Source organism: Solea solea, chromosome 19, assembly GCF_958295425.1.
Source record: "Solea solea chromosome 19, fSolSol10.1, whole genome shotgun sequence".
NCBI classification, from domain to species: domain Eukaryota; kingdom Metazoa; phylum Chordata; class Actinopteri; order Pleuronectiformes; family Soleidae; genus Solea; species Solea solea.
Window position 1 is genome coordinate 9,025,842 of NC_081152.1, and position 105,882 is coordinate 9,131,723.

Sequence of the window (105,882 nt, forward strand, 5' to 3'; positions counted from 1 at the left end):
AGCAGATCATACAAGAAGCTGCATGTTTTTCACTCTGAGCCTCATGTTCGCGCTGGCGGGACGTCGGTGCAGGATGGGAACATCCCCTCCCTTCCGGGGCGAGACAGAGCCTCCTCTCTCTCTCTCACCCTCCTCCCCTCCTCTCCTCTCCCCCATCTCTATCTCTCTCCGTCTATCTGCTCAGGCCTTGACGTCAGACGTGCTCCTGTTGTGTTGCTATGGCAACATGTCTCCCTCTGCCCCCTTCCTCTCTCCCTCCCTCCCTCTCTGCTCTGGTAGGTCCACCATGGTACAGGCAGCATCTTGCAGCACAATGGTCGTAAGGTGGTGAGCTGAGTGGAGAGTGATTCAGCATCAGCAAACCTCGGTTCTGTCCACCTCTGCTTTTTTTTGTGTAATTCTTTTTTTTTTTTTTTTTTTGGAGTCCACATCATTCGCCATCTTTATGAAGCATCCTTCAGTAGCAGCAGCAGCAGCAGCAGCAGCAGCCATGGTCGCCGCACCGTCTACCATCGGGATGTTTTGAAAAAAACAAAACAAAAAAAAACAGGGACTGTCACCGGGACTGGGATCGTCATCATCAGCTGGCGCGGAATGGTAAGGCCTGGGTGGGCTTTTGTGGTTGGTTTGTAATGTGGATGTGATGCTCGGAGGGTGGAGTGATGCATATCGATCGGGAGGGAAGGTTAATGAAGTCCACTAGCGATGACAAATAAGTAAATAAATAAATAAATCATTAAATAATCAAATAAATAAATAAATGTTGTTTGGTAACATGTACAGCAGCACCGTGGAGGGAGAGATTGCATTATGGCGTTTGCTCTCCAGCTCCATCTCCATCCAAAAAACGCATCCTGCGATTGGCTGGGATAAAAAAAATAAATAAATACAAATATATCACACAGTTTATCACACTGGACATGAAGAGAATAACATCACATTATGGGGGATGCCATCCAGGACACTTCTCCTGCTTTCCTCTCATAATTATTACCAAAAACTAAAACCTTCATCCAGCAGTTTTTTATGGGTGTTAGACTCACAGGAGGAGCAGGAGTGGTGGTGCAAAAATGGATGATGGTGGGATGAGCGATGCTCTTCAAAACACATGCCTCACAGGCTACTGTACTGTAGGCCTTCATGCAGAGTTTGTCCCTCCTCCTCCTCCTCCTTCTTCCCCCCTCCCCAGAAGTCAGCTGCGCACCTTGTGCATTATGCAGACCATCACCACTTCACCAGAGACACGGGATCAGCCTCTGCTCCATCATAACAGCATCAGATGAGGATGATGATTTATTGATTTGGTGGCGTTTGTATCACTGATACTGAAGCTGTAAGTGCTACAGGATTATAAGGACAGGGGGAGAAAGTTGAAGTGATTTTCAGACATTTAAAGAGAAGTCAGTTCAGAGTGATGGGGTACAGTATGTGAGGAAAGTCATTTGTTCAGATCTGATTTATTCATTCATTTAGGCATTCTTCTGCACTGTACAAAGACATTTCTTTACAGCCTGAAAAGCCCCACTGCCTATCACAGTGACTGCACAGGCAGTAAGTAATCAGAAGTGTTAGAAATGCATCACACTGAGCTTTCGGGTGTTTATGAGCACAAAGAGCCTGCTTTGTTGTGCTTATGTTTTCAAATATCTGGGTTGTTTGTTTTCTCGTCCACGTACCTGTGCGGTCCATGCCCACAGTCACAGACTAATTACCGGTGGTGTGCTGTGGAGTCCGTGAAGGCTTAGAGGTGTCACAACAAACTCTCCGTGGTCAAGACAGGGGAAAAAAGAAGAGAAAATGTTTTAGTGCTGTGACCTTGGCTGCTGAATTATTCATAAGCATGCTTCCATGCTTGGGGAAAGTGCTGCAGGGAACATGCTTAACAATTAAACAACGCTTTTTTTTGTGGGTGTTTCTGCAGCGGCTGAAGAGACTTAACATCTCTCTTTTGATAAAAAACTGGCCTTCTCTGTGTCCTCCTCTCCATCCGCATGGCAAATTGTATTGTATGTGTGGCGTATTATGCCACATTGTAAAAACAATGTGTATTGTGAGGTAGTCGCCACTGCAGGTTGATAATCAGTGATATTGATTTGAGAGGTAGTTTGTTAAACCAGTGGAAAATGATCAATGGAATCAGACGCCACAGCAGACCCGTATTGTGTTGCAGGAAGATGATGCCTGCCCTGCATTGTAATTCTATTTTGTTTTCTAGAGTTTATATCATCAGCCGTCTAATCCGATGTTATGTAATAAAGTTAGGCAACGTATTTAGCTTAGATAATGGCGGAATTATATGCACGATTAATCAGCAGAGTAAAGGACAGGGGCTGCTGCGGTTAATGCTTAGTTTCAGCTTTGATTCGTCTGCTGGTTATTTATCCAATTCATTGATTATTAGAGCCCAATGTGCTCTTTGTGTATTAAAGTCTGAAGTGTGCTTTAATAGGATTTAATACTCATTTAAGATCACTGATATGTTTCATGGGGGAAAGGATATTTAACGTATTAACCGCAGCCTTGTGGATTATTGTTATGATATTGTGATAGTGCCTCTCTAACACACCTTGGAAACGGTATGAAGTGATGATGTCATGGAAATCTAATGTTTTCAGAGTGAAAGTGAGAAGTTCAAGAACAGACCATTGTTGATGAACATGAGTCATTTACAGTAAATACTCTTATTAGTCTTTTTTGGGGCATTCTGCTGTTGTCATGGAAGATCATGTCATTAGAAATGAGCACATAGGTGTTTTGTAATTGACAAATGATTTGGTTAGGAGTTAGAAGATTGAGGCATGTGTTACAAGTCACATTATCATTACAACATGAGCAAGATAACCGGGGGAAAAAACTGTACAGAGATGCAACCTTATATGTTATGTTCTTAACCGGTAGCATTAAATTACACTTCATCATTGTTACTCTTTTTCAACGGTACACATAATATATTCCATAAAATTAATGCTGCAATTCTATTCTAATTGATTTTTAGTGTCTCATAAATAAAACTGAAACCTTGCTGCATGTAAGTTTACTCCCCCAGGCTGCAGCACAGCTTACCACTACACACAAACAGGAAAACAGGCCTGTGTGCAGTAAAATAAGCAGGCTTGTCCTGCACAGTTTTATTTGCTTTATGTTGCAGTCAGTAGTTGCGTGCCAGTGTCCTCACACAGCACACGTGTGTGAAGTCACCAAAGGTCAGACACCGTTGCATCTTTGTGGCCATCAAAGGATTTCCGATAGAGCCAACTTCATCTCAGTGCACTCATTTAAAACTGTCTTACTAAAGGGACATGTGACACGTGCTGTATATACTTATGCTTGTGTACTAATGGGTTTAAGTACAAAACAGTGATGGATAAAAAAAGTGTTTACATTTGAAGCAGCATTATCTATGTTAATCTGTGAGTCAGATATAATCTGGAGTCGAAAGAGTATCCAGGAGGTTGTGTTATATAAAAAGTCACAGTAGTTTTCAGCTGGGTCTGATTCTGTTGAAGGCTGTAAATCAGATGAATGTGCTCAGGCACACGTGCCAGAGCTGTGCATGTTCCCATTGCAGCTCATCGGAAAACTGCAGTGCAAGCAGGTATTCATCAAACAGGTCTCTTGTTAAGTTAGAGTGTGAGTGAGATGAGTCCTGGACACAGAGATCATAATGTGTATTTCAGCTCCAAACAGGGAAGGTGTTACATTCTCACAACCTGTAGATGAACTTAAGACTCAGAATTGTTTTTGTTTTTCTGTGCTGGGCCTACAGTTAGAAGTGCCTCCCTTCTCTTCTCTTCTCTTCTCTTCTCTTCTCTTCTCTTCCCTTCCCTTCCCCTGAGCCCAGATGGGAGGCTGTTCTGCATTTGGCTCAGGCTACACAGCACAGCACAGGCAAGGCAAGGCTGCATACTGCAGGAGAGGCTGAGGCTGCTGAACCAAGCATTCACAATGGAGCTCTGAGGAAGGGGGAGGGGAGACGGTTGCAGTGAGCCTGGGAGCCTGGGAGCAAGAATGGTGGGAGCGAGGGAGGGACAAAGGGGAGGCAAGCACAGGAAAGGGGGGAACACAGCACTGATGATGGACGGAGGAATGAAGAAGGAGTGTGTGTGTGTGTGTGTGCATTCAGTGACATGACATTATAAATTGTGTATCTTTCGTGTATTTCACAGAGGGAAGAAGAGAGATTAGAAGACAGGAAGCTAAGATGGATACTAGAGTGAAAAATAACACTGGTGTGTATATGATGGCACAGGACAGGCACATTGTGCTTCATCATTACTCTCCTCAGCCTGTGGACCACTGTAAACATCAGCCTATAATGTAACTTAAAGTCTATGCTGCAATACTGAACTGGCTGTTTTTTTTTTTATTAATGCCACATACTTTTTATTATTATGAAATTATTCAGTTTTTGTTTTTCTGTTTTTATCTTTTTGACAAGTTTCACCACTGTTTTTTTCCTAAATAACTTTTTTCACTGATTAACATAGCTTTCATTTATTCGACCTTTAGATATGGGCATAACTCCTCACCCCAATCCAACAAAAATCTCATATCCTGTCCCTTACTGATAGCGTGGTGTGTGTAGGTGTTCATGTAGAAAAGCTTGATAAACCCTGACCACATTTTTGTTGCTCTACAGCTTCACAGTGAACTCAATTTTCTATGTTGCTCACACCCACCGAATCAAGATTTTGTTAGCAAACGCCTTGCAGTTTGAATTATTTATTCTGGTATTTTGCATTGTTGCCCCTGGTGGTTGGTTTGTTGTGGTTGGTGTACAAAAATATGGTTGACCAGTAGGGTTGGGTATCACCGGGTACCTCATGATACAATACGATACGATACGATACGATACGATACGGTACGATACGATACGATACAATGCGCTACGATACAATATGGAATACGAAACGATACAATGCGCTACGATGCGATACGATACAACGATTCTGTGATAATCAACATAATGCAAGACAATCATATAGCGATAGATCATGATATATGTGACTGAAGAAAACAAAAACAAAAAACAAAAGTGCAGGATTTCTCTGTTTATTCACAACATAGAGAACAAAGTGCACTAAGTCCCACTGTAAACGCTCTCTTCTTCAGCCAGGTAACTTCCACCCAAGTTTAAGTCATTCATTTGAGCAGCCCCACCACAAGGAGACATCAGGTAGCGATGCCAATCTGTTAATTCTACTATCATGTCTGTCCCACAATTTGGATTTTTTTTTCTTTTTTTAACTGACTTTGTGTTATAAAACACAGCCAATGTCCTTAATAAGAGCTAAACAACAGGCTTTATGAAACTGTAGATGTTCTTACATGTCATAACTACCGATGCAGGAAATAACAACATTGGCTGCATTCCTAGTTAGGTTCCCCACTGTCATCATTGCTCCCTCTGTGTCTCCTCGTAAAGCTTGTACAATATGTGGAGGTAAAGGAGGTTTTACTTTCACCTGTGTCTGTCTGATAAGTGCTGTGCACCACAGTCGGTGGAGGGAAGAAGGCAGCACATACAGAAACATGAGAAGGAAGGCTAAGAAGATAAGAGAAGAGAAGGAGACAGTAATTTAACTCTGGCTGCCAGCTGCCATAAAACTATAAATATCAAGTTGTCGATGTGCATATTAATGAAGAGTTGGTTAAAGGGTAGATGGATTTTTTTTTTTATTACTTTCTGTACAATTGCTAGAAGGAACATTTTAGCCATTTTTCCCAGTAACACCATAGCCTGTTTGGCCTCAACGTAGGTGTGTGTTCAGGTGAGAGCCACTACAGTCATTTTAGCTGCTGTGAGAGTGAAATATTGTGCTGGGAAAAAAAGCACTCCCCTGTCCCTGGTGCATGCACTTACAGTGAATGCAGCCAGTGTAAATGTTAAAAGAAATATGTCCTCCTGGATGAAATGACTATAGGTCATCTTTGCGAGCAATTTCTTACAGGTTCAGTATACTTTTATTGCTGGACGACCTCTAGTAGCTGTAGGAGGTTGGAGTGGATGGATGGATGGATTGCTGATTAGTCAAAACACATCACTTTCAATTTCCTGTGCTAAAACAATCGTCACAATTGTTTATCAATCACTGTTTCACATTTTTGGAGTGGATTTAGATGAACTAGCAGATCTACCCATTCTTTTTATTATCATAACCAAGATGAAGACCGTGTTTTAACCGCAACCTTTTTTTTAACGGCATCTTATCTTTCTTTTCTTTTTCTTTTTTGGAAGATTTTGTGCATATGGAATTCAATTTTGCCAGAGATTTGTATTTTTTATGATATTTAAAAATGTTGGCTTCTGTACCTATGACACGTCTTTAATACACAACGTAAAAAAAGATACTTTCTTGAACTTACAAACATTTCACCTTTAAAACCCATTATAAACCCATTTCTTCATCTCCATTAGAACATAAAATCATGCACTCCAAGTTATCGTTGCCTTAAATGTACATTTCTTACTATTCAGTATCATTTTAACCTATTCCCTGATTGATATAGATATAATATTTCTTGGTAATCCAGCCTGTAGGTGTCACATTATAAATATTCCAAAAAATACTGAAAATAAAATATATATTTTTTTAATTCTTTTTTAATTTTTTTTAATTCTTTTTTAATTTTTTGGGATCAGGACTGATAATTAGGTGAGAAATAACTGTTTGTTTGTTTTTTAAGATTTTTGGGCACTTAAGTTGCTCAGTGACAGTTCAAGTGACATTTCAATACAAGTAAATAAAATAAAAATAATAAATTAAAAGTAATAACTGTTGTTGCTAATCAGTGATATATCCCAGGCTGCATTATCCTCCAAAAGTAAATCTTATCATCAAATAGTATAAAGATAAACTGTAAACATTTAATGGCAGTTTTTTTGCACTCAAGGTGAAGAATGTTATTTTTTTTAAACTTTAACTTCATTTTAAACTCGTAGTAGTTTTCCTTGTGCCTTTGCTTAAAAGTATTTTCTCCTTTGCCTCTTGCCTAACAGTTGATTCAAATGATGCTGCTGAACTGAACTGAACTCTTTCACTTTTCACGGCTGATCATTCACCTTTCAGAGGCTGCTTTGCTCCCTGGCTGTAAAGTGGCAGATGAAACAGAAAAACCAACATTTTTTTTTGGATTATAAATACTGGGATTAACAGTCCATGCTGTACAATAGCAGCCTTGCATGCCTACCAAGTATGCAGAGTGATCTTTAGTTTGCCTGAGGCACTGAGGCACTGTTGCGCCCACTGGGGCGAATGTAACTGAAGGCTCAGGAGCCAAATAACAACTGCAGAGCACACACACACACACACACACACACAGTATCAATAAAGGAGAATGGTGAATAATAGTGTGCTGTATCACTAATATGCATCTGCTCATTCAACCTAATGAATACATCCTCTCTGTTTTCTCACACTCCTTTCTTCATCTATCTCAGATTCTGTGTTGCGTCTCTTTTGTGGTGTTCATAATAACAGTTGTTTCATCAGTGCAAATGGCCCCAGCTTTTGTAATATACAGTATGCAGTAAAATGGATATTGTAAATGTGAATTTGTGTGTATGACGCAAAGGAAGATTGTGTGTCTTTGTGCTCTTCTGCAGGACATGTGCACGTCGTATTTTTCACATTTTCCCTTTGTGAGCAGTTCATCACAATATTTTTGATTTGCCTGGCTACACTAGTCTACATGGACATGACAGATGTATGATGATTTATACATGTGCTGTATGAGTGAGTGAATGGGTTTGTATGGTTAAATGGCAAACATGTACTGTAAGGTGTTCTGACCTTGTGGTTTCAGCATGATGAGCGCTTGCTTACTTTCCCTCACTGCTGTGGCAAGAAATTCTTGATGACTCTAAAGTTGTCTCTTAGACAGGTATGAATGGATTTAAATTACAGATATGTAGACGCCAGGTGGTATCAGCCAGTTCCAGAAGCGGGAGTTCTTAAATCCACCTGAGCAATTTCACACAATCTTAAAAGTGCTGCCACTTTCTAATCTGCGACGAAACAGCCCGAAATACAATCGAGCAGATGTATCCAGGAAGGAGGATATTTCCAATATCGTGGTTAATTGACATACAGTTTATCTTGTGGACGTTTAGTAGAATATTATCTCAAGTCACTCTGTCTTAAATAAAGGTGCAATTTGTGTTGGGATGGAAATCAATGGAGTGGCAACCAAAATGCTGCCCTACACTGAAATATCAGCCAGTGCAGAGATATGAAATGTGGCTGCTTTCATTAGATTTTCTTTGCAAACAAGTGGATTAACCGTTTAAGTAATAGTTAGCCCTTTTAGTAAAAATGACAAAATGAGTTTTTATCATACCTGATCTTTTCTTGACCATGATTATCAGCAGAATCTGGTCAGAGATTTTCACTGACTGGTCACAGAAGGAAAAGCACAGGTGAAAAGAATCATCTAATTAGTCATGGCTGCGTTCCATTTAGCTTTCTCAGTTACTGGGTGCATGTTGGCTGCCTGTGACACGAATAGAGGCATCATTAATGTAGTGACACGTGTATTATTTTATTGCAGAGACAGGAAAGTAAAGACAATAAAGAGAAGGAAAAGATTAAACACCAAATAAGAACCATAGTTGTTTTATTGTTTGAGTTTACTAAGGAGATATGAAGAGGAAAAACCCCAATCTAAACCAGATGCATTCAGTGTTAGTGCAATTGTTTGAGTGTACAGCTACAGTACACTCCCCCACACAGCCTCATATCACATTTGAAAAAAAAGGGATCCAGGTGGTGTTTGAGTTATGGCAGTGTAGACTGATGGAAGACAAACAGTTTGGCCATGTGAGAGGTTTAATATCTTATGTACACAGGAGGATAAAGATCAGGACATCACAGATAAAGCCGGCTTGTTGGTCATGTGCACGTTTTGGCATCGACTTGTTAATAGCAAATATTGGGCTGCTATTGTGGTGCCAGTTATTCATGTCACACATACAGATGTGGTGTGAAAATGACTATAGTGGTTTGAGATTGAGATGACAGCCCACGATCCTGAAATCACTTTGCAAGACATGGCGTCCTCGTAAGCTTCCACTTTCTTGTGCTATTTTTCTGACTCTTACTTCATCATGTAATCCTCATACCACCTCTCTCCTCCTGCGGTTTTTGATGAGAATTCAGCAAGTGAGTGATTATTATTGTGGTCCTTTCTGCCAATTACTGCACTGACTTCAAATTCCTCTTGGTTTAACCCTTAAACACACCTAGACACATTTTTGTGTTTTTGGCTTTTGATTTCTAGAATATTTGATCCTTTTTTCATGCATATTGTTAAAGATTTATGCTATGTTGTGCATTTTTTAGTGTTTTAGACCATTTTTACTCTATTGTAAACAACATTAACTAAAAAATACTCACACTAACACACCTACGCACAAAAATGTCCTAATTGAAACCCATTCAAATCACTATTTTTGATGCATTAATACTTATAGGGGTTAAAAACTAATGATTAAAAGGGACAGATGTGGTTTAAAAAATTGTGTGGGTATTTTATGATAAATAAATGTATTAATAATGCATATAAATAAATGTTTCTGCTCATCTTTCACATATACCAGGCTGCATAATCAAACCAAAAATAATCCAGTCAAGTATATTGGAAATAATTCATTTATTGTGTTTTTTTAGACCATAAAATGAAGGTGAATATTTAAAAAAAATCATTAATATTAAATATGCATGGGAAGGACTGATGTGATGAACACATTTTGGTGTTCTAGGTGTGTTAATGTAACTTATTTGAAGGCACATCTAAGGGTTAAACACAGCACAGCCAGTTATGATATTAAAAAGTCCATCACTGTATTGACTGCATTTTTTTAAGCTGACTTTCTCTTTGGACATTAAATCTGTCACATCATTAAAGACGTCCTGCAGCTAATGTATTACCTTTACCACTTGAGAGCAAATTTTATAGCCCCCGTCTACTTAAAACTGCTTTTCTGGACTTTGCGAAGGCACACGAGATGAACTGTTTGTGGGTTTATCATGTCCCATTCTCACTAGGCCAGCAAAAAAAAAAAACTTTTAATGGCAAAATTATCACCACACATTATATTGTTCGGAAAATGTGATCATTAGCACCGTAGGGACTTCATTACCTGGAAAACCTTTAAAGCCGAAGGCTCAATGTGGGCGAGAGCAGCAGCAGCAGCAGCTGAACTCCTTCCTGCTTAATGTTGGGAACCAATATTGTTGATAGGTAAAAGGTTTGCCTAAAAATGAGCAAATTCCAATGAAACCAAATCGATCCCTTAGCTGCCTCTTTACAATGAAAGCAGAAAAATGACTATACTAACTGTGCAAATGTCATTTCTAATGGCACTGAAAGCTTGTCTCACATCAGTATTAAATTTGAACTTCATCAGACTGAATTTATAATCTCTCCGCTCTGTAGATAAACTCAGAGGTCCCAGACGCCATGTTGGTAAAAGGTCAGCATAAAGACTGGACCCAAATTCACTTGCTTGCATCTGCGTGGAAGTTATAATCATGTTTTAGTGATTTGGTATTTCAGCCTTGGTCTTGCTCCTGCCTTTTTCCGTTTCTTTATGTTATGCTAAGCTGACCAGTCCAGTGTAACCCTTACATTTAACACTTTGGTTGTGTCAGTGTGCCCATAATTCTCAGGAAGAAAGCGAAAATTGACCCAAAATGTCAAACTATTCTTGTCGGGGGGCAGATTTATTCGATGTTACAGAATCATCTATACAGTATATTAGGCTTTATCTTACTTTTTTGTATTGTCTTTCAATTCTCAAGAACATCAGCGATTCATATCTATTTTTTCCCTATACCATACGTCTCGAAACACAAAGACAGTGATCACTGAAGTTATTACAGTTAGTCAATTTTCATTCATTAACAAGTGGGTGTTTCCTATTTACAAGGAACACTGTGTGATCAATGAAACCACATTGTCGTATATGCAGTGTGACGGTTTGTTTGCGTTCACTGAATCCTTTTCTCCCTTTGTGTTGTGTTTTCCAGGTATTTATGAGCAGACATTTCTTATATAACTGCAGCCAACCAATCCTGGATGTGAAGATAGCCTTTTGTCAGGTGTGTGTTCCTTACAGGTAAAAAAGGTACAGTATTCATTCCCTTTCATTCCCCTGCATTGCTCTGTATGTTGTGATTAATACGCAGTACTGTTGTGTCTGCATGTCAAAAGTGAGTCGTTAAAACGCTAAAACAAGCCTTACTTAAGACGAACGGATCATAAATGTGGCTACGTTTTAATTTGAAATAGAGAATTTTTTTTAGATTTTAATTTTCTCACTTTCCAGTCTCACACGGCTGAGGAAAAACATAGTTACAGCTTGTTTTCCGTGAGCTGTAAAAGACAAAACTGCGAAGCGTCTTACTAACTGGAGCTTTAATCACACATATGCTCTCGAGCTGTGGCAGTGTAAATGAAATACTCCTGTGAGGATGTCATTTCATCACCCCCACTGTCTATAGCACATGTGAAGCTGGATGTTTAATAGCCACTGTAGCTACTGCAGGCGATACAGCAAAGGCTAATCAGCTGAAATAATTGAATAAAAGGTTTAGGGTCACTTACCTGCGATGTAGCATTTAAGTGTATTACATTACATGTTTTTAATTGTCCTGCCACTTGTGGGAACTTTAAGAAACATTCCCCATTAGTAATGCACCGAGGAACGATCTGTGTGCTTTGTGAACTGTGTTGTAATTACTCACTCCGTAATTAAGTGATGTTTTTTTGTTGTGCCACCATTTCTACAACTCCTCTGTCTCGATGTGTAATGATAGCCTGATTACTGTGTGCGCATTAATAAATGAATATTGTCCAGTTAAGTAAGTAAATGACATTAGTGGCACTAATGTCATTACGCAGATATTGAAGAGTTTACATTTTTGCGTAGATACAGGAACAGCAAAAATGATGTAAACTCAGTACAGCGTGGTGTGCTCTGTCATGTTTATGTTATATGTCACATTTGAACAATTACTTTACAACAGGATTTATTGCATTTTGTACCATTAAAGGTCCAGTGTGTAACAGTAAACAATAACAATTAGTCTTACGGTGCTTTTCCACAATACAGTTCCACTCGACACAGTTTGGTTCATTTTATACGTGACACTCACAAACTAGTGACTAGTGACTTGTAAAGTAGTTGTTTTCCATGTACTGAATCATTAGAATCACTTAATTAAAAAGATTAGTTCAGTACTTCCTGCATGACTTAAGCGCATTGAACGGAAAGGGGTCGTGATGCGGCTCGCGATCGCCAGCTCTCAGCAGTGCACCAGACTCCAGATTTTAAAAATATCCTTGCTAAATGTTGGAGATTAACGCACGTTTTCAGGATTTTTAAGTCAGGACTTTTAAGTGATCTACAGTTCGGCATTGTTCGGCTTGATTCTTGTGTCAGATGTCACGCTCATGACTCTTCTAGTACCTGGTACTTATTTTAGTACCAGGGACAGGAAGAGTCACTAATGGAAAATTATAATATTGAAAAAAAAACGCGCAGCCGTGCTAGAACTATGTAGTGGAAAATTGTCATTAGTAGCTTCAGAATAAACCTTTTATACTGTATTTAAGACAGGGGCCTTGCTTTAGGACGTCTGCCATTTTGTACCGAAATGTAAAAGGAAATGGCCGAGAGAAAGAGAGTGGGGAAAGTATAAAGGTGGAGAGAGTGTTTACATCCTTTCTGACATATGAAGGCCACCGTAGTGGCCTTTCCTGCTTGGTAAAAGGGAGGGGTGAGTGGAGGAGCCCTCTGCCTCACCATTACATGTCACAAAATATTACACACTGGACCTTTAACGTGATTAAGTCATATACTGGTACAAAGAGCAGTGTATTGAATTTTTACTTGATTTATTAGTTATATTATATTATTAGTTAAATGATTTACCAGTAAATCATCACAAACACCTAACCTTTCTTTTTACTTTTTTGTTGCTGTCGTTTGATTCATGTAGGGTTTTGGAAAACAAGTGGATGTGTCATACATCGCCAAGCATTACAACATGAGCAAAAGCAAAGTGGACAACCAGTTCTACAGTGTGGAAGTGGGAGACTCTACCTTCACAGTTTTAAAACGTTACCAGAATTTAAAGCCCATCGGCTCTGGAGCTCAGGGAATCGTCTGGTAGGTACTCAGAATGCTTTATGTCCTCTTTAATATCATACCAGGTTATTGAACTTGTTTTTATGTAGTGTTTTCCCCATGAATATCTCATTTATCTTAATTGTTGTAGCTTCTTGTCATGGCTTTAATACAGGGTGGGGATCTCTGCTTCTAGGAGTGAAAGTCTGAAAATCAATCAGTTACAGATATGACGAATAAGTCGTGTTTTGTTCTGCTTCTTTTGGTGTTCTTGAACTTCAGGTGACGTTTGAACCATGTGACTTTTCCGTGCAGAGACCTGAGGGGAGCTCAGCTCAACATTAAAGATTAAAAAAGACTGTTGGTGCAGAAAGATTTTATTAGGCTTTAATCTTGTAATGATAAACTGGTGCAGGTGTCCTCTAAAAATACATGTATTGAATTATTAATGTTTTTCCGAAGCAGGCAAAACCTCTTTTGCTTATAAGTGAATAAAAAAGTCTTTTTTTTAAATGGGAATATGCTAAAATTAATATTTTAGTTTACCCAGAACAAAATAGGGAGCACGCTAACCCTGAAAAAATGACCAGAAGAATTCGGATGTGCATTTTTGCCCCACTTTTTGCTGTAAATTGTGTCTTTCCAAAGGTTCAAATCCTCCTCCGTGCAACACAACACGCTGATGACACGTCTGTCGTTTAGAATATGAATGCACGGGCCACAACAGTCTAACAAGATGGGCACTTAACTGAATCCTTAATCCAGATTGCAGAGACAGTTCATATTCATTGTGATTCATCTCACGCCTGCCGTGTCAGAATGCAGTGGAACAAGTGCCAAGGCTCCACTTAAAGGAATGCACCCATAAGTTATGTTCATGTTTATGCTGTGACACTATACCAGCCTTGGACACCCACACTGGTATGACCAAGCAATGTTTTATTGACGTTTTGTCATTTTAAGTGTTTGAAGATTCACCGGATCTCACCGTCCTAACCCCGCTGGCCTTCACGTGACCCCCCCCCCCCCATGACTTTGTCCTGCCTTGGCTTCCCATGCCCTCAGTCATTCTCTCCTCCTGCTCCAAAGCAGGTTTGTGCATATGCAAAAGAGCCAGGGCAGGACGTGACTGCTTATGCCTGGGACTGTGCCCATTTGAAGGAGATTGTTGGGATGGATGACAGAGAGAGAGCGAGAGAGCACAAATCTAATTTAACCTGTCGCTCGGCTCTCCCCCGCAGCTGTCATCTGGTGTCATATGGTCACAGTATTACCGATTAAACCACATAAAACCCCAGAGCGGATATAATGTCCCACTGATTACAAAGACACACATGCAGGTTTATTTTTGTAGACGTGTTTCATAATATGAAGTCGAAATCAAGAAAAAATATGCAATCTTTCTGCATGGAAATATCTAAAAATGACAAGTCTAGTGTTACATACTGTATATCTTGTTGGAACAGTGTACTTACAGGAGACAAAATGTGCCCAACACTCACACTTTGTCAAAGTTACAGAGTGAGGAGGGAAATTCTTGGTTCTGGTTGAGTTTATTGTGTGTATTTGTCACGACCACTCATTGCTGCGCGTTCTGCCACCAGACTTTTCCCCTTAAAGCGCAAACACACAGAGGAACCAAACGTGACAATAAGACACTGCTCCCCGACATCAACAAAACAAACTAGGTCTTGATCCGACATCAAACCTGCCCCCCTGAAGCCTGCAATGAGAGAAAACTTCACGGCTCACAGCTGAAACTCACTCTGCCAGGCATTGTCGCACACAAACATCCCGATCTGTGCCCTCATGACTCGTGAAGACTCTGCAGTCTCCATGAGCCTCTAGAAGCATCTTAGCAGAGATGAAGACTTTAAGTAGTTTAGCTGGTCATGACATCATCTTTCACTCAGCTGGAAAAGTAAAGTGATGACTGACTCAAATCCCTATTGGATCAATGCTTTTATGAAGGCTCCACTGTTTCCATGGCCACACACTTCATCCACTGGTCTGCAGTCTCCACAGAGACACGATGAACCACAGCACACACACACACACGCAGATGCCACTTGATCCCCCCGCGTCATGTCGTGAGGATTGGTCAGAGATAAGGCAACGGTCTCGGACTTAAACTGAAAGTGTGACACGTGTGGCACTTTTTGTAGCAGATTTCTTTCTTTTTCAAAACCAACATAAATCTTCACAAATGTTCAAATCCCTGAGGTTTTCCGAGGTTTCGGGGTGTTTCGCTGAGCCAGCAGAGATTTCACTCTGCTGTACTGACCTCTGCGATGGGCTGTGCCACTTTGTGGAAAGAGAAACCATCAGCGTATATCTCACATGTCTCCATCTATTTTACTGCATTGTACTCAATTGTACTGAGTTATTTTAAAACATCACTCATTCTCAGTATTTTGGATTAAATTATGAATTTAGAAAGATTTTTTTTTGTTATATAAGTGTTGTTATGAAGTAGAACAACCCTACCAACCCCTGAAGTATAATCATAGTCATTATACTCCAAGCTTGCTTCTTTGGTAGTGTTGCATATTTATAGTGTAAACATTCTGATAAACACAGTTGTTTTGGTGTTCTTGATTTAGATCTAAGTGACAGCATTATCCATCTATTTATTTATTGCTCTCCAGGAAGAAGCATTTCCCCAAAACCCCCAGACATTTTCTGATCTTGTTTCCCCTCTTGACAACTACACTGAATACATTGTTGTTGTTTCTCTGACAGTGACAAGTTCAGACCACTGAGGAAAAATAGTTTTACAGATAAAATTGAGTTCAAAACGAAGACATCTGTTCACTGGAGATGTGACAAATGATCACCGATGGTGCCATCATCAAATCATCTCACTTTGAGGAAAATGGCTTCACTTCTGTTGTTGTTGTTTCTCCTGTGCAGTGCGGGCTATGACGCTGTCCTGGACAGAAATGTGGCCATCAAGAAGCTGAGCAGACCCTTCCAGAACCAGACCCACGCTAAGAGGGCGTACCGGGAGTTGGTGCTCATGAAATGTGTCAATCACAAAAATGTGAGTCTTTCAGCCGAGGTGGGAAGATATTCACTTTCTTTTTTTTTAGAAGATATTCACTCGACAAAAACAGAGATCCGCAACTGCGATGTTGTGTGACCGTGCTAAATTCCATGCCTCCAGATATGTACCGAACTGGCAGGAGCATGAAACAAAGAGCACTTGAAGGCATGAATGTAATCTCCTCTCCTGCAGTGTGGGCTCTTCCCCCTCCTCTGTCTACTCTTTTTATCTCCACTCTTTTGTTCCATCTCACTTCTTTGCTTCTCGCTGTCCCCTCACTCTGCAGTGTCCTTCATCAGGGTCATCACCAACTTGCATCCACACAGGGACTTCAGCTGTAACTCTCCTCTCATGTGTGCATATGTAACCGCTGCACAATGATATGTCTCCATCCTCTTCTCTTCTCTCCTCTCCCGCAGATTATCAGTTTATTAAATGTCTCCACGCCACAGAAATCATTAGAGGACTTCCAGGATGTGTGAGTATAATAAACACGTATTTGCATAATCACATTTCAAAGTAATGTTACATTGTCAATCGCATATTTATCCTATGACCGAGAAAATGATATTATATAATATTATAAATGTGTTTATTACGCTGTCGCACAAGTGTTGTCAGTGAAAATACTATGGGTGAAATCCGAGGCTGCTTTGAGATATCCTGTTCTCAAACTGAGTGATAAATGAGAGTGTGTGTTCACTTTTAGAGCAAGCTGTCAGTCAAGAGACTTCTTTTATATGACTTTTTGGCATTTTTATGGACACATATAAAATGCCTTTCGTTGATCACTAAGTCATAAACACATCCTGTTCGCCACCTCGTACCTTTCTGCCTCAGGTATCTAGCGATGGAGCTGATGGATGCCAACTTGTGCCAGGTGATTCAGATGGAGCTCGACCACGAGAGAATGTCCTACCTGCTCTACCAGATGCTTTGTGGTATCAAACATCTGCACTCAGCTGGCATTATTCACAGGGTATGGCAGCTCCTATTATTGTTTTTATGTCTGTCTGTATAACACTATGTAGTTGAACACAAGTAGGCATCAAATTAGGCAGGAAAGTGCATCCCATATTGGTAAAAACGCACTCTAAGGCACTGATGGGAAAACAAATCAAATCTAGTTTCTACGATATTCCATCTTATGAGTAGAGTTCAAGCTGAGGGGCAACACTTATTAGCAGAAACATCACATGTGTTGGGAAATAGTCTTTCTGAAGGGGAGAAAATGATTACAAAACAACAACAACAACAGATTGAGAACAACAAATTAAAATCCTATGTAATCTAAAAAATCCTACGTGTCTGTAAAAATGCTGTAAAAATGCAAACAAAAGATCAGCAAAAGCCTTTTAGCTGAGTCATGTTTGGGCTGTTTATTTTTTCTCTTTGGGAGAACAATTATGTGTTACACAGCTGGAGAAGTGTGTCTTTGAAATGACTCAGCACAACAGTTTGTGTCACGGTATCGTGATATGTCACTGGGTCTCCATTTTCTGTTTTTCAGACATGAACAAATCACAGAATCAGAACCAAATAAACTGTCCTCTGAAACTGTTGAACAGAATCACTCTAAAATAATCCTTTTTAATAATTTTTGTCACACCGTTGTTCTTTCAGGACCTCAAACCAAGCAATATAGTGGTGAAGTCGGACTGCACCCTGAAGATCCTGGACTTTGGTCTGGCAAGAACTGCAGGCACAAGCTTCATGATGACCCCTTACGTGGTGACTAGATACTACAGAGCCCCAGAGGTCATCCTGGGCATGGGATACAAAGAGAATGGTGAGAATTAAAAAAAAAATCACACATTTTTACAGGATATCACCGTTGCCAATACACATTAAGTTTTAACCCAACAGCTTATAGAAACTAAAATGCATGTGCAGCAATATATGCTCAAATAGTTGCATATCACTACTTGACTGTAGTTTTGTTGGACGAACTGTGAATTGTTGGAGGCTTTTACAGTGGATAGAAACCAGGGTTTGTATATCTTGCCAGTGCTTTCTTATGTTTCCGCTCGTCTAATTTATCTCTACGTATCATACATCTAACTTAATATTTCTCCCATCGCCAATAAAAGCTCGTTTCTAAACACCGCTGCTTCACGTGCCTATAACACTAACCTTTTGCTTTCTTGTCTTTTTCTCCTTCGCTCCCCCTGTTTGTCTCACCCTCACCTCTGTGCACGCAGTGGATATATGGTCGGTGGGGTGCATTATGGGAGAAATGGTGCGCCACAAAATCCTTTTCCCCGGTCGGGACTGTATCCTTGCTCAGACAAAGCAACGTTAGCTGATGGTAAACACTGTTTATTTGCTGAGAGGGTTATGTCTCCTACAAGGTTTTTCAATAAATGTTAAGTTTAAGTGCACTTTAGAACACTCATGGGTTGTGAGCCATGTGTACAGGTATAATACATATTTGTAATGTACCTTTCACATGGTATTTTAAGGTCATAGGGCTTAATGTTCTCTGTATGTGACTGAGGTGAACTAAACCACTCTCATATCTGGCTGGCTATGTAACACATCTGTCTCTATCTCACTTTTAATATAACCAGCATTAACATCATAATATAAGCACAATACATTTGTTCCATTTTTGGCAAGAGGAAGCATTCTCTTCTCTCTCTTCTCTTCTCTCTCTCTGTGTCTGTCTGTGTGTCGCTGACTATTTAAGTGTGTGCTATTTGGGGTGTTTTGTGGAGGGACGCCTGGTGAGTCCCTCCCACGGTGAGGGAGCTACTGTTGAATTCCCCAGGACGGTTTCTTTCTGCAGGATGGATATGAATAAGCAGGCCGTCCTGCTGAGTTTGCACACGTGTGCACACTTGAAGTACACCCGGCCATGTGAGGGTTGTCCACGTTTGCGAGTCGGGCATAGTAATTAAGCTCTTCAATGAATAAATAATGAGTCATTAATGCAGTCGTTTTGAATAGCAGCATCGCCAGACTCACTCGGGGTGAAGAGATCGCTCAGTGGTTTGCTAATATGTCAGCATGTTAGTGTCGAACTAAAAATCCTTCAATTATTATTTACTAATTATGACTTGTAGATCTGGCTCAACTTATCCGTTGAAAAGACCTGCCTTTACCAAAAATGAAGTGACCCTACTTCATTAGGGCTGGCTACAGTATTAATATCAATATCTGGATACCAATTTATTTTACATACCTGCTTATTTAACAAACACATAATAGGTGGAGCTGGCCCCATCCTTGTCTCTTTGTCGAGCATCAGCTAACTTCCACTTTCTGCTCTCCATGTATTCCATGCGCTTTAGAGCTTTTTTTGACATTCTTTCATTCATTCAGCTTCTCAAAACACAACACAAAGTTTTTCTCTTCTACTTTGGAGAATTTTTTAACTCTTTAGGTAGTGAAATATGAAATGACCATCTGTAGCCGGGTCATCTGTCATGCTGAACATGGTTTTTGGGCTTTTAGCTGATAGATAAGAGCATATTATTGACTGATGGACGAATGTATAGCTTTTGACTCTACGTATTGTTAACCACAACCAAAGTATGAAAGAACAATGATGATTTTGATCATGAATTTGGATGCAAATAAGAGACAAATGCTGACTCTGCTGTGTGTGAGTGCTCGTGGCCAGTAGTTTGACCTCTACGTCTCTGAACCTGCTGTCCCCTAGAGACCGAGGCTCTGGAGAACCGTACATGAGCTCTGCAGTATCTCTGAAACTGTTATCGTGTCACACTCCATCCGTGCTTACTGTGTCAATGAAGGAGGCGTAATCCCACTGGGTGTTTGATGGCTGTATAGTGCAGCAGTGATATTGGTTTATGTTTGTTGCTTAAGTAAAACACACAGCTTTGCATATTGAATACTCAAAACAAAAACACACATTTGGCACACAGGAAATTAAAAACCAAACAAAGGGATGCAGAATTTGAACTTGAAAGTGATTTGGAGTGGATGTTGGTAACGCTAGTGTGCGCATGTGTGTGTTCATGTGTGTCCCCAGTGGACATGTGGTCAGTGGGCTGCATCTTTGGAGAGGTGATAAGAGGGACAGTGCTTTTCCCTGGGACTGATCGTATCCTTCTCACCCACTGCTGTTCCTCTCTCTCTGTAACACATATGTAACCTGAAAAACCCTGTAAACGTAAAAAAAACAACATTTCCTTGAGAGCTGTTGTGCTCAGGATCATGATGCACCAACTAGAGACATTTATGACAGTCATGCTTTTTGGCAGTGGCACACTTGAGCTTGAGAGCTATGGATAAGAGCCTTAGTGGATTAAAAGAAACTGCTTCACTGAGTACTGGGGTGGATCACAGCCAACGTGCAGTGGAGACAAACAAAGAGGTGGGAGTAGCAGGGATGTGGCATGGCCCTGTCAGCAAACTCTACCCACTGGCAACATGAGAGAGCATGAGAACATGGAACATCAAGTAATAAGGGAGGAGCCGTTTGTTGTCGAGGGGCCAAATGCACGGTTGATCAAGAGGTTCAGTGACAGCTCTGCACTTTTATGACTCAGTTTTGGGTTTTTTAAAGAAGCTGAACAAGTACAGTGTAGCACAGCTATTGTATAAAATAAAGGTAAAGGAGTTGGGATCACTTTAAGCCAAAATGAGGCATTTCCACAAAATGGTGGTATTTAAAAAAAGGAAACTTAAAAACAGCAGTAATATAAGGGTAGCGAGAGAGTGAATAGAAATGCTTGCATACATGTTTTAAAGAAAAATATGTTTTAACACAAACAAAAATAGTTATTTGCATTTGATATGAATTAATAGTATTTTATTGTTTGTTTATTTAGGTCTGTTAGGTAGCATTTCTCTATATTTTATTTATCTCTGATGTACAGCATGTTGTCTCAGTGGTTGTTTTTAAAGTGCTTTATAAATAAGGTTTAATGTTGCGATGGAACACTTACCTATAATAATCTCACTGTTGTTTGGCAAACAGCAGCACATCATCATTTCATTTAGATGCTTCTCATGGTGATTATTATTTACAATTTTTACTTATTTGTATTTTATTTTGTCTTCATTTATCTGGCCCACAGTGATTCTAAACAGTTGTTAAAAAGTGTGCGTTGTTGAAGTTACACCTCAGACAGTGTGTTGCCCTTAATCCTGACCGACTACATCAGACATCGACCAGTGGAACAAGGTGATTGAGCAGCTGGGGACTCCCGCAGCGGAGTTCATGAAGAAGCTTCAGCCCACTGTGAGGAACTATGTCGAGAACAGGCCAAAATACGCCGGCCTCACCTTCCCCAAGCTTTTCCCCGACTGCCTTTTTCCTGCCGACTCTGAGCACAACAAACTCAAAGGTGAGGAAGTGCAGTTCTACACTAAAGATGCTGTGACCATGTTCATGAGGGGACGACGTGTCCTTCATTTTATGATCCCATAGACCCTTTCGAGAGCTACATCACAGAAATATGCGTGTGCAGTTTGGGGTCAGAAAACACACTCGTACCATTAACTTGTACTACAGTCCAACACATAAGAGGTCTTCTTGTAGTGTAGTTGGCTGTGAAAATAGGACCAGCAATGGTGTCAAGTTCTTCAGAATCCCTGCAGGATCTCATCCATTTAAAAAATAGACATTGTCTGTGGCTCCAAGCATTAAAAAGAGAAGGCTTGGGTGAGGCTACTGCAGTCAAAGAGGCTCGCGTTTGTAGTGCTCACTTCATTTCATCATATAGCAGCGCTTTCTGTTCGATTACGATGAAAAACCTGGATTTCACAGAAATGTGTGTATCAATGCACATATGTATATGAAACCTTTGCTGCCTAATGTTGTGGTCTTGGTTAGCTAGCTTGTAGTCGGCTAGTACTAATTTATTTAGGTATTGTTCACGGTCCTTAATCGGCAACAAAAATACATAATTATAATTATTTGGTGGAGGACCGTGGACATACACGCTATTGGTTTACCTGTTGTGACGTTTTCTGACCCCAAGCTGCGCGTGCATTCTCACTAGGCTTGGAATGTTTGTATACAATGAAAGGGTCTACAGGAGAAGTAACAACCAACATTGTGTTACCAGTCGTAGATTCCCTTTAATTACAAATTCAAAACAATCCTTACAAGATTTTTTTCTATCATGTAGGACATAACAAGATAATCCTGAGAGATGCACACTTAAGTTTTGCTCGAGATCCATTAAAAGCTCCAGTGTGTAACATTTAGGAGGGTTTATTGGCAGATAAACCGTGTATGTTTGTATAAGTGCTTTAAAAACAATAATTATAATAATAATAATATTATTACTAGAATTAGAATTTTATACGTACTTTAGTTTAGCCTTAAATGAATAAGGTATAGTATTCCAGTCATAGTCACATGCGTCTTTATGTCTTAATCTGATTTTAATGTTCGACCTGAGTTTTTACAGCACTGTAGTTATGTAATCGGACGAAGGTCAATAGATTATTGGTGCCCATGTTATTGTAATTGTGTAGAAATAAGGCATGCTTGTTCTTTTGTTACAGAAAACCTATTTTAAATATGTCCTTTAGGCATTCTACTGTGATAAAAGAAAAACATTTAACCCCATTCTGCGAGTCCATATCTTATTCAGAATGTTAACCAAGACGTCATTTATATCTGTCGTTGCAATTAAGTCGTGGAAAGTCTCTTCAATGAAATGCAGCTTTTTAAGTCGCCCCGCTTGTGTTAAAGAAAAGGAATCACGTGTAACAGTGTGTTGTAGTGCTGCTAGTTTCTTTCTTATACTGTGAGATGTACGGGCTTTGGTTTTTATGAATTTTAGGAGGCAAACAAGGACAGAGGAAAGAAAAGAGGGGAGAGACAGAGGAGTCATTTTACAGATTCACATCCTTTGTGCATTTTATATTGATGTGTTGGTTCTGAAGCAAAACTCCTTTGGTGGTCTTGAGATATTTATAGTGAAGGTCAGTGTGTGTACAAGAGTGGGACGGTGTGCGGTTTAAGGGTCTCCATTTCAGACCAAGCCAAGTCTGAGGGTGTAAAATATGACCAACTGAGTGACTGGTGATGCTGATGGCATTTGTTTTTTTTTTTCTTTTCTTTGTGGGGCCAAAGCTTTAAAAAGAAAGAAATATAGTGGTAGTTTCTCAGATTTCATCTATTAAGTTATTTCAGTCTGGACATTATTTTCTTCATAAACAATGTGGCTTCCTTAAAAGGTACAGTGTGTAACATTTAGCAACATTTATTGATGAGGTTTGTGGGCTTTTATAAAAACATGGTGGTCCAAAATGACAGCCTTAAAGAGCAGACTCAGCTCCTTTTATAAATATGAAAGGCTTATTCCGGGATAATTCGTACATGTTTATACATTTTTTCCAAATTAACATTACTTCACCCAAATTGTACACACTGGACCCTGGTAATGCAGCCCGTTCTCATTCCAAGAGCATTATATTCTACTGCTCTTACACACTTTTGTGAGCATTAAGCCAGTGCTAAGCAGGGAAAATATATACTTTATCATTTATTATTTAAGTCGCTTATCCTCAAAATGGAGTTGGTGGTTCCAGGGAATTCTTTTACTTGAAAAATGATTTGGTCGAATAATCAATTATCCAAAATAATTGCTCTTAGCAACTATAGTCAAACTAGTTATTCCATCTCTGGATAGAACATCGCTAACTGTATGCTTATAGATCTTACCCACACAAAATCCATAATAAAAATAAAGTTGTTATATGCTTTTCCAAAGCTCTCATTCCACATGAGATTGATTTTCTGTGAAGGTCCGGTTTCCTTTGACAAGATGCTGTTGTTTATTACTCTCTTTCATCCAAGTATTTCTATATTCCTCCTCCTATTCTGTTTTGACGAACAGTTTCTTGCCTCATAGAATCAACCAGATGTTGTTTCTTTTGTTGTTGTTTTTGTTTTGTTTTTTTAAAAACCACAGCGAGCCAGGCCAGAGATCTGCTGTCTAAGATGCTGATCATTGACCCTGCTAAACGGATATCTGTGGACGAGGCCTTGCAGCACCCCTACATCAACGTTTGGTATGATCCAGCTGAGGTGGAGGCGGTGAGTAGGCCCTTTGGCAGAGCTGCGTATTGATTACAGTCCAATATGAGACTCACATGAATATAATCTGGAGAAAAAACAATGTTATCTTTAGTTTAAAAAGCAAATACACTCATTGACAAAACAATTTTGAACTCTCACTTTGAGAATTATCAGTAGCGTTTTTGCTTTGCATCTCATTTTCATTTTCTTTCCCCCTCTCACTTATGATTTTATTCCTAATTTCTTAACATTTAGTTTCAGATTTTTTTTACGCCATACTTTTTATTTTATTTTTATTGCTACTGTGTAACAGAGTGACTCAGTGCATTGTCCTGTCTTGTAACGTAAGAGAGGTAGTGGCTCTGGTCTATAATACTGTGCGGTGAAGTACAACTTCTTCACCACTGCCTCATTAGTATGAGGGGACAGTGAGATTGGGGAAAATAGAAATAAGCCATTTCGCAGCTCAGTGACGTTGCACAGATACCACACTGATGAGTGCATAACATGAAGTTCACAGAAGAACCTCGCATACACATCCACTGTAGCTATGAGTAATACGTGGAGGATTTTGTGACTGTACACTTGTCTGAGTTGTGTAGTTGTTGTATCGGTGATGGTTTTGATGCTGATGATGCTGATGACACTGTTGTTAAGACTTGATGTGGTATATGTATAATATGGCTGTGAACATTTTCTGCTGTTTTCCCTTTCTCTAATGTCATCTCATGCTGATGAAGGCCAAAGATCTCATCCAAATATCCATGGTAAATAACAACCGCCCTACTTCAAAAAAGAAAAGGACTCTCTATTTACAAAAAAAAATAATAATTTGGTTCTGCAACTGTTCTGCAAATCTAAATCATTAATACTATGTGATTAAGGAAAAGGAGAATGTGTACAAGAGGCCTGACTGTAGTTGCAGGCTAAAGGGTTGCAGCTATTGTTGTGCATGTGTTCATTCATCTCAAATCTGGGAGGCTGCATATGAGTCATGTTGAAAATATTAAAGGTCCAGTGTGTAAAATTGAGATAATACTTATATGTAGCTTTTTACAACATTTCGTATAAATAATAACTCAGGGACAAACAACATCTTTTGAGTTTTGATGAGGTGATATTCACCTGCAACTGACCAGTCAATATTGCTCAATCATTTTACACACTGTACCTTTAATTGGAAAAGTGATGCCTCCTGGATTATAAAACAAATTTGATAGAGTTGTGTCCAGCTGTGGCTGCTGAATGCTGTGACCTGTAAATGTCCTGCCAAGGTCATAACAGGGGAGTTTCTCTTTGTGAGGAGGAGGATTATGTTGTTAGCGTCTGGTGCAGGATCACTGTGAGTGTGTGTGTGATAAGAGTGTCAACATATTTCTGCCCTGTTAGATGAAATGACAATCCTCTGAGACAAGATGTAATGCGGGGGCAACTCATCTACATTGTTCTTATCTCGCTGTCTCCGTCAGATGTTTAGTCCTGGCCTCAAACTCTGTAATGTTTGCACTGAAAATGATGTGTTAACATCTAAATCTACAAAAAATGTTGGTTTATGTATGCATTTATTTTTGTTTTTTTCATCATAATCTACACATTTGCATCATTGCTTGCTTATATTTATCAATTCCTTCATTCGGTGAATGCATATACATGTATAAGGTGTATACATGCACTTCCTATGTGCATGAAATGTCAAAATGATGTTCATCAGTTGTTTTTCCTTCATGTATCCGTACATTACGTTGCTCGATTTGATGCATTACTATGTAGACGTTTATGTGGAGATGTTCTTGACTGCGTTTTGCAACTGTCACTCGATATGTCCCTTCATTTGACTATGATACAGGAAAAGATTAAAAGGTGCCAATGAAACTGTTAGACAGTTAAAGTGACCGGATTCAGTTAAAAACTGATCTACAGCAGGTTCCTGTTGTGAAGCACAAATGAGCTTCGCATAATAACAATGCAGACACACAAATGAAATACATTACACAAGACACTGCAAAGAGGAGACGTCAGGTAAAAGAAATATGAACAAGATGGAACATAACATCACTGATTACAGACATAGCTTTCCAACAGTTTGAATGAATGAATGAAACGTTGGCTTGTTTTCTAAACTGTCTCTAAAATGGAGTGCACTCTCTCTTTCTCTCTCTCCCTCAGCCTCCACCTCAAATCTATGACAAACAGCTGGATGAGAGAGAACACTCTATTGATGAATGGAAAGGTGAGAACCATCGATACTGCTACTACCTCTACTACTTCTTCTTCCTCTATTACTATTGACTACAGTCAAACCATTAAGAGTGAATAAAGTAATTTTTTCCCTTTTCTTACATCATGTTACTGCTATTAATTGTTTTTAGTCATTGTTGTAATCAGTGTTTCTATTTGACAATGTACTGTACGTTTATTGTGATAATCAGTATTCTTGATGTCTGTTTTAAAGGTCACATATTCAGGCTTTAAAAAAATGCTTTTTTGCATCGTTGTTTGTGTTGTTGAGTCAAAGTTATGATTTATTTTATATTGCAGTGGTATATAGTATTAGTAGTGGTATGGAGTAGCAATAATTATGCAGAAGTCACAAAATAGACCGTTTTTCTTTCATTTTTGTTCCTTAAAAACAGGTGTTTTGATACAGCTGGTGAAAATGTATTTTTTTGCTTAGGTTGCACATTCTTACAGCCTCTGTGTATACTCTATCTTTAGACATAGTAATGGAAAAAAAGCAGCCTAAATGTTCTGTGTTCTAAGGGTTACAAGTTGTGAGGGATCCATTTTCTAACCCCACACTGTCCTGACTTTGCTCCCTGCTAGAACTCATCTACAAAGAAGTGATGAACTTTGAGGAGAGAACGAAGAATGGCGTTGTGAAGGGACAACCTTCACCTTCAGGTACTCTCAGTGCATAACCCTAATCGCTCTGTAAGTGAATTTACTCGAACCTTAAATGGACTTTTACCCTTTGTAAATAGAGAAACTCATTGTGCCGTCGACCATGTGTCTGTCTCCTGCATCCAAACCTAAATGTTGTTAAGTTAAATGGTGTCATTTAATGCTGATGAATAACTGCTAATGTTGCCTATTTTAATATTTTAATAGTAGCTGATGTGTGTGTTTTTATGATTACATATGTGAATATGCATAAACATGTCATCATTTAAGGTTTGGGTTTGCTGGGATCCAGCACAGGAAAGCTGCAGCTGACATTTTTTTTAATATTATGGTTCTTTCCTTGAAGTTCTCATAGTTTAGCAGTCACGAGTCACGTTAGTGGTGACACACTGATTAGGCCGTACACACACACACACACACACACACACACACACACACACTAGAGTCAGACACGTGAGGAGAGTAACTTATTGCTGAGTCACATTAGCAGCCCTTATCCATTAAAAACAAACAGCAGGTCCATTTTGAATAATAGGAAAGCAAAGAGACAGTGATGTAAAATCCTGATGAGACAGCAGCATCTGCTGGTCATGAGAGGTAACTGCATATGCAAATGTGGGGGAAAAAAAATAATGTAGGTCTGAAATACAATGTTATGATACCCAAAAATCTAGCCCTTTTAGAGTGACAAAGTAAAAATAATTTGTCACTGTACATCATATTTGCACTATGTTTCCTCTAACTATCTTTGTTACTTGTTACTACCAGATAAAATCAGAAGAAGAAGAGTTGGTAATAGTCTGTATTTATAGAGATTTTCTAGTCTTGATGAGCTGCTTTACACTACAGTTTTGTCATTCACTCATTCACACATCTTTCAAATTTATTCACACTCAACATGGGGTTAAGTGTCTTGCTCAAGGACACGTAGACTAGCAGAGCCAGGAATTTAACCCACAACCCTCCTAGTGGAAAGACAACCCAGCCTACCACTGAGCTACCACGGCTTAATCATTACTCCTCACATTTTATATCAGAAAATTACACTTAAGTACAGTAAATGTCATATACTTTAAGACTTTTACTTAAGTAATGTTATCAACTTCAACCAAAGTCAATACACTCAATGTCTCAGACACAGTCAGAAAGGTCCTGGACCTCTGTGTGGGGTTACACACATCAACATGAGGGATGAACCTACGTTATTGCTTTTGCCAGAGTTTGTCCAGAGCTCAGTATTAATTACCTCATGATCTTAAAGCCGTAATTAATCTTTGTTTTAAGTATTTTTTACAGCTGAAAGATCTCCCATCTTTGTTTTTTTTTTTGCAGATATTCCTAATGTATTTACTCTAAAGTAAAGCAGCTAGAACTTAATGCCAGCCGTTAATCCTGATTTAACGTCGGTTGTATTTTGGGTCAGCTGATAGGCTTCCCAGGCGCCATTAAACAATTACTACCCACCCAGACACAAATAGCAGACTCATGATTTGCCCTGTCATACATGCCCTTTGTGCAATCGACGGGACTGTTTATATAGTGGGAAATAAAAGTAGTTGCTTTAGCGTATACACTCTCTTTCCACTCACAGTTCCGGTGGCTTAAGCAGAGGTTTCCATTGATTTGTTGAAAAAGAGAGGCCACTCACTGTCCACCTCCTGTGACGAAGATCTGCGCACGTCCATCATGTTGGCTCTATTTTTTTTCAGTAGAAGATAAACAGATAAACAACAAGCGTTTACTGCAAAATCTACTTTACTGGAAACGAGTGGCTGGAGAAGCAGGAAATAAGTAGAGGTGCTTGATGATTAGATTGGGAGCAGGTGTGCTCCTGCCACAGGTGACCTGATTACATGCAGAGAGGAAAGGAGGAGACGTAGGCGGAGATGAAGGCGGAGCCTGACAGATACATTTTAATAGCGAATGAATGAAGGAACTTGACTTTTAACAGTAAAAAAACACTGATTTCTTGTTTATTTATTAGGATCCTTATGCACTGCTAGTTTTCCTGGGCGGGTTCCTCCTTAAAGAAACATTCATTAGACATTTGATAGCACATTTGAAACCATACAAAACTAAATAAAAACATCATACAGTCATGACACACCATAAGTAATAATAATAAAAACATTTGTTTGTGACTTCTTGAAGTCTTTGGTCTCTGATTGTTGATATTAACTGGTGACCCTACCCAGATGGAGGAACCTTAAATTTGTGGCCTAGTTACGAGCTGAGCAGTGATGCTTCCTGTGGAACCCACTGGACCCAAACCTTGACCCACCCTTGTCTCATATAGATGCAGTGTTATTGTCATGTCCCACAGTCGTCCTGTCACTCACAAATGACCTCCCCTGGCTGTTTTACTGCTCCCATCTTTACCAGGACTCCTTTACGTTGTAACCCCCTGCTGCTGTTGATTCCCTTAGCACAGGTGCAGCCGTGAACAGCAGCGAGAGCCTCCCTCCCTCCTCCTCTATCAACGACATCTCCTCCATGTCCACTGACCAGACCCTGGCCTCAGATACTGACAGCAGCCTGGAGACCTCTGTAGGACCCCTGGGGTGTTGCAGGTGACTAGCCGCCTGCCTGCGCAACCCCATGTTCTTCCGAAGGTGAAGAACCCAACTGAAAAGGCCCAGTGAAAACACAAAGAGAAAAAAAATGGATCAAAAAAAAAAAAGGAAAAAAAGAGTAAAGATCAAAATCAATATATTAAGAGCAAAACATGAGTTATGGGATGTGAAATGTTGAATTCTAAAGCCTGTGCATTGTCATTCAAAAAAAAACAAAACAACAAACAGCAGTGGTATTTAAACTGAAGTAAATGAGCTGAGGTATATGTTTATGATTCTCTAGTTGCTTTGCTTATATTACCCCAATATCTTATATAATGGCATCCGAACATAACGACCAAATGCTTGGAACAGCATCCTCTGCAAAGTGCATATTGGCTGGCTGCTGGTCTCCCAACTCCTCTCTCAAGCATTTAGGCTCCAATCATCGCGGGCAAGGTGGGCGGCCATTTTGCTCATCCCTACTGTACAATACAAGCGTCACTCGCCTCCTCCTCCTCCTCCTCCTCCTCCTCCTCCTCTTCCCGACCCGGCCCCTTGATGTAATGACACTGCTGTGTTTGAACCCTCATCTGCACCCGGCACAATCCCTGACGTAAGGTTGACTGAATGGTGTGTTTGTATGTGGTTATTCTGCAGGGATTTGTAGTTGCTCCCACCCAGAGCGACGCACCCCCCCTCCCCCCACACCCCTGTTGTACTTGTAAATAATGTAATTCTGTACAGCTGAAGGACACATAGAGTGGGACTGACGGCCAGTACACTGGGAGTTTTTTTCTGACTAGCGCACCTTGCACGTCACCGCTTTCCACCTCAGTTGCCCTCCCCCCCCAAACCCCCGCTTATTGCTGTAGTACCTGCATGATTAGATTTGGAACGATGCTAATCTCACTGTATGCTAAAACGAGTCTGCATAGAGACTTTTGTTTATATATGATGTAAACTAACTCAACTCCAGACATGGTGGGGTGGAGGGGTCTGGCGTTTGTGAGTCTGTGTGTGTGTGTGTGTTTGAGAGACAAGCCATTAAAGGGTCATTACACTGTTCATATGATGACCTTTAAGGAGTCCGACTTGTGTGTAACGTCCCCTTTTATTTCCCCCTTGCAGTGTGTGTGTGTGTGTGTGTGTGTGTGACTGGTCCCTCCACCGCTCATGCATGTCTCTGTGTACCATTAACCCTGTACAGGCATTGGAGATAGGTCCATTTCTGCACCTTGGCGTAACCACGAGGAGACTCCTCTTATTGTTTGGCTCTTAGAAACACACCTTTGGAAGGCGGCAGGTTGTTCAAAGGTAGATGACGAGTGTTAACCTTTGTAGCAATGGCTCGTCCTTGTGAAGTGGACTCGCGTCCGCTATTTTCACCTCACGCTACATGAAAACGTGCGCTTTATCTTTGTTAGCTGGATAGATGCCACCTGTTGGCATATTTCATTTCTGAGCTGGAAGGTTTATTTATTCATTCATTCATTCATTGGAGCCAATCCTGGACAGGTTTTTCGGTCGGTTGCAGGGCAAACATACAGAGACGAACAACAGTTCAGTCTCATAATCACACCTACGGTCAGTTTAGAGCGTTCAATTCACCGCTGCATGTTTTTGGACTGGAGAAAAGCCCACGTGCACATGGGGAGAACATGCACGTGGGATCCAAACTGGTGACCTTCAATCCCAGCCACCGTACCACCACGTGGCTTGTTATTTGAGTCACTGCTTATTTATTTAGTCATTTATTTATTTATTTATTTATTTATTCCGATGAATGAAACCTGAATATGGCAAGTGCCTTTTGGAATGAAGCATCGCGGGTGTAAAGAGAGAGCGAGAGTTATTTTCCTTGGTATGTTTTTCCCTCTGCTTCTTCTTTTTCTGCCTTACAAAACGACCACAAGACAATTTGTGTGTATACTTTCTTTGCTGAGCTTAAGACAAATCCAATAATAATGCAAGTTTTTTTTTCATTCAATCCATTCACGTTTTTTTCATTTAATGTCCCTGCATACGTTCATCAGTCAGGATAACAGGGTGACAGTAGATTCCCTCAAACACACACACACACACAAAAACACTTCACTTTATTTGCACTGCAAAGACTCGTCAGCTGCGGCAGTGAACTCTTTCTCACCTTCCTGTGTCCACTTATGGCCTCATAATTCACGTTTGATGGTGAACATTTTATTTGCAAAGGAATGTGTGCAGTAGATAAAGAGGAGACGTGATGTTCTCACCTATCTATCTACTGTGTCGAGTAATCCGTCTCATAGCTACAGCTTTCTTTTATTGCTTGAGATAAAATGCACTCCTGTCAGGCACGTCAGCGACATGTCTTTTTTTAATTTGTATATAGTGTGTTTTATTCTTAGGTTAAAGGGAATAATGGAAGACATTGTCATTGTTTGTTTTTTTGGCTCTGCTGTTGGATTTCAAGGCTTCCTGCAAGTATAGTGTATAAATGGCACGCACAGATATACTATCCTTTGGTTGCGTCAAAGACTGGATTGTTTCGCTGCATGTCAGGGACACTGGGACACAAAATCAAGGGCACCTCGATTGTTTCACTGAATACGGGACGTGTGTTTGTTTAAAGTGTGTCAGAACACACTCTACATTAATAATCACCACATTACTAAGTATAGGAAACTGCATGGCTCAACCGGTTAACATTAAATGTTCATTGTCAGTAGTGGAGGTGTGGTGACGTCACTCTTTACGTCTTCATTTTACATATGTTTTCTTCTCACCCTGTAAGTCTGTGTCCTCTTTGTGTGCATGTCTCCCCCCAAAATCCTTCCCAAACACACACACACACACACACGCATCACTTCATATAGCTACTCTGCCTGTGTGTGGCATGTGTACGATGAACCGCACACAGCACCTTCACAGAGTGGAGAGGGTAACTGAGGGCGGCGGCGTCTCCAGGATAAGCTACGGAGGCGAGCTTGGCTTTCTGTTCAGGGTCTGGCCAGGGCAGTCGTTTCAAACAGGGTGCAGCTTTGAAATTCTTTGTGCTTTTAAAAAAAATGTTCCGATCAACTTTGTCACAAAAGGGGTCCGGTGTTGGAGTCGGCTCCTGCACCACAAACACCCTCAGCACTGTTGCAGTTTTTTCTACAGGGTGATTTTGATTCATCCCGACGACACTCTACTACAAAAACCTGAAACATGTTTTTTTTTTATTTTTGTGCGTGTGTGTTTTTGTTTTCTTTCCTCTTTTTTCAGAATGTGAACTTCTCTTTGTAAGCCATCCCTCCAGACAATTCAATTGTAATAATAATAATAATATTGATAAAAAAAAGGTGCTTTCGATCCTTTAACGCACCTGACGTTGACATGATTCAGCTGGGTTGTCAGCACTGAATGTACAAATGAATGGTTTCACAAACGACGCACACTACTGCTGCTCTGTTCATCAGTGCGTGTGTGCGCGCGCGTGTGTGTGTGTGCGAACATGTGTGTGTGTGTGTGTGTGTGTACAGTATGTGTGTGTTGGGTTTTAAAATGAACCAGCATCAACTTGAAACACTGTTGAGGGTTTTAATTGGGAATTACATTGTCTTTTTTTTTTCTCTCACAACATTGAAGAATGTCAATCAGTGCAGTTGTGTATTTGAAAGTAGATCATGTATGTATTTATCTTCAGCCACAAAACCTTTGGATTAGAGAGATTTTGTTTTTTTTAGTCTGTTATTGCTAATGTTAAAGTTAGGACGCATCTTAAACTCAGTGCTGACATCAAAATCTTTACACAAGGTACTTATGATGATCCCCATCGTATCAGATTTCACCCCCTTTTTGTTTCTCAGTCACATTGTAAATAACAACAATACAACAATGCAATACACACTTTATTGCACTCAAGACAGGGAGGCGAGCTACTGCAAGGGTCAGGTGATGCTTAAATGTTTAGTCTTAAATGTGGAACTCTCCAACGATGAAAAACCCTGTATAGCTCATCTGAATCAGGTGATGTTGTTCTACAATTCTTTAACACATCCTCCCCCCAAAATTTTTGTTTTCTTTTACTCTGTGCTGTTTTAATAATAATAATCATTCTTTTTTGACATTGTCAGGTTAAAAAAAAGAAAAAGGAGAAAAAAAGAAAAAAAAAAGAATTGTATCTGTTTCACGCTAATCTCAAAGCTTCGGGCGATAGCGTTTCAAATAAAGTCAAACAAATGCAAAAGAAAAAGAGAAAAAAAAATATGAAGATCATACTGAAAGCTGTACCTGTAAACACAACATTTTAAAGGAACTGTGTATGTAAAAATAGTATATGTATGTGATTGAAAATAAACAAAACCTTTGATCTTGGATAACAGAGTACATTTTTCTTTTACACTTTCTACACTGTGAACACAAACTATGTGTGTGACACGTTACTGCGACACTAGTCCCACCATTACAACATTTCTTTATCAGGTTCTTGTGCTTGCAGCATGAAATCAAGTGCATTAATAGAATAACTGTCTACCATGAGACTATATCAATGTATTTTCCATTACAGGCACAATAATTAGGCATTTGCCAAAGGTAATATTACATTTATCTATGATTTTTGCATTCCTTTTATATTGTTTATTATTAATATTTTTATTTATTTATTTAACATTTATTTAACCAGGAAAATCCCATTGAGATTGACAACCTCTTTTTCAAGGGAGTACTGGCCAAGATAGGCAGCAGCAAATACCAAACATTACATTTACAAATTTACACAGTTAAAACACACAATTAATAACTGAAAAAAAAGTTAATGATCTACTGTAATTTAACAATTAGAATTTCTATAAAGCTATTTCGTCCACCTGAAAATGTATGTACAAAAATGTAGGGAAAATATTTGATGAATTGCCATATTTTACTTAATATTTTATTTGGGCCACTAAATGTAAATGAGTTATTTTTAGTTCTGGATGTTTGAGATGAGCATTTTACCATTTATGACATAGACTTGATGAATTAAAATAAAAGAATCAATACATCGTAAAAGTCTAATGTCACGTCCATGTATTACATGCAAAAAACAGTTGCATCAGTGGTTGAAACACTCAACAAAAGAGAACAGCCAAGTCGTATTATGATGAAAACACATCTTTATTCGTATTAAATAATTTTTCAAAGTTACTGTGTGTATCAAGTATCACGTCATGATGATATTCCACCATCCCAGTCCTCTGCTGCCCACTCGCCGTGTCTGTGATCTTGCTCTTCTGTGTGGAATTCACAACAGAATGAGGGGACACTTGTCCGCTTGGCTTCAGCCCATTATTTCCCGGTGACGGGTGCAAAATGAGAAGCGTGGATCGCGCCCACCCCCCACCTCCTCCTCCCTCTTTCAGTCACTCAGGCACTTTTCCTCCCTCTCCGTGCACATTCCGATGTCCTGCAATGACCAGCAGCAGGCTTATGCACACATGCACAAAGAATCAACCCCCGTGGACTCAAGTCCAGACCAGACCAGGTCTGTGCTGAGGTGCATTCTGTTCTGTACCCAGTAGCAAATCCACCGTGTGTATGTAGACATTCACTTGTTGTTCACCCTAATGCACTTATCACATACTCGCTGCAGCAAATCGCCCCACTGTTGACAAACTCGATGCCGTAATCCCCACTTTCCACAGTCATGAGCCAAAAAAGCACGAGTCAACAAGTGTGTTGTGGCGGCAGCTTGTTATTCTGTGTTAGGCGAGACTACAGGGGGGGGAGTATTTGTTTCAAAGCTGGCACCTCGTGTGCTCAGCCACCAGCTGCGTTTCCCATTGAGGATTCAAAGACTGACACCAGCTCCACATCTCTTAATTAGGAAAGTACATTTTGTCACGTGGATTAAATCATCCGCTGCAGACATTTTTATCTTATCTGGGATTTACGCCAGTGACCCAACGTGCAAGTCACCATCGTGCAAATGTATTACTTATTTATTTTATTTTTTTTTTACAGGCTACATAATTCTTCAGTCAGTATTCATTTATAACGTGTGCCACATCCATCTGAATATGCTTCAAACCACAGGACAGGACTCACAATTAGTGTCTACACTTAGAAAATATTTACAGTACAGGCTCTCGTTTTGGTCATGGGGTGAATACAACGGCATAGAAGCTCAGGCGCATAACATACAGTGTCATATCTAATTTAATAAATCATACACACGTTGACCAACAGAACATTCAGTACCGACAGTAAGTGCAAGGAAAGATCTTAATATAAAATATCACACATTGATGAATTGGCTTAAATATCACTGAAACATTGAAGGCAGTACTTTCATTTCTCTTTACATACATATGCTGCTGTTTTCCTGCATTATTTACCTCTATGTACACGAGTAGACGCAGAATCACATGGAACAGTAAGATATTTTTTGTTTGTTTTGGGGTTGGATTTAAAATGAATTAAGATATAAAGGAAGCTGAAGGTGTTTTTGTGTTTTGCTGAACACGGCCTTTTTAAATCATCACCCTTCATCACAGACTGTGGAGAACTGTTCCTTTTTCTCCACTTCCAAGTCAGATAAGTGAGTACCACAGCAGTTTCTGAGAAGGTTGGAGAGAGAAAAAAAACCAAGTTTAAATAATGCTGTATTTACAAGGTAAAGTCCCTCTGACATCACTCCAGGTGATGTCTACAGTTGTACAGGTGGCCTACACCACCTGCTTCAAAATGTTAGACGTTCTGCAACTTCCAACATTTCTCTTTACAACCAGCAGCCAAATCCTGTTTGGAGCCTGCTGACTGTTCATTCACACGTTCGTCCCCGCATCGTCCTTCACTGTATCCAGATGGCGTTGCTGCGATCTGGCCGCCGCGGGTCAGCCGCCGCCGCCGCCACCGTCGTAGCGCCGGTTGCTGTGAGGTCACTGAACGTGGAGAAAAACTGCTCCATCTCTTTCTGCAGCATCTGATTCCGCCGCTCAGCATCGTCCCTGGCGCGCTCGGCGTTGCGGAGCTTGATCTCCGCCATGGTGTACTTCTTCCTCTCCTGGTCCAGCTCCTCGTGGATGCTCACCATTTCTGTCTCCAGCTCCAGATTGCGCTGCTCCAAGCTGCAGAGGAGGGTGAAAAAAAATTGTTGTTGTTTTTTTCTTGAAGGCTGCATTTAACTGGTTTAATGACTTAAGAGGTTTTTTTTGCACCTTGGCTAGAACAGATTTTTTTTTTCCATCAAACACAGTGTAATGTGTTTGATATCACAGGCACTGAATGTGTCATGGTCAGCACAGTACTATCTGTGTCTTTTTTCCTTCACACTGGAAAATGATGTACCAGTGCTGAAGCAGGAGGATTGCAATGTTGTATTTGAGTCCTCGATGGTAGACTCAGTCATGTTCGGAGTCCCCAGTGTCCCAGAATCTGAACCATAATACAATAAATTCATATTTAATGAGTCTGACTGCGCCTACTCTAATCCAAGCACCGGTGACTTGGCTTTCGAGCATTGACTGCATTCTCACTCACAAGTTAGAGGCAAATATATAGTTAGCTAAATAAACCTGTAATATTATTCATTTTTGTGCAAGGCAGAGTCATAGAAGTGGATTAACGTCATTTGAGTGTATTTCATTGATGATTCTGATAATGTGGACTTGATTACAACACTGCAAGCTGCTTATGAACTCCTCCTCCATCAACACTAATACATAATTTTCCAGGGTACAGTAAATTAGACCCAGATAAAACTAAATTTACCGAATTTCCACATTTTACTGATGCCTTCAAAGAGTGTACTTTACACGTTCACATTTGTGCCAAGAGTCAGAAGAGTAGATCAATATCACTCTTATCGCAGCATTCTAAATATAAATCTGAAGCCAAGAGTCAGTATATTAGGTTGGCATACTGTAGACAAATGGTATCTGAATCTGCTTACTCTGTTTTTTTTTTTTATTCCTCCTTCTTCAATTACTCTTCAGGAGGTATTTAGTTGTGTGTAATCAAAATGATTAACTTCAAATATTTCAATGCAACTGAGTGTATGAACGTCCTACAGTGTCAATACATCCATATCACCACAAATATCAAATCATTTCCTCGCTTGGGTCATAACCTGCATCACCAGAGACATTCAGCAAAATCTGCCCTTTACTTTTTGAGTTATTACATTTTATCTGTTATCATAACCGACGTAAAGACGGGACCATACCTCTTTATCCTGGCCTCATATTCTGTCTTCTGCTTGTGCATCTCCTGTTTAAGACTGGCCACTAAGCTGTGCAAAGCGCTGTGGCTGCCGGGCCCATTGGCAGCAGTGAAACCATCACTATTGTCACTGCTGCTGGTTCCCCGACTGCTCCTCCCTGCGCCGTCTTCACCTCCTTCCCTGGTGCTGATCCGGCTCTCTCCCTCTCCTCCTCCACCAGACTGGGGCGGTTCATTATCCTGTGCTGGTCCGTCCAAGTCCTCAAAGTGACCGCCGTAGAAGTCCTGCTCAGGGCAGGTGGTGGTGGAGGAGCGACAGGAAGTGGAGTTGTCCGGAAGAGAGATTTCACAGGAGGACGTGGACCAGGTGGCGCTGTCGACGCTCTGCTTGTCCTCACAGCTGCTGTTCAGACACGTGCTGGTGATCTGGTTCTGTAGCTGCAGGTTCTGGTGGTTTAACTGGACGTTGTCGTATGTAGACAGACGATTCTGATTGGTTGTTTGATCCCCGTTGGAGCCGTCACGTGTTTTATTGTTCACCCGTAATGTGACGCAGCCATTCGGTGCCCAGAGGCCATTGCGGCCGTTCAGACTACCCGTGACCACGTCGGTGCCTGAAATGCCCATGCGCACAACTCCAGTCCCATTCCCTCCGGTGCCGCTCCCACTTGTGACACCACTGGTGCCCATTTTTGTGCCTGAACCTTTGAGCGTCCCGCTGCGCCGCACAGGTAAACTCCCACCTCCACTCAGAGTCTGGTTCTTTTCTTGACTAGGGTCTGAGGAGGGTGAAGAGCTGAAGGACCCGTTTGTGACAATCCCACTGCCTTTACTGAACGCTGGGTTCTTTTTAACCGTCAGTGGTGGACTGCGGGTGATGTCGAAGCGTCCGGTGACACCATTACGAGGGCTCAGTGACCGCGGGGAGCCACTGTTGTCTACATGTTGGCGGTGCGAAGGAGAATCCGGTGTTTCCCAGACACACTGCCGGACCATGTGTGTGTTGTTGTTCTCGGCGTTCTGAGTCGCTGTCATGATAGTGGAGGTAGTTGTGTTTGCTTGCCGCCGCGGTAGTTCAACGTTGTTGTTGACGAGCTCGAGGCCTGTGGGGCTGTCTTCATTGCAAGGGAACAGCACGTCGTGGCGGCCAATCAAAATGGCCATTAGCTGCTGGACCAGAACAGTACCTGACAACATGGGATCACACAGCATTATTTTTTTTTTATATATATATCTTTAATAATTAAATTAAAAACGTCAAGTGTTTAAAGAAACTGAAACTTCATTTGTGTACAATCACCTTATTGGAATTAAGACCACCATGTTTTAACAATAACACAAAATGGACAAGATTTTTGATGCTAACTGAAGGCTCCATAGATTATTTAACACACTTGGAAGAAAGATTTACACACAGTGTCTTTAAACAATACTGACCTTCCATTATGGCGACTGGATCCTCCAACTTTGGCCTCAAAATATTTGGCCCAAAGACCGTGGCCAAGTTCTGAACACTCATTTTGTTCACTCCTGAATATGACTGGACTTCATCTAAAAATCTGGCGGACAGAAAAAAATATCCCCAATGTTACACTGATCGACGGCGGGCAAGGCAACGCATGTGGAAACTTAGACAGAAGACAATGTATCGGCTTAAAGAAATAATCTGTACCTGCAGATGTACTTGAGAAGGTTGTGGTTTACTGGAGGTAGACTTTCCAAGAGTCTTCTCAGCTCCTTCATACCCTATGGACGATGCACACATTTTAGGTAAGTTTAGATAAGTCAAACCAAGTCATCACACCAGTTAGAATTAATTGTAGGTCATTTCTAGCTCATAAAACACATCATCCAAAGACAAGTGTACTGATGTGTTACAGAGTTTTAAAAGACTCATTCAAACATTTTCGTGAAAGCAATTTGAAGGTCCATCATCTCTCACCTAAAAACAGCGAGTCAGAGGTGCAATTCTCTCTCTCTCTCTCCCTATCTGCGAACATTTGAACTTATTTCTGGAATGCCAACATTCTCAGTGACGTAGAATTCTAAACATAAATTACAATTACTACTTGAAAAATCAGAACCCTGACAATCAGCAGGTACGTACTTTATTTACTCGAAAATACTGGCTATGCTGCTCAGTGTTCCTTCTTTATTCAGGTCTAATACACACGGATGGCATTACACCATATTTCTGGACTTACATAACACTCATGAACGCACACAGATACACAAACACAACAAAACAGGTCTGACCACCAATGACTGAGCAGTGAGGGATAAGCTTGAATGCCACAAACTGTACGTGAGAGGTTTTTTTAGAGCCGACTTTGGTCGATACATAACTCCCACTTTCTCCCACAGGAAAGTGTGCGAATGTGAATCTGTTGAGTGACACACTGTAGATGTGAGAATTTCAAATACCCTTTCCTACCATTTCATCATCCTTCCCAAGGAGCTTGGCGGTTGCGAGGAAATCGTCGTACTTTTGGAAGGGGATGACAGGCTCTGGCAGCTCTCTGAGATAGAGCTTCAGTAGAGAAGCCACTGTGTGCACATCTGTGTTACTGCAGGAAAAACAAGACGAGACAGTCAGACAGAGAGTGGGGGCGGGCTGAGGTTATGATTTATTAAGGCTACATTGCAGAGAGTCAAAAAAAGAATCACGGTGTAGCCTGGTACAGGGACAGCGGCGCTGCAAGGCATAGATGGAATCAGTGGAGAAGATAATGTAAATACCAGTGAAAGCAAATGTGTATCACTTCACTTTTTGCATCGCTATAAATAAAAATGCAAAGGATTTCCACTGTAGGCTCAGAGAGACTAATGGGGTGGCAGATGAGGCAGGAAGAAAACTAATCGGACACTGTGGCTTTTACCATGACATGAGTTGTGTTAAAGCTGGAGGTGGAGGGCAGAGATGTGATGCATTTGTCTTTCTGCAGCCAGTGTTTCAAGGAGGTGGAGAGATGTTGATGTACAGCCAGGTTCCTGACAAATTTTATTCATGGCGACCTGATTACATGGTAGTGGAGTGGTGGATGGCGTGAAAGGGGCTGGAGGAGCAGGAGTATGCCGCCGTGTATGTTCATTCACTCATGCATTTCTCTGTCATTCTGAGTGATGAATGAGGGTTGTTGCATTGTAAATCAGCTCTCTGTCTCACTGTACTGCCACCTGTAGGTGGCAAACTATAACAAATCATAATTCATTTCCAACAAGGTATGTACTGGTTATTTTCATAACCCCCTGGATTTTCCACGTCACTTTTAGTTGAACATATATTACGTTTGGACTTTGGTTGTTTTTCTTTCCTGTGCACCTTGTGTGTAGTTTTTGCTTCCTGTCCCGTCTTCCCTGATTGTCTGCCCCGCCCTAATGTGTTTCACCTGTGTCTCGTTCTGTCCTGTTTGTTTCTCCAATGTTTTTATGTGTTCCTGGTCATCTCACCATGTTTCTGCTCCATGTTGTTCTTCAGCTTATGTTTCACTCTTTACATTTTTACTTTATTAAAGACTCTTTTTCATTTTGGGTCTTCTGTTTGTTTGACACCCCTGACAGTCACTGTACAGTATGGTAATTGTTGGGTCAACTGTGTTTTATTTGATTTCTTGCCTCTTTTTTCACACTTTTTATCATCTTATCTCTCTTTTTTTAATATCTGGACAAATATAAATATGTTTAAAATGAACGTCCTAACGATGTGTTTTTAATCTTTCCTTTCACTTTCCTTTATTCACAAAAATATTGCTTTATTTGAACTGCAGGTTTAGTTTCAATATGATATAAAGAAGTTCAATTTAGTATTTCTGCTGCTAGTATTCACTCAATCTTAAGCAGGATGCAGCATGAGATCATAGAGAGTGTTGTCTTGTTGTTTGAGTTAGCGCTACATGGGGAGAGCTTCAGTGGCAGAATGCATTAATAACTGACCACAATGAAATACAGGTGGCTAATGTTCCTTTTCTTTGTAAATGTACAAATGTGACCAGTCAGCAGTCTGAGTGTACAGTAGCTTAGCTATTGCACTCAGCCATCCAAGTGTGCTCACATGTTTCCTCACCAATCAAACGCAGGCTTTTCACCACAGTCGAAGGCGTCCTGCAGCTCTTTGACCAGGTTAGCCTGTCCAGGCAGCCGGAATAAACCCTCCTCCTGGAGGCCCCACTGGCGAATGAAATCCACACACTGCTCTACCAGCATGGGAGCGAGCTTGTTCCCAAAGCGGCGTTCATAGCGCACCGTCTCCTCCAACTTCTGACCAAAGATCCCTGAAATGAAAAACAAAAATATTAAATGACTGTGCAAGAGGGATGAGTAACTCCGCAATGAATGATCCCCCCACCTCACATTACATTATATTGGATACAGCTGCCATTTATGGTATGTACTGTTTTCACATGTATAACTTGTTTCTCTCTTTATAGCTGAATAATTCAACAGTAACATCCTGAAATGAGAAAATCTACAGTTCAGGACACATTGCAGCGAGCACATAAATCGATTGAAAAAGATTTGTGACAAGATCGACCACACAGCCAAAGCTCAAATATGTACACCCACAAAGCTTTACTCCGATGATCAAATCTCTAACTTCCTGCTGAGCAGCTCTCGCCTTTTGTCTGAGGCAGCCGTCGTACACACACACACAAAAAAAAAAAGAGGGGCTGATTTCCATTTGCAGCCTTCTCATGTGAACGCAACACAAGAGGGGATTTAGGCAGCCTTCCTGAGAGATTTGGATCTGCATAGTTTTCCGGTCTCTAGATACAGACAGAGGCTACTCACACACATGCACACACGTGGTACGACGAGGTACCGCAAGGTGACTGAATTCAACTGACCTTACCGGAATTCTTGTGCTTCTGACAGCGTTTGGCACGGCTTAAAAAACCCCACCAGTTTTCATCTGAACACTTTGAATTCATAGCAAATACGGACATTTTATCAATTCATAACGTGGCATTTCTAGTAAACAAGCTCAAACGCATCAGTTACGGCATCATCAGACACAGAGATACTGGCATTTTCTATCAGTTGACTGTCATACTCACCCCTCTTGAAACTTGCAAGCTTCCGGAAGAAACGCCTATTAATAAATTTGTGATAAGATAACATACCAGAGGTGCAGAATTTAAAGCGTCTGCATTCTAGCATTTTCCAAGAACTGGTCTCTGGTTTTCTAGCTATGCGAGAAATCAAGGCAGAAATGAGAACGATTGAGCATCCGTTTGACAACAGGTCCGTCAAACTGTCCTCATTTCCATATGTGAGAAAGTCCTCTTTCATTTGAAAGCAGGCAGCTCAGCCTTTAACAGTTAAGTCTTGTGTTCTGTTCTTTTTCCTTTGGGTCAGTCACTTTGCAGATATTTTCCACTTCAATATTTACAGCAATGCATAAGACAAAACGGTCAAGTCCCAACAAACTGGAAAACAGACTGGAAAATCCACCAGAGGAAAAGAAATAAAGACGAATATCCTCACAGAGATGCTGCAACGAGCATAAGAGCACAAAAAGAGAGAGTGACTAAATGAACGAGGTCATCCCTCCTCCAGACAGTCTGGTCATGAGTCTAGGAATGTTTTCCCGGGTCACATGTGTGAACCAGCTTAAGGACTAGATGCGTATGTGTTTATATGTATATTTGCTTTGTTTTTCCACACTGGCCCAAGTCGTACTACGACCACGGAACATTTGACAAACAAAGAAGAGGGGACACCTTCTCTCTCTCTCTCTCCCTCCCTAGGTGATGGACAGGTTCCATCAAACATGCTTCACAAACCTGCTGCTGCACACACACAATTACATCTATGCTCACACACAAGGGGGAGGGAGAGGAATCTAGACATGATGCAGGCTATTCTTTCTTTTCTCTTTTCTTGCTATCTCTTTTCTCTCTTCCTATCACCTTTTCATTGTCTTCATATATAATATTTTAAAATGCTGATATTAATCGAGTCCATACTTAATTAATGCTGCACCTGTTTGAGTGTGTCTCTCATGATGCAATGATGTACAGTATATGGTTAGAATAATAATAAGATAAGTGACCTGACCTCAAAGTTTGGCATGGTGTTCAAAAATGTAATTCAGCAAACTCAAACTGGCTGAAATCTGCTTCTCAATAGCTCACAGCTTCACTGTTTTTACTTGGTTGTATTTATACAGTATATTAGACTCAATGAACTTGGTTATTTAAAAAAATGGTAAATTAAATATTGTTAAATACTGCTAACACAGCCAGCAAGAGCAATTTCAGGGTTTGGTAGACTTTTGCTCAAGGACACTAAAGGATTCACGGATCAAACCACCTACCTCCTGATCCACAGCCACCCCTTATACAAACATTAGATTATTAGATATCTAATGCTTAAAATCACTTCACAGGCGTAACCAGGTCACTTGTGAAATCACAGCTCAAGAGCGCATTTTGTTTGGAGCTAGATCAGAGCCCAGAAGCAAAAGAAAAGAACTCTGAGATGTCTGCAAAAACCACCACCACAATCATCATCATCATCATCACCACCACCATGTGACTGACAAACCCTGATATAAACACTAGAGAACCTTTATACTCTTAAAGAAGCAGAGTATGAGTGGAAAAGTCCATAAATAAAGGGCAGCTAATACGTTACATGCCATTAACTGTGGTTTTGTGTAGTTCTAAGATTTAACATTTTTAACTGTTAAACTACACAAAACTTGGTTGACAATGTCTGATGTCAAATAGTTTACATTGAAGACTAAAACTGTCACAACAAATAAAACAAGAGGTAAAACAGGAGGTGGATGTGTGTACTTTTACATTGCAAAATATTCATAAAACAAAAATGAATAAAATCAACAAGCCCAGTCTGGATACTTTTAATATAAGTTGTGAAATGTATAACTTAATAATACAAGAAACTCAAAGGGTGCACTACATAGTATTATTTCAAATTTAAAAAAAAAAAAAAAAAATACATTTCCTACTTCATATTAATCCTCCAGCAACAACAGAGTCCACTGCTACATTTTAAAACGTGTGATTACCATGAAATAAATCTCCCAGTATCCAGATGGAGAGGCCACAGCTGCACATTTCTCTGACTCCGAGCTCTCTCTGGTCCGACTGATTGTACTAAACTGGCTGGTAATTAATGCAGCATCATACCAAGTGTTCAGCACATGACAGCAAAACCGTTGGAGAATCCAAGCTGCTCTGTGGGCTAAACACTGGGGCTCCCTTCCCCTCCCTCCCTCCCTCCCTCCCTCCCTGTCTGTCTGTCTGTCTGTCACTCTATGAACAGAATCACACTTCAGGGCCACTGGCCAGCCAATCAGGGCTCACATCGTCTCTGTTGCTACTGCAAAATGTGAACGGATGGAATACGAGGGTTTGTGTGTGCACATGTTGTGTGTATGTGTGTGTCTGAGAGAGAGAGAGAGAGAGAGACAGAGGGACAGAGGGACAGAGGCAGCCGGGGCTCCGCTCCAACGTGGAGCCACCTTTCTTGTGGCATCTTTGACAAATGGCTCGTCCTTTTGAAAAGCAGTCAACTGCAATAGACATCAAACTCCCTGAGCTGAAAACAGAGAGGCCAGCTCAGCCGAATCCATTCACTGTGTCACTGAGAGCGGCATGAACTCCCTGTCCAGTTACAAATGCCGCACTTGTACCCGGCCCTCACACAATGTTGGCCAATGTTTGCCAGTGCAGTCAATGATAATCCACAGCGGCGCAGTGGGAGGCTCAGTAATCAGCACAGTGATGCCACATAAGTCAGGACACAAGTAACTGATTTCAACGCATTCATTTCTTTTGATAGAAAGCAAAACAAACATGGAAGATCAGATTTGATCCTTTCTGCGGAAACAACTGAAAGGCTTTATTCACACTGCAGACAAACCAGGTTTTTTTCTCATATCAGAGAGACTGACATTATGGCAGACTTCTCAGTCTGATTTGTGTGTCCAGCCTAAATAAACACTATCTGAGTGTGTTGCTTTGGTAGCAATACTGACATTTGTGAGGTGAGGAAGAAATGGAGGGGCATCATCTCACTCTACCAAATAATCACCATGTCAAGTTGAGGTGAAGAACTCCTCCGTGGCACAAGGAAAACTAAGCAGTGGAGGAGACACGTAAACACTCACTCATCCCCTGCCAATCCCAGATGACATAGGGCGAAAAGGCAGGGTCCACCCTGAACCGGTCGCCAATCCATCACAGGGCCATATAGAGACAAACAACCATCCACTCTCACACCTATGGTCAATATTAATATAAAAACCGTGGTTGTTTGCATACTGACCTCCACCAAAAGGTGCCCAGATGACTCTTCGAATTGTCTTCACCCAATCCTCCATGTCATTCTGGGTGCTGGCCATAAGGAGGTAGGTCTCATGGTTGGCTGTCATCCGCTCTCTGTCTCCCCCTGTTCACAAAATGGAGGAGAAAAGAAAAGATTTAAGTATCCAGTTGTTTCTCAAGTAGTCGTAGTCGGGTGTCTTTACTGTTTTATATTATAAACAAGGTTTATAATATAAAACAATATTCAAAACCATTGGAGTTCATTGCTGGACGATGATTTGTGTCCTAACCGTTGAGGAGAGGGACAGGTAAACATCAAAATGAATTTTAACCAAGTTCAAAGTGGATAGAGAGAAAGAGAGCGAGAGAGAGAGAGAGAGAGAGACTATAAATGTTAGAATAAGTGTTTTCAATGTACAAATGTTCCATTAGAGACAGGTTATTTATACTGATTCAGCTCCACAAACAACCTGTTTCATGTAACAAATGTGGTTGCAGTGATCACCGTGACTACAGCACTGTTTTGCACAGCTCCACTTGAGCTTTATTAAGATGAAAAATCAACAAATGGTGACTCAGGGCATTTCACACGTCTGCACCTGGTGGAACGGATGAGCTATTAACAGACAACTGTCACACAACAGCTGAATTATTCATGACTTTAACCCACCGGGGATCCTGATCCATTGATTGTACAGTAACGCGGATGTGAGCTGCACTTTGCATACAAACACTATTTATTGACTAGAATGGGAAATGACAGGCGGGTTAGAAGCTCAGGTTCATCCCTGTGTAGTTAAAGGATTTTCAATACATTTAAAGTCGAAACAGCAAAGCAGTTATTTTGTAAGTGATTATAATTAAGTGTGTGTTTTTTGTTTTGTTTAGTGTGTATCTAGAGGTCGACTGATCAGAGAGCAGGACTCACAGCTCCACTGGTTGCCAAACTTTGACAGAGAGATTGATGCACTCTCTTAGTCCCGACAAGATCTCATTAGCAGGCAGCAGATGCCAGTGTTTGTCCAGTGCAGCACTCACTATGTTAGTGTTTATCTGCTATAAGTTCCCATGACAAAGAGACGATAATGAACACAAAAATGCCAATTATTATTATTATTGTTATTATTTTACCCCAATGGACTTTGTCATGTCAGAAAATGGTTTAAATTAGAAGTCACAATAAGATTCAAGGTTGTAATGTTGCCGTCTCATTAAACACCATTACCAGCTTCACCAAATACTCCTTTCTGTTCTCTTAGAGCTAACATGCACCGCACAGTGTGACATGATGTGACATGTTGTTAGGTATTGAATTGAATGTGACGCAACCTTGGGTTTATCTCGCGGGCTGAGGATGGTCACTGATACTGTTACTCAGTCTGTGCTAATCTCAACATGTTTTGTTAACATGTGTCGTACATTCTCAGCATTTCTGACACTGCTGCAATAAACGTGCGTTCGTACTGAGGCAGGAACAGAAAAGGAGCTTCACATAACTGATCAGATACATTTACAAACAGACAAACAGATAAACAGATAAATGTTCAAGGGAAAATGCCAAATATTGCACTTTTCAAATGAGATGATTTGCTACTTTAATTTCTTTTACACAATACTAACTAGAATGTCTTACAACTGAAGAATTAAATTCTGGCTGCTGTGAAATTGCAGACCTTAGATTAGATGATTAGTTGAAAAATGATCAAAAGATTGACTGATCACAAACCCATCAATTATTAATCTGTTGTTTTTTTTGCTGTTTGAAGGTTAAGACCATGTTCTGTGCAAAGATTATGATATTTAACGATTTTAAAAAGTCTCACATTTTGAAAATTGTTGGAAAAAATCTGACTGGTGTCATTACAGTGGAACAGCAAATATCGATATTTTGAATTACTAAATTGAGGCGCTCTAGAGTAAATAGTCGCTACTTCATGTCTCCCCATGGTGGCGCTGCTCAAATGAATGAGGAAAACTTGGGTGGAAGTTACCTGACCTAAGCAGAGGGAGTTTACAGCAGAATAATGACGGCGAAAGCTATGCTAAGAGATGCCCCATCCACATTCAATACATAGACTTTACACATTGTTCTCTGCACTTTTAACTTTACACGGACGTTTTGTTTTGTTCAGTTAGACAGATATCATGTGTATCGCTGTATGATTTTCTTGCCATAAATTGATTATCACAGAATCGTTGCAATGTAATATTATTGGTATCGTGGACCATATATCGTATGGTGAGGTACCCTCTGATTCTTCTGATGTTTTCAAGGTTTCACTTCAGTCCTTCATTTCAATAATGGGTTAGTAACCTCTGACCCTGATCCATTGATTAGTCACTACCCGTAACTGACTTGCCCTCAGAGCTCCATTAATTGTCAATCACAAACACACACACACACACACACACACACACATAGGGAAGGAAAGAGAGCGACTGCATTGATTTCCATTCATATGGTCAGCCAACCCAAAGCATTATCCCTAATCAACCATAACCGTTGAATGCCTAACCATAACATTAATCTAACCACATTAGGACCAGGTTTTGGTCTCCATGAGGACCACAAGGAAACACTAAATGCAAACATATGCAAAATAAATAATATAAACACAAATGGATGCCAGCAAACATACACACGCGCGCGCACACGCACACACTCGCAGTGAAACTGCAAAGCAACATTTGTGTCCATGCTGCATAATTTCTACTGCGCGTGCGCTATCTATCCATTCACAAGTAAAACACCTAACAAAGAGGCAGCTTTACACAAACATGATGTCACGTTATCTTCACATATAGCGACAGTTCCGTTCCGTTTACGTTACAGGTCAACAACTACAAACAACAACAAACAACAACCAAACGAGGCACTGACCGGTGACTGCCGCTTCTACTCTCTCATGTGAGTGACTCTCCTGCCGCTGTGAAAAAGAGAAGAAAAAACGCTCCAAAACACGCTAAACATGCGCTTCAGGTGTGGGTTACTAACACGGACAACCTCGGCGAAACAGACTCTTCATGTGGGCTGAAGAAATAATGAATGAAAGTCGGAGAGGAAGAGGTTATCGATGTTCTGCCACTTCCACTGTGAGAGCGAGACCATAAATGCCGGTGCAGGGCTGGTCCAAGCTTTTTGTGGGCCCGCCCCCCTTAAACAAAAAGTCTTATCTTTACTTTCTCTCAGGCTACATCTACTATGTTTTCATTAAGGAGAATGTCATTTTCATATAAAATGCATTGAACCTCCGCATCAGCAGTAATTTGCATCTATTATTATTATTTACACACATGAATTTTAGGTTATTACACTCATGTTATGAGTATTACTAACGAGAAACAACACAGCTGAAAATAATAACATGAAATGACAATTTAAAGCTGCACTGTGTTACTCATTGAAATCAATGAACTTATTCAGAGTTTTTCAAAACTAGAATGAACTGAAGAGGAAAAAGTATATTCACCTACGTCAACATACAGTATATGAAAACGACACAAACTAAAAACAGCAACAAACCAATAACAATAAATGTGAAGCTAATACACATTAGAAAACACACAACTGCTGATGGCAAATTCATATTAATTAGGGAAATCTCATGTTACCATGTCACAGCAGGTGCAGGATATTTTTGCTTATTAGGCTCTGCTTCACAAGAATATTCTTTAACTTTTTTTCTGACTTTTTTTTAATTAATCGGACTATAAATCACATTGTACAGGCTGTATTGAATTATTGTCTTAGTCTGACTAAAATCGGACTTTTAACATGCATGTTTACACACTGACTGGTTCTGTGTGGATACAATTTTAACTCATTCTTGTGTGCACGGGTTTTCAATGGCCTATTTGGCATTTAGCATTGGTGTGTCAATTGTCATGCAAACTCATCGTGATTCCCCCGTGAGCTTTTTTTTGCCATCATTTTTGAATGAATTAGCCTTTATCCTGGAGCTACTGTTTTCATGACTTGCATGGACAGGCTACATTTCCTCCCAGAAACAACAGTTGTCAATCTGTGAAATGAGCATTCAACAGCATACCATAGACATTACAGCACACTCTAGTACTCCATTTCCATTTCCATTTCCCATCTTCTTCTTTAATAGTGGCTCACCTGGCCACTTGATTTATAAAGACAAGTGAAATGTCAAACACACTTAGCTCAAGGACAGATTCATGGCATTCTAAGAGACCTGAGAGCTGATTTGTCCATGACTGAGGAACAGACTTTATTTTGGAAGCCTTTTCTGACACTTAAAGCTAGTGTGTAACCTTGTTGCTGATGTTAAAATTCTGCCTTTGTGTACAGAAACAATGTCATGTAAAAGTATATATGTGTATTATACACCAGTTGTGCACAGGTTTAAAAATAGGGTTTTTTCCAGGAAACTGCTAAATAAATGGGGTATTTAAGCAATAGATTTCTCTTTCATAGGCGCTTCTTTTAATTTTTAGTCACACTTCAATCTGTTTGCAGCCATCTAGCTTTACTAGTGCAATATTGCTGTTGCCTCTTGGTATAAAAGAAATCACTTCCTGTGTGCATCCCGGGCGAAACATGACCTTCTTTACAGAGAAACACAGAGAGAGTCCTAATCAGCCCTGTGTGAACTCATTTGACAATGATTGTTTCATTTTTTAACACAACACACTACAGTGTTAACAGTATAAATGTCTTCATTTGATTAATTAGAGTCATGCCAACGTTCAGGTGCTTTAGAGCCATGTTTTATGCTGCTCCAACACACCTGATTCAAATAGTCAGCTCGTCAACGAGCTCTGCAAAAGCCTGCTAACGACCCATTTATTCGAATCAGGTGCGTTGGAGCAGGGACACACCTAAAACATGCAGGGCCGTTGGTCCTGAGGACCAGGATTGAGAAACACTGCTTTAGAGGGATAAATGACTAATACTTCATTTGCATCACAGTGTAAATCAGTAATAATCTCCTAGTGCATCAGTGCTAATGCTGTTTGTAATGATGTTTGACTTGGGATAGAAACACATCAATTCTGTATTGTCCTCTGACAACACACACACACACACACACACACACACACACACACACACACACACACACATACCTGCTAATCAGTTATTTGACTCCTTCACATTCCTGTGAAAAATAAACATTTGCTTTCTGGGCCCCTAATTGCAGCTTTCATAGTAATTAGGAATTACAAAGAAGGAAGAAAAGCTACAGACATTAAGCTCAGATGTCAGCTTGTCACCTGTGGGTCAATGCTGCCTGTCTGTCCACCAGATAAAACGACTGGAGGCTATTTTACAGATTCTTTACAAGCTTCAGTTAAGCAGCCTTCAGGTATTATTCTCCACCGCACAATTGTTAGACTACTTATGTGCGTGACTGGCACTGTTTCTCAAAGGAAGCCCTCAATCATCGCCCCTTAAATGAGCAATCCTCGCGGGAGTTCCGCGATACAGACAGACGGGGATCTTCACTCATAGCATGACTCAACCTGAAGAGACAACCGTGGCAGCTGCTGCAATTCCCCCGATTCACCATGCTTCAGCACACCGTTCCAAAGTTTTAGAAACTCAGCGGCGAACAACTGTCAGCGCGACAGAGACATGCAGTCTGGCACTTTAGAGGACAGCTTGTATTAAAGAAGTCAGGATTCCTTATTCACGGTTAAGTTCAGAATAAGACACACTTTTTCCTTACATTTCAAAAGTGATTCTGTATATCGCGGATTCACAGACAATAGTATCTGCAGTAGAACATTTATTAAAAATACTACTTAGTTTATTTCTGTCTCGTAAGCCTCTTTCTCACCTGGGTGAAGACCCTAAAAAGGTGATTAACACCATTCTTGCCAGTAATTGGTCTGTTGCCCTGTGGCACAACTCAGTGACACTGTGGTTTTGCATCTCTTACTTTGGTCCCCTCTTTCAAATGATCATTCAATTGATCCGATCCAAGTGAGCAAGGAAAGGCACTGAATGACTGAACAAATTGTATCGCTCCCTAAAACAAAACTGACAAAGATCAAATTAATGTGTTCATCCATATGAGCCAAAGCTGATTAAAAACCCATACGCACTATAGAGACATTTGACCCGAGAGTGAATGCCAATTAAATGCAATCCTCCTGGTCAAAAACCAATTTAAAAACTGGGTTTTTTGACCCGTGAAAATGGGGTTTAAGATGAAAGAAATATTGTACTCCAGCTGCATTGTGTTAGAGAAATACTGCACGTTTAAACAAGTGAGTAATGCAGACCTCCAGAAACATGATTATAGCAAATACAGTACATATGCAGGATATTCATCCTAATTGCACATTTTTTACACAAAACTAACCTAAAAGTGACAACCTCTCAGTAGTAGCTCTCCCAATTTGCAGAACAGCGTACATGGTTCGCCTCTGTGTGTCATAATTACCGTCTGAGTTGTGTTGAGTGCAAACAGCTACAACTGTTCATTCCAGTTGTGGCCACTGCTTTTAATAAGTGGCCAAACTCAGCTGCAGACTGGTCTTTAAACTAATGGCTGAAAACAGGTGGGAGACAACAAAGGCTCCCACTGTGCTGTAATTGTTCAAATACCTGGAGCCCCAATACATTTCACTGTGACCTGCACCGCTGTAAGTCAGTGCTGTAAAACAACATGAAGTTCATCCATGCGAGTGAGATACTGTGTAATATGATTTAATGAAGTGCAGACGTGAAAAGTACTCTACAGCGTCTGTTAAATACAATAGACCCTACAACATGAGGACAGTTATCTTAAACTACATCCACACTAATACTGTATCTGTTCATTTTTAAGTTAGTTAGTTTAATTAATTGGGAATAACCGATTACATTTGCTGTGGGTAATCACATTGTGATTGAGTGATGAAGTTTATGAAGAAGCAGTTAAATTGGTGTATGTTTCTAAATGTATGGAGCTTTATTACTGCAAGACAAATAAAGTATATCCTATATTTTTTTTAACTACAACATACAGTATATAAGGAAAAGCTATTACATTAAGAATTTTAATTAGTTCGCTTAGCGCAGAAGCCTCTGAAAGTTGTTTTTCCAGCCTCCATCCTACCTCTTCTAGCTTTCATTGGATACAAAAACACAATTCTTGTCTGTTTTTCAGCCGAAAAGCAAACAAACACATCTTGCAAAATGTAAAACTATCCCTTTAATGTGGTTCCATAACGAATACCCTGTTGTAAAATAATCTAAGAGCAATACAGAGCGGGACACTGGTGAAAATCTTCTGTCTTGCTACCTTTAGAGTCGTCAGCAATGTGGCAAAGTAGTTATATGGATTAGAGTGGAATAAATTTGTGTCAGAGGAAAAAGTTTGGTTCTCACAGACTTTGGCTGGGAGTCTTGTGAGTGGAGGAAACAGCTGCTGCTGCTGGCCCTGCAAACAATGCAGACACTGTAACTACAATGTTTAGCTTTGAATAACAAAAAAAGATGTGTCACAAATTCTCCAAACATTTGTATCTGTGCGGGTATTTGTGCATAATATGTGTGTGTGTGTGTGTGTGTGTGTACAATGGGAGGTTCACTGACTTCATCAGTGTCAGTTCTCCCTCTTGTCTGCATGAGCCTTCTTGTTTGCATGCAGGCAGGGGCAAGTTGAGATTCAATATTGTGTCTAATGATAGTCTTCTCAGAAGCCCACACATCATAAATACCTCCAACGGAAGAGGAAGTTGCTCACTGAGCAACACTAGAGTGCAAAAAGTTCATAAAGAAACATGATGGCGATTTAATAAAAAAAAAGAAATACCCATATTTAATTGATCACCTTTACAAATGATGCCTCCCCCCTCACATGCCAAGTCTCTTTGATTCATGAGAGATATAACCTCCGGATGATCTAATCCTCCTCCTGAAACGTGCAGCTGTTACAACAGAGACATCTGTATCGCAACGACATCTGTGTACGTGTGCAGAAATACATCATGCATTATGTATTTCATTACATATCGAGCTAAACCTCAGGCCCACAGCAGGAGTCATATATTACCTTGATGTGATGATGATAAATTAGAGAGTCCATACTGAGGTAAACTATGAACCGCCTGATGAGCCACCTCCATGCCTCCTCCACACTCCCGTCTCTGGCGAACCCGGAAAAGAGGGTGCAAAGTTTTGGCTGCCTAGGTTAACTTGAGGACAGGAGTTCCTGACTGCAGGAGCTGCCAGTTTTTGGCCTGGCTCAGAATGAGTGAGTGAGCACAGCTGAGAGGGTGTGAAAGAGAAAGCAAAGGAGGGGGAGAGAGAGGTAAGGTTTGAAGAGGGGGTTGGGGAGTGCACACACACACACACACACAGACACACACATATTTCCCTTAAGCACTGTTGTGGGAACAATGGGCAGATCTCTCTTAAGGCTTGGGTTATTGAAAGGGCCACTGGTTTGACTCAGGGCACGACCCCAAAGGCAAACATGGCATCAGCCATTCACACCGCAGTGCTGTTTTAACATCTGCAACCACAAAGTGTTTGGAGCAGAATGATGTCATGAAATGTGAGCTTTCAGATGTGAAGTCAGGCAGGATTTACAGTAACGTGCAGTGAAATACTCACATAGTTTCATATTATTACATCATGTCATTGCCTATCCATGTATTTTCTTGTTTTTTCCTGTTCTTGTTCTGCTGTGCAATCTGTACCTGCAGAGGGCTGTGATGCAATTGCGTACAAGCTTTTGTACGGCTCATGATGGCTGGAGATAGATGGTGCTGCATGCAGAGCCCATGAATGACTGCCCATGAAACCCACTGTTGTTCTAGTCTGACTAAAACCATACAAACCCGGATAATGCTATTGAGAGTTGAACTACCACAGTATATGTACCAGTTTGACCTAACTGTGCATGAAAACGTACTGAATGATTCTACATGTTCCACTTTCCTGCCCCGACAGCCTGATCTGTACATTTGTCATGTTGCACAAACACCTGGCGCACAGCTCCTCTCTCTGCAGCTTCAGTATATCTCTTCATGTTATCTGTAATGGGAGTCCTGTTTCACCTGAATGCTGTACCCCCCCCCCCCCCCCCCCCCCGGTACAGCATTGACTCAGTCCCTTCCTGGTGTCATGGTGGTTTCTGTCCTGTCAATAGACATGATCTGAAGGCAGACAACACAACATTAGTCTCCACCTAACTCCCCAAAGACATAGTCTGGTAGAGAACACAGACTCCACAGAGTTCCTGTGGCTATCCATTACCATCTGATGCTGCCTGAGTAACAAAGTGAATAAGAGGGGGAGGAGGTCAAAGGGGACAAGGATTGCTTGGCTCTATTGTGCATCTGCAGGTGCCCATAGGGGAGAAGGTAATCATGGCACCGAAAAATGGGGGAATAATGGCCACATCAACCCCTCTTTGGCAAACATGATACCTCAATACCTAAACTACTTGGGGTCTCCAGCTACATCTTTAAGTGGATACTACAAGTCTAGAAAAAACCTTACTGATTAAAGGGATGTAACCAGTACACATTTACTCTTCTGCTCTGACATGGTGTTGGTCCGAGTAAAGGTTACTTTTTTTGATGTAACAAAATGCATTAAGTCCACAATTTACAGTGTAGGTACTTTATGATTGAGTTTCTTTTTCAAAAATGTAAAAGAAAAACGTAATCGGTTACTACTTTTACCATTTAGGTCTGTAAAATCCAAGAGTTTGCTCCTCAAACTGATTGACAGGCAGACAGACACATGTCTGCTTGTTGCGAGTTGTATCGCTGTGCGTTCGTGTGCAGCGGCTCACTGACGAAGTTGTGTACAGGTAACAAGAACCTGTCAACTGTGATGACAAGGATGGCGAGGAGTAGGATGGCGCTGACAGCAGCGTCCTACATCTCAGAGAGAAAAAATAACTTTTAACTGGGCTAGAGCTGTCACTGCAATGGAAATTACCATGACCCTACAACATGTATCAAAGACGGAACTGTATCCTGACATAAAAACATTTACCTGAACATGGAGATAGAAGTAAAAAAAAACAAATTAAAGCACTACGTTTTCACCATCAGTTCGACTTTTAGAGTCATTATCACCAGCACACTGGATCCTTCCTTCTTCTTGAATGACACAGTTGCTGGTAAGATCGATACACAATATAGACTTAACACTCGCCAACCCTGCTCCTACACAGGAGGAGAAGACAGTGAACGCCACTGGTCGAGTGTGACTGAGCACAGTTGTCATAAGGACAGTCAGGGGAAGCGCTGGGTCAATCCGTTCAGGCAGGTTGCAGAGGGGGCTGTCAAAGAGCCAAGTGTCTCCATTCTGATTTCAAGCCAACTAAATAAAGAGCTATGTCTCTGTGTCCTGCCAAGGCTGCTGTAAATATACCATTATGTAAGTGGAATCGATTTCAACTTTAGGAAAAGGAAACGCGACTCAGACTTGACTTGAGGTCCCATGTGTGATCTGGAAAATATGCTGACGTGATAAAGGTTAATACACGTGTTGTACCTTTAATAGTACATTACTTACTAAACGATGTGCTGATATCCCTCTACATCTACTCTTGAGTAATAAAATAATGCATCGTTTAAATCATGACGGATTATACTGTAAACCATGTCTTCAGTTTACGTCACTTCGCTGAAATGGAAACCATAGCCGCCTTAAGGGCAGGAAATCAGTCTTCCATAAACAATTTTTGCTTTGGAAATGTATGGAGCGTTAAGAGCGTGTGATCTGTAGGGACACGTGCAGACACGTACACAAACTGAAACCCAATTCTGTTGTGAATAAAATGCATAAATGACATTAATGGAAACAAAAGGAAACCACACACATTATGGTTCACCCAAGTTTTCTGGTGGTGACTCGCAATACGATGAGATATCCATTCAGGACTGTTCTGAAAACTACACAACTGACAACCATGGTGCGTATTGGCTGGAGGATTAACATCCCATTAAAATGTTAGGAGTGTTGAGTTTTGGTGAGGGATGGCAGCTGTTACTTGAGCTGCGAGAGTCACACCTCTACAGCAGAGATCACTTAAGTCAACCTGACACTTATTTTTAATGCACTTTTAGCTGTGGGCATAATCAGCGCATTGTCGGGCGATAATTCATATTTAACAACCGGTTATACAGTCTGTCTGCAGTTTGTCTTGTAGAGGATGAGTGTTTGTACAGTAGCTCTGCCGTGTGCATGAAGGCAAACGTACGGTTCTGTAAGCATAATCTTCCGATGACAGATCGCCAATTTGACAAGTGGGTCGTAATCTCACAACCATGACGCTGTGGATATGGCCTGCGTTCCATGCATTCGTGCGTGACGTGCAAGCCGAGGTTCCCCATGATCTTTAGCCAACATTCAAAGAATACTTTCAATGCTACACCCCAGACAGTATACAAATAACAATGCTAAAACAATATAGTTTCACACTTTTCTCTATGAAAACTGTGATACTGAATTAAAGCAAAAGGAATATTGCTGGGCAACATAAGATCTAATACTATAATGGAAAAACTAAGGTGAACTCCCTTGACAACTGAACGAAAGGACGTTGTCTATTCAAATTATGACAATGTTTTGCAGGATAAAAGGTCTCTTTATTTACACACATATTGCTATTACTTGCGAGTATAATAAAACATAGAGTGAACTTTAAGAGTTACTGTATACTTCAAGGAATATATGCAAGCAAGCTCCTGGCAGGGGTGAACCTAACCTTAATCCACACCAGAGAATGAAACAAAGACTTGACAAAATGCCTGTTGCTCCACTCACCTAATACCTTCTAATATCACCTTTCAGCACTGATGAGGGTTTCAGGGCAGATGCACACCTGCACTCCCCACAGCCAAAATTGGTAGGTTGTGTCAGCCTGGCCTTAAGGTAAGCCCTTTGAACCTTTTTTTTTAGGGTTTTAGAAACCTGACTTTATTGTGACTAATGGAGACTCTGTTTGTTCCAGTGAGAACAGAGGACAGAGTCAGCAAAGGAGGCTGCACCATACCAAGTGACGAACAGAGGCAGCCTAAGTTTGGATTGAATTAAATTCTGGATATACTGTCGGTATAGATCTGTGAAAACAAAGATGTGAAGTAATAAAAACATTAAAAGGTGTGTGTGTATGAGGGGGTAAAACTTGTGAATTTCCCTCTTCATTATAAAATGTGTCATCAAAGCATAAATCACATTTATTTTTAATTTGCTAGATGGCTTCAGGGGATTGAAGGGCCTGTCAGAGGTGAACATTATTGTGATAGAAAGTAGAGATAAATCTAACATTCATCAATCACCACGACGCAAAAGCTTTTCTCACACCACATATTTACATTTAGTGACTGACGAGGTAGGAAATGAAAAACCCATTTTTGTGCTCCCACAACCTACAGAAAAGTCTGGGGTCTGTAGTATATGCCACTTATTTTAAATAAAAGTTATCATTTCGGCACATATGTCTGTGTTATATCAAACCTCACCGCATAGTTATTCGATGAGGCAACAGCCTGAGCTGGATTAGAGAGTTTTTTTCATTTTGCCTATCGCAGCCTATCATCCTTGTCTGCTTTGCCTCTCCACATCCTCGTTGTTTTCTCTGACAAATCTCAAAAGCACTGTGGGCCTGAGAGGGCTGCAGTGCAGGGGGAGAATTGCAGTGAAGTATAGGTTCAAAGCAAAAGATTGGTGATGATCTGAGTGGAGGAGACGGAGAGAAACACTGACGTCGAGTTTGGCTCGTTGTGAGTGCGAGTGTGCAGCGTTGAACTTTTGCTGATGTTGTTCAATCAGTTTCGCAAACTTGTGAGAGCTCTCACGTCTGCAGCCACCGCCGCAGAGTTTCCGCACATGCACAGTGTTTTTGAAGTCAGTGTTCTGCAGTAGGTGTTCCCTACTATTTGAATTGAAATAAGTAATCATCAATCAATCGTACTTTATCAACTTTATCAATGTATACTTTTCTCAATGGCATTGTTTAAATGCTTTGTGCAGATAAGAGTCATAAAACCCTAAAAAAAAAGGCACATTCTTAACTTTGATGAACATATCAATGTCAGAGGTCACCCACTGCTGCAGTGGCCAGCATTTCTGCCTCACAGCAAGAGGGTCAACAGTTCAGATAAGGCTCATGTGTTAGTTGTATCCACTTACCGGCTTGGTTAGTCAGCTTTTACCTTACCAGCTATCTAAGTTAGTAAGACGAGAGATATGGGCGGTTTGCTTTTAATGTTGTTGCATGTTGACTCGTTTCGGTTTACTTCCAATCGTTGGTTTTTCTTGCTTCCTTATCCTCTAACACCATTTGACCATGTTTTACACGCAGCACAAAGCAAGGCAATGAAAGTGCAATAGCCTTTACGCTGTTCAAACAAATGCACAAATGCAAGTGCTTTTAAATTATGGGAAATGATATGTGTTTTTATTGCATGTTTCATCAAAAACACACCTACACTTACACTTACAGACAAACCCTTTTTAAGCCATGGCTCAAGTGTTGCAACATCGATAATATTGTACCATTTGTCTAGTCTTTTACATTTCTGTATGACAAAATCCCTTACAGGGTTTACAGTATACATCGGCAGGATGGGAGTGGAGAATTCAAGAGTCTGTGCTGTTATCTGCCTCCGGCATCCAAGCAAAGTGAAATTTGATCCAGCTACAGTATGTGACTTCACTTTTACCCAGCATGACTTTTCTTGGAATCTGCCTGACGATACATTTTTATTTCAACTTGGCAATTTCATTGTCACAGTACAGCTGACGTTTATTGATGATGATGATGATGATGATGCTACAAAAGTAAAGTTTAGTGATCACCCAAGTTATTACAACTCATTCTGACGTGAATTTGAAATCCAACCAGTCAGAATTAGTAGGATTCATTCTTTCAGTGTAGACAAAGAATTTCATGACAATCGTTTGCAGAGCTGCTGAGATATTTAATTCTGGACCAAACTTGAGGATTGACCAAAATGTCAAACTAGCACACATTGCAATCCCAAGAGCAGTGTAGTTAAAGTGGCCATTCTGTCAAACCAGCATTTGAATGACTCAAGACTCTCCCATCACACATGTTTATAGATGTTGCATAGCGAACAAAAACGGAGGAAGCTGTGACGATGTCTCCACAGGAAATTTAGGAATGCAACCATCATAAAGTGCATAAAGTGAAATTACAGCTGCGATAAGCGTAAACTATGAACGGTTTCTAGTAAAACATTCCTCTGCTGACATAATGCATGGAGAGCATATGGAAGAGACACTAGAACAGAACAGACTGCAACTTCATCAATTCAACAATTTCTTCCTTAAGTTTAAAACAAGTAAAACGGACTCTTTCCACTCCAGTGACATCACCACCATCACTGTCCGATCCGCATGCAAACGTGTTAAATCCATCACCTTTATGAAAAGACACAGACCTGAGTTAAGATCCGTGGGGGGGTGGAAGAAGACCAGCCCCCTTTGATCCACATGCAAATGTGTTAGTATCCATCACCTTCATGGAAAGACACAGACCTGAGTTGGAGTTAAGATCCATGCGGTGTGAAAGAAGACAGACCCCCTTCTCTCCTGTCGCTGCTGACCGCCGTCCCCTGAGTGCCACTTCTTCATCTGTTCTTGTTCCGTACCACAGATAGGTTTGTCTCCTTCCCCTACAGCACACACACACCTCTGCACTTACTACTGTAATTCCAACACCCCCGACCCCCTTTCTTCCCTTGTTTCTCTTCTACCTCATACAGTAACTCTCTGGCTCAAAACTTCATTTTTCTTTTTTTTTTGGTTAAGCCAAAGGCCGGTCAACGTGACACGCCAATCAGCAGCACTTGGGCGAGGTCAGGCTGAGGGTAGTCCGTCTGCCTCTCGCTAGGCCTATCGTCTCACACATACTTTTGTCAATGGAGCTGAAAGAGCAGAGGAAGCACTCGGCTCAGAGACACGCACGAAGGCAAGATGGTTTGTTTCTGCTTGTCTCTGAGGGAAGTAGAGAGAGAGGGGTGGGGTGGGGTGAGAGCCAGTGGTGGAGCAGGGAGGGTGTGTGTGTGTGTGTGTGTGTGTGGGGGGGTTGAATAAGGGGTGGTGGTGGGTGATCTGTGGTATCGTAAATCAAGCACAGTGGGCACTCAGCCAAATGACTCATCCCCGGCGCTCTATAAATACAGCCGTGCAGGGTCGGAGAGGCTGCTGCTGCTGCTACCGTTGGCCAAAAAACCTCTAATACACTGGGGTTTCTCCTTTTTTTTTTTTTAGCAGGAAGGTCTTTAATGACCATCCTTATCATTTTTCAATCTCACCCAGATGCTTTGGCAAACAGCTCTTTGTTTGTATCCACTAACTGGTCCAAGTGAGCCCGTTTAAACCCATAACCATCAAGGACGATTGCATTTAAAGCGAACGCTACCTGTTGAATTTGATTCAGAAGGGTTAAAGGGTGCTCATGGGGGGGGGGGGGGCTCTAAACATTTATCCATAGGCAAATCAGTTTACATACCAGTGATCAGTGAGTGTTCAAGTCAAGGGTCCGTACAAGACAAACATACTGTAGTAGTCAAGCAGCAACTTCACTGGAGGCCAACGAGTGCCCTCACTGACACGGGGCTAACATGATACGTGGGGGGGGGGCATGGGTTGTGCACGGGGGTTAAAGTGGGAGCCCGATGCCAGAGACTGCTATGTGACATGTAAAATTCCGATCCCTTCAATAAGGCTGTTATGCAAGCGTCTAAACTTCCTGTCCAGTGCCTCTCCACGTCCTGAGACTTGGCCTCGCTGCATTTCCTGCACCGGAACTCACCACTGTGGTCTCGCACACACACAGGAATAATGACACATGGGCACAACAAGGGAAGACAAAGGCAAAGGAATTGTCAAGAGCACAGACAACAATGAGGCGGATATTTCAAACATCATCTCCTAAAGGTGTGTGGCTCACTAGTATGGCCACGTAATTTTTTGTCACATATCATCGTGGAACTGGACAAAGTTATGGCCTGTTTGACTTCATTCTCAAGAACCTACTGTATGTAACATTTGCTGTCCTTCACAGCTGGTGTGAAATCATTCACTATCACATGCTGTTTATCCTCTTTTCGTCACATGACAGCTTCTTTTTTTGCAACTAGTGGAGGATACAGTGAAAAGCTTATTCTGAACAAAAGAAAAAGTGTCCCAGTCAACATGTACTCCTCCTTCATGTTATCCCTGTGCTATTATTGCAGCTGCTGTTTTTCATATAGGTTTTACCCTCCACTCCTCATGTTGGGACCTAAAGGCTTTGGAACCATCACTAAAACACAATACAGACAGATGTGATCACTGTGGGCAGGAGGAATCCATTCATCATGTCATAACACAATGTCAGAAAAACCAAAGGGAGAGAGAAGTAATGATTAAAAAGTTGAGAGACATTGATGAGGAGTTGGAGTTGGTAGATGGATTTCGGAAGAACCGGAGTGAGTATTACAAGATATTACTTCAGTTTCTTAAAACCACAAAGTTGATTGGGAGGATATAGGATGTGTGTGTGTGCGCGCGTGTGTGTGTATGAATAGGTGTATGTATATGTATGCATATATAGGTTTTTTTGTGTGTGTTTTGTAGTATGCAGAAAAATTCTTGTCTGCTTGATTTTTTTTTAAGTTTTTAATGTTTTAAATTGTTTTTATTTCTATAGGCTACTAGACTTTTTTTTAAATTTATTTTGTTTTATATATATATATATACATATATACACACACACATATATATATATATATATATATATACATATACATATACATATTTATAATTATAATTTATTTTATTATTTTTACTTTTAAGTAACAGTTCAGTTAGATCAACATTTCGATCCACACTCCATACCAGACGGTGGCGGTAATGCCGTGATTGATTGGTGACACACAACACACCTGCTCATCTTCACGCAGGTGTTTTTCGATCAGCTGATGACCGCTGATTGCTTCCTCCGCCTCTTCTTATTTAATCTTCCGCCGGCAGTTCCTCCAGTTCCCTGATGTTACTTTGAAGAGAAGCTGCACGAGCCGTGAAACGAAAAAAAAAAGACGCGAAAAAAGTGTCGCTGCTTAACTACTGAAACTATTCCGGGAGGAGGGAACCTGTGGCGATAATGCACCAACCGCCATAAAACCTCAAAAAAGAGGGAACTTTAAAAAAAAGAATTGGAAAAAAAAGGAAAACGACCGTTGCGTGACGTCAGACGCCGAAATGGTGGCCGCGTGCATCAGCTCCTGTATAAAAACGCAGCAAGGCGCTCCAGGGTGGCGTGTTCGACCTGGTCCAGATTGGTGAGTAACTTTTGTCAAGTTATCTTAATGGTGACTCTGTTTGCTGAATTATATGCTCAGTATACCTCAATATTCAAGCTGAGCCTCATTGTTAGCAAGTTATCTGAATTGGCAGCCGTTTTGTCTGGTTACAGCAGTTAAATCATTGTTTTAATGGGGCTGCAACTCATTTCTATTTTCATTAACCTGTGATTTATTTTCTTGTTTGGTCCATTAAATGTTAAACTGTTTCAGTTATATTCTTAAATTATTTGGGTTCAATGATTGCTTAAATAGAGCAAAGAAATTAGGAAACACTTAAACCAATCTATTATCAAAATAGACAAAACAAGACTAAACACAAGTTAAAATGGCTGTTGTGCTATGTTAACTCACTGTTCCACTCATGGTCATTACTATTGAGTTTATCACTGGAAAGACGTATTTTTTTATGTTAAATGTTTAAAAACACATTCAGGGTTATAAATGTCTTTTTTAATTCTAAACTTTTTTTTTTTTTTTTAAAGGAACAACCTGCTTCCTGCTCACAGAGACCTGGTCAGACCGCCATATACAAAAGCCTGAGGCTGTCAAGAAAAGGTGAGTGATAATTTACTACATCATTTGAAAATGTTATGGCAAATTTTCATAATGTATTTAACTGATAGCAATATATCATATTAATTTAATCACTAATGTATAAGTTTGTTTTTTTTAAAGCGTGTGGCTATTGATATTTCTATACTTGAACTTAAAAGGCATTCCTTAAATCTTAATCAACTTTATTCTACATGTTAATTTCTTTGTTTCACTGTAAGAATAGAATTTATGTTTTTAGTCATTATATCTTAGGCTGGGAGAACCATGTCTGTACCTCATACAAACACATTCTACAACACCTTACCTAGTTATTTTACACCTGTAACGGTATGGACTTGAACATTGTCAAGGCTGGAGACTGCACTCAAACATTTTTTTGTTTGTTTGTTTTTTCCCCCCAGATTGATCTTCATGAAGATCGTCAAAGAGTAGGTGTCATGATTTAATTCTGGGTGGCCGCCGTGTCTCCACTCTTTCTTGGCCGCTGTGCCTACATCTATCTGCATTGTCCAACATGGCCACGTTCTTTCTATTCTCCTGCTTTCCATCTGTCAAGTAGCTGAGGGTTGTACATGGAGCATTTGCCACAGGTTGGTTTTGTATGTTCCTATCCACTTTATTGGGTGGTCTGAAATCTGGTCCTTGTTGGTTGTATTTTTGTGGAACTGCTGAGCGAGTGATTTGAAAGAATGAGGTGACCGATGGTTGTGTTTGAAGTTCTCTCTCTGAATGAGTGGCTTGTGTGTGACTGAGATGCCTGGATTGAATAGTTAAGATGGTCTGAGAATATGATTATGTTCAGCAGTTCACGTTAAAGTAGATATGATGTCTTGAAGGGCTTAGATGCTTGATAAGTTATAATGCACTAACATTTCCTTTTTAGGTCTGTCTACAAAGGGTGAGTCCATATTTTTTTTCTTCTCTTGCAGAGTAGGGGAATAAACAAAAGAAAACTTGTGTGTTGTGTTTTTTTGAAAGTGAAGGTACTTAGGTGTCTGCAACTGACTTGCTAGTCTGGCTGCCCACAGCTAACTACCAAATCACACTGACAATTTGCATGCAAAGGTAAGAACACGCCTCTCTTGGAGGCGTTTTCTTGCCTTGCCCTTAACCACTTTTTCTTTCCAACTGTTACGCAGGCCGCGGGCCATCGCTCCTCCGGCCACCGTGTCGATCTGTCCTGGCTCTCTTGCCTTTCCTCAATTCTAAAAGGATAAAAAAAAAAAAATCAACTTGAACTGTTTTCTTTAGCACTAAAATATAGTGATGTTGGAGGACCAGATCTTAAATGAGGTTTAAATGGATGTTGGTGTACAGTTAAAGCTAGATGGTAGGAATGAAATTAATGTTGTGCCTTGTACACTCTGTCACAAGGCTTAGACTTCTTGGCCGCTGTGCCTTTTTTTTTTTTTTTCTCTTCTCTTTTCCATCGTGGCCATTAATCTACCGTTAGCCCTAGAACGTTAAAATAGATCCTGGTGATCTACAAACACAGTACCTGGCTTTGGATGGCAGCCGTGCCATTGCCTTTGTATGGCCATACGTGCCTTAATGCAAGTAGGCCATTATCGCTAACTGTGCCCGCGCCTTCATTGCCTACTTGTGTTATTGTACGTCTGGCCTTGCGCGTATAGTCATTTTACATAGGCAAACATGGGTGCCTTCCGCGTCCATGCACAGTAAGTGAACTAACCTGTACTTTTCTTCTAGCATCAGTCAAGAGGAGCACCGACATCCCTGCATGTCCATCCTAATTAGATTGCGTTTTAGTTGCGGTAAAATTTCAAATGTTAATTGCAGTTTTTCTTTCTTGCTTGGCCGCTGTGCCATTACTTTACCTGCTCTGACCTGAATCTTGATTCTTCATGGCCACTGTGTCATGACTGTACTTGGTGTTCATGCCAGTCTATAATTTCTGATCTGTTTTTCCTACTGAGTTTTCCTGTGTGTGTGTGTGTGTGTGTGTGTGTGTGTGTGTGTGTGTGTGTGTGTGTGTGTGTGTGTGTGTGTGTGTGTGTGTGTGTGTGTGTGTGTGTGTGTGTGTGTGTGTGTGTGTGTGTGTGTGTGTGTGTGTGTGTGTGTGTGTGTGTGTGTGTGTGTGTGTGTGTGTGTGTGTGTGTGTGTGTGTGTGTGTGTGTGTGTGTGTGTGTGTGTGTGTACTGACTTGGACTGACGTTAATCTAACTTTTGGACCACGACTAACACTCCAATTGAATTTACTGCACCAGAAATGTGAACAAAATTTATGCTACAAGACTGGCAAGATGCACACCAAATAGACAACAAGCAAATTCAAAATCTTTCAAAATGGGTAAAATCTTTACATTTCAGGTAAGTATTAAGGGCCTTTGCCACATGATCTTTTTAGGTAAATCGTGTCCACTCAATTTCTATAAGTTAATTTGCATCTAAACATTTACAATGCCTGACACAATGGCATTACAATAATTTTTTGTTTTGCGTTTTTGAGTGCAAAGGCCTTTATTTACACACTGACACATGCCATAACGGTCTTGGCATGTGTCACTGTCTCTTGTCTGTCTCTCTCTCGCTGCTCTGTCCTGTGTGTCTTTCTGCCTGTCTTGTGTGTCTGGTCTCCGCCTGTCTCGTGTCTGGTCTGTATCTCATCTGTCCTGTGTCTGTCTGGTGTCTCTGTCTTTCTGTCTCTCTCTGTGTCTGTCTGTCTCTCTTGCTGTCTGTCTGTCCTGTGTCTCTGTCTTTCTGTCTCTCTTGCTGTCTGTCTTTCTTGTGTGTCTGGTCTCTGTCTGTCTGTCTGGTATCCGTCTGTCTGTCCTGTGTTGGATTTAGTCACTTTTTTAGTCTCGACTTAAATGGGTGATTTTAAAGTTGATTAGTCTTGAGGCGTCTGATTTCTGCAGGAAATTCTGGTTACCTTATTTGGCTTTGATTTAAAAATTACATTTTTGTAATTTTTGTCTCCGTTATAGTTGCAACTTGGACTGTTGACAAACGTGGAAGCTGATGAATCATGTAGTAAATGCATCAAAGTTTACTGTAGCTTGTCTTAAGTTATTTCAAAGTGCTGTAAAAATGTAGTAATTGAGTATGATGAGCTAGAGCAGGTGTTCATTTATTCTCCACTGGTAATTGCTTTAAGATAACTGGATCCTGATTTGATTATGAAGCTAAATTTTTGATTTATATGCAAGTGTAGTCACATTAGATTGTAGGTGTTATTCAGCCCATGGATAATGTTATGATATACTTTAGATCTGGCATTTGTTGGCACACTTTTGATATCCATTTAAGTCTTAAACTTAACACACTGCCATCAGCCTTTGTAGTCGCTAACTAAAATCAAATTCAATATTAATGCTGACTTGTCTCACTCTGCCAAGTTTATTTCCCTCTAAAGGAGTTGAACCTTTTTGTGTTCATAGTCTTTTTGCGCGTCATGTTGGGAGGCCTCCCAGCAGGGGATTTTTATCTTCCCCTGCAAAACTATGCGTTACTCGCCTTAGGGATGCAGGGCTATCCTGCATAGTTTGGGATGGGATTGTAGGTTGCAGGTTTAGAGCGCGTTTCTTTTCTTTAGGAGGACACAAACCTGGCAGAGAGACAACTCGGATTATTTAAGTGAAAGTTGCGCCAAATGATCAAACTTTTTATCTTTTGATATGACGACATGAAATAAAACCTTTTATTCTGTGGGCTGAATTCCAGGAGTCATGATGTTTAGAAAACCAGACAGAATTTGGCTTCATGTTAAAGACTGTTGTGCAAGTAATATCTTGAAGCAGGAGTGAGCAGCTGCAGCTTTTTAATTTATTTTTCGTTATTTGATTTGATTCTTGGATTGACTTGGTGTCTGGAGCTTTGTGGTTAACAGTGATCATGTAAACATGTAAACACAAGTGGTCTTTTGCCTTTTATTTGCGAAGCTGGCAGCAAATGATAGGACTTTATGGCTTGCCCAAAGTGGGATTTTAGCATAGGGTTAACACCTCACCATACACTAGCTTTTTCGGCGAACAAGTGTCTTGCCAGTGACTTTCTTTCAAATTCCACAATTTAGGCAGCTTGTAGAGTCATTAGGAAGAAGCTTAATTCCAATGTCTTGGTTGGTTGCATGAGAAACTGCTATATCTTAGATGTGTTGGCGAAGTTCCTCCTCTGATTTTTGTAGACTTGCCCTAAAGTTTCTCTCTGCTTTAACTCTTGTTGACCTATGCATTAAATGATTCCTCCAACTTGTCTCCATATCAATTTTCTTCTCCCTGCAGTCTTCCACCACCCCACTGCTGCTGTTGCATCTGCTAAAGGTAGCCGTATCCTGATTCACTGCATCTTCATGTGTTGGGTAAGAAGTGTCATTAGACTACTAACAATGTAAACACCTTTTAAATGCTTGATTTTAATTTACCCAAATGGTTCATCAGTTTAGGGCAAAAAATCATTGAATTTGACATATTTGGGGTCAGTAACCTGACCTCTAAATGTTTGGGAAACCATGTAAAAGATCGCAAGCTCTCTGCATGACCCAACAGAATTGATGTTTGAGTTATTTAATTGCTCAATTTTTAAATCAGTCAAGATTTTATGAGCTGGGTCTTCTTCACACAACAGAGAACAAGGTAAATTGAGTCGACTCGTAACATGGTAAGGCATTTCGTCCTTCCCCTTCTTCTCTGTGTGTGAGGAAATCTGGCCACGGATCCTGACTGAGTGGCATACCATGGCTGTGCAGTTTCCAAAATCAGATAAGGATCCATCTGATTTTGTGACTCGGCGTGTCGTGATATGCATGTATCTTCCTCCGAAACAAAGGATTGGAATGGACAGGTTTGTAGTGTAAATCGCATCACATCACTTGTAGCTGGTGAAGCATTTGTTTAAATTGGGGTCAAGCATTTTCAGGTGTCTGCTTTGTCAATACTCTGGTGCCACATCTTGCTAAACACACGAGAAGCTCTGAATTGTGAAACTGCTGCCTCTTGCAGATGTTACAACAGCAATGGCTGTTGAAAGGCTGCAGGGAGAGAAAATGAGATCTGAGGACAGGAAAGTGGAATTGATTTCATGCTTAGCAAAATGAGGGTTTCAGCAGAGGACCTTTTTTGTGGCGAGGCTACAGAATCAGAAGGAACGTTTGTCTGGGCAACTGGGAGATTTATAGTTTTTCATGCAGCCAACTGAGACATTGGGGATAGCATCATTCCAAATGGCTGGCAAAGATTGCTTGTAACTGTCAGTGTAGGACAGGAAAGGCAGGTTTAGGTTAGGGAGGGCATCCATCGGTGAGCTCTGACTGGATGTGAGGACCTGTCACACTTGACCAGGTGAGCTACCTGAAGATTTGTCATTTGTTTACTTTTTTTTCTTTTTTTTTTTTTTTTTTCTTGTGACTTATCAAATTCTTCCTTGTTTTTAAGAGGTGAAGGCTGCAGCACATTCCTGGGTCAGAGGACTCCATGTTGGACACCTCGACCTGGAGAAGTCCCATCCTGGATGGCTGTGGTGATGACCTAGCCCAAGATGAACCAACCCTTCTACGACGAGGCCTCGCCCAAGATGAACTGACCTTTTCCGCCTCTTTTCCATGGGATGTCTTCAGGTACGTTTTTTCAGATGGTACTCAATATGTTTAATCCATATTAACTTAATACTAAAGTATGCTGACTCTTATTTTTTATTTTTTTTTGTTAGATGTTGGACCTTGCCAGACTGTACACATGCCTCAATGGCTGCTACATCACTCTGCCGAACAGGACATGGTCAACGATTTTTTTTTTTTAAATGGACTTTAACCCCGCCTGTCCCCACTGACCCACAACCACACATGACAAAACACTGTACATGTGATGCATCACCACACTAAAATACAGACACTGCTACTTTCAGCCTGTAATGTTAGACATTGAAAACTTGTATTTATTGCCTTCTTTATATCAAGTAAAACTTTTATTCTTAACTTTATGGTTGACTTGTATTTTTTCAGTGATTTTGTGATGAGTGTTATTTTGACAAGTTAGTGCTTTGAACTTAAAGATGTGGAATTCTTTTAAAACGAATTTCAATGATCTGTTACTGTAGACTTTGCACCTTTTGACACTGCTCCAAGTGTTCGGTTGATGTTAACCAGAAAACTCAAACCCTATATGGATTTGTACAAGGTTTTAAAGGGAATATAATACATTGGACTCTAAAGCAGGGAATGCTACAGTGGATGGTGATGCTGCTACTTGCCCCCATCTCACAACTTCCTTACTTCTAGCTACTAACACTAAATATGGCTAATGCATAAAAATATGCCACTGAACATTAGACTACTTTGCTTTAAAATGCCTTCTTTTAACTAGATATATTTTTACTATTTTATTTAATCTGGCTTTTAATTCTGTCTTTACCATTTTATGCTTAAAGGTTTTATTTTTCTACTATGGAAAGCACTTTATAGAGTTGTTTCGAAAAGTGCTATTCAAATAGTTATTTTAACAGTGTTGCAGTACTATTAACACCAGCAGCAATATGAGCAGCTACACATGCAATGCAAATATTTCTGACTGTCTCAGCCTAAAACTGTACATTATTCCACCTGTAACCAAATAGCCCCCAGACGTTGTGCCATAATGTCCAGTCTGAGATTCCCACACAGAGGGGACAGTGCTCTCTTTAACAAAACTGGTCATTATGTGGACACTCCTCCGTGAGTGTATAATGACCATGCTGGTCCAGTTCTCCCACAGTAACCTCTGTAACATACAGTTGGGAGCCTGATCAATGACCTTCCTCCTAATCCACAAAGCACATGTCGCCAGGATTAGCCAACTCACAGTGTTTCATAAGCAAAAAAAAAGAAAGAAAGAAAGTTGCCTCTGTCCAACGTCTACATTGTTGTTTTTTAAATCTGTTTGACAGTCAGCGAGTTTCCTCTCCTGCACCTTGTCAGGGGCTTTCAGCAGAAGGTAGCTTGAGTCGTCTGCAATCCGAAGCCCAAACACTGAAGAGATTTCAGGCAGAATTCATTCAAACCCACATGCCATGAAATTGTCTCAGCAACCTCTGCTAAGCAAAACCTTTAAGACTCCAAAATGTCCTCCTAAATAAAAGCCGTCTACTTGGGTTTGTTTCTCAAACTGCTCTTCCGACATTTCTGTCTCAGCAGAACCCCAAACAATGTCCTGATTTCTCGTTCTTTTATCATGAGCTCTGTTCCCCACCCAAGCCTCTGCTTTGGCAACCAGGCAGCGGCAGCCACTGTAAATAATTTTATGAGTGGGAAATACAACCTGGATCCAGAGGATGTACTATTTTAAACTGAAAGCTCTACCCTTCACTGGCAGCACGAATGAAAGCTACTGCTCCCCCTACTAGTTTTTGACCAAACCCCCATTCTCCACATTGCTATAAGACAGATGACAAATATGTTAAGACATATGAGAAATATAGTATAGAAAGTAAGTGTGATCAGTGATCAGACAGGTGTGTGTGTATATATATATATATATATATATATATATATATATATATACATACATATATATATATATATATATATATACATACATATATATATGTATGTATGTATGTATATATATATCCCTTAAAACCGCAAGCATCAATCACAGGTTGACACTTGAAGAGAAGTCAGGGGTTCACAGAGAACAACAGCTTGTAAAATAAATGTAAGGTAATTATTCGGATAACTCTGATGATTCTTCTGTAGGGAATACAGTCAGTGGGCTCTGGGGAAAAAAAGGTGGCAGAGATCATTTAATACCTCCCAGTTTTAGTTTTGGATGATATTGAATCTAATATTTGACTGTAGCCCAAACATACAACAATTGGATGTCATGTTGTCTTAATTGATATTCCCTGTGCTTAGAAGACTCACACACACCTTGAATATTAAACAGTGGACACAACCTTATATGTTGGGATAAGATTTATTGATTGGAATTGTCAACAGCAGCCGCTTGCTGGACCTCAACTCTTCCAGTAGGCGTGTGCTGTTGTTACAGACGCCAGATTATTGACTTTATGTACACACACGCACACACGCACACACACAGACTGTGTGTGGACATGTTTAAGCACATCCAACGTTTTTTTCACACACACGCACACACAATGAGGAAAAGAGGAAACAAAGAAAGTTCAGTTCCGGACCCCATGACTGAAAACGTCTCACAGGCTCTGAGCAGACAGTGGGGACGTGTACAAAAGGACAACACTCTAAAAATGCAGAGCAAAAATCTTGTCCCTCCCTGTTTCTGCAGGCTTCTGCGGGCTTCGTCATTTCTCCACAGCAACATCCACATCATTGGTTTTACAGCTTTTGCTCTTAACGCATGCTTTCATACTGTTTCCTCCTGGATTTATGATGTACAAGAGTCTGTGTGGGCACTATGTATCTAATTAAACCACTGTCGTAAAACATGGGGCTATTTGTTCATGTTGTGTGTCAAACTTGCTTTTTAGTCAGCATCTATTCTAGTGTGTGTGTGTTAATACTCGTCTTAAAGCCATTTATGTTCTATGTAAAGTATCTTGAATTGTATTTTTGTTGATAGGTACTGTACAAATAAGTTGAGTTTTTCGTCACTATATTCAGAGCACAGACCTAAACATATAGTGTCTTCTCTTTGGACCATGCCTAACTGTGGACATGAGTTTGTCAGGAGAATAAAATAAACATATACATATACCGATTACATATTAACATTAGAGGATTCTAAACAGTCCTGGCCATTCAACCCTGTGACAAAATGAAGTATATAGTTCAAACATCCTGTAGATAAAACTGCACAAGAGCTCATTAAATGTTGATTAAACACTAAAGTCATACATATGCATATACACACACAGACAGACACTGCCGGCACCAGACGTTATACATGACTAATGTGATATTGGGGCTTATTTGAAAACCACCACCATCCACCGTGACACTGCCATGTCAGCACTAAAGATGAATACTCTCTTTAAGTGACTGCACTCTGCTCCACTGGGGATTCTTCAACCTTTAACAGTGTCTGCACAGGGTGATATTCTCATATTTATTCCGGTCAACCGACAAGTGTTTGGAATATAAAATGCCTGCTCCTATACTGAATTCTTTAACATGTAATTCACCCATCAATAAATATGTTTATGATGAGCTGCAGGTGCCTAAAGTCAGATTTGCCAGCTGTTCAATAACCTTTGGCTTCCTGATCTTTACACCTGCATGTCTGTCTTCACTCTCCAATAGTGACATTGTCATGACTCAGTCATTACTTTTTTAATAAGAAGTGACTATATATCATGGGTTTAGGTTAGATGAGCATGGAATCTTCCAACATGGATCATACAGTGACGGCTTACATCGATTTTCTCATGCGGAGCAGTGATCACTAAAAATAATTTCATTATGTTCTAGTTAAAACTAGTGCAAAGGTCACTTAATACTACATAACAGTATAATACTTAATACTTAATATCACACTCTGCAAATAATCCTCTCAACGAGGCTACGGTTTCACAGAGTGGAAAAACAACACGTTTCTTTATAACACGATTGCAAAATGGCTCTCATCGATTGCACTGAAGCATACTGATTTGCAAAATGCAAAGATGAACCACTGTGCTCACTGCACTTCCACAGAGCAAACACAAGATGGCACTCTGAGACTGTCCCACAGCCTAACAACATACTTGACCACCTTAAATGTTCCCTTTTTAAATGACCAAAATGCCTTCCCTGTGACTGTATGTTTTTCAAAAAGCTGAAGAAGAAGAAGAAGAAGCTCATCCACTCTTCAGGTGGTTTGTAATATGAACTGGAAAGACCCTGCACCTGTGCACAACAACATGATCCTGTGATCCTCTCATGAGTGAAGTGACGGCAGCCTCTGGAAACGAACAGGGATGAATCCCCCATAATTCATCAGCAGTGTCCTGCAGTGGCCTGACCAGCGACTTGAATCACTTCATGGGAAACTGAGAGCCTGAGGCAAAGGGAGAGGGAGAATTCATATTGGTGCCAAAGTCTTGTCTTTATTAGAGTTTGGGTGAAGGGAATCACACTGTCTGAAAACAAAGCAGGGAGTGTTTCTTAACGATCCTTGTTTTATGGGGATGGAAAAACACACATTGGGTATTCGTGTAGCATTCACGGGTAAATACATCACAAATCTGATAATCTCATTTCATAAATTGCCAAAGGCGAGCATGTCTGCTCAGTGTAGTTCCCCCCCCCCCCCCCCCCCGGAGCTTTCCAGCTCATCGTTACATCACGCCGCTGTATTCAGATCATACCTGACATTCTTGGGAGGATTCAAGAACATACAGACACAACATCACACGGCTCCTAAGCAGCAGGATGATCCGGTGGGTGCTCCAGATAAATGGACTGATCCTGTTTTTATTCTGTCAGTGCTGCCTGTGTGTGTGAGCACGACTCAGAGAAAGTTTTAGTTATCACTTGGAAAATAACACAATTGAATAAAAGATAGTGGGTATATGACGGCACAGAATCTGTGCCAATCTAATCTAATGTTGGGGGATTTCATGCCAAAAATAAACAATAGATTATTGTGTTTGTGTATTTATGATTTCATTCCTTTCACTTGCCTCTAGTTGAGGCCCATTTGTGTGTCGCACATGTTGTAACGTGTCAGCGCTGACGGAGGACAAGGTCACACGTGGCGGTCTGAGCGACTGTGTCTGTGTACCTGCGTGTCTCTGCCATAAGCGTGATTCTAGTCTAAATAGTGTTGGTAATGCGGTGGCTCGGCTCCAACAATCTCCCGCCCGCCCTCTCTGTTTGTCTTTCTGCAGATTTAACACAAGCGCTCACACGGTAGAGACGGAGACGAGAGTAACAGCATGAGCGCCAGACGCTGCCGAGCACAGCACAGGTGAATAAAAGATGAGGAAGGTGTTTGCTGAACTGTCTGGCAACTTTTTTTTTTTTTTCTTTCTTTTTTCAACTTAATCAAGTGAAACTTTACCGGAAAAGCTAAAAATACAGTGTGTTAATCTGACAGCTGAGTGCATATGTCCCAGTGCTGCATTTCAAGCTCCTGGCCGGTCACCAGATACCCGGCCCATGTTCAGATCTCATCACCGCCCCCTTACAAGACAACGGACATCTCTGTACAAGTCCTGACTTCCACCACATTTCCCCCTGCCGTTCTCCACCTCTCCACCCCCATCACTTCCCGTCAGTCTGTCTGCCAGAGACTGTCCATGTGTTGTGTTCAAGCTGCAGGGCCACATTTAGACCAGTGGAATATATGTGCTGTGTTTTCCTTTCATTTGCTCTCCGTCTGCGTCTTAGAGCTCTTTATTTGCTGCCTCATAACAAGTCGTTTTCTTGTTTTCCGTCGTAGCAGATGCATGCGTGGAGTGGAGAAAGCAGTGTGGTGGTACGAGCGAGAGGCTACTGAAATGCTCACAAGTTCTCTAAACGAGTCCTTGGGCAACCTTCAAAACCCTCTTTTAATTGAACAACAACACGCTGCAAACAAATTGACACGCACTTGAGATGCGGCGATGGCGAGCTCAGCTTTTGGCAGTTTGAAGAATAAGGTTTATGACGGACGTCGTTGTCATCGGAGTGAAAAATGATGGAATAAGTTCATTTGAGCGTACAGGCAAGGACACTTTCATATCTGGCCATTAAATATGACATAGATTGATCTCCAGGTTGCAGGTCAATCACTGTTTTTTTTATTATTATTATTATTATTATTATGAAAGCTGTTGCTACATTATATAGACAAACACAAAGCAATAAGTTCTTAGCTTGAAAGTGAGGACATTACATTACATTACATTACATTACATTACATCCCTATGGGCCCAGTGGTAGAGCGAATCGTCTTTCTACTTGAAGGTTGTGGATTCGATTCCCGGCTCCGCTAGTCTACATGCCGATGTGTCCTTGGGCAAGACACTTAACCCCACGTTGCTCCTGACGGCTGTGTCGCCAGCGTGTGAATGGGTATGAAAGATGAGTGATAGGAAATACATTGTATGAAAGAGTGAGTGAATGGGTGTGAATGGGTGAATGACAAAACTGTGGTGTAAAAGCAACTTTGAGTGATCATCAAGACTAGAAAAGCGCTCTCTATATATATATATGTATATATATATGTATATATATGTATATATGTATATATATATATATATATACATATATATATATATATATATACATATATATATATATATATATATATATATATATATATATATAGATATACAAACCATTGATCATTCATTTTGTCCTCATTGACTTAAATTGCAGCAGAGAATATAAACATATATTTTAAGGTTCCAGCACAAATACATTAAAATGTTAAATGTATACAAACAACAGTATATTTTCCATGTATTGGCCACGGGCAGCCCATGGGAAGGGAACTTGGCTTGTAACCGGAGGGTTGCAAGTTCGAGCCCCCACCACCCATTGCTCCCCATGACATGGTGCGTGATGAAATCAGTGTTTGGCCTGGTTTAGAACCATTTTGATAAAAAGCTTATAAAACAAGCATGTAGAATGCCTGCTGGGAATAAACTCCAGTAAATTGAAGAGTATGCTACAACTTCTGTTGCATGTGGACAAACACTTCCTCTCATCCCTTTCCACTCTATTTACAGAAGGGGGAAAAAAAGAAGAAATGAAAACCATTTGTGTTGCATGCAAAGCTCCAGGAGGGGTCTCACAAGCACAGAAAAATAAACTATCTGATATTACACACCTCATTCTTTCTCCAGAGACAACAACAAGAGCATGTAGCTACATAACCGTTGGTGTTAATGTAACACAATGTTATGATCTTAAAATAATTGTGTTGTATTTCAGTTTGAAATAAAAACAAAAAAAAACCCTAACAACATATACTGCAGTGGATGCAAGAGGGGAAGTGAAAGTGGGCACAATAGGTCAGTGAAGCATGTGATTACATTTTTATTGCACTCTATTTTGAGTCTTACAACGGAATACAAATTTCAGAGGACAAGAATAAAGTTGCTAACGGATCACATTCTTAAAAAAGCGACGCAGTCAGCCATTTTAAATCATTACGTCCAATGAAATGTATCCCAGTGAAGTCACAATCCTCTGCAACATACAGTACAGTACAACTATTACTGTTATTTATAGTTCTTAGTGAGTATTGATGATGAGTATGAGTATTTATGTAGTTTTTGGGGTTTTCAAATGTGCTTTTTCTTCCTCTAATATGTTCCTCTTACTAAAAATAAGCGTTTATTTAGTTTAAAAAAGTTAGCCAGTCATTGCTAAAAATCCCCAAATTGAAGTTGACAGCTTTTTAGATCCGAATGGTTGAAAATAAGAGGGCCAGAGGAATGTCTTTCTTCAAACCCGTACCCGCTCAGGCTCCCTCACTGAAAGACTATTAAACTGAAAGATACTGAACGTGGTAATACATTATGTCAGAGACACATGCACGTGGAAGAGTGCTGCCCTAAAAAGTAACAAGTTCACTAAGTGTGAAATTATCTTGGCAGTTCACTGTTACCCGTCAAACTTGCAAATCAGCGATACCATCAGTTATTCACCGGCTATGTCAAAAAGCATCAAAACCACACGCACCATCAGGATACACCTGGACTGTTTATCTGTCAGATCCGGTTTAATCTGGACACTGAACTTTAATCTGCCGTGTTTCCGCTGGGAGACAACATACTAATATTTCCTTGGAGAGAGAGCGAGAGAGACTCTGGGAAAAAGATTAATACAAATAAAATATGAACTGTTGCTGCAGACGTCCGGTGTAATCTACAGGGTTTTGGATGATCACTCTGCTACCGTATCATTTCACAGCTGGGGTTTACTCCCCCCAGTGTGCGTTAGAGCTTAAATATCTTTTCCATATTCTTGGCGTCGCTCAAACCAGGAACATACTCCACTATTTCTCTGCATCATTTTAACTGCTGTCAGTGTGTTTGACTGTTGACGTGTGTGTGTGTGTGTGTGTGTGTGTGCCTGGTATCCCTTATGTTGTGGGGACCTAAATCTGTTTTCACAGTCACATTATGGGGACTTGTCTTCCTTATGGAGACAGACATTAAGTTCCCATCATATAAATGACTTCATTTTAAGGTGAAGACATGTTTTAAAGTTAAGGTCAAGGTCAGGGTTACGGTAGAAATGATGGTTAAGGTTAGAGTAAATCTCCAGGAAATGAATGTAAGTCAATGCAATGTCCACTGAGGGCATGGAAACCAGTGTCTGTGTGTGTGTGTGTGTGTGTACATGTCTTAAATAAGCTGTGTGGACCAACTGTCAAACAGACCCATATTTGTGAGGACATTTTGACCTTGTGAGGACATTTTTGGCTGGTCCACACAACTTTAACTGGCTTTTTGAGGACCTGGTTTTAGGGTGAGCGTTAGACTTATGTAATATAATAGGGTAAGGGGCTAGGGAAGGCATTATGTCTGTGTCTAAAACCAGCATGTGTTTGCGTGTGCTTGGGTGTTCAGTTCTTTGATATAAAGACAGATAAGAGACAGAAAAACAAACACATACTATTAAGAAAACAGCTTGAATAACTCAGTAAAAAGTGAGAGAGGGAAAGGGGGAGAAAAAGTTGTTATCTCCTCCTACCTGGAATGACCTCGAATAGAAATCTCCCCCCTTCATCACCACTGGTGTGATGCTCCGCAACTTTGTTTCCAGGTAAGGAAATGGATCCCTGCGGAGAAGAAAGAACAGGATCTTTAGAATGTACAGAATATCATTATCATACCACCGAGTGCAAATCGGTGATCGCACAGACTTGACTTTGTGAACAAAATAATCAGTTGCTCTATAGCTGACGTTGAAATATGCTGACATGTTTGTCACAGGATTCTGCCTTGTCATATGCATCAGCATCTCTGCCACTCCGTGCAGGAGGAGCTGGTGGTGGTGGTGGTGGTGGTGTGTGGGGGATGTGTCTGGATGATGGAGCAGGGTTGTGATAAAATGTGACAAAGTGGGCGCATTACGGCGGATCACCGTGTCCCTGGCTCAGCGCTGCCCACAGTGATACATCATCTGCATGACACGAAAGGCCAGGAATTCTCCTCTTTATGTACAGTATATATAGCAAGAACATCAGCATCTTTGCCCAGAGTCAACCTCACAACAACCTGGCTGCTGGAGACACACTGTCTGCTATAAATGCTGCAGGGGGGCCAGATTTGAAAAAGTCACACGGGGGGACAGTGTTGCAGCAAACGAGGCTGATTATCTGATATTGACTAAATGACAGGAAACGGTGATCACAGCTAGTCTTGTGTGTCTGCAGATAGTTGTGAGTCTCTGTGGGTGAAGGCGATGGTATTTAGTGAGGTATTAAAAAATTCACATAAGTAGAACTAAATGCATTAACATTTAGTTCTACTTATGCTGATTAATTTTACATGTGGAACATTAGATTACACTGTTCGAAAATGCTGCAGCGTTGAAATGGTGAGGACATATTAACGGCACTATAGTGATACAGTAGTCTGCTTTATTGTCCAACCCGAGGATCACAGGGGACGCTGTGCCAATCTCAGTTGACATAGGGCGATAGGCGGGGTATTAGTTTAAACCAGGGGTGTCAAACATACGGCCCGGGGGCCAGAACTGGCCCGCCAGAGGGTCCAATCTGGCCCACATGATGAATTTGTTAAAATTTCACACTACGATTACAATCTAAACGTAATGTCAAATGCAATATTTTTCACTTCCAGATACCTGTGACTAAATGTTTGTGCCTTTATACAGTGGGATGTGTAAATAGTACATTTAGGCATGATATTGTTGAAATTGCACTTATGCTTCAAGAAGAAGAAATGTCATGTTTTGTAAAAATGAAGTTCTTGTTGGTCACAGGTTATTATGCTATTATTTTACTGGTCCAGCCCACTTGAGATCAAATTGTGCTGTATGTGGCCCCTGAACAAAAATGAGTTTGACACCCCTGGTTTAAACCTTTGATTTAAAAAAAATAATAATTTCTTCCAGAATTAAAGCATTTACATGTAGTAAGCTTGTTACACCACACACTCAGCAGTTTAGTAGCCTTACCAAGTAAATAACCAGCTACCTGCATGACCTGTAGCCTTCTATTCTTCAAACATAGCACCACACATTCTTCTCATTATAGTGACTATAAAACAGCATTACAAACACAACGTTTAGCATTAACGCGATCAAGTGCCGGCTCTTCACTTGATTTACAACTCCAGCGTTAAAACCACAAACACTGCGGCCGACAGTCATTAGGCCGCTCCGTATCTGGGTTAGCGCTAACGCAGACAAGATGTGCAGCGGTGACAGCGGCGGCGTCTCAGATCTGCACACGTGAACAGCATCTGAGGGGCGGTCGGTTTTGTTTCCTGCTGAGAGAGCGAGAGCTCCTTAATGAGCCATAACTGTGACAACCAGGAAGTGGAAACCCTACCTGAGGCCTTAGATGAAAAAAAAAAGGAGGTTACAAAGACACAACTGAGGAGCGAGGGAAGAGGGAAGGAGCTCGTTATGATGTGGTTTCCATTCAGTGAGAGAATCTGTTTGGCTTCCATATCTTTGGGATTAAAAACCGCCGCCGTCACTGGACACAGATCTTTTTTTGTCGTGCACAATGTAGTGATCTCAGGGAAAGAGGAGACGACTGAAGTGAAGTGTGTGACGTGTGCCTCAGAGAAGAAAGGGGCCTGTGTCGTCCCTCCATACCGTGAAACCACAACACCATGGATTCCCCTCTCGTCCATTTCAAAGCCACAGCCACACTTTTCCATACCGACAACTGACCCGGTGGTCTGTTGTTTGCTGCAGACAAATCTCACCACAGACAGAGTAATATTTACCCAACAAAGCATAGGATAGCCCAGCCCCCCAAAAAAAGCAACAAAACCCGACCCATTTCATGGGCTTATGCATTTTTATAATGTTGTTAAAAACAATGAGGTCACCTTTGGAAACCGTTTCACGACAGAAACCCAATTATCTTTCACACATTCAGCAGCACAAATGTAAAACAGAAGAGGCTTAAAGAAATCTGTCCGAGGGAAGTGACAGCAGGAGGCTCAGGCTCATGAGCAGCAGCTCAGCGAGTTGGGGGGTTGTGTGTGTGTGTGTGTGTGGGGGGGGGGGGACTGTTTCTGAGACTGTGTCCAGCATGTTCCAAATGAAATCCAATTTTGTTGTCTAGCAAATACCAGAACACTGACTGTGACTCCAATTCTATTAAGTCCTTTGTCACACAGCAGCAATTGAACCCAAACGTGTGATGTTTGAAGTCATACACCCTGAATATTCACTTTTGTTTAAATATATTGACGTTGTATTGGGTAAAGCAGTGAATCATCTACTTTACTGCTGCAGCTTTGAATGTTTATATTGACTAGTCTGCCACCGACAGGTTAGACAGGCTTCTACTATTTAAATTTATTCTTTAACTGGGGGCAGAATGTTTCCCCAAAAGCCAACTAAATAATTACTGACTATAGCCATCAAGCCACTCTCATTGTTTGGCATGTGGTCAGTGCCGGCTCAAGGCATAGGCCATATTCTATATTTATTACTTTTTTATCACCATCCATCCATTTTCTACCGCTTTATCCTCCACATGAGGGTGATGCTGTGCCAATCTCAGCTGACATAGGGCGACAGGCGGGGTCACACCCTGGACAGTTCGCCAGTCCATCTCGGGGACATATAGAGACAAACGACCGTTCAGCGTTCTCAGGACAGATGCAGGGCATGAGAGTCAAAACTGAACTGGGTAAAAAGGCTTTTAAACGTTCTGCCCCGTCTACATGGAAGGCTGTGCAGAAAGACTTGAGAAACCAAGAGAACTTTCTTAGTTGTTTACTCAATCTACAATTAGGCATTGCAGTTGAGACCACAGTAATTTGAAAACAGAAGTTGGGATTTTTTTTCTTTTTTTTTCTCACAATAACTATATTTGCTGGTGGGTAGAATAACACTCAGAAAAAAAAAAGAAATTCCTCTTTTAGCCATTTTACCAGTTCCTAAACACAGTCGTGGAGAAACACGCCCCCATGTGCTGTTTCAGAACGTTAAGGCTGGTTAACCTTTACAAGATTTGGTACCAACTGGGAAAGCTTTGACAAACTCTAAAGGATGATATAAAACTTAGCAGTGCAGAGAGGCACTGCAGAGATACATGATTATTCTCTCCAAGTTCATGAGCAGCTACTGCTGTTGGTTACAAGAACAGAGCAATCTGACATTTGTCAACATAATAAAATCCAGAGGCAACTGCAAACCTATCAAGGCTCATGCACTGGTCAATTAACCTGCACCTATTAATGTCATAGATCATGTTACTGCCTTTTATATCAATAATTACTCTTCTCTATGGTCAGAGACCAAGTTAGGTATACTTATGTGTATGAAGTATACTTCTGTCTTTACATTTTGCCTTTAAATCAACATTAATTGTCCCTAATGGTTGTTGTCTTCTGATCACTTCACTGAGTCCATCAATGTATCATCATTATTCCACTGGTATAAAAGAAATGCAGCTCTGGTCCTTAACTCTTGCAGAGTTATAAGTCATTGTAAAACAATAAACAAATGCAACTGTGGTGCATTCACTCAAATATTAATATGCCAATGGGCTGCAGTGGTGTGGGGAAAAAAACGAGGATTTGGCCATTAACTTTTAACCGTGTGGTGGCAAACGAAGCGAGAAGGTACAGTAGATGTTACATTAATAAACCAAGAGAAGCTGAATCACAAAACTGGAATCTGCTGGAATCATTACAAAATAATAATAATAATAATAATAATAAAAAGCTGCAGAAAGACACGACAGATTTTCCTCAAACCCGTGAAAAAAGGTGGTGGAAAAAGTCACCTCCTGTTTTGCCTGAACATGTTCTGAACCCACCTCTTTGTCTAGCTCCGTGTTTGTGTTGGCGTTTCACAAAATTAATTAAATGACATAATAAATCGTCTCATAGCTTGTCCTCCTACCTGGAGGCAGACGTTCACGAAAGCACACAGTTTGTGGCAGTGAGGCTGTAACTTATTTAAAAATAAATAAATAAATGCAATCACAAATGTGACCGTAAAATAGCTGCACATGATTTTCCAACACAATCTGGGACAGGGACACAAAGTGTGGAGACAGACAACAAAGACAATAATGGTCACGAATACGTTCGACACATTTTATCCACCAAAACCCTCCAAAAGATCCCTAAAATAATACAAAACAAAAAAGTAAGAAAGGGATTTTGGTGCAAGCGGCTGGAAGACACAGTGTCATGTCCCTTTCTTTTAGAGAAACCTGTCGCTGCTGTTGCTGCGAAACACAAACTTTTATATCAAGCCAAGACATAGGAAGTTTCACCTTGGTATCACCTCGCCAAAACAAGCTGCAGTAAGACACAAAATAATACAAGCAGAGCCACTATACTAAAATATTAAACTTCAAAAACAGGTTTTTGTGAAATACACATGTATACACTATGAATTATTTTCACGTGGCTCTGCTTTCTGTTATGACAAGACTATAAATGTCAAAGAATTGATGGTAAAATCTTATAATTACACCGTGTGCATGTTGGAAAAAGTAATACCTTAGAGAGGAAGAATATAATCTTTAAAGAATGCTAATAGCAGGTTTTTACGACACGTTGCTGCTCTGCAATTCCTTTTAATCAAATTAGACTATCATTGACCTTGTTAAACAACCGCTCTCTGTCGAATTTGTGACATGATTGAAGCCAAAATACACGCTAGGCAGATTATAATTTCACTTTGAAGGGTGTTTTTATTCATATAGGCGTCCCGCGATCCACAGTTTACGCAACGTTACGTAAACCTGAGGTCCTTTTATAGGGTTTTTGGATTTATCGTTGGCAACGGAAATAATAAAGAAAACAAGATGTGTCACTGTATATATCAACCTTAACTTTTAAAGAGAGAGTGCGGTGCGGCCACCCGTGTTAAATCATGGGCACAACACAGTGTAAACTGAAGGCAGGGGTTTCGCTCTTGTTTCCTGTCAAATTAGCTCATTTATTTTTAGTTTATTCAGCTGAAGTCTAACTTTCAGGGCATCTATCAGTCAGAGGTACAGCACAGCTGCAGTGTGTACCTTAGGAGGGGGAAATCTATCTGTAAATAAATAAATGAAAGATTGAATCAATACAGAAACAAATGAATAAATTCATAAATAGTTGTGGTAAGCACTCTTGCCTTTGCAGAAGAACCGGGTTCACGACCCGGTCGGAACAAGGGCCTCTCTGCGTTGAGATTGCACGTTCTCCACGTGTGTGCGTAGGTGCGTTGGTTTTCCCCGAGTTCTCCTGCTTCCTCCCACAGGGCCAAAATCAAATTTGACATTCTAAATTGACCGTAGGTGTGAGTGTGACGTGTCGGATGGTTGTTTGTCTCTATGTGTGTGTCCCTGTGATCCTGTCCCTGTGTCCCTCTGACCCCGTCTTTCGCCCAATGTCAGCCGGGATGGGCACCAGCGACTCTCATGTGGAGGATAAAGCGGTAGATGAAGAGTGAGTGAGTGAGTGTACGACAATTAATACATACAGAACTAAATAAATGTCTTCTGAATTAGAATTACTTTTCATCACATTCACCACCACTGGGTATCTTAATGGCATTGAGCCCACGTAAAATAAAATGGTTCACACTGTTCACATCTAAACTTGATTGACACACTTGTATTGAGCCAGCGAGCAAAAACAGTAAAGTGAGACGTCTCTCCGCAGACAGCCTTGAGTCTTGTGTGATAAACATCCCAGAGGCCCGAAGATAACTGGTTGCCAAGAAATAATGCCCCCTACAATAAAACCTTGATATACTGTATAGCTGCTGAACTCGCGATATGACATTTAGTCTGCCTATATCAAAAGAATGACACCGACTGGAACAGGATTGGTAGGTCTGCGCTCTGTTCAGGGTCCCAAATGCGTCATAAAAAGCGATGCTTCGAGCTACAGGGGCCTCGTGAAATAATGAAAGACATAAAGTGCAGTAAATTAAAAGGCATAAACATTCAATTTTGACATCTCTGGCGCGGTCAGAGGTGAATGGCAGGTTTTTCCCCTGAAGTACAGACACAGTAAATATACAACATTACAATATTTGATCATTAAAAGGATAAAACGAGAAACAGAAGTCGCTCAATGTGACCGTTCATTTTCAAGATACCTCGGTCATGCAGAGTCTTGGTCAAGGGGAGTGATCTGTGTACATTTAATAGAGGGCCGATTTTATTACCCCATTTTGAAAAGCGCTGAGATTTATAGCTTTAATAAAAAAAGTCATTCTCCTGACTGTATCGCGTTTATAGAACGAAACGATATACCCTAACCATACTATATATACCTTTGAAATCAATATGTCGTCGAGGACATTTTGCAACAAAGACAACCAAAAACACATTTTTTGTTCTATTGTAAAAAATGAGCTTTGTAATTGTGTGAGAAGTGAATCAGTTCTCACAGGATGAGTTTCTACCCTCAGTATATATTTGGATTTTATTGATGGGTTGCATTTATAAATAGCTTTGCGTATGCAGAGTGGTAACTCAATCTTTTTCCCCCCGCTGCTTCCAATTAGGTCACTGAAAGTGAAGCTGTGCGTTATATCAGTGAGGTATGTTACTCGGTTTCCACAAAGTCTCTTTGGTGGTCAAAGAATAAACATTATTAATGGGTCTGTGTAGTATATGAAGTGATGAAATGACCACAAAGTGTCATAAAAGATTAAGGAACATGGTGAACAGAAATACTGGTACAGTCAGGTTGTTTATAATTTAAATTTTCATTGCCAGCTGCAAACTTTAAAGTATTTTATATTTTAAACTTTCATTCTATTTTTTTTTTATTTAATTAATAATAATAATTAAATAAGAAAAAAATTATATTATATAATTATTTAAAGTAAAATTCTTTACTTTACTTTAATTTTTGGTACGACGTTTTGCAGCTCGCAGTACTTTGATACATGGTTTGCTGAATGTTATTAAACCTAAAAAGCCTCAGAACCCCTCTCAAAAACATCGCCACTCTACCTTTGGAAAATATGCCTTTTTTTTGTCTTTTCTGGGTTTGTCCCCTGTTGAAATGATCCATAATATCCAGATTACATCTGCTTTAAGTTGAATAAGACTGCAGATATTAAACAATACCCAACTTTCTGTGTGATAACACAGCGGTTAACACGTGGAGCCAATGGTAAGTGAAGTATTTAAAGTCAGAAAAAGTCAGTGCTTCTGGAAAACCAGCTGAAACCACTGCTCTGAGTGTGTATGTGTGTGCGAAGCACTTCATACAGCTCCAGCACCAATGGAAATGCACTATCGGCGAGTTGTGCAAACACCACTACACCTGCACATACCTGAAATTTATAGCAGAGCCCTAGCTGTTACCGCCCGAGTTACTGGAGACGGAGAACAGAGATAATGCGACTTGCATGAACTTGTTTCAAGTCCAGTGAGCGTTAAAATACTTTCCCATCCATCAATACAGAGCTTATTAGACATGCAGTCACCAGCAATCAAAGCAAACAGTCTCTGTGTTTAGTGTGTGCGCGGTCTCATGTTAATAATTATCCCCCCCCCCCGTGCTCTTAAGTATTGAGCTCGCTAAATAGAATGTCTGTGCCTGAATATGATTCTTTAATGAAAGAAATGATGTCGCACAGGAGAAGAAATGTGAAGTGATGGAGTCAATAACAAGTGGTTCACATATGGCGAGGCACTAAATGTCAACTTATTTTTGAGTAATAGATTCATTTGGCATCATAAATACATTTTTGTTGTGAACTATATATATCATTTCATATCAACACAGACACTTTTATTTTGAAAATCTGTGAACTAGCGATCATCACTAATATTTTATTGCATATTTTATTATCGTGATATAATTAAGCTCATATTGCCCACCCCTACTTTTTTAATGGACTTTTTTTTTCACCCCACTTGACTGCCCCCTACTGGCCAGACAAGATGCTTGGCAGCCCCCAAGATCGTTTGAGTTTGAGACTCCTAACTTAACACTTAAAAGTTTTTTCTTTGTTTGTGTAGTAAGCGTCTGCTAACGCACACAGTGGCTGGTTTGTTCTAGGGATGGGAATCGGTATCGGAAAGTATCGGTAAGTATCGGTATCGATAAATTACGGGATTTGACATCGGAGAGATTTATAATCGTCCCATCCCTAGTTTATTGGGACTACTGCTAAGACGGCAGCACAAGATGGCGACCTCTTGACTAAAGTACTGTATAGCCTAATTTTATAGCTACAAAAACCAAACCTTTTATTATACAGTTATACACTTTTGATTCAATTTCTGCCAATAAACCTAAATACACATATCTAAATGTCACATTTATGTGCCAAGCTTTCAATGACGCATACTGTACATGCTAGAGTGTTATGGATAGTGTTCACACTATTGTCCGCATTCCTCTGACATTGAAATGCAGTGCAAGTACGTGTCAGAGCTCGTGTGGATATCAGTTAGAAAATCCCTGCACCTCACATAAAGTTTCTGCTACAATGACGTGGGTTTTCGTCGTTTGTCCTACAACAGCGGCGCAGGTCAGTGCAGTTGTTTAAGTTGAAAATGTTAATAATGTGCCATCACAGCAGCAGTAAGACGACAACAGAGAATAACTTCACAACCGCAGCGGCATTTTATGCACTCGTGTTAAATGCCAAGGTCAAACGGTTTCCAGCTCAAGAAAGGAAAACAAAGGAACGTTTAGTGCATTATTGCTTTGCTGAATAATTGATTTAATGCAAATTCTCATTAAAGAAAACTACTTTTCCCCCAGATCATTTCGTCCCACCCCTTCACACCATGAATATTAATTAACTCTCAAGTCCTGTTGCAGCCAGAATCTTTAATAGGCTCTTCCATTCCTTCATACATTATAATAAAATAAAATTAGTTGAATGTATTTGATCACAAATCTCCCATTCATTCATACGGTAATGTTACCTCACTTACATCCCGAGCATACAGATACAATTCTGAGTGGTTTAAATTACAATAATAATTCTATTTCCCCATGCTGGATGAGTTCGGTCTTTGTGTCTGCTCTGCCAGATGTAATCTGAGGGCACGTCTGTGTTTGTGTGCATCCGAGAATGTGCGTGAGTACATGCGTGCGTGCGTGCATATACATCTCCACGGGCGAGTGTGGGCAGGCAGATGGCATGTTGACACTGAGCCCACACGTGCCGTACCCTGCGCATGCTTCGCAGCGACCCTTCACCTCACATCTGACTCCATTCTTCAGATTCCATGCGTTGCTCAGAGAGTTTTTGCCCCCACTGCGGAGGACACAACAGGGTCCCCCTGTGTTGACAGCATTATTACGGGGTAGTCTCTTGATTAATATTATCTGCAAACATTAGGCGCAGTGGTGGAGGGAGTCGTCTTTCAAATGGAAGGTTGTGGGTTCCATTCCCTGCTCCGCTAGTTAACATGCAGATGTGTCTTTGGTCAAAACACTTAACCCTATGTTTCTCCTGATGGCTTTGCCAGCAGTGTGTGAGAGATGTGTGATAGAAAATGATGAATGAATGAATGGGTGAAAGACAAAAACTATAGTGTAAAGTAGCTTTAAACAAGCAAACAAAAAACATCCCAAGTCACATCTGTAGAGATTATTTAAACACTTCACCAAAAAATATGCAGTTGGTTGTTTTTGTGTCTGCTGTAAGACACAAGTCTCATTGCCAAAACAACAGAGGAAGTTGGGATTGGAAACAAAGAAATAAAATAAAATTGACTTCAATTGACATCAAAGTCACTTCCTTCAAAGAAAATAAAAGCCCAACGCTGCTCTTCACTGAGTTTCTGTAAACTACAACAAGTGTTATGAGTAAAGTAAAAACACATGCAATAAGAAAATAAAAATAAACAAACACAGCAGCATCACAAAGTGTATTCTTGATTTAACTAAGAAAAAAAAAGGGATGAAACAGCCCTTTAATATGTGCTGGTACAACTTTAGCTGGAAGAACTTTAGTTGGCTTTCTTTTCGATGATTATGAAATTATTGTTTAATTTCTATTACTTTACTTATTTTATAATGTTACATTGATTATTATTCAACAAAGTAACCTTATTTATGCCATGAAACTGCTGAATGACTGTTTTTTGTTTTTTTTGAGCAGCAGGATTCACTTCAGAAACTTTTCTTCTTTGTGTTTTCATTCATACTTCAAACCGTCTCACTTTATGAGTGCAACGTTGCTGTTGCCGACATCTGTCTTTACAGAAAACAAATCACTTTCAGTGCGCAGTGTGGGATGTCGCTGGGTAACACATGCTGTAAACACATGCTAAACTGAGGAGCACTGAGATGTTTACAGCTCGTGCTTTGCCACCATGTTAAAAATGGATTTTTGCAGAAAAATTAAAAATCTACTCACATTACAAAAATTAAAAATTCTCATTATATAAACAGAAGAGCACGTTATGAGACAACACCTGCTCTGAGGATAAGTACCCGTGTCCATACCAGCATGCTGCTACTGCCACTTTAACTTTATTTTTAAGACCCGTTTAGTAGAGTTCATGTACAAAGAATGTGCAGCCCATTCAACACACAAACACATGCCTGGAGAAAAAAGACTTTCAACTCCACATGCTTTCCGCTCTGGCGCCTGCACTGACAGGAGTTCATCAGTGCTTTCGACACAACACGTGTGCTCACGACAAAAAAACCAAATCACACCAGCGGTTACGGTTAAATCAGCTCTAATCCATGACACACAATGTGTACTCAATGCATCTGGGAAGCATCTCCGTCACAGCCTTTGAGGTTTACTGTTCATGTCAAAACAGTCTGAGCTTTGTCGGGCATCGGCGTTGCCATGGGCAACCCCAAAAAGGGCAGATGCTGGCTCTGCCATAGAGGAGGCAGCAATTAGGCTAATGTGACGGGAGACAAATGGAGCCTTCATAGGATGCGACAGAATTAATGAATAGCTGATCTAAATATGGCTTCACACCTCTACATCATGTGGTCCATGAATCAGGACAGGGAGATTTAACTCCAGCGCGCGGCACATGCACTCTCAGGGGTATGTACACTTGTGTGGCCTGATCTTGAACACTAGTGTTAGAGGCCATAAGAAACACTCCAGAGGGCAATTTCTCCTCTTTGCCCCCCCCCCTTCACTCCGGATGCTAGAAACTCTGGACTAGTTATCGTGCATTCTGCTGGGTACTGTATCTTGTTAAGTTTTCCTTTTTGTGCTATTCCATGCCGTTCCACATCGGAGGTCATGGAGATTTAAGGATTTTGAATACACTGCTCTGTGCCTGACCTACTTTTATTCAATTCCCCCGTTCTCTGCAAAAAAAAGGAGCAGCTTTAGGTGTCTGAAATTTATGTTGGCTTTGTTACAGAAGTAGGGTAAGAGTGGAAACTTGCAAAACATACATGAGCACAGCGTTCCTTAGGTACCGGCGCTTGTAGGAACACTGATGAATAATTATTGTAGGGTAGATAAATATAGATGACAAGACATTTCAAGGGAAACTAATTGTTTCACGTCATGTAATGAAGAACTACTCCTCAGCATTTGTATTATTCCCTCAGGACATTCCCGGCACCAGGAACTAAAACACAACTTTAAATATGCTGCTTATGATCCAGAGCTGCTCAGCGTGAACGGGGGGAGGAGACTCTACTGTCTCTGCATCTGGCCATCTGCCCACCTTCAGGTCTGCTGTGTTAACCTTGCGAGACTTCTGCTGCTGATGTGGCTCGGGTTTGGCCGAGCAGCGCTCGCTGGGAAATCAGCCACACCGAACAGTGTGGGCAGATGAGCACAATGAAGACTTCAATTGTTCAAATGTTTGTTTTTTTTCCCCCCTAGGAAAAAGGAGGATATTGATTGAGAGGAAAAAGAGATTAGGAAAGGTTGAGTTTAAGTGTGGACAGTTTTGTCCTGGCTTTCTGTTGTGAAACAATTGACTCGTACAAATGCATCGCAATTTTTATGCTAAGTTATTCCTTCCCTCTTTTGGCTGTAGCCTCATATTTAAAGCTGTAGTAGGCAGGAAAGCTAAAAAAAAAAAAAAAAGTGTAGTGTAGTGTAGTAATCTATAAAACAGTAACATTTTGGGTTTGACGCTCTTTGGTAAGCATTTCACACGACAGACAAACTGAGAAAACTCAAAACCAATACTGACCAACATGTTATTGCATCTATTGTCAGACTCATCCTCTTTCTTTTAGGTTTCTTTGCAGCATCGTCTGCATAGACATGTTCATGCAGCTGCTTAAAAGAACAGAAACAGCAAACAAAGCCAGATGTGCATCCTCACACACACAGATTCCATAGAGCGCCCGCTCTCTTACAGGAAACAGAATGTGTGGTGCAGAAGTCTTGGCTCTCTCTCTCTCAGATCACTTGATACACATTTTACTGACCAGTTTTTAATGGAGTTATGGATCAATAACGGCAAAAAAAATGCATTACTCCAACTTTAACTGGTAGATATACTATTACGTATTGTCTTGGCAAGAGAGCACCGAGCATATGACTAACTACTCCTCTAATATCCCTTGTTATCCGTGTTCTGCCGTCCTTGGCTCCCAGATACTTAATCCAAGCAAACTGAGCCCCGAACAGCCCGACTACAGAAATAGCACTGATCAATGAGCACAGATTTGATCGCAGTTGTCGGTTCAACTTCCTCAGAGATAGTGTGTTACAAACACGCAGCGTCTCATTGAGCTCTCCTCGTGAAAATGAACCATGTGTATCCATGTTCTTCCACATTGCTGCGATTTGAAGTCTGGCCGAGTCTTTGTTCGGTCGACACATGCTCAGCGAGAGGAGCTGCCCGGTTACAGTAACGTTAGAGACGGCCTTATTGTCTACATCACTCATTGTCTCCTTCTCCTTTCAGTATAGCTTTCCTGTGTCGGCGTCGGTGGAAACGAGCCCAAAACAATTCGCTTTGACTTGTAGTGCAAAAGTCAAAACAGCACGGTTTCGTCCACTTGGATCAAGTGATATAATTTGGCTTTGTCTGCTCTGTAGACTCCAGTGTTGCAGAGGCGAGAGAGTTGGAATTGCATCAAGGTACTAGAAATAAAAGGCCACCACAGAAAATAATATTTCAGTGTAGACTACTTCAAAATGAAAACTACAAAGTTCTCTGTCATATGTAATCTGAAAGTAGGACTTTCTCACTGTTCTCTGTTATCTTTGGGATATCTCGGGTGTCTCTGTGTCCTGTTCTTATGACGCAAAGGAACAGAATCCTTATCATTAGATGTCCAAAGCGTCACAAGATAAGTCGGCGGAGTTGTGGGATCATAAAGATAAAGGGAGAAAATAATCTCCAATAAAAATGATTTAAATGGAATATTCTCAGCTTTTTGCTGTTTTCAGTGGAAAGATGAATATTCTTTCTTCTCTAGTTGTAGTTATGTAAATGAAATGAAGCTAAAAGAAGCTTAAATGGGAAAAGCTCTTTAACTGCTCAATGTCATTAAAAATAATAATCAGCCAAAAACATTTGCCAGAAACTGTTTTACGCTGTCTAACTCTCTCTTCTTTTTTTTTTTTATGATACTAGCTGACGATTGTTCAAAAAGTTTTCAAGTGATCATGAAGCACAATCTGTTGAGGGTGTGATTGGTATGTTCACAGGCTTACCAGGGCTTTGGTCTCCTCCTCATCCTTGTAATAGTGCAGCTGGTCTCCTCGCAGAACAAACCAGCGACTGTGCCAAGTCTTCACAAAACCTCCCTGCTTCCTGAGCCACCCACACCTGATGACCTCTGGCCGACCCTGCCTCTGATCGTCGGCACTGGCCGGACTGCCACCGTGCTGTGGACTGCTGTGGGACACACACTGGTCCTCCATTCCAGCAACTCTGGATCTGTGGATGGGCAAAACAGTTTCATTGGGTTGAGATAAGGTAAATGAATGCATCTGGCAGCATATTCCACAACTGATAGAGAGGAACCCGTTCTAAAATCAGCATGGAAAAGACCAAAGAGGAATGGAATAGCCACAAATCATCTTCTATAAAGACATTATGTTGTTGTCTTCTTTTATGTTTTGTTTTTTTATGGTTTAGAGAAATCAACCCTGTAACAGGAATGTCTGGCCTATTCACCGCGGTTTGTCTTTCGTGGAGCGCTGTGGAATTTGAGACAGACAGACGTGAGTGCTGCGAAAAAGACAATGGCAGACGGGGGAAAATGTGGGACGAGGAATCCGTAAGCCAGATAACGAGACCACAGACGAAAACCAAATGCCTTTTATGTTGTTTTACAACATACATACATTTGTCGCCCCAATTTTCCCCCCACAATGTGAAACCCACCCATCCCTGCTGCTTCCCCAAACCCAACATGACACACACACAAAAACAACAAACAGTACAAACAAGGAGTGCAACCAGAGCAACGCATGCAATAACCCAACCTACACAACAGAATGTTTCAACCTCTGCATCATTCAATCCCATGCCACTTCTCAGAGAGACTGTTGCTGCACTGGCTTGTCATCACTGGCTCTGCTGGAGCTTGGCTTGGTGGACATCCAAACAGCCCACAGGACCAGATGAGGACCAGATGAGGACCAGATGCAGTTCAGCAGCGTTCCAGGCTGTGGTGCAGCAAGTGCAGCGGGATTGCTGAGGGGATTTCAAAGCGTCTGTCTGGTCGTATGCACGTAAACATGTACTGTAAACAATGTACGTGCAGAAACACGCTCGCTCGTCTCTGTGGTGGCCATAAGCCGCCTATTATCTCTGTTTCAAAAAATTAAAAGTTGCTTGCTTCAAAAAAAAATGAAGGCTTCCAACTAAAGGTGCAACTGACGATTATTTTCATAATCGATTAATCTGTAGATTATTTTCACGATGGTCAGAAAGCGTTAAAAAAATCTTCATCACTGTTTGTGAGACCTGGACCAAAATGATTTCTTTGTTATATGGAGCAAATAAACCAGAAAATATTCATATTTAAGAAGCTGAAAAAAACCCCCCACAAATCTTGTTTTAATCTAAACTAAAGGATACCTAAAGTCTGCTGCCCGCTCACTCTAGCCTGGCTGTTATGCGTCTGCCTGCCGCTACACTGAGAAACACACAGAGATAGTCAAGTGGAAGTTAAAGGCTTAATCAGCATCGTGTGAAGTCGTTTGTTCAGAGTGAAAATATACACACTACAGCTTTAATTCAAGGAAAAACTTATTTCTCTGTGTAGGATCATTAAAACTGGCTTGTGTGCTTTATGCTGCGGTCGGGTCAACAAACCACAGCAAATAGGTGAACATACAAAATAAGTTTTTACGTCAAATACTTGATAATGGGGAATAAGCATTTCAATTTATTTCAGTCTGCCACCCAAGACCATAAAACAAATCAGTGGTTTTAATGTTGTGGCTGATTGGTATAAGTCCACAGCATAAATCATTTTCTGGAGTTGATACACACATCTGTTGATGGAGACGCCTTCTGATTTGTCAGTTTGGTGCCATATCCTTTTGTAATTTCATGCCTCCTGCACAGAGGCTGGTTAATGGCAGTGCAGGGACTGACCTGTGGTGCTAACAACTGAAATGGTAAATAACACACTGTGGTCTGGTCCAGAGGTAATAAATCGCTACACAGGCAAAATGGAATATGGTTACTTGAAAGGAACTGGGCTCAGATGTAAAATGATGAATTGGCGCTTTCAGAAAGTTTTTCGCCCTCATTTTAATGTTCCTGATAAAAGCAGAAACTGTGTGGGTTCTATCAAACTGAAGCACTCAAAATCAAGCTTTAAGTATTGGATACAACACACATGTATTGGACACGTACTGTACACGCCAGAAAAGGAAATATTATTCACACATATATATACAGTATTATGAAATACCTTATGTATGAAGCTATTTCATAATACTATTTCATAATCATTTTCAACATGTGTTTGTTTTGGTTAACCCTTGCAGGTTTGGACTTGACTTTTTTTATTTTTGTAATTTAAGGTACCATCAATAATACTATATGTGAATTACTGCCATCCAGAAACATTTTTGAGCTCCTGTATCATAATATTTCTATACATTTTTCTAAGCATTAAGATGAGTGTGCAGGTCGACCTCACTGTTGTTGTCGTTCAGTCTGAAGCAGCGCAGGTGTGAATTGAACACCCTATAAAAACGCAGATGAAGCTATTGCTTAAGGAGAGATGAGACGAAGCGGAGCTGTGTGGCAAGGAAAGGAAAGGAAGGAAAAAAAGGAAAGGAAAGGAAAGGGGTTTTGCCACTTGTTTGATTTACTGTTGTTTTTTTTAATCTATTCTTTCTAACACTGTAAATAAACAATCCTACCTCTGAAAAGCATCCCTGCTTTCCATCATCCTTTTCCATTCAAATTCCAAAATGTTGGTTGCTTGATGGAGTACAGAATCAACAACAACAGATGCATGAAAAGCTCTGCATCTCTTCTTGGTTATAGCCAGTAAAACTCTCTTCTTGTTAGCACAATTTGTACATAGTTGCTTACACACATAAATCATAACAGTGGGAGCTATGAGGGTCTAATGAGCTTAAAGCAAAGTGCATGTCTTTGCTTACCTGGATTTTTTTTTTTTGCCTTTAACCTAACAAGGCCTAAAGGCAAAATAGCTGACCTGTTTCTCAAAACTAGTTTTCATATAAGTAGACGTTCTCTCTTTCTTTTGCAGACTCGTCTCCTATGAACCTCCCTGCTGGTCCCAGGTGTGGCTGTATGCACATTTATGAAGCAGCTGCAATGACTCTGAACACACCTCTGCGTGACGGTTTTGACCACTCAGCACATTGAGAACAGTGTGTCCCTGTAAAGCACCTGTGTGTGTGTGTGCAGGTGTATCTTTCCTGTCTCTGTCCTCTCAGCCTCAACCCAGTCGTGGAGCGAGATGTGTAATAGTAGCAGCAAACACTCTTTGGAAACAAAGACATGTCATATCTGCTTTACTCGAGGGAGTCTGAAGCATGAGACTTTTAATTAATGGTAGTTTAAGATAAAGGCCTCCATTGTTTCATGGACTCATTTGGGATTAAACCTTTTTTACGTGCGACAGAGCTAGGTGATTTAGATGAAGCCGAATGTTCTTATTTATCATGACATCAAGCTTGGCTTGGCAATGCGATTTTCAGTTTCAGTTCTCAGGAATTCATGCTTCATATTCTACTCGTCAAGTAACCGTTAAGAGTTTTAAGGAAATCCCAGAGTTTTCTCACAGCACACATGAGAACTGTGACCATCTGTGTGAGAGAGAGACACACTCTGACCTTCACCATAAACAACAGCAGCTCAATATAAAGCACACACACACAGCTGAAAACGACAACTCAAAGATAGTCACTATAGCCCCCGCTTGTATAATTTCTTAGCAGGATGCGACATATCTGTGGCTCTGTGGCATTTGGAGAAAAACGATTCAAACCCCACACGTATAAGAAGACGGGGAGTGACGCTTAAATATGGAACACTCTTTTACTGTAATTAATCTCTGTCTCAGTTTTGGTGCTGACATTTTACCACTCTTTATTTCTCTATGCAACTTTCTTAACTATCCAAGATGGACCTCTCTGTACCTGTGATGAGTGGCCACTGCACAAAAAGCTCTTCTTCTGTTTGATGATACTCGCTTTTTGTCTATTACAACCATACGCAAACTGCAATGAAGTGATGGCGACTATTTTTTCGCATCACTCAGCTTGGATTGTGCTGCATGTATAACTGAAGTCAGATGCACCACATGTTGACTACATCCTGGATAGCATCATCATTCACGAAAATGAATACATGTAGGAGTCTAAACACGAGAAGGGGGTTTGATGAGATATGTGATACTGCAAACCCCCACGTCAGGACACGGGAGGCGTCTCATAGCGCTAGGAGGTTGCTAGTTGTCTGTGCATACACAGACTGTTTGCTCCCTATATGTGAAAGCACTGACGCTGAGAGCACACACAAGCTTGAATGGTCTGAACTGAGACAGTTTGGAGGACAGGAGGACTGCGGCCTCATCTGCCTCATCTTTTTGGGAAAGCAGCGTTGTGCTATAGGTGTGACGACGGGTTAAAAATACAGCAGATATTTAAATCAGACATCACGCTGCTGCCCTCTAGACTATACAGATGTTCTTAAACCATTGAGGATTTTTGGGTTGGGCAGGGTCAGTTGCAGAAAATCTGGGACCACAGGAAGTGGCCAGTCAAAACAGTTACAGTACATGGGAGCACAGTGGACTCACTAACCTCAGGTCTGCGTCCTTTTCTCATCCTGTGGTTGCTATATAAGCATAATAGACCAGCATGGCAAACAGGAATGTGATAAGTGTGATTTTATAGTTTCCAAAACCAACGACTCTCTCCGCGACGTTGCTACACCTGACAAAGCTTTTTCTTTGTGTACAGAACATACAGAGTTTACAGTATTAACCAACTACGTTCCAGGCAAACATCTATTTTCAAGTCAACTGAGCTAATCTGGGCTCCGTGAATTGACTGGAACTGCTGCCTCTGGTGGTATTAATATGCATTTAATAAAACAGACTGTAAATGATATCAGGCTGACATGACTGAGGCAGAAAGCTCACATCTCGGGGCCATGTGGTAAGCATCCAAACAAGATGGTTAGTCGTGGGAATGATGTGTTTTTTAAGGACACATTTTTCCTATAATGTACACCACAGTCATTCTTTCAAAAGAATTGGCATGAGTGACAGTCAATAACGAGCTGAACAAAGTTGCCCTGAACAACACTATTGGCCTTGTAAGTAAGGTTTATTGATCATAAACTAGTCTAAACTAGACACTTATGGGCCTAGTTTCTTTGCAAATAATCTCTTGCTTGAAGCGTTTATAATCCCCCGATTAACATCAGACACACATTCTTTATGTGTGTCCTTTTGCATGTGGCAGACAGCACCATTACCATCTGTCTGTCTGTCTGTCTGTCTTCACTCACCCTTCGGTTTAACTCTGAGCAGCAGCTGCTGTATACTCCACCATGTCGGGCCCCGGCGCTTGCCAGTGATCCCCCCCGTGCCAACTTTTCTTGGATGATGCAAAGGTTGATGGTGCGTGAAACATTAATGTCAATACGACAGGTCATAACGGGGCCATCGTTTATCTACCTGCAGTACAGTATGTCTGTAAAGCAACAGAAACTGCGCCACGAAGCATGTGACTGGTAGACAGATGTGGCGACTCACTTACAAGTCAGCATGTTCCGCGGGTGATTGAATACACATGGAAGTGACATAAACTCTCTCTCTCTATCACTTGATGCTCATTCAGCTCCAATAGTTGTCCATTTTCACCAAATATGAGGCCCATGTTTGTTTGGGCGTGCTTTATGTGCTCAGACCTGCCCATACTGCCCTGCTCACGCCCCCAAAACGCAACACAACATGTAACAGAGAAAAGATGAACTTCACATTACCAGCCAGTGCTGTCAACCCCTTTAAATACCCCTGAGCACTCTTCCCCCCTGAAGTCCTGAACAGTGGGGCCCCCATGACCTACATGTGGTCAAGACAAATATAACCCTACCCGCTACCAAAGCTGTTACCTCGAGAGCGCTCCGTTTCTGTTAAGACTCCTGCGGAAAAGTCACCGAGGTGAGAGGAGAGGACATGGCTTCTTGCCGGGCTGCTGCTGCTTTTGCTAGTCGTAGAAGAGGATGTGAAAGAGGAAGTTTTACACAGAGTGGACACAGATGGAAGTAATGGACACACACACACACACACGCGCGTGCGCACACCCACACTTGGCATCTGAGTTAGTTAACCTTCATTGTGGGGAACGTTCGTGCACGGTCCATGATCAGTCATTGCCCACAGCCCAGTGTGAGTCAGGTTGGATGGAAGCAGGAAGAGGGAGGCGAGATGAGGGTGAGGGTGGTGGGGTTGGTGTGATGTATCACAAACAGACAAGGGTCCGTTCTTAAAGAGATCATTTTTTGTCTAATAAACTCTTGAGTCTTTGCTGTCTGAATCAGTGTGATGAGTCAGGGTCTATTTTGTCTACACCGTGATTTAGACACCATATGTGCCCCCCCCGCCCTTTCACAGTCTACAATGTAGCCCTTCTGGTGTGATACACTTGTAACCCCTTCTATTGCTCTGCCACCCCTCCCTCTCTACTTTCCTCCATACCATGTGTCACAGTGTGTCTGGGAGCTGAGCGGTGGCCCTGTGGAGAGCTGAGGGTGAAGGCTTCACAATGGGCCTCTGACTCATTTGTGCATGTGTTTGACAGACTGTGAATGAACGATACTGTTGATGTGACTTTTGCAACTTCAATATGTGAACAGAGGAGGACATTTTCTTCTCAAATTAAGATGCACAAGGTCACAGAATGAGAGAGCGAAGCGAGAATCACATCTGCGATCGTGGTCATTTCCACCCAAGGATACGTTTGTGGTAGCAGTTCAGGGAAAGATAAGTTTTTAACCTTCATTCATGGAAATTTAGCAGATGTTAAAGGGCTAGTTTGACTGTATTGGTTGACTCAGTTTAGCGTTAAGAGTGGAAAGGCTTGGAAAGGCTTCACGGTTTACACAAGTGAGACCATAACTGTACAGTTCTTGTGGGCAGATGATGAGGTTCGGCAACAGTATAACAGAAATAAAGCTGTTCTTCTCAATTTCCAGTCTTAAATGGTCCAGTGTAAATAAATTGGTGAGACTGCAGATAAAAATAATAATAAAATAATATTATATTGTTAATAATAAGTGTTATTTATATAGCCCTATAGAAGAAAAAAAAAAGATAACATAAGCATGACCGACCATCACACATAATAAACACAACAGTTAAGTCAAAACTGGGAACGCAGAGAGATAAAAGTATGTTTCATGATTTGATTACAACAACCCTACCTTTCCCATGACTTTGAGGGAACTACGGTGGCCTATACTTTTAATTTTCATTTGCGTAATAGGCTTCCACGTCAAAACACACGCTGTGGCCGGTTTGCTCATTCAGGCTGATGTAGAAACACGGCAGCAAAAGATGGTGGCCTCTGTAAAGCAAGGCCCTTGCCGGCACGATTTCTAACCCTAAAAACAAAGTGATTTCTATTATAAAAGCAATTTTACACTTATACAAACATACTTATGGGTGCTATATTCAATTTCTGCCAAGAAACCCTCCAAATGTTACACACTGGAACTTTAAACTAGGCTAACACAACTAGCTGCTGTCATGAGAGTGGTTATCACTCTTCTTGATTTCCACGTGCATTTGAGTGTGTATCCACAGAAGAATTTTCAGTTGTAATCTAGTTTTGCCGCAGTGTAGTTTTTCCTCCTCATCTCCATCCCTTCCTCTTTTTCAATAAACAGATGTCACAGTAAGACCTGGGAACAGTCGGGTGCAGCAGCTGAGACCGGGAACCTGATCCCTGGGCTTTCGAGCAGCACAGCTCATGCACTGCAGACATTCTGGGTGCACGAGGTTCATCATATCTTCCCTTCTCCTACCTCAGCTCATATGCCTCCCCGTTGGCTTTTTTATATTAACCTTTTCCATTTACACAGAAGGTGAAGGAAAGACATTCAGACGTGTGTTTCTCTGTGTTCCCTGCCTTTCCTCTCCTCCTTTCATTCGTATTGCTTGAATTATATTTTCCATTCTCATCTTTTTTTTTCTGCTTCTTCTGGACACTGTGGGGACTGTGCAAATGTGCAGAAACCCTCACGCATGCAGCACAACCAACACATTAATCCAGACGTAATTGAGTTTCCTTCTCTGCTTGTTTAGCCGACAGCCAGACGGTTTGGGGGGACGGGGGGGGGGGTTGGCGGGATTGTTAGTGGTTCGGATGGCACATGCGACGGTCTTGCCATCTGTATGTCCTGCACCACACTAACAAGCCCTTGCTAGAAACGGTGGCGCAACAAAGCCGCTGAATATGAATTGTGTGACGACAACATGGAACGTCCGTTGCTGTGGTAACCCACGTTGCATTACAGTATTTCACCTGTTGCAGACTAACACCTTTGTCAATGTGTTTCACAGATTGTCCATCATGCAGGTGTGAGACACCTATACATGAGAAGAAAGGTGTGAGCTCATTCACCTGGTGCTATACTCCCACACTTGTGCCGGTGACCCAGCTTAATGAGTTCTGCCGCTAGTTTAACGCGGTGAAAAACAGATCGCACTAATGAACTATTAACCCAAGGATCAACTCCTTAAGGAATCGAGCAGGGCCAGAAGTTTGTTTGAAGTCTGAAGTTCAGTCACTGAAATGTCATCAATGTTCGGTCGACCAAAAGCACTTCCTGACCTCAGGGGTTATACGTGTGTGAATGAAACACATGCTCATGATTAGTCTATGGAAAACAGATTTGAGCAGCCCTAAAGCACCGAATCACCAGAATATTATCACGCATAGATCAGCCAGTACATTAAATCTGGTAAGTGGTTTAGAATGTGGTGGCTGATCTGCATCCCTTTTTGATTTGGTCAAGTCAAGAAACCCTAGAATAGAAGGTGCCAAGTAAGTTTGAGCTCAGATGTTCAGTGATTGTACTTCGGTCTGCCACGACAATAACACAAATCACTGGTTTTAATGCTGTGGCTGCTGGACAATGCTGCATTTTAAACTTCAGCTCCAACAATGCCTGCTTAAAGAAAACATTAAATGACTGCAAGGGTCACTATGTGTTTCTCTACTGGTCAAGCATCTTCCCATTCCTATTACATGCCAAAGTGTGTACAGTATAATCAGCAGGGACACTGCCACAAAATCCCCATCATTTAGGGAAGTACAAACACACAAACGACCACACAATGGAACTGTACAGCTTCACACTGAAGACTCACCTTGTTGAATCCCTCAGCTGTGATGTTGATGAGTGGTGATGTACAGCTACTGTATCCAGTCCAGTGACAAGACAATCAATCAACAGCAACACAAATCCTCAGGCTGAGACAGGCAGAGGTTGTACCTCAGCTCTCCTGCTGCTGCTGCTGCTGCTGCTGCTGTTGCTGCTGCTGAGTCGCTGTGTGCAGATGAACTGCTGCAAAACTTTTTTCCCCCTCACTGCTCACACAATTTTGTGAACTGAGGAAGCCTCTGCCGTGGGACGGTGTGTGTGTGTGTCGTGGTCAGCACGGAGTCACACTTGGTGCACCATTACCAGTGGGAGTCCTTCCAAACAGACACACGCACACATACACACATACACGCACGCATACACACACACGCTTATGCAGCCCTATCTCCTTCAGTCATACTTGGTAGAGAGACAAACACTGAAGTGAGAGAGGACTGTGTGTATGTTGGGTTACAGAGGAGAGAGGGAGAAGGGAGGGGAGAGGGAGGAGGAAAGTGTGTGATGGTGTGTGTGTGTGAGAGAGAGGGAGAGAGGGAGAGATAGAGAGCAAGGGAGCATGTTTGAGGAAGTCTTGAGATGAGAGGTGGAAGTGAGTGAGCAGCGCCCCACTGGTGCACTCACTTTCTCTCAAGCAACTGGCAGTTATTTGATTTTAAATTCACAAATATTATATATGTTCCACTTTTCTCCAAATTTAGTACAGACATCCCTCTGTTTCCCAATGTGGAAATCCTGGCTTTTAGACTTGGGAGTAATCCAGCACATGGACTTATTAGAGGGCTGCCCTAGTTTTAAAGCGTCTTCAACACGACATATACAAATGACTGCGTGCATTCAGCTTGACAAACATTTATTCAGTGACTCTGTTCTCACTTTGGTGTGAGCCCAGCTGTATACACACTGGTGGGAAGAGCACCTTGTTTACTTGGGAGTGGTCCAGCTATAGTCTTGCACTTGTTTTCTCCAAGGAGGAGAGCACATTTCATGTTTCTGTGTGTGTGTGCGTGTGGGTAATTGAAAACTAAAGTGATAAATGTTTCATTGGCCTGTATTTTAACCCTTAGAACTCAGGGTATTTAGGCTGTAAGAATGAGGCTGTAAGAATGTGCAACATAGAGTTTCTTCTATCCTTTTTCAGCACCACATAGACAATCTGATGAAACCACCAACTATATAAACAAAGTTTAAAGTCCGCCTGGCTCGTTTTTATGAACAAAAATAAAAGAGAAAAATGTCTATTTTGCGACTTCAGCACAATTTCTGCTACTTTATATCACTACTAAAAATTTAAAAAATTAAAAAATTAATCATAACTTTGTCTCAACAACACATAAGACGAAATGTCTTGATGATGTGTTTAAGATGTGTGCCGTGTGAGCACTAAAGGGTTAATGACTTCATCTTTAACATATCCCCTAAACAAATAATGCACGGCAATTTCTTTTAACTAGAAGTTGTAGCCCTCTCTGCAATACCTCCAATGCTCACACTTTGGGAATCACTCTCACTCTCATGCACACTAACCATCAGTACATTCAATATTAATATAAACGATAGTCACCACACACAAAGAGTTTTGAAAGTGTCATTAAAAGCCTCATTGGATCAAATAAAGACAAAGAAAGAAAAGACGAGAGCAAACAACAGCCATCTGTCCACATCCGTCCTTCAGCATGTATTTATTATATCTGTATAGGATGTGGAATGCTGAACATGAAACACTGTGACCTTGTGATGTAAGATGTGGCCATCTGTAAACAAACATGGCACTGCATCTACCCCCACGAGATGTGATAGGAGAGAACTCATGCCATTAGAATGGATGAATCTTCGCAGAGGAAGCCTCTGGGAATTCAAATATTCTCAATAGATGTGCTGTTCTCATGGCCTTCCAGTCAGAGGTTCTGGACAGTGGGTGACTCAAGGAGAGATAATAAAAATCTCCAGAGTCCCACACTGATGGAAACGGTTGCCTCCGAGGACTCACTTACTGTGGCTTCTATCTTTACTATACTGACATGTAGCATCCACTTTTCTTTTTTTTTTTTTTTTTAAACCTCGCTGGTTACTCTGGTTTTATGATTAGATTTATGATACATCTTTGAGTTGTAGTGTGTTACACGGCTTAAAAGATGATCCTGAATTGATTCAGAAAGGAGAGTGGATGTGTGTGTGTGTGTGTGTGTGTGAAGACACAACTGAAGAGGAAACTGATATAAACTAACACTGTGTGCCCAAACAACTGATAGACAACTGTAATCATCTATAGCTGGGGAACATACTTGAAGCATTAAGCTTTATGAATGAAATATTTCAGCTGGAAATCTTTGCCGAGGTAACATCCATCATTATAAATCACCAGACCATTGGGGACTGGATTCAAAAACACACAGAAAATCAAAGACTGTGATGATTAAATGCTTCCTACATTTTTTCTGAGCAGTTTTCTGGCACGGCGGATTCAAAAACAGGGCTTTAAGGGGATGAATATTGGACTGAAATCCGTCAAGCAAGTACAAACATGAGTCACAATGAATGCCACTGTTGTTATGTGTCTGTGGATTTGTCAATAGGAAACCAACATATCCACTGAGTCAACTTAAACACTGGTGTTCACCAACGTTTCCAGTGTCTTACTACTGCCCCCAAGTGGCCGGATTAATACACACTGAAAGTGTTTTGTGACAAAAGGATTGACATCAGCTCAAGTGAATGAAATTCATAACTTTTGCATGACACTAACTCACTCAGTCCAATATTTTATTGATCTCTCTCGGCTCACTACAGGTGAATCTAATGAAATCGTGAAACAGAAGGAGTGTGAGGGTGAGGGTTATTAGCTGTTGTTTGTCATAGTCAACACAAAGGTCAACACAAAGGTCAACACGAACACATGGACCTTGGTGTAGCGCAGAGGTCCCAAACTGAGGCCCTCCAATAAATTACATGTGGCCGTTTAATATCACGTTATAATGAAAACAATGGCCCGTGACCTTTTCTTCCTTGTAAACACAGCGGGGTGACAGAGGTGATAGAATATAGAAAGAGAACTAAATATGGCTGTAAGCTAAATGTTTTTAATATACGTAACATATTTGGATATATTTATCAAGTCATTGAATACAATAAATCATATGTATTAGCTTGTTTGGGGTTTTAATTACACTCTTCTATATCTTATTAGGCTGTTTTTGTTATTTATAGATTCATTTTGCCTCATAAGTAGTTTTTACTGTGCTGAATTTATTAGGGGTAATCATGACTAATACTAATTATAATTAGTATTATTTTTTACTTTAATCTCATTTATATATATGTATATATATATATATATATATATACATATATATATATATACATATATATGTGTGTGTGTGTATGTATATACATGTATATATTTACTCTAATGTTATTATTTTAACACTAATGTTGGACTAAATAACATATGGACGTGTAGGACGAGACAGCAGTGTGAGAGCTTCCTTCTTTACCGTTTTCCTTGTTGTTTGAAGAAATGACACCGATGTAAATGTGATGTCACAGTCATCATATGAGTAACATAAACTTCCTGTAATATTAACTGCAGATGACAGACACACAGTATCCAATTTGAAGCAGTCAAAGTGAAATATTTTATTGGAATATTTGTCAAAGCTTTCAGGACAAAGTGAATGGAAAACAAAACAGGAAGTAGCTGTAAGTTACAGTACCATGAAGGAGCCACCAGAGGTCCATGTGTCACAGAATATATGGCACTCAGGAATGATGGGACCTCCCTGGACTTCCAAAGTCCATATATTTTGCTCTTTTTTATTATTATGTGGTGAACACTGACCTATACACCTGTGTGTTCATGCTATTTTGAAATCAGCCAACTGTGTGGCAACAGAGCATTATGTATAGAATCATGTAAACACAGATTAGGAGGGTTAGGTTCAGTTGATGTTCACTTTAAATGTTGGCATGAACCCAATGAATGCAGCCAGCAGGTGGAGGTTGCCACAGCCAATCTGAGGCGATTTTTGATTTTTAACAGCTGTGAAATTTAGTATAATCTTTTAATGATTATTACTTCAAGCAAAAGTTACCTCC

The 105,882-nt window shown here is 40.8% G+C and overlaps 2 protein-coding genes and 1 long non-coding RNA gene across 12 annotated transcripts; 2 read left to right on the top strand and 1 right to left on the bottom strand.

Annotated features, from left to right (window-relative positions):
• Positions 1-260: 260 nt before the first annotated feature.
• mapk10 (mitogen-activated protein kinase 10) lies at positions 261-33,751 on the top strand. 7 transcript variants are annotated; one of them, XM_058617196.1, is made up of 14 exons: positions 261-597; positions 11,031-11,102; positions 13,005-13,174; positions 16,046-16,175; positions 16,598-16,656; positions 17,019-17,157; positions 17,802-17,967; positions 18,380-18,451; positions 21,314-21,496; positions 24,080-24,204; positions 24,927-24,953; positions 26,353-26,416; positions 27,010-27,087; positions 29,519-33,751. In XM_058617196.1, the coding sequence occupies exons 1-14, from the start codon at positions 595-597 to the stop codon at positions 29,659-29,661; spliced, it is 1,431 nt and encodes a 476-aa protein (XP_058473179.1). In that variant the 5' UTR covers positions 261-594; the 3' UTR covers positions 29,662-33,751. The 7 variants fall into 7 exon arrangements, with proteins under 7 accessions (XP_058473179.1, XP_058473180.1, XP_058473182.1 ...); XM_058617199.1 differs by having other exon boundaries at positions 262-597; positions 11,031-11,128; XM_058617200.1 differs by having other exon boundaries at positions 262-597; positions 11,031-11,119.
• Positions 33,752-34,741: 990 nt separating this feature from the next.
• Positions 34,742-102,194, bottom strand: arhgap24 (Rho GTPase activating protein 24). 4 transcript variants are annotated; one of them, XM_058617426.1, is made up of 10 exons: positions 101,777-102,194; positions 92,604-92,829; positions 78,540-78,627; positions 46,101-46,223; positions 41,869-42,076; positions 40,240-40,372; positions 39,478-39,551; positions 39,243-39,364; positions 37,810-38,992; positions 34,742-36,712 (listed from the first exon to the last, which is right to left on the bottom strand). In XM_058617426.1, the coding sequence occupies exons 2-10, from the start codon at positions 92,811-92,813 to the stop codon at positions 36,436-36,438; spliced, it is 2,418 nt and encodes an 805-aa protein (XP_058473409.1). In that variant the 5' UTR covers positions 92,814-92,829; positions 101,777-102,194; the 3' UTR covers positions 34,742-36,435. The 4 variants fall into 4 exon arrangements, with proteins under 4 accessions (XP_058473409.1, XP_058473411.1, XP_058473410.1 ...); XM_058617428.1 differs by lacking the exons at positions 78,540-78,627; positions 92,604-92,829; positions 101,777-102,194 and adding an exon at positions 60,588-61,018; XM_058617427.1 differs by lacking the exons at positions 78,540-78,627; positions 92,604-92,829; positions 101,777-102,194 and adding an exon at positions 54,112-54,324.
• LOC131446287 (uncharacterized) lies at positions 66,098-69,981 on the top strand. The gene is made up of 3 exons (XR_009233908.1): positions 66,098-69,255; positions 69,349-69,530; positions 69,623-69,981. It is a non-coding gene; the product is annotated as an uncharacterized LOC131446287 (long non-coding RNA).
• Positions 102,195-105,882: the final 3,688 nt, after the last annotated feature.

Bases quoted from the DNA above. Each gene is read 5' to 3' on its own strand.
- mapk10 (XM_058617196.1), top strand. The intron at 11,103-13,004 runs GTGTGTGTTCCT...TGATTCATGTAG, and splicing joins TGAAGATAGCCTTTTGTCAG to GGTTTTGGAAAACAAGTGGA. The intron at 24,954-26,352 runs GTAAATAACAAC...TCTCTCCCTCAG, and splicing joins ATCTCATCCAAATATCCATG to CCTCCACCTCAAATCTATGA.
- arhgap24 (XM_058617426.1), bottom strand. From the start codon at position 92,813: ATGGAGGACCAGTGTGTGTCCCACAGCAGTCCACAGCACGGTGGCAGT. The intron at 39,552-40,239 runs GTAGGAAAGGGT...CATCGTCCATAG, and splicing joins TTGGGAAGGATGATGAAATG to GGTATGAAGGAGCTGAGAAG. The intron at 39,365-39,477 runs GTACAGATTATT...TCTGTCCGCCAG, and splicing joins CTTCTCAAGTACATCTGCAG to ATTTTTAGATGAAGTCCAGT.